Source organism: Eleginops maclovinus, chromosome 18 (genome assembly GCF_036324505.1).
Source record: "Eleginops maclovinus isolate JMC-PN-2008 ecotype Puerto Natales chromosome 18, JC_Emac_rtc_rv5, whole genome shotgun sequence".
NCBI classification, from domain to species: Eukaryota; Metazoa; Chordata; class Actinopteri; order Perciformes; family Eleginopidae; genus Eleginops; species Eleginops maclovinus.
The window spans coordinates 26,008,595-26,131,968 of record NC_086366.1 but is presented as its reverse complement, the minus strand read 5'-3'; the positions used below and the strand labels follow the sequence as shown (position 1 = coordinate 26,131,968).

General features: G+C 40.7%; 6 protein-coding genes and 2 long non-coding RNA genes across 10 annotated transcripts; 2 read left to right on the top strand and 6 right to left on the bottom strand.

Moving 5' to 3' along the window:
* Window positions 1-2,426: 2,426 nt before the first annotated feature.
* si:ch211-14c7.2 (uncharacterized) lies at window positions 2,427-14,156 on the bottom strand. Its single transcript, XM_063906411.1, has 5 exons — window positions 13,703-14,156; window positions 10,456-10,649; window positions 8,507-8,628; window positions 7,063-7,177; window positions 2,427-4,403 (listed from the first exon to the last, which is right to left on the bottom strand). Exons 1-5 carry the CDS (start codon window positions 14,154-14,156, stop codon window positions 4,272-4,274), a joined length of 1,017 nt encoding a protein of 338 aa, XP_063762481.1. The 3' UTR covers window positions 2,427-4,271.
* A 149-nt stretch (window positions 14,157-14,305) lies between these two features.
* On the bottom strand, window positions 14,306-17,823 carry LOC134879863 (uncharacterized). The gene is made up of 2 exons (XM_063906410.1): window positions 17,497-17,823; window positions 14,306-16,793 (listed from the first exon to the last, which is right to left on the bottom strand). Exon 2 carries the CDS (start codon window positions 16,271-16,273, stop codon window positions 14,306-14,308), a length of 1,968 nt encoding a protein of 655 aa, XP_063762480.1. The 5' UTR covers window positions 16,274-16,793; window positions 17,497-17,823.
* A 2,534-nt stretch (window positions 17,824-20,357) lies between these two features.
* prx (periaxin) lies at window positions 20,358-62,808 on the bottom strand. The gene is given in 10 exon segments (XM_063906703.1): window positions 20,358-22,280; window positions 22,758-28,505; window positions 28,508-36,654; window positions 37,862-38,103; window positions 39,203-39,396; window positions 39,541-39,700; window positions 40,716-40,841; window positions 42,168-42,275; window positions 43,847-43,902; window positions 62,555-62,808. Coding segments are annotated over 10 exon segments (15,126 nt in total). The 5' UTR covers window positions 62,613-62,808; the 3' UTR covers window positions 20,358-21,993.
* A 12,275-nt stretch (window positions 62,809-75,083) lies between these two features.
* On the bottom strand, window positions 75,084-87,690 carry pld3 (phospholipase D family member 3). The gene is made up of 12 exons (XM_063907784.1): window positions 87,488-87,690; window positions 84,021-84,116; window positions 82,466-82,516; window positions 82,004-82,161; window positions 81,298-81,478; window positions 81,032-81,149; window positions 80,532-80,659; window positions 79,863-80,060; window positions 78,562-78,701; window positions 77,217-77,382; window positions 76,987-77,086; window positions 75,084-76,295 (listed from the first exon to the last, which is right to left on the bottom strand). Exons 2-12 carry the CDS (start codon window positions 84,045-84,047, stop codon window positions 76,108-76,110), a joined length of 1,455 nt encoding a protein of 484 aa, XP_063763854.1. The 5' UTR covers window positions 84,048-84,116; window positions 87,488-87,690; the 3' UTR covers window positions 75,084-76,107.
* Window positions 87,691-88,151: 461 nt separating this feature from the next.
* Window positions 88,152-89,252, top strand: LOC134879782 (uncharacterized). The gene is made up of 3 exons (XR_010167871.1): window positions 88,152-88,194; window positions 88,426-88,600; window positions 88,855-89,252. It is a non-coding gene; the product is annotated as an uncharacterized LOC134879782 (long non-coding RNA).
* A 15-nt stretch (window positions 89,253-89,267) lies between these two features.
* Window positions 89,268-91,578, bottom strand: LOC134879781 (uncharacterized). 3 transcript variants are annotated; one of them, XM_063906286.1, is made up of 3 exons: window positions 91,188-91,578; window positions 90,378-90,971; window positions 89,268-90,253 (listed from the first exon to the last, which is right to left on the bottom strand). In XM_063906286.1, exons 1-3 carry the CDS (start codon window positions 91,533-91,535, stop codon window positions 89,846-89,848), a joined length of 1,350 nt encoding a protein of 449 aa, XP_063762356.1. In that variant the 5' UTR covers window positions 91,536-91,578; the 3' UTR covers window positions 89,268-89,845. The 3 variants fall into 3 exon arrangements, with proteins under 3 accessions (XP_063762356.1, XP_063762358.1, XP_063762357.1); XM_063906288.1 differs by having other exon boundaries at window positions 89,268-89,500; XM_063906287.1 differs by having other exon boundaries at window positions 89,268-90,971.
* Window positions 91,579-95,641: 4,063 nt separating this feature from the next.
* Window positions 95,642-97,232, top strand: LOC134879877 (uncharacterized). The gene is made up of 2 exons (XM_063906432.1): window positions 95,642-96,043; window positions 96,260-97,232. Exons 1-2 carry the CDS (start codon window positions 95,696-95,698, stop codon window positions 96,890-96,892), a joined length of 981 nt encoding a protein of 326 aa, XP_063762502.1. The 5' UTR covers window positions 95,642-95,695; the 3' UTR covers window positions 96,893-97,232.
* Window positions 97,233-97,346: 114 nt separating this feature from the next.
* Window positions 97,347-99,124, bottom strand: LOC134879846 (uncharacterized). The gene is made up of 3 exons (XR_010167876.1): window positions 98,829-99,124; window positions 98,423-98,597; window positions 97,347-98,168 (listed from the first exon to the last, which is right to left on the bottom strand). It is a non-coding gene; the product is annotated as an uncharacterized LOC134879846 (long non-coding RNA).
* Between the last annotated feature and the right edge of the window lie 24,250 nt (window positions 99,125-123,374).

Sequence of the window (123,374 nt, the reverse complement as noted above, 5' to 3'; positions counted from 1 at the left end):
TTGTGCAACTGACTGGGAAACAATTCTATAGCACAAACACATAGCTGTTTCAAAACGTGCTGTGAAAATGGCAGATGTATGGATGTTAGATACAAAGTATGGAGAATGCATGGGCCCCACATCAGCAGTTAACTGCATCATTTCATCAGCATCAATTTGAGATTTAAGAGGAAGAGTTTGGATGTGTTTTTCCAAATATAAACAACCAATTATAAAGTATATTGTATAATTTAGTATATTCCTGCTGTTGTTATTTGCTAAATTGAGACAATTGTCATGTTTGTACGGTACATTTGAAGCTCGTGCCAGCAGATAGTTAGCTTAGATTACTATACACATTATATCTTGAATGTTAATTTGTAAAAACAAATGTAAGAATTAACATGTTGTGTTTAGGGTCGTGTGCTACAGTATTACTCTGCTGGGAGCAGTGACTTAATGAAATGCTGTTGCCAGGAAACAGCTACTTTCATCCCTAAATTTAAGCCTTTAGACTGAACCATTTCAGAGGTTCTCATCAGTAAGAGAAAGAATATGCTTACTTCTTACTATTCCTTAAATCCAGCTTAATGAAGCTTAAACTTGAAGTTGACAGATCTGAATTCCTGACTGGTCGGGAGCCTGCTGCTTGTTTTCTCAGACGAAGGTGGCTAGGCACAAAGAAACACCTTCAGCATGCTCCACTGCCTTCTCCTGGAAGTAACCGCGTGGTGTTTGTGCTGTTTATGTAAAAGGCCGGCTGACTCATGCAGTGTAAACGGGGAGGCTGCCCACAGGCCTGTTTGCTGTGTTATCACGCTGCAGCAGCAGGCAGCCACTCTGACTAAGCAAATACAGTCTTAACTCCCTGTGGACCACACAGCGGCCGCAGACACCCCCGGGAGGGACTGCTTCTCATTTTATTTTAGGCTTATTGCTCAGAAGAGAACCAGGCAACATGTTCAGCCTTTTGAGGAATTCCTTAGCAATGTTTTTGGTGATTGTGGCCCATGGGGTTAATAAGCGTCTGCCGGTCATAGGGTCAGCAGTTTGACCCCTGCAGTCAATATGTCAAATTGTTATTGGGGAGTTACTTAACCCCAAGTTGCGCTACAAAATTGAAGTGTATCTTTCTTTGGATGAAAGCATCAACATGTAATGCACTGTAATACTGCAGAAAATCATTTATTCAACTCGTAAAATGTGCCACTTTCCAATAAAATGTACATTTATAAAGAAATTGGTATCAGGCTGTCACAGTTGAACTAACTTTTAGGTTCAATCACCACTAGCACACAGACCCACATGTTAGCACGTTACACAACATGTTGTTTTGATAAACAGTTAAGATGTCACAATGTCACCGGTTTTATCTGTGTGTTGCTCTGTGTATTGATGCCGCTGGTTTGCCTACGAGCTAAAGGTTCAGACCTGTGAACACAAGATTCCACCGGCTCAGCAGCTGTTTTCCACTTATATACAGAATACTCTTACTAAATAAATTCAATTTGCTACATTATATTTGGATAATGCATTTTATGTCTCGTACCATTTTTAATGACTCTTTCTCCCACAGTAAGGGTCGTCTATGTATATTTTGCAGGAGCAGTATCAAGTCTGAGTGACTGTGACGACCCTGCGTCCCTGTTGTCCCTGTAATGGTGTCTGTCCCTTTATTGATTGTTCCCTTTCTTTCATTAGCGCTGATTGAAGGCACCTGGCTAAAGGTTCATGCTCAGGTTTCCCTTTTGTTTTGGTTCGGCATGCAACACCCTACACATCATACCATGTTCACACATCCACATCTACACTACTGATCTTACTGACTAACACACCTCATGATGGTAGGTCTTTGATTTGTTTGCTATAATAAATATATTTTCTTATAACTTTGTCCTTGCCACCGTTTTTTGTTGTGGCCAAGAGCCGGGCCATGACAGTGACTTTCAAATGTAACAGCATATGAATTAATTTGATTTTTCACAAGTCTGACCCTAATTCAAGTTTGTGCAAACCATGTTTTTATAAAGTCTGAATACTTCCAGGTATAGTTGACTTGGCATGAGAAATCCCCGTGCTTTTATGTCACTGTGTTTTTTCATGTAACAAATTCCCACCTTTTTACATATACACAAACGGAAATCAGCACATTTAGAAATGTCTACCACTTTCACATTTATCATATAAAAAAATTGGCCTGACTTTACATTTCGAAGCAAATTCATAACTCCCTTGTAATTCACAAGAAAACCAGGTCCTTGTATCGATATTATTTAACTATATCTCATTTTTTCATAATTAGACTCCAAAATGTTAATCTCTATTAATAAATGTCTCAACCAGGTGAATTTGGATTTGGTATACTTTCTTGCATTCAGTAGGTGGTTATGCCATCTTAAAGGGAACGCATCACACACTTTTAAACGTCTAAAGGAAGCAGGTAGCCATCACACAGTATCATTTTATTACATCAGTTACCAAGGCGACAACTCCTTCCTCCTCACTTTAACAGATCAGAAAATATTCATCTTTTTCTTTTTCAGCAATTTGTAGTTTTGTACAAATGGCACACACGCACGCCCACATTCACACATCTTTTTCTGGTGATCATCACAAATAATTGAGCTGACAAGTGAAATATGCAATGCAGAGTGAAATCAAGTCCTAACATGTAGTGGAACGTCTAAATTAAACAGCGCATCACAATGTGAACAATATGGTTTTTATTGGCAGCTAGATTCAAGTTTTTGCCGGTGAAGTGATCTCAACTGAGGGTGAGGGGAGAGGCAGACAGGAATTTCAGACAGAGGGACAGAGAGAATCATCACTTGCCAGAGTGATTGTTTGAGTCCACTTCAGCGTGTGTGATAAACCAGAGGCGGCGTCTCCTCCTGCATGTGTCTGCCTCGCTCCGTTACCTCGTAAACATTGACACTATCACTGCTGTTCCTGTTGGCACTAACTGGAAGACTAACTTGTTTCTCTGAGGAACCAAAAGTAATTATTTCCTGTCATTTCTGTAGCAGATGCACAAAGAAAGCACATGCATCTGGACTCATCTTAAGCATTCTGCCAGTAAAAATAATGATTTACTCTGCAGTGCATCACATGATTCTCGCTTGCTTCGAAAAACAAGAAAGGGAGAGCTTCGACATTTGCATGAATCCAGCTGACGTTCAGATATGTTTGATACAGCAGCTTTTTGGGGGGATGTAACAGCATGTTTGAATAAAGATTTCCTGGGGTTATGAGGTCAAACCGCCATGGAGGGAGAGCCAAAAAGGAGCATCCAGTTTTCTCTAACAAAAACATTATTTCAGGTGGGAACTGAAACGGAAGCTTTTTGTCACTATTTGTTAAACTTAAAATGTAGTTTTTTAGAAAGCTCTGATATACTCGGCACTGCATGTTAGTTACAGCAAACAGGAATGCCTACTTTGACTTATTCAGTGATTTTTTTTTAAAGCCTAAATGATTCAGTGCTAAGTGACTTTTAATATAATAAGAAATAACTTTGCAAATCACCATCTTAAAGTGTCTGATCCTTTGGATAATTGCAGGTTGGAACAGAAACTCTTTGCTCTTATTGCTTTCTTCCTTTTCCACATGACATGAACACATTAGCGCTACATCTTTCTGCCAGAGCTGCTGAAGAGGCAGAAAAGAATCTGATGGGTGGAGCTGCAGACAATGTTCTGGATAAAAAAACAATGTCACCTTTTGCTGAAGATAATAGAAAAAGAGCTTTGGGAAGAAATGTTTGCCTGTGTCATTACAGATAAGATAGTTAGCAAAGCATGCTGACTTTCTAAAATCATGAATGCAAGAAAGAATGATGTGATATTTGTTTTTAATCTGTCCTCCCTTGAAAGTCAGTTTTACTGCACAGAGACCATTTCTGTCATACAGCTGCTCTGACACAGTGACATTTTTTTTAGTAAGGTACAATTTCAATCGTCTCAGATAATAAAATATTAGGTAGGAAAATATCACTCGGAGGCGGAAAACGAAAAAAAGAACAGATAAGAGGTGGAGGTGGAGCAGGTGGCACATGATGGAAACACTTCAGCAGTTTACACCAACAGGAGCTGGAGGAGACAACTTCTGACACACAACTGTCGCTCCGTGTTCATCCGTCTTCACTGCCGCTCAGGCTTTAATAACCACGAGTGTGCAAAGGTCAAAGATCAGTGTTTGTCAGAGCAAATAGTACATGTGTTGTAAATTCAGACACTGCAGTTCTTCTGGAAAACGTTAATGCATCACAGTTCAAACAGAGCCAAGCCGCACTGTTACTCCATGATGTTTCTGTTGTAGTCGTATGACAGCCGTCGCTTAGCAGCAGCGTTCTGGGCGTGCTGATTTGCCGACGGGAGGCCGGGGGAGAGACGACGATTGGCTGTCCATTGGGGAGGTCTGCTTTCCTGCAGAGATTAAAAAACAACCGTGCACATGGGATGTTAGCTCCTTGGGTTTGTGAAAGGCGCTGTTTATATTTCAGTTATTATTATTATTAGACTACTGAACACAACCCAGGGGTTTCTGCTGAAGCTGATTTATCCATTTGTTGGTCAACAGAAAATGAAAAAACAACAATATGATTTAGCGATATTATTTAAAGCCTCTGGGCTGATTTGCTTTCTTATAATACGATTTTAATTATATGATTTTGGTCTATTGATTTAACAAAACAAACCATTTGGAAACACCACCTTGGGTTTTGGGAAATTAATATCAGCCTTCTCATTAATTTGATATGGTGCGCTGCAGGGAGGACTTTCTTTTTTGGCAGAGCAGATAAATCTTCGCACAAAGATAATGGGATTATTATTTAGTTTTTAGTTTAAATTTTTTATTATTGCCAAATCTACATTTTGTGGAATGATATCTTCAAGTTTTTTTCAGCAGGATTATCTTCACAAATGAAATATATTTTCATGAATCAAAAATGCTATTGCCGGAAGTAAGAAAGCTAACTTTAGACTATAGAGATACTACACCACAACCACATGACTTCATTTTTCCACCACTTAGCTGATTAGTTTCACAAAGGTTAGTCACCCTGACAATAGTTTAATTTAGCCGCTTGCTAGCAACCTTCTTTAAAGACATGTGAAAAGTTGGGGTAGAATAAGAAATGAATGTTAAAATCGCTAATGCACATTAAAGTCCCCACCTTATTTTATGCATCTAACTAGAAACCAAAATAAACTTCAGGTGATGGAACTGTATATGCAAATATGCTGACTCATTCCCGGGTTTGAGGTCCTGCAGCATTCTATCGTTGTGGATCAGAAAGGTAACTTTACAGATATCCACTCCCTGTGGACAGTTTTTTGAAGAACTTTCAGAGTTACTAACTGGTATGTATTGTTTCTTGAATTAAAAAGCCCTTATATTAAGAACTAGGTGAAGTCATATTTATCTTTTCATACAATATTTCAACCAACAAAGTGAGTGCAAACTCCACCACAAAAAATATCTTCACATTTATTTAGTGAACCAATTATCCAAAGCCATCCTTGATAGGTGCATTAACTTTGCCCTTATTATTAAAATGACTTTGTTTAATAGTATGTCTACATTTTATGCAACATAGTTTCATCAGCAATAAATCCCAATAACATAAACTATCATTCTACAAATACAATTATTGCCATGAATATTGTCGCACGGGGTTTCTATTGTAACCCATTTGTACAATATCTCAACGCTAAACATATTATCAAATCACATTTCTTTTTTAAAGAGAAACAAATCAGTAACTAGAAGCTGATGAATGTTTCTCGAAGCAGTTCCTTAATAACTTTAATTAATGCAATATTAATAGATATGATATTTAACATAAAAAGTACAATTACAAAGAAATAAACGTATACTCAGTGTGGTATTTCCCACTCTGACCCCTGCAGAGAGGTTGTAGAGGAGTGAATTGTATAAAGTTCTCAGTGCTGTATTTCATTGTGAGCCCGGCTCATTTATCAGGTGGAGTGAGTGAGGTGAGGTGAGCAGTGTTTTGCATATAACAGCGGTCACTTAATTTGAATGGCGCTGCAGTTCCTCATTAGTCATACAGCATTATCAGGTCATTTTAACATGCTGTAACGCTGCCCTGACAAATTCAATTCAGAAACCTTGAAGCCTAACAAATGAAGCGTGAACACTAGGCACTGTGTTATAAATCCCTCTGCATGAAATGATGTGTAGAAAGCATGTGTGTGTGTGTGTGTGTGTGTGTGTGTGTGTGTGTGTGTGTGTGTGTGTGTGTGTGTGTGTGTGTGTGGAGATAGAGATCAGTTACTGTAACATTAGATGTGTTCTGTTTGCTGAACAGTGAGACACGTCAGCATGATGTGATCAGCTGACCGAAGCATACTTTGTTTGCTAGGAAATGCTGTATTGCTGTCCCTAGTTCACATGTTTGGGGAGTAATGGAATACATGTAATTAGGATAGAAAAAAAGGTAACTCTTTAACCCTTACAGTTACATAAAAAAAGTTATAATAGAAGAAAACGTGTAATCTATGGCAGTTGTAATCAGGTTACTTTCACATTTGCCGATCACTAAGACTATTTACAATGTCATTATACATTTTAAAATAAAGAAAAATTACAAATGCTTTCACTGGTGGAAATTTGAGTAGGTAGGCATGCTGATTAAATGAACTTTTTGGTTTTAATTGAGTTTTAATTGCCTCTTTTTTTTTTATGCATCACGGTGGACATCTAATTTGTTAATCCAAAATTTGCTTTTAATTCGCGTAACTGTGTGTATTAAACAAAAACAGAATCATTTTTTATCCTAAATATCTTGGTTTCTTCTTTTCTAAGGTTTCATTGTTCTGTTGTCTTACAAAATACACTTAGGTAAAAAACACATTTGTTTTCTCTTGTATTTATTTGCATTGCATTTGATATTCAGGTCATTTAAAAGTAACAGAAAGTAATCAGGTCACATTTACTTTTATATTTTGATACTCAGATTAGGTGACTGATTACATTTTTTACAGGTGGTAAAAGTAATTTAGTATTTGCACGGAATACATTTTTAAAGTAAGTGTGAATGGTCCGGTCTTTACTCACAGTGCGCGGCGTCTCCAGGTGGAAAGTCCTCAGCAGCAGTTCACGAGACACCCCGTTCCCTCTCTTGTATCTCTGGCAAATCATTTTGTTCAAGTCATGGAAAGTGTCCAGCAGCCTGCGGGGGGAGAGCACAACAACATGTTTTTTGTCTCACAGTGACAGGTGTGGAAAAAGGGTCAGAATCTGAGGATCAGACAACCAAGGTCTAACAAATCCTGTTTCTAAACCAATTTCAAATGTAAAACCATAATGTGCATTAAAGACACACTCTGCCATGTGATGATCAATCCATGTTTTGTTTTCACAGATGCAGTTCAGCACATTTACCACCTGGTGGCCTGATGTCAATATCAATCATGCTGTTTGATGGTATCCACTCTGATTCCATCATCAATTTTAATCAAAGGAGGTCTTTATGTGAATTATTACATCTTTCCATAAGCTCTACATATAGCTCTTTTTGGTGAGAATAAAAGGACATACATCTCTAAAAAAACTTTGGGTGTCAGATACACAGGAGATATCTGTTTAAATAGCAATCACAGGGATACACATTATTATTATTATTATTATTATTATTATTATTATTATTATTATTATTATTATTATTATATACAGTCAAACAACTGCACTTTTATGAACAATGCTGAAAAATAATAATGACTATTGAAACCCACAGAAATTACTTTGATGCTTTGTTGAATAAAAAGTTCAGAGACTTGGAAAATTAGAAACAAAAAGCACACATGATAACCTGAAAGAATCCAGACAAAATGTCAGTAATATGATTGTGTGCATGCATGTTTTAAAACAAAACAACAAAAAAATCAGGAGATGAATGCAAAACAAATGACTGTATTTCTAAAAATGGAAAACAGAAAACTAAATATGTACAGTCAGAATACCATGTTGGCATATTTTTGTATGGCTTTGCTTTGAAAAGGAAAGGCAAAATATACTTTCTTGGATCACTAAAATAATTGTTCTGCCAGGTTGCATTGTTTTTTCTGCCCTGTGGAGTAATTGCTATTTATTTGCCATCTGTTTTTTTTTTTTCTTTTCTTTTATACCAAGCCCGACCAAAACAAATTCTGAGAGAAAATAACCAGTGTTCGCTTGAATGGACCCTTGGTCCAAATCCCGACTGGGTTTGTGTAGATAATATATATTAGAAAACATTTAATTTCTTTTATTTGTATTATTGTTAAACTGCTCAGCTGTTTCTAACTTGCAGGCTAACTTCATGTCATGTCCTGTCACATTTGCAGTAAATATGAGCTCTCGACATTTTCCTGAAGCCGATTACAGGCTTGTAACATGGGATTTTTCTGTCAGATCTGATATATCTTATTACAAATCTTTGGAATGTGTCATCACAGTAAACACGGCAGCAGATCAGCTGATATTCAGATCACCAGGACCAACAGAGAGACAGTGTACCCACCCTTGCTCCTGACCGGCCTGGCCCCTGAGCAGCTGGCTCAGCGTAGGGACAGTGTGGAGGTCAGAGAGGTCAGGTGAGGAAGCAGCAGGCAGCGAGGGGAAGGCTGTGGCGAAGACAGCCGCCTGCAGGAGATACAAAGAGGGATCATCAGCATCAGTCTTCAGTTCCTCACATGAGGAGTTCATACTCCAGTCTATATACTCCTCTTCATGGCACTGGAGAATATAAAACAACTTGTATGAAAGCGCTTTTCTTCCAACGCCCTCCTTCACTGCAGCTCTCGACACAGCTCATTTTTCATCTGCATCTTTTCACTGCATTTAATGTCCACTGGGACTCTTCCTGCAGTGCCGGCTTCTTTTTTAAAACATTTTTAAAGGAAGAAAGCACTGAGAGCTCCGACCGGTCTAATGCGAGTTACAAAAGCAGTACGCAGATTTAAATGACGGACCAAATCAGCATAAAATTCAATAATTCATGACCAGTTTATTATTTATTTATTATTTCAGATGCAGCCTTTGGGGTACAACTGCCCTGATAAATTTGGCCTGGATTCATAAACTGAAAAATATTCAACACTGTGTTTACCGTTGCTATTGATTCACTTTGAGAGACTCAGGGGTCTTATAGGCCAGCAGCAAGCCTGAACCAACCTTTACATTTACTAGAGTACCAACACATTTAGCGTGGAGCTGGAAGGTGAGTGAGGTCATATCAACAGGTCAAATATCTAAAGCGACCTCAGCAACTCCACCTCAAATGCTGTAGCTCTTTCAATCAAATCCTCATACAGCACCATGATCACAAGTGTTGTTGAAATCAAGAGGAAAATAAAGATCCCAAAAATTAAAGAGACACATTTTGGCAAGGAGAAAACTAGCATGGTCATTCTTAAGGGGTCTCTTGACTTCTCAGCTCGAGTTTTTTAGCTAAATTCAATTGTGATGATATTAGTCCAGTTTCATAGACTTGACCTGACTGTAGCTGCTGCCACCTCTGGGATAGACATTGCCCACATACTGAGGGCAATGAGATCACGTATGGCTATGCTAGATTCATTGACAATAAGGGGGTTTCTTGTGTGATAGATCACTTACTAGCTTACTTTTACTGAGCTATCAAAGAAGCTATCAAAGGCAGTGATCTCACCAAGAAATGTTGAATGGGTTTTCAATTGATTTTTGTAACTATAAGAAATTAAAAACTGGTTTACCGGTAGTTAAAGCCAGTTGAGCTAAAGTTGATCTGCCACTAAGGATAGGTTTGAGAATCCCAGATATACAAAGCCCTACTAGAAGAGTCAAAAGGTTTACAACTTACTATGCATTTTACTAATAGAAGTGTGTTGAAGTAGAACAAAGGAAGCAGAAAGCCTTTTGTGGTTGTCCCCAATTTCCATTTCACCTGAATCCCCCCCAACTGGGTCTGAAGATTGCATGTCGGAAAATGACACACATCTGTAGTTTTGGATATAGAAACAAAGTGTGTTTACCAGAGTTCTGTGGCCCACTCTAGCTGTATCCTATCTTTAATTTAGCCAATACTAGTATAACAAACATGAATCTGCAATGTTCAGTTGAGTTGCATTTGTAGGGTAAACATATATAAAGAACAATGCATAGAATAAAAAAGATGATAGCTCTGGTTCTGCCTCGATTTTGACATATATTTTGAACAAAATTATTTATTATTATTATTATTTTTGATAAAAAACCTACATTTTAATAGGACTACAATGCTGAACTGGTGGAGTCTATAGCGATAACTACAAATATAACACTTGAGTCAAACTCAGAGGGCGATACAATACAATATTATGCTGAGGATTAAATAGACTGATCACAGTCAGTAAATTCTCAGAGAAATGGACGCAATCTCAACAGAAACATCCGAGGCATGATTACTACATAATGGTTCCATGGAAGCTGAGAAGTAAAGTCCATCTTTACCAGATTCCGATTGGCTGGTTCTCTTCTCTTCTCCACAGCGCTGGTCGGCCACCACTGTCCCATCACATCTCCACTTCCATCTGACGAGTCCTGAGGGAAGGCCGTCCACGTGTCGTCTGATTGCTGGACCAGGCTGTCCGTCCAGCCTGGTGTCCAGTGGGTCGGCTCCCCAGTGGTGGCGAGGCTCCCATGTGCTACACACACACACACACACACACACACACACACACACACACACACACACACACACACACACACACACACACACACACACACACACACACACACACACACACACACACACACACACACACACACACACACACACACACACACAGTTAATGTTATGAAGATGATATGAAGGTATTTCTTATGACTAAATAAACCTACACCCACTGTAGATGTTAGCTGTGTTATAGCCAGAAAAACAGATGGCTAACAATTGGGTATCATTTCCATACTTCTACAGCTGTAATAGCGACATCCAGGTTAATCTGTCCAAGTACTCCGAAACAACACACATTGTGTAACCTTTTGCATATTAATAATTATATTTTCACAATCCCAGGAAGCATCTTGTAGTATGCACGTCTGCACCAATACTACAGAGGGGTAGTACCTTCAACACACAGCAACACACATTTGAAATTAATACTGGTTTTATTTAGCAAAAATCTAGAAATGTGGTATCTGATGAGTAAATATAGGATCGTAGCCTCCCTGAAACCTTGGCTTTGATTTTGCCTTAACTATTACATGAACCACCTTGTTGCAAAGAAACATGTTAATGTTTGCGTTACATTGTTGCTGTAAATGACGCTGTTTGCCATGGCTAAAATATCCCTACCGATCATGGCATAGACCTATCATGATGTGTCTATCAGACACTTCAGTTATCTCTGTGTGACTTTCTCTTTCACCCGTCGCCCCATAACCTCAGGCTTACAGGGCCTAGAGTCCCAGGCCCTGTTTGCAGCCCTGTTTGCTTCCCCCCCTCCCTTTACCCAACTCTCAATGATTAATACCATGTAGCGAGAACAAGAGATTGGTTAGGAATTCAGGTCAGGACAGAATAGAGTCTCAGCTTCCCTGCAGAGCTAAGTAGTGTTATTAGACAACTCACAATACCTGTAGTTTAGAGTAGAAGTATATGAATAATCACCAAAACTAAAATGCCACGAAACAATACCGTAACTTTAAACTTTAAATTCTGACACTTGATATTCATACATTTCATTTCCTTTAAGCTAGGCTGCCTTTGAGTATTTCAAAGACTCTCACTTGAGCTCTTAGAGTACAGTCAAATGCTTGGTTTACATAAATTACAGTTTATATACTTCCACAATGGAGATCAATGACATTTTCTTTAGCCGTGTGTGTGTGTGTGTGTGTGTGTGTGTGTGTGTGTGTGTGTGTGTGTGTGTGTGTGTGTGTGTGTGTGTGTGTGTGTGTGTGTGTGCTGAATAACGATACAAAGTTTTCATCGTAACTAACTTCCAAACAAAGAAATAGTCACAATGAAATCTGGATAAATCACAAAACCAACTTCCTCTCATTTGGGTGAAGGGATCTTTAAAAGTACCTTCTGCTGATAACTCGAGCATAACTATTTTATGTTGATATCTTTAAGTAGATAAACACTGAGAAGAAATAAAAAGTGAATAAGACTTAACCCTGGTTTAGCCCTATTTGGCTGCACAGTGGAAACTGGGCTTAGGTGATTAGCTTAAGGGAGCATAATGAGGAAGCATGAAAACCAATTAATGGAGAAATACAAAAGCACAACATCACACACTCAGGTGCATGTGTTTCATAAGTGTGTTTCCTATAGGATCTGATTATTATTGGAAGACTATTATTATTATATTTTAGTTATGCAGTTGACATTCTTGCTCAGAGCGCCGATATCTTTTCATCAGGCAGCCATTCGTTTCTATTCCAAAGGGTGCCCTCCGTAAGATGCTTCAACTTGTTTTTTATCATGATTTCAATAAGAAAGCTAGGTGCTCCAATTGCGGGTCATTGTCAAAGTGAGAAATGAACAAGATATACTTCTGCAAACACATGCCTCAGCATTGTGTTTCACATGTAAAGGAATATAGGTACATGTTGATCTTCTTGATAACCTAATAATTAACGTATGTCTGGACAGAAAATAACAGGTAAGTCTGACACAGCACGGGTTGCAGAATGACTGTGAAGAGTTATTTTTTATATATTGACTTGTGCCTTTTTATTTATAACTCTTAATGTGTGTATGGGCATATGTATATATGTATGTGTTTATGTTTGATTGTGTATATGTCTATATACAGTATCTATATGTTTATATACAGTATATATTTATAGATATATGTGCCTGCAGCCATCAGGATGCACAACAAGGGGTTATCAATGTAATTCACTAAACAATAACCCATACTGCACATTAAACCTGCACTGTTTACACAAAGACTTTTACCTGCATCAGTAGGCCTATCTGTATACATAAATGTAAATATATTTAACAATCCGGACACAAAAAAGTATATATGTTCATTTAATTCTTTTTTTTTTAACAGTTACTTACCTGTACATCATTTTAATTTAATTGTTCCTTATATACTGTCCTGTTTTTCATTCTGACTCTGTTGCTGCTTTCACTCCTGAATTTCCCCACAGGGATTATTAAAGATACATCTCATCTCATATAAGTGGGTGTACAGGTGTGTGTGTGTGTGTGTGTGTGTGTGTGTGTGTGTGTGTGTGTGTGTGTGTGTGTGTGTGTGTGTGTGTGTGTGTGTGTGTGTGTGTGTGTGTGTGTGTGTGTGTGTGTGTGTGTGTGTGGATATATCTGTATTCCTCGGGTTGGTGAGAACAGATTTTTGATCTCCCTGTCAGCATCACACACACAGAAGATGCACAATAAAGTTTACTTTGACTTGAGATTTGTGTGGCCCTTTAAATCAGAGTGTGTGCATGTGAATTCCTGAGACTGTACAAAAGGTTACGTTTGCACTAATACCCTGAGCGAGTGTGAAAGGTCTCTAAAGTAGTTAATTTCTGACAACTTTAAAAGACTCCGCTTCTGAGGCCTTTTAACGTCAGCTTTGTTAACCGAGGGATCCTCTGTCCCATGTCTATTCCTAAATGGCAAAATCACTTAAGCTCTGCAAGAGGCTGGAGAGACACTAAAAGAGAGACACAAAGAGAGCGGGGGCTAACTGGAATACCCAGAAAGAGACAAAACTACAAACTGTGAACTCACCAACACGTTCTCTGCTCCCAGAAAGCACTGAGGCAGCGGTGGATCCCTCGCTCCAGGCCGGCTCGCCCTCCGCCTGCATGAATACTCCAAATTCATCTTCTTCCTTCCCCTCCTCCTCTCTCCTCCCCTCCTCAGTGGCCACGGTGGATATCCTCTCCGCCTCACCCTGCTCCTCCAATTGTCTGCCGAGCCTCTCCTTCCCTTCCTGGCCTCCTTTCTCGTCTCCTTCCCTTTCCGTCTCCACATTCTCGTCCGAACAGGGCAGTGTGGTTTCCATGGATCTCAGGGGTGGAAAAGTGGGGGCAGGATTAGCCAGGGGAAGTGCGAGAGAGGTGGAGGGATCAGCACAGGCAACACTAGCGCAGGTCTCTCCAGTTTCTTCAACATGGGCGATGCTTGGTTGTCCAACAACCTCTTTCTTCCTTCCCTTGCATCCGTCTGGAGACTGCTCCATCCTCCAGTTGTTTGTTTGTGCACAGTTTTCAGTTTCCTTGTTATCATTATCCTCCTGTATGGCGCTTTCATTTGTGCCCCCCTCTGCATTTCGTTCTTTGTCACCTTTGCCCTCAGCGTTGTCCAGTTCCAAACAGGTGCATTCCCTCCTCAAAATCTCTCCAGCATCTCCCCGTTCTCCTCTTTATCCCCTTCCTGTACCTCCACTTCTCTTTTACCCAAAACCAGCTCATCCCTGGGCTCTGTCCGGTAAAGCTCAGTTGTGCTACAGTTGCAATGGATTCCTGTTACGTTCCTCTCATCTGTCTCAAAAATTGAAGGGTGTAGATGTCCTGGAGGTTTAGACGAAGCTCCTCTCTCCTCTAGTTCGCTGGCGTTTTCTGCATTTTGAAAGAAAAACAGAGGTTTCCTGTTTGTGTTCACAGTGTTGTTCTCGGCAGCCGCACAGTTCGGTTCTGGTTGCACAAATCCGATTAGTTCCATTTCTCCTTTACCAATTATTCCTGGGTCTGCCCCCCCTTTTTGATACCCCTCAAGGTGATCTGTTCTGGAGTTCTCTTGCTCACTCTGAACACAAATCTTTGCATTGCAGGTGCTGCCCTCTACAGGAGTGGGGACGTCCTCATAGCAGTCGGATAAAACAGGGAATTCTGCAGGAGTCCAATTGATGCCCCCTTCCTCCTCTTCAACATCCACCCTCTCCCTTTCTGTTTCAGTTTTATGATCTGCCCCCGAGAGATCAGAATATCCATTCATATTAGGTGCTACTTCTTCACAGGGGGTTTCACTTCTGTCATCAAAACCTCTGTAAAGTCCTAAAGTAACGCTATCCTGTCCGGAGGGGCCAGGAATAAAATCAGTGTTTCCAGTATCTACTTTCATACCCTCAGAGTTTGTATCCTCCTCTCTATCTGAAGAGTCGTCCTTGCTTTGAGAGGTTTGTGTCTTCAGCTCCTTGATGCTCTCTTTCCCAGTCTCTTCATCATCACAGCCGCTGGTGGATTCTAGGTCAGGGTCTGGTTCAGCCAAAACCGAATGAGATGACTCTAATCCACAGAGGCCTCCCTTCTTTTCCTCCTCCCCCTCCTCCTCATTCCTTTGCATCTCCTTCCTCATTCCTTTCCCCTCACCCTTTATCCTGTTTGAGGTGCCTCTTCTTGGACTTTCTCTGCCCTCATTTCCATCCTGGCTTTCCCTCCTCTGTGCTCTCCTTACACACCGAGTACAGGTTCTGGGAGAAGCATTGTGGCAGCATCTAGGACTCCTGCATGCTGCGTCTTTCTCCTGTCTGGCTCTCCTGCTGTCCTGCTTTGGGCTGGGAAACTGTTTACTGGCCAGGCATCCTTTGTCTTGCTCTTCCTGCCTTTCTTCCAGAGAGATTTCTCCTGCAGGATCCTCCCTGCTACTCTGCTGCCTCTCTCTGCTCACGCCTGCTTTCTCTCGAGCATTATTTGACTTCCTCCATCTCCGGCCAGATCGCACCCTAACCCGGTTTACTCCGGTATGTGCCGGCGGAGTTGGCCCATTGTCCTTCCTCCCGCCTGGGATGTCTCTACCTCCTCCTCCTCCTGTCTTCCCCCTCAGCCATCCTCCAACCACGCTGGAGGCTGCACTGGTAGTCCCCCCAGAACTGGGTTTCGCTGTAGAGTACAAACAGCTCCCTTTCTCAGTCCGGAGGAAGAGGCATTGAGTCTGCGTCTTCCCGCTGCCCTCTGAGGTTTTCAGAGTGGCCACTGTCACTAAGGCTCCAAGTCCAGCCTGCCTGGCATCCAGCCCCAGAGGTAACCCGTACCCCATGCGACCCCACTCCCCGCTCAGGTACACATCTGCAGGCCTGGGGCAGGAAGTGGAACCCCCACGGCCCGCAGGAGGAGCTATGGGGGCTTGTCCTCCTCCCAACAGACCACCAGCCTTCCGGCGGTTCTTGGAGCACAGGGCCCAGGCTCGGAGGCCCCGGATCAGTGGCAGGTCTCCCAGGCCCAGCTCCAGTCGGCTGGGGAAGGGCAGAGAGGCTCTGGAGCACTTCTGGAGCATGTCTCTGGTGGAGCCTGACACGTTGAGGCAGGGGTAGTTGTTGTTGTTATTCTGCTGGAGCATGGTGCTTGTTGTCGGCCTCATCTATGTTTTATTGGTTTGTCCTCGCTTATGCTTTATTGAAATGCAGACTGTCAGGTCAAGTGGAAATCCTATTCATGAGTGCAAGTACTAGCACTATCAAGAGTCTATTCTTGAATCAGAGCGTGACAGCTCAAAAGATACAAATATCATTGTTGGAAGAAAAATACAGTAAGCATTATGAAATAGCTCAAATACTGTATAATTTACTACTCGACACTGCAAGACTCTCTTGCTAATATCTTAGTTCATTCTGACAAAAAAGAGGAGAAGAATGAGCTGTTTTCCTGACAGCCAGCTGGAGTTGTGCTTGTTTCTCTTTATCCCTCCTTAACTTTGAGAGACCTGAAGAAAAGAGACGCCCAGGTCAGACATCCATCTGTCGGCGCTGATGATAGAGTGGATAATGAGAAGTTTGTTTTCTTCCACACTGACAATCAGTGATGCTGTCTTCAGAGCTTCAACGCCCTCCCTGTCGGCTGCTCTCTCATCACTCAGGACTGACTCAGCTATCACAAGCAACCTGCGGGAAAGGGGGACAAAACAAGACATTTTAAGACATTTTAGGACCCATAGGTGTGTGCTTATAAACACAGAAACACTCATCTGTTAATTGTTTGCTTTGGCTGTCATGTGGAGACAGACAAAAGACACAATTTATTGCATCATATCACTTATCTCATTAATAAGAAAGCAATTAGAGCAGATTCTGCGCGGATATTATTAAAATGTAAAAGAAAACATACTTAATACATTTTACACAGAGAGGTGATTTGGCTAAGTGGATTAAAGCTGTCATTTCTGTGGGGGTGTGCGTTTGTCAAAGGTCATGCATTTAAAACTAAGTGCTTCTTTTTCAACTACTCTGACACAACGGAGCCTTATTCTTATATGAAATTGGCATTCACACCATGTCCATCGTGGTGCCAATTAGATGAGTAGTTGCATCAGCCATACAGAACATTAAAGGCACACAAAATGAATCACAGGTGCCCATTAATACATAAATCCACTCCTCGTGCCTATGTACTTAAAATGATTTACCCACAGGGACTCAAGTAGAAATAGGTTTGGGCCATATCACATTAGCCTACACATATGAGCAGGATGTGTAGGCTGTGATAAAGATGAGCCACATCAAACCACACACTGTACCTGGAGAATCTGTATCCCCATCTAACATGTCCTGAAAGGGATGCCTGAGGAATGATCTGATTGTTTCTCACCTTATTCGATGCCTTAGTGTCTTGTAGGCAAGTGTCCTTCACCTAATATCTCTCTGCTCCCTCCTTGTTTACAGACGAAGCCTATTCTTCCCTCCTCGGGCTGTGAGCATCCTTCAGCGGATCACATCCTTCCACTCGGCCTGCACCACTGGAGCTACAGCTCTACAGATCAGTCACACACGCATTTGCTATAGCCCTATCGTGAAGATAAGAGGCAGACACCACAGTTAGTGAATGCTTGTTCGGTCTCTCCCCCCGCTCGTTCGGCCATTGCGCATCATGTCATTCAGCGCTCGGCATCGTGCGTCGCCGCATCTTACCGCAGTACCTCCGGTGCTCAGCGAGCAGGATGACGGAGAGCTCATTTGACTTGCAGCCCACTCACCAGTAGGGGGGGTGCACAGTGCGATACAGAGATGGGGAGGCGAGTGAAGCGGAAGTGTATGCGAGGTTGTTGATGCCATACCCGGGTAGATTGTTTTGTTTTATATAAACCGTTTGTCGCACAAAAAACATAAAACATAAACAAATAATGAAAACAATGAAATGAAAGGTCATGTTTGTTGTTTCCGTATGGTCATTTGTTCTTGTCTCAATTTGTGTTGCTTTTTATTATTTTACATTTGAATACATACATATGTAGCTACTGTGTATTCTTGTCAGTGATAGAAAAAGATGCCAAATTATTTAGTACTTGAGTATGGAAACTCAAGAAAGCCTTTTTTTTTTTTTTAATATAGGCTATATTTTAAAGGAAAATTAGCAAATCTCCTAATTTAAAAAGCTGGAACTGTAAAAATATTTCTTAGCAAAATTGCTGCCAATAAATGTTCTGTTAACCAACACATGGTTTGGGTGTCTTAAATATAATGTTCCTTGGTTTTATCTATACCAAATAATCAAATCTAATAGTAAAGTATTGTGTGTCAAAATCTGAATTTAAAAGATAATAATAAACAAATCTGTAAAATAAATGTAGGGCAGTAGAAAAAACAATTTGCTTGCACTTTTCCAAATGTACTAAAGTAGATGTATATAAAATGAAAATACTTGTGAAAAGTACAAGTAGCCTACTTCCACCACTGATTTTTATGTTGCACAAAACACGGAACAGTTTCATTTCTGACTGAGTATTACAACTTCTGTTTTTACTCTTTTGAATTGTGCAGCAAATATTTGTATACACACAATGTATCCAGGTACACATTTGAGTTATTGTCAGGTAATTCTTCCTCAGTGTTGCTTAATATTGCTCATAATACATTAATTTGTGAGATGCAGAGAGCTCACCTGCATGCATACCTGTGTCAGCGCGGGACATTTGGAAGAGGATGATCCAAAATACTGAGAGCTGTCCTGAGCAGAATCGTGTAATCTCATTTACAAGGACTTGAATGTAACCAGAGGTTGTACGAAGTACTCAGATCTGGTACTTGAGCAAAAGTAGAAGTAGGCTACCAGAGTGTAGGAATACTCTGTCACAGTAAAAGTCCTGCATTCAAAATGTTCCTCCAGTAAAAAAGTATTAGTATCTAAATGTACTTAAAGTAGCGACAGTAAAAGTAGTCATTGTTTGATTGGTCCATTTCAGAATAATATCTCTGATATGTTTTATAATTATTGATCATTAAAGTGTTCTCAGAGCTGGTAAAGGTGCAGCTAGTTTGAATGGCTTTGTACTGCAGGGTAGCTGCTGGATTTACTCCAGGTGAACTAAAGTCTGATTTAAGGGTTAATGATATTTACCAAAATTGCAAAACATTGAAATACTCAAGTACAAGTCTCTCAAGCTGTTATTAAGCACAGTACTTGAGTAAATCTACATCACTACTGAATGATGGTTTTTTTTCAGTTTTAAAGGGCATTGATGATTTCATGACATGATGAAATAGGCAGTGGTGTTTAATTGGACAGCGTCTGAGTCGTAACAAAACGCTCCATTGCTCTCTAAAGGAGAAGTCTGCTTCATTGACAGTGTATCTGGTGACGTACTGTAGCAGTCTATGCATACTTACGCTCTGTGGCATTATTCACTCCTCATACTCATTAAACTGCCCTCATACACGTCGCACAGCATCATCACAGCAGAGGATTGGAGAACACACGCACACACACACACACACACACACACACACACACACACACACACACACACACACACACACACACACACACACACACACACACACTGGAAGACGTCATGCACCGGTGTCCATAGTTTATCACTGTCTCCTCCTCTTCAGGATAACAACAAAAAAGGCTAATCCATGTGCTTTTGGGTCTCTGATAAGGAAAATAGTTGTCATCCCCTTTCCTGAAGTGAGGATAATATGTGTTTCAGTGTTTTGATGATGTGTTCTTCCTCTGCGTTTGATACCTACAGTACAGTGAGTGGTCCTGCAGTCTTTCCAGTTTATGTGAACAGGTGAGTAATTGGTTCGAATGCATACATGCAAAATGTATTCCAGTACCTGAGATGTGTAAACCGCAGTAAACTTAAAAATAACCATAGATGTAGGGGGCGTGCACTTCTGTCTATACATGCTCCTTTTCTTATTTAACTCCACCACCGGGGGGCACCAACATTAAACATTTTAAAATGCAACTCATTCACTTTTTTTTATTGGCAACATACAATTTGATTTGCATGTTAGACACGAGGATGTTGTTTATCTATCTCATCCAGCTACATGACAACGGCTGTATAAAACAGTCCCTTTCAGTGGGGCAACTGTATGGAAGCCCTTTACTGCCAGGAAAAAAGAAAACATGATATGCATGATAGACATTAAAACAAGTCAACTTTTTTAACTAACTTATAATTTACGGGGTGTGAAAGTCGAAAGATCAGGAAACTATAATTTAAAATGATATCCTTTTATTGATTATTATTTATTGACATCTTAAACATTCTCTCCAATGCAGCTTTGACAAAAACACTTGGCACTGTGACCCTTTATAATCCAAAATAAATGACAAGGCTTGATTAAATCAGAAAGGTAAAACTCTTAATACAAATAGAAATTACTAAGTGTGTGCTAGCTTGACCTTGTCGCTATTTATGTACGTTCTTTAAAAAAAACTATTTTCTCTTTCCCACTCGAAAAAAACAGGCACATCCATAAAATATGTTAATGTAAGAGTGTCCATTTCTAAAAGCGTTCATCCAACTTGAAAGTTGTTCTGTATTTGTACCCTGTGAAACTGAAAATGGTTATTAGATGTGGATACAATTGATAGCTTTCAAAACTTTTAATTTTATGCCAGTATCATTACAGAAGCTGTTTTCCCTCAAAGGGTAGGTACTATATTGTATTTGGGAATGAAACTTAGATGTCTAAATGTTTAGACAACAAAATTCTAATTTAACCTCCACTCTTTTTGAACAATAATTCAAATGTAATTGTAGCAGCCTGAAAATAGCATCATTATTGGAGGCCTTTTTTGTGTGACAGTTTTACATTTAGACCTTGTCTCAGTGATTTTGTTAAAGCACCCAACAGCTCCCCAAATTTCCTCTAAACCTGATACTGATGTTCTGAAACTCAACATAGTTCACAGATGAGATGCAAAAAATCAGCACCAGTCAGGATGTGTATCTTGAAGCCAAGACTCAACACACAAAATATACAGCAGTGTAATTTTTTTGGCAGTCTACAGTAAAAACATGAATATAAAATAAATTAGCAGCAGGGTGGCCTACAGTAAATGTTTGAACCTTCAACCAGAAGTCACAGGTCTGATCCCCACAGCAAAAAAAGAGTCCAGAGTGTCCTGCTCACGCACCTTGACTATCTCTGGGTAACAGCATCAGCTAAATGCATAAAATATAAAACTATGGCAGCAAATGAGAATAACCTATAATCTCAAAAAGCTCACACTTTTCCTTCAAGACAAAATACAGGTTATATTATTAGGTCAAACTATATCATTTCTACTCCTGACTGGTGAATATGAGAATAATTACATTTTAATCGAAGGAATACTGCTTCAATAAAGCAATGATATGTTTGTATTTACATGAATATAACTCTGGCCTGTACTGTTGCGGTTCAAATCATTGTCAAATCCATGATACTGATGTGAGTAAAATGACTCATTCCAGGGCATTGTGAAAACACAAACAACAATAAATAATCAAGCAATGTGACATGTTTACATTCAGAGTGAAAACTTGCAAACCACACACAATCTGATAAATAATACGAACTAAACTAACAAAACTCGAACAACAGTAACAAAAAATAGTCACATTTAAAATGAGAAAAAGGAAGCATATATTACTCTGTTGCTTTTATAACGACAATGATGCCGATTGATGAAATGCAACTGTTTCTTCATCACATTCATATCTCACCAATTAAAATATAAAATAAAGACTTTTACCTAATCGAGGTTTGCCACATCGCAGGCTTAGCCTAGGCTACAAGAACACTGCAACCTCACCAAAAACAAAAAACATGATTAAAATACATTTGAGATATTAATACAGCACCCTCAGTATTTAAAGTCCGACACCTTGTGAGTTGTCGTACTGGTGGCTGAAGATTCACTTGTTCGTGTCTCAGACGAGACCACCTGACGGGTGACTCTGGTGGTCTTTGTCACCATGGTGACAGTTCCCTCCTCGGCGGAGGAGACTTGGTGCTCCTCTGACATTTCCTGCGTGCTATAGTCAAGCCCAGAGGTGTGAAGGCAGAAAGAACCTGAGACATCAGCCTCGCCTGCCATCTCCCCCTTCCGCTGGGCCTGAGGAGAATCCTCTGGGGTTATTTCGAGGAAGCCTGGAAGGCGAGGAGAGGAAACAAGCATGTGGGAAGAAGAAAGGAAGCAAGGATAGGAAAGGAAGAGAGGTTAGGAAATAATGATAGAAAAGAAACTTAGTCTTATGTAGCAGAGAAGTAGCAGGAGATAATATATTAACACTAAAACTCATCACAATCAAAATAGCAAGGATACATTTTGCGTAATGTAGTGGCAACTGTAACAACATATTGAAACATGGAAAGAAACAGGTAATAAGTTATTTACTTATTTGATCTGCAATTACTATTATTTTGTGTTGCATTTCAATGTTCAGAAAACTTATGCAATACTGCGACAAAAACGCCTGAAAAATCAATGCTGCACGACTTATACTGAATGTAAGTCCCATGATGAAACACATAAGACTTGGATATCGTCAACCCTTTTGTAAAAGTCTATGTATAATTTGTTTTTAATGTATTGTGATCTCTGTTTGAAGTTTCTTTTATCCTTACCTGTGGAGTGTGGCTTCAGGGTGAACTTAGGGACCTTGAACCAGGTGGAAGACTCTCTTTCTTCAGGTTCGACCTCGCTCCATGCCTGGACTTTTGCAGAGCTCAACTCCATGGAGAAACTAGCAGGGGACTCTGAGCTGTCCCTGTCCAGCATTTCTGTCCTGGCATGAGATGACACCACATCCTTTGGGAGCTCGTCACTGAAACCAGAGAAGGCCATCTTGCCTGATTTTACTTGAAGCTCTTTAGTGTATTCCTCCATGTGTACTGTTGGTAAATCCTTTGCCAGTTTCATACTCATACCAGAGTCGTCCCCCTCTGCAGCCATCTTGTCATATGGAGATGTTAACTTTACCTTTGGAAGATTGATTTTGCCGCTGAATGTCCCTTTATCGTCCTTAGAGGCTTTGTGAGGATCTTTTTCACCATTGAAATTGGATCTTGAACCTTCGCCCTGACGATTGACATCAAAGGACCCTGATTCGCCTGGAGAAAAGGACACAGCAGCTGATTTTTCTTTGGACTTCCCAAAGTTTGGCTTCATTATGATTTTGGGCAACTTCACTTTGATGCCCTCTGTTTCAGCCCGAGCTGTTGTCTCACCTGCAGTGGGCTCACCTGTTTGAGATGGATTTACCAAGACAAATACAGCTTTCTTTACTTTGGGCATTTTAGGACCCTCATACTGAATTTCTGGCCCAATGACATTCATTCTTCCCTCAGGAGAGGAGTTGGAGGGTAATGGGACCCCAAACTTAGGGATTTTGACTTTTTTGTCTTTTTTTGTTCTCTCCTCATCTTCATCCTGTGTTGTACCAATGTCAAAATCTAGATCTGGAATCCTGGGCACTCTCATTTCTGCTCTGGATGACGAGAAGCCACCCTCTCCCCCTGTTACAGCCGAGCCTTGTTTGTTTGTCAGACTAAAACTTGGTAACATAACCTCTGGAACTGGGATGTTAACACGATCTTTGTTCTTTTTATGTCCATTATGTGTTTCAATTTCAACTTCGTACTTCAACTTTTCTTTACTCTTGCATTTGTGTTTGACATGACCACCCAAATCCTCATCACCACAGTTTTTGCATATTTTTGCTTCTGCTGTTACATCTCGACCAGTTTTCTTTTTGGGCATCCCAATGTGGAATTTTGTTCCTTTGACTTTAGGGCCCTTTACTTTACTGCTGGTTCCTGCTGTGCTGAGATCTAAATCAGGTAGTTCAACTTTTTTCCTGTCTTTCTTGCCGTCTCCTCTATGAAGTCCTATATCCAGCTCCAGTTCACCTTTTGGACATTTTATATCTATTGTAGGTATCTTAAGTTTCAGGCCTTTGTGCTCCCCTTCACCGGATGCATTCAATGTTTCAATATCGTTACTTTTACTATTGTGAAGTACAATATCAGCTTTTCCTTGAGGTATAGATATGTCAACATTAGGCATCTTAACATTTTCACCTGCACCTCCCTCTATTTCGACCTGAGGGCCTTCAATTTTTCTTTTTGGCGGAGAGATGTCAAAATCTGGCATTTTCCAGTTAGGCATTTTGATCTTTCCCTCTGCACTTCCCTTTAGTTCAACATCTGAACTTTCAATCTTTCCTTTGGGATGTGAAATACCAATAGAGGGCATGGTGAAATGTGGCATCTTGTATTTTCCACCATCATGTTTGATCTCCATCCCAGATGCATCAATCTTTCCTTTGGGCAGAGAGATGTCAACATTTGGCATTTTCATATGAGGCATTTTGAACTGTCCTCCTTTACTACCCTCCATTTCAACATCTGGGCCTTGGATCGTTCCTTTAGGAAGTGAAATATCAACTGAAGGCATGATTATATGTTGCATCTTAAACTTTCCACCTTCACCTTCAATTTCCATCTCTCTACCCTCAAGCCTTCCTTTGGGCAGAGAAATATCCATGTTGGGCATTTTTGTATGAGGCATTTTCACTTTTCCACCGTTACCTCCCTCCATTTCAATGCCGGGACCTCCTATTCTTCCTTTGGGAAGTGAAATATCAACTGAAGGCATACTGAAATCAGGCATCTTAAACGTTCCACCTTCACCTTTAATTACCATCTCTGGACCCTCAATCTTTCCTTTGGGCAGAGAGATATCGATGTTAGGCATTTTCATGTGAGGCATGTTAAATTTGCCTCCAGTACCTCCTTCTTTTTCAATATCTAGTCCTTCAATCTTTCCTTTAGGAAGTGAGACATCAACAGAGGGCATGCTGAGATGTGGCATCTTGAATTTACCACCTTCTCCCTTGATAGCCATCTCTGGATCCTCAACCCTTCCCTTGGGCAGAGAGATGTCAACATCTGGCATTTTCATCTGAGGAATTTTGAACTTTCCCCCTGTACCTCCCTCCATTTCTAGATCTGGACTCTCGATCTTTCCTTTAGGCAGAGAGATGTCGATGTTGGGCATTTTTATCTGAGGCATTTTGAATTTTCCCCGAGTACCTCCTTCCATTTCAACATCTGGACCCTCAATCTTTCCTTTAGGCAGAGAGATGTCAACATCTGGCATTTTCATATGGGGCATTTTGAACTTTCCCCCTGTACCTCCCTCCATTTCTAGATCTGGACTCTCGATCTTTCCTTTAGGCAGAGAGATGTCGATGTTGGGCATTTTTATCTGAGGCATTTTGAATTTTCCCCGAGTACCTCCTTCCATTTCAACATCTGGACTCTCGATCTTTCCTTTAGGCAGAGAGATATCAATATCTGGCATTTTCATATGGGGCATTTTGAACTTTCCCCCTGTACTTCCTTCAATTTCAACATCTGGACCCTCGATCTTTCCTTTGGGCAGAGAGATGTCAACATCTGGCATTTTCATCTGAGGCAGTTTGAACTTTCCCCCTGCACCTCCCTCCATTTCAATGCCTGGACCTTCGATCTTCCCTTTGGGCAGAGAGATGTCAATGCCGGGCATTTTCATGTGAGGCATTTTGAACTTTCCTCCTGTACCTCCTTCTATTTCTACATCTGGTCCTTCAATCTTTCCTTTGGGCAGAGAGATGTCAATGCCGGGCATTTTCATGTGAGGCATTTTGAATTTTCCCCCAGTACCTCCTTCCATTTCAACATCTGGACCTTCAATCTTTCCTTTGGGCAGAGAGATGTCAATGCCGGGCATTTTCATGTGAGGCATTTTGAACTTTCCTCCTGTACCTCCTTCCATTTCTACATCTGGACCTTCAATCTTTCCTTTAGGAAGTGTAACATCAACAGAGGGCATGCTGAGATGTGGCATCTTGAATTTACCACCTTTTCCCTTTATAGCCATCTCTGGACCCTCAACCCTTCCCTTGGGCAGAGAGATGTCAACATCTGGCATTTTCATCTGAGGCATTTTGAATTTTCCACCTGTACCTCCTTCCATTTCAACATCTGGGCTTTCAATCCTTCCCTTGGGCAGAGAGATGTCAACATCTGGCATTTTCATGTGAGGCATTTTGAACTTTCCTCCTTTACCACCGCCCATTTTAACACCTGGACCTTCTATATTTCCTTTGGGTAGTGAAATGTCAACTGAAGGCATGTTGAGATGTGGCATCTTAAACTTTCCATCTTCGCCTTCAATTTCCATCTCTGGACCCTCAATCCTTCCTTTAGGCAGAGAAATGTCAATGTTGGGCATTTTCATCTGAGGCATTTTGAATTTTCCACTGGTACCTCCCTCCATTTCAATGTCTGGACCTTCGATCTTTCCTTTGGGCAGAGAGATGTCAATGTTGGGCATTTTTATCTGAGGCATTTTGAATTTTCCTCCTGTACCTTCTTCCATTTCAACATTTGGTCCTTCAATCTTTCCTTTAGGCAGAGAGATGTCGACATCTGGTATTTTTATGTCACCAGCTTTTCCTCTAGGAAGGGATAGATCAATGTCAGGCATCTTGATTCCAGCCAACTTGAATCTGCCTCCTTTTCCACCAGTCTTTGCATCATGCTCGATTCTAGGCAGGGACACATCCAGGTCTACTTTAGGGATTGAAATGTCAATTGTGGGCATTTTTGGAATTTTGAGGCTTCCCTCATAACTGCTGATATCAGCCTCTGAGACATCCACCTCTGCTTTAGGTAACAGAACCTCAGTGTCTGGTGTATGAGCTGCAGGTAGCGATAACTCAACAGAGGGCATTTTAACCTTGGCTTTAGACTCAAAGTTACCACTTGGCTTTCCAAATCCTGGCATGGAGAACTTTGGTAGTTTGAGAGTGACGTTGGGGGCATGGAAGCCACCTTTTCCTTCAGCATCTGCCTCAAGCTCAGCATGAACCCCTCCCTCTGGGAGTTGACTTTTTGGTGGTATTTTAAACTTGGGGAATCTCCCCTTTTTTACTTTAACATCCACATCAGGACAAGACACAGATACATCTGCATGCTTTTTGGATACACCAAATGAAGGCATTTTAATTTTAGTTTTTTTCACCTTTACTTTTCCGTCCCCATCAAACTCTACGGATGGTGCCCTTATCTCTCCTTCCACTTGCGGTGAGGAAAGGGAAACGTCCCCTTTGGGGACAGACATTGCAAAATCACCACTCTTAGTCTTTCCACCAAACCTTGGAAGAGAGAAACTTGGGAATTTGAGGGAGACATCAGGTAGATCAAAGCTGCCTCCTGAAGAAGGCCTGCCTCCCTCGGCTTTAAGGAGCTCAACCTCCATATCTTCACCCTTAGGTTTGTTGAGGCCAAAGTCTAGATCCACTTTTGGAGCTGAAATGTCAACTGTTGGTAGTTTGACAGTATGAGGTTTGAGGGATGCACCTGGAGCTTCTACACCACCTGTCACAATTTCTGCACACTTTATTTTCACCTTGGCTGGATTCATTTCTCCTTTGAGACCAGACATCTTAAAATCTCCTGATGCTTCAGGCACAGAGGCATTCACTTTGAGGCTTTTGTCTTTATGACCAGATGGAAGGCTAAGGTCAAGATCAAATTTGGGGAGCTTTATGTCAAGAGTTGGCATATGGAGCCCACTACCCTTTTTACCAGATAAGTCCACCTTTGGCAATTCATACTTTCCCTTTCCAGACGGTCCTTCAAAGTTTATATCTCCCTCCAATTCTCCCACAGGAACTGAAATATCAACATCTGGCATTGAGATCTCTCCTCCCTTTATCTTTGGTCCTTCAAGTTTGACATTGCCCTCTGGCAGGTTCATCTTGGGAAGTGACATGTCAAATTTAGGCGCTTTGAATTTTCGTCCTTTTACCTCAGGACCCTCAATACTGATGCCAGTCTTTCCTTTGGGGACTGACAGGTCGATGTCTGGCATGCTAATATTTCCCCCCTTAAGTTCATGGCCTTCAATATTTATCTCTGGTCCCTTTGCTTTCATTTTAGGCAGAGACATGTCAAACGAGGGTATATGGAACTTGCCTCCTTTACCACCATGTCCCTCTATGTCAACATCTCCCTGTACCTTTCCTTTTGGGAGTGAGAAATCAACCTTTGGCATTTCCAGACTGCCCTCTGGCAGGTTCATCTTTGGAAGTGAGACGTCAAATTTGGGCATTTTGAATTTTCCTCCTTTTCCCTCAGGACCCTCAATATTGAGGTCAACATCAGCCTTGCCTTTTGGGAGTGACAGGTCGATGTCTGGCATTTCAATCTTGCCTCCTTTAAGTTCAGGACCTTCTATGTTGACCTTTGGCCCCTTGATTTTCATTTTGGGAAGAGAGATATCAAAAGAGGGCATATGGAATCTGCCTTCTTTACCACCATGTCTTCGATTTCAATGTGTCGTCCTGCCTCTCCTTTAGGCAGTGAAATGTCAATGTCTGGCATCTCGATCTTCCCTCCCTTCATGTCTGGGCCTTTAAGCTTGACATCGCCCTTTGGGAGACTAAGTGTTGGCAATGACACATCAAATGTTGGCATTTTAAATTTACCACCCTTCACCTCAGGACCCTCAATATCGATGTTCCCCTCAACTCTTCCTTTGGGGAGTGAAACATCAGCTTCAAATTCAGGTCCTTCAATATCAACATCAACTCCCTTTGCTTTCATTTTAGGCAGAGACATGTCAAACGAGGGCATATGGAACTTGCCTCCTTTACCACCATGTCCCTCTATGTCAACATCTCCCTGTACCTTTCCTTTTGGGAGTGAGAAATCAACATTTGGCATTTCCAGACTGCCCTCTGGCAGGTTCATCTTTGGAAGTGAGACGTCAAATTTGGGCATTTTGAATTTTCCTCCTTTTCCCTCAGGACCCTCAATATTGAGGTCAACGTCAGCCTTGCCTTTTGGGAGTGACAGGTCGATGTCTGGCATGTCGATCTTTCCTCCTTCAAGTTCAGGACCTTCTATGTTGACCTTTGGCCCCTTGGCTTTCATTTTGGGAAGAGAGATATCAAAAGAGGGCATATGGAACTTGCCTCCCTTTCCAGCGTGTCCTTCAATTTCTCCTCCTGCTTTTGCTTTGGGCAGTGAAATGTCAATGTCCGGCATCTCAATCTTCTCTCCTTTGATATCTGGGCCTTTAAGTTTAACATCACCCTCTGAGAAATTCATCTTTGGGAAAGACATATCAAATGTTGGCATTTTAAATCTACCCCCTTTTACCTCAGGACCCTGCACGTTAAGGTCACCCTCAAGGTTTCCTTTTGGGAGTGAAATGTCAACAGTTGGCAAGTTAACATTTCCTCCTTTAACATCAGGACCTTCAAGACTGATATCTACCTCTGGAGACTTGATTTTAGGGAGAGACATGTCACCTTTGATTTCAGGTCCTTGGATATTAAGATCAAGTCCCTTTGCTCTGATTTTAGGAAGCGAGATATCGAGTGAGGGCATGTGAAACTTGCCTCCTTTACCACCATGTCCCTCTATGTCAACATCTCCCTGTACCTTTCCTTTTGGGAGTGAGAAATCAACCTTTGGCATTTCCAGACTGCCCTCTGGCAGGTTCATCTTTGGAAGTGAGACGTCAAATTTGGGCATTTTGAATTTTCCTCCTTTTCCCTCAGGACCCTCAATATTGAGGTCGACGTCAGCCTTGCCTTTTGGGAGTGACAGGTCGATGTCTGGCATGTCGATCTTGCCTCCTTTAAGTTCAGGACCTTCTATGTTGACCTCTGGACCCTTGGCTTTCATTTTGGGAAGAGAGATATCAAAAGAGGGCATATGGAATCTGCCTCCTTTTCCACCATGTCCTTCGATTTCAATGTGTCGTCCTGCCTCTCCTTTAGGCAGTGAAATATCAATGTCTGGCATCTCGATCTTCCCTCCCTTCATGTCTGGGCCTTTAAGCTTGACATCGCCCTTTGGGAGACTAAGTGTTGGCAATGACACATCAAATGTTGGCATTTTAAATGTACCACCCTTCACCTCAGGACCCTCAATATCGATGTTCCCCTCAACTCTTCCTTTGGGGAGTGAAATGTCAGCTTCAAATTCAGGTCCTTCAATATCAACATCAACTCCCTTTGCTGTCATTTTAGGCAGAGACATGTCAAACGAGGGCATATGGAACTTGCCTCCTTTACCACCATGTCCCTCTATGTCAACATCTCCCTGTACCTTTCCTTTTGGGAGTGAGAAATCAACATTTGGCATTTCCAGACTGCCCTCTGGCAGGTTCATCTTTGGAAGTGAGATGTCAAATTTGGGCATTTTGAATTTTCCTCCTTTTCCCTCAGGACCCTCAATATTGATGTCAACGTCAGCCTTGCCTTTTGGGAGTGACAGGTCGATGTCTGGCATGTCGATTTTGCCTCCTTTAAGTTCAGGACCTTCTATGTTGACCTTTGGCCCCTTGGCTTTCATTTTGGGAAGAGAGATATCAAAAGAGGGCATATGGAACTTGCCTCCCTTTCCACCATGTCCTTCAATTTCTCCTCCTGCTTTTGCTTTGGGCAGTGAAATGTCAATGTCCGGCATCTCAATCTTCTCTCCTTTGATATCTGGGCCTTTAAGTTTAACATCACCCTCTGGGAAATTCATTTTTGGGAAAGACATATCAAATGTTGGCATTTTAAATCTACCCCCTTTTACAGCAGGACCCTGCACGTTAAGGTCACCCTCAAGGTTTCCTTTTGGGAGTGAAATGTCAACAGTTGGCAAGTTAACATTTCCTCCTTTAACATCAGGACCTTCAAGACTGATATCTACCTCTGGAGACTTGATTTTAGGGAGGGACATGTCACCTTTGATTTCAGGTCCTTGGATGTTAAGATCAAGTCCCTTTGCTCTGATTTTAGGAAGCGAGATATCGAGTGAGGGCATATGGAACTTGCCTCCTTTACCACCATGTCCCTCTATGTCAACATCTCCCTGTACCTTTCCTTTTGGGAGTGAGAAATCAACCTTTGGCATTTCCAGACTGCCCTCTGGCAGGTTCATCTTTGGAAGTGAGACGTCAAATTTGGGCATTTTGAATTTTCCTCCTTTTCCCTCAGGACCCTCAATATTGAGGTCAACGTCAGCCTTGCCTTTTGGGAGTGACAGGTCGATGTCTGGCATGTCGATCTTGCCTCCTTTAACTTCAGGACCTTCTATGTTGACCCCTGGCCCCTTGGCTTTCATTTTGGGAAGAGAGATATCAAAAGAGGGCATATGGAATCGGCCTCCTTTTCCACCATGTCCTTCGATTTCAATGTGTCGTCCTGCCTCTCCTTTAGGCAGTGAAATATCAATGTCTGGCATCTCGATCTTCCCTCCCTTCATGTCTGGGCCTTTAAGCTTGACATCGCCCTTTGGGAGACTAAGTGTTGGCAATGACACATCAAATGTTGGCATTTTAAATGTACCACCCTTCACCTCAGGACCCTCAATATCGATGTTCCCCTCAACTCTTCCTTTGGGGAGTGAAACATCAGCTTCAAATTCAGGTCCTTCAATATCAACATCAACTCCCTTTGCTTTCATTTTAGGCAGAGACATGTCAAACGAGGGCATATGGAACTTGCCTCCTTTACCACCATGTCCCTCTATGTCAACATCTCCCTGTACCTTTCCTTTTGGGAGTGAGAAATCAACCTTTGGCATTTCCAGACTGCCCTCTGGCAGGTTCATCTTTGGAAGTGAGACGTCAAATTTGGGCATTTTGAATTTTCCTCCTTTTCCCTCAGGACCCTCAATATTGATGTCAACGTCAGCCTTGCCTTTTGGGAGTGACAGGTCGATGTCTGGCATGTCGATCTTGCCTCCTTTAAGTTCAGGACCTTCTATGTTGACCTTTGGCCCCTTGGCTTTCATTTTGGGAAGAGAGATATCAAAAGAGGGCATATGGAACTTGCCTCCCTTTCCACCGTGTCCTTCAATTTCTCCTCCTGCTTTTGCTTTGGGCAGTGAAATGTCAATGTCCGGCATCTCAATCTTCTCTCCTTTGATATCTGGGCCTTTAAGTTTAACGTCACCCTCTGGGAAATTCATTTTTGGGAAAGACATATCAATTGTTGGCATTTTAAATCTACCCCCTTTTACCGCAGGACCCTGCACGTTAAGGTCACCCTCAAGGTTTCCTTTTGGGAGTGAAATGTCAACAGTTGGCAAGTTAACATTTCCTCCTTTAACATCAGGACCTTCAAGACTGATATCTACCTCTGGAGACTTGATTTTAGGGAGGGACATGTCACCTTTGATTTCAGGTCCTTGGATATTAAGATCAAGTCCCTTTGCTCTGATTTTAGGAAGCGAGATATCGAGTGAGGGCATGTGAAACTTGCCTCCTTTACCACCATGCCCATCAATGTCAATATCCACATCTACTTTTCCTTTTGGACATAAAAAGTCCACTTTTGGCATCTCAGTTTTTCCTTTCAAATCGGTTCCTTCCACATTGGCATCAACCTTTGGGAGACTCACATTTGGAAGAGAAACATCAAATGTTGGCATTTTGAATTTCCCTCCTTTCAACTCAGGGCCTTCAACATTTATCTCCCCCTCAACCTTTCCTCTGGGAGATGAAATGTCTACAGTTGGGATGTTGACTTTGCCTCCTTTAACATCAGGACCCTCAAGGCTGATATCTACATTGGGAGATGTTATTTTGGGTAAAGAAACATCAAGTGAAGGCATGTTTAACTGTCCAACTTTAACTTCAGGTCCTTCAATATCAACATCAACTCCCTTTGCTTTCATTTTAGGCAGAGACATGTCAAACGAGGGCATATGGAACTTGCCTCCTTTACCACCATGTCCCTCTATGTCAACATCTCCCTGTACCTTTCCTTTTGGGAGTGAGAAATCAACCTTTGGCATTTCCAGACTGCCCTCTGGCAGGTTCATCTTTGGAAGTGAGACGTCAAATTTGGGCATTTTGAATTTTCCTCCTTTTCCCTCAGGACCCTCAATATTGAGGTCGACGTCAGCCTTGCCTTTTGGGAGTGACAGGTTGATGTCTGGCATTTCAATCTTTCCTCCTTCAAGTTCAGGACCTTCTATGTTGACCTTTGGCCCCTTGGTTTTCATTTTGGGAAGAGAGATATCAAAAGAGGGCATACGGAATCTGCCTTCTTTACCACCATCTCCTTCGATTTCAATGTGTCGTCCTGCCTCTCCTTTAGGCAGTGAAATATCAATGTCTGGCATCTCGATCTTCCCTCCCTTCATGTCTGGGCCTTTAAGCTTGACATCGCCCTTTGGGAGACTAAGTGTTGGCAATGACACATCAAATGTTGGCATTTTAAATGTACCACCCTTCACCTCAGGACCCTTGATATCGATGTTCCCCTCAACTCTTCCTTTGGGGAGTGAAACATCAGCTTTAAATTCAGGTCCTTCAATATCAACATCAACTCCCTTTGCTTTCATTTTAGGCAGAGACATGTCAAACGAGGGCATATGGAACTTGCCTCCTTTACCACCATGTCCCTCTATGTCAACATCTCCCTGTACCTTTCCTTTTGGGAGTGAGAAATCAACCTTTGGCATTTCCAGACTGCCCTCTGGCAGGTTCATCTTTGGAAGTGAGACGTCAAATTTGGGCATTTTGAATTTTCCTCCTTTTCCCTCAGGACCCTCAAAATTGAGGTCAACGTCAGCCTTGCCTTTTGGGAGTGACAGGTCGATGTCTGGCATGTCGATCTTTCTTCCTTTAAGTTCAGGACCTTCTATGTCGACCTCTGGCCCCTTGGCTTTCATTTTGGGAAGAGAGATATCAAAAGAGGGCATATGGAACTTGCCTCCCTTTCCAGCGTGTCCTTCAATTTCTCCTCCTGCTTTTGCTTTGGGCAGTGAAATATCAATGTCCGGCATCTCAATCTTCTCTCCTTTGATATCTGGGCCTTTAAGTTTAACATCACCCTCTGGGAAATTCATTTTTGGGAAAGACATATCAAATGTTGGCATTTTAAATCTACCCCCTTTTACCTCAGGACCCTCAACTTTAAAGTCACCCTCAAGGTTTCCTTTTGGGAGTGAAATGTCAACAGTTGGCAAGTTAACATTTCCTCCTTTAACATCAGGACCTTCAAGACTGCCATCTACCGCTGGAGACTTGATTTTAGGGAACGAAATATCTCCTTTGATTTCAGATCCTTGCAAATCTAAATCCCCCACAATTTTCCCCTTTGGATGTAAAATATCAACAGTAGGAAATTCCACATTGGCTTCAGGCAGCTTCATCTTCGGAAGTGAAACATCAAATGTAGGAGTTTTGAGTTTTCCTCCTTTTACCTCAGGACCCTTAATACTGAGGTCAGCCTTTCCTTTCGGGATGGACAAGTCAATGTCTGGCATGTTGACTTTTCCTCCCTTAAGCTTAGGCCCTTTGACTTTTCCTTTAGAATGTCTAATATCTGAGGATGGTATTTCAAAATTCCCATCTTTTCCAGAGTGAATTTCAAGATCAATACTTCCCTTTGCTTTTCCTTTAGGAAACGAGAAGTCGATTTTTGGCATTTGAAATTTACTACCCTTGACTTTTGGCCCTTGTAAATTCACATCTCCTTTAGGGATTTTTACTGTAGGGAGAGCGAAGTCTGCAGATGGCAGTCTGAATTCAGCACCTCTTCCTTCACCCTCTGCAGTGAATTTGTTTTTTATTGTTCCTGGTGGGGTTGAAATCTCAATAGTTGGCATCTTAATTTCCCCAGCTTTGATGTCTGATCCCTTGATTTTTATGTCACCTTTCTTTGATTTAATTGTAGGGAGAGAAACATCAACTTTCCCCTTTGGAAAAGAGATATCAACAGAGTCTCCCTCAAAGCCAACATTTCCCTCAGTCATCTTCATCTTCGGTAGTGACACATCTAAAGAAGGCGTGTTGAACTTTGCTTCTCCTCTAATATCAGGTCCTTGAATATTAAGCTCTTCCTCCTTGGTTCTCATCTTTGGGAGTGCTATGTCAAAAGTTGGCATCTTGAACTTGGCTCCACTACCAAGCTTGCTCTCTAACTCCATGTCGCCACCCAAGTTTGCCGTGGGGAAGGAATAGTCAACATTTGGTAGTTTGGGGCATCCTAAGTTCAAGTCTCCTTCAGGTACCTCCGCTTTAGGGAGAGAAATGTCTACAGAGGGCATTTTGAATTCACCTCCTTTGAATTCGCATCTCCTAATGTTCAAATCCCCCTCTACATTTCCCTTGGGAACAGAGATATCAACAGTGGGCATATTGATCTTCCCACGTTTTATTTCAGGACATTCGATGTCCACCTCACCTGTCTTCGTATTAGGGATGGAGATGTCAAACGTTGGTAGCTGAAATGTTCCTACTCCTCCAACATCAGTTGTTCCAGCTTTGCCTTCAGGAAGTATCAGGTCTACCTTGGGTAACTTAAAGCCTTCTCCTTTTACATTTACTTCTCCTTCTGGTGATTTAATTTTTGGAAGACATAGGTCAAACTCGGGCATTTTGAACTTCCCATCTCCACCAACAAAGTATTGCATATCCACATCTTCCCCCTCTGCTTTCACCTTTGGGAGAGCGATGTCAACAGGAGGTAGACTGAATTTCCCACCACCTTCTGGACTTTCAATCTTAACATTGGATGGACCCATCTTAGGTAATGAGATGTCAACCTTTGGCATGGAGATTTTGGGCCCTGTGAAAGCACCCTCTACCTCATCAGGAATTCTGCACCTGGTGTCTAATTCCAAATGTACATCAGGCACAGAGATGTCCATTGCAGGCATTTGGATTGCTGTCTTCCCAGCTCCTTCGTACTTTGGGAGCGAAATATCCATGTCAGGTTTTCCCTTCATGTTTGGTAAAGAAATATCAAGAGAAGGCATTTCAACAGATGCAATGTTTCCTGAGAGATCAATTTCCATCTTTGATTTAGAAATATTTCCCTTAGGGAGATTGATCTTACCACCTCCTTTAATTTCTACTTTTGGTGGTGTAATGTCAGTTTGAGGTATGTTCATACCTTTGGCTTTCACCTTAATCTCACCATCTATCTCATCCGAAAGACGAGAGAGTCTAACTTTTGGCAGTTTCAACTTTGGCATTCTAAGCTTTGCATCTCCTTTGCCTGAGTCTACATTCATTTTTCCACTTGTAGCCTCTGCATCACAGCCTCCTTTGATGTTGATATTAGGAGCTTTGATTTCTGCCTTCACAGTGGGCAAAGACGCCTCAGCTTTTCCGGAAGGGAGTGCAAACTCTGCATCAGGCGCATTAAGCTTTACTCCTCCCTTCTCAAGGTCTATGTTTTTATCTCCAGACAAACTAAACTCCACTGATAGTGGCTGGATGTTCACCCCAGGGGGCTTCAGCTCCACAGATCCAGTCTCCAATGCTGAACCTGACTTTGTGTGTTTGCTCTTAGGGAAGTTGAGTCCAAACTTGTGTCCTTTTACTTTGGTTTTCACTTTAGCTCCAGGTATCTCAGATTGGGAGATGTTCACCTCTCCCTCAAGCTGTTCTGTTTCTATTTTACCTCCTGTGACGTCCCCAGTGAGACCCTTTCTTTTCATGTGGGGAAACCTAGGAGGATAATTTCAAGAAAGGAAGGAGAGAAGAAGAAAAACTTTTTGACATAGCAAAAAAATATAGCAAACATTCCAAAAATGTTTTGTAAAGAATGCTTTACTGTATAAAATATGAAAATACTTTTCAGATAATAATTTGATGATGCTGTTGGCAAAAATAATTCATAGAATTGTGACCCGCTCTATCGAAATCAGTCGGAAGTCGCAACGGCTCATTTCCAGATAGATGTGGATTTGTGTAAAAAAACTCGTTTTTCGGGGTTCAGGTGTTTTATCTGATTTCAAATAAACAAAGTCTTGGCTTTCAGAACCTCCGTTGTGCTGAAACCATGAATGAAAGGTTTATAGTAATAATATATAACATGGCAGGGTCCGTGGCAGTTTGATTTCATCTGATTTCAAATAAACAAAGTCTTGGCTTTCAGAATATTAACACTAGAACCGCCAGAATGGGTCATTTTGACCCCACATGTATGCATTATACCGCGCTATAATTTGCCGCTACACCCCGTTGCCAAGCAACGCTTATTGTTTAGGTGTCCTTTGATAAGCAGGCAGTACCATTAGCTATAACTTGCAAGATCTGACCGATATTGAAATAAACGCGAGCAAAGTATAAACTGACTGAGAGAGAGAGGGATCAGTGATCAGGATCAGCTGCTGCTGACAGAGAACATGCAGCTCCCCCCGATCACCAGCAGCTCCGCCGCGGTACGGACCGGTGAGTGGAGAAAAACACACACTTCAAGTTAGACCATACACATGTAGCTATTTTCTCTACCTCTCCAATAAAATGAACTAGTTATGAATACATTTATTCTTTATTGTCTGTCGGGTCACTCATTACTGGACTAGCCAGCTGCTTGAGACGGATACGGATGGGCTGTAAATACCATAAAATTCACAAACTTTGAGGCCTTTTTCTCAAAATCATGACCCGGTGACAGTCATTATATAATGTGACATATTTTGCTTAATATTTGGAGTACAACAATAATCCGGATATCAATAGAAAGCTAGGAATCTCCTCCTTCCAACACTGTATATAACTCAAAATGGGTTTTCGGGTCAATGCGACTGATTTCGTTAGAGCAAGTCACCATTGTGTTACACTATTCTTTACCCTCATAATGTTTCTCAATACCAAAACAAGTTGGTTCAAAAGTTCATTTTAACAATTTCAATATGAAAAAGACACAAACCTGATCCTCCTCTTTGCCTTCCCCACAGCTGCTGTTCCCTCAGCTCCTTCTGCTTCAGGCGTAGCGCTCCTCCTCTGTTTGAACTTGGGGAGAGAAAACTCCACGTCTACGTCACTCATCTCCAGCTTGGTAGGCTGTCCCTCGATCACCAGCTCCTCTCTGCGCTTTTCCTTCAGCCTCTTTAAACCAAAACGTCCACCCCTCTTCTTCTTGGCCTTGAACTGCTTGCTGCCCTTCACACTCTGACAAAAGACAAGAGATTTCAGCCTCTCAGCCTAAGGCCTTCACATTGGGTACTACAGTATCTGTTTAGGCATTAGCTTTATGTAGGTTGATCAATTTTACAACTGAAATTGTTGGAAAAATATGATTATAATCTAATTTGAGACTAGAAGATTGGACTTGTATCTTATACTCTACTTAAAATGACTCATTTTAGTTAAGAATTTTTAATTACACATAAAAACAAATAATTAGGGCTGTCGAGGTTAACTCTCGTATTAAAGTAGAAAAATTCACTTATTATGTTGTTTATACATAAATATGTGTCCCCTCGGTGTTAAGGGATTCGGAAAGTTTCAGGAAAAAAGATTCTCTCTCTTTTTGTCCTGATCCACCTATATAAAAACCTCCACTTTTGGCCACTTCGTGATGTCACCATGTTTTTTTGGGTTATGCAACCATTAGCCAATAACCAACCAAGGGAACACCCGTCCACCTTATCCTGACTCTCCTCCTAGAGCCAATAACCAATCACTGGGCAGAGGGGTGTGGCCAGCAGCAGCTCATTAGCATTTAAAGCTACAGACACAGAATCAGCACTTTAGGAACAGGGCTGAATCAGAGGGGTTTATGACATGATATAATTCATGATCTGTTTGGTGTTTCAGCCAAACACTTCAGAGACATGTTTCGTATATCTGAGACCTTTAATATATTGATGAAAAACAGTATAATAGGGGACCTTTAATGTGTTAATGTTTTTTAAGCAAATTAATCACATTTCCAAGTTTGCCCCAAAACTTCCTCCCGAAATTGACTGGAGACCACTAGACATGTTTTACTTTAGGTGAAATATGCCCTGTATAGCGTACATTATACAGAGGGGAATCATACTGACTGTCCATAATAGCAGCTTTGTCAATGCTTTAGCTTAGTGTCTGAAAATTGTCAAACTTTATGCCAATTATTCAGAAATGATCTTATAATGATGTAAAAAATCCCTCTGATTTCTTTTACCAGTTTGTCATGCATTTCTTTATTGAATACTAATACTTTAAATGTGTGATTAATCAAGATTTATTGATTGACAGCACTCATAATAATAATCTAATTAAATACCATTTTGGTCAGCTTGGCTTTGGGACCTTTGAGCTCCAAACTGGGAACACAAGGCCGTACGCAGGTCTCTACTCCAGGGATGGTCCTCTTCAGCTGGAAGCTGACCTTATATGGCTCGGCGCACTGTAGGATCTTCAGAGCGTCTTCATACTTCACGTTGTCAAAGTAGACCTTAGCACTCAGCAGCTGGTCACCTTTACACAGAGAAGATGTGAATTATTGTGTCCAGTGTTAACACTTTCCATAGGGGAGTGGCAATGGTAGTATCTAACCATGGATTACATGTTTGAATTTAACTACAAAATGTTCACTGTGCTCCTAAAAGTAAATGCAGGTACCTTCCTGTAGACTGAGATGTTTAGCGGCTGGTGAGTCTCTGAGGACATCTTTCACAAAGATCCCTCGCTGTCCTCCACCAGTCACACTGTAGCCGCTGGCTCCAGCCTCCGCCTCCGTCTCCACTACAATTTCCATGGACGGAGCGGCTTCTTCCCCACACTAACACACACACACACACACACACACACACACACACACACACACACACACACACACACACACACACACACACACACACACACACACACACACACACACACACACACACACACAAACATGACTTTTAAATCTGGACTTTTAAAATGATTAGGCCGAATCCCAGCATATTCATACTTTATTTAACACATGATACAGCAAAGTGGCATGTCAACAAACTTGAAGAAATGTTTTTAATAATAAATGTATTGGTTTTATTACCCATGGAATAAAAAGTGGGAGTGCCTTAGACAATAATACACTTCTAGATGTACTAGACACAGTGTATCTAAACCATAAATTATGAATTGAAGATATTACTCTAAGGATTCAGGACTCCATACTGATACCTATCAATACATCATCAGACACAGAATGCACTTCTGTCTGTATTTTTCTTAATTCTTTAATGGGTCATTTTAACAATGTTTTAAAAGAACAAGAGCTTGAACTCTGTGTTCTTTCACTTTAACATTACATTACACTACATGTCAGTTAGCAGACGCTCTCATCCAAAGCACACACTTCACTACCCTACACCTACGGGATTTGATATACCTTGCCTAAAGACACTTTGACATGTTGACTGCAGGAGTTCGGGATCGAACACATGAATCTCGGATTCATAGAGGCCTATTATCCCCTGAGCCACTGCTGAGTGGGTGCAGAATTTTTTTGCAGTTATTTGTCACTTCACACTTTGCTCACGATCCCATTATATGCATTAAGCTGCCACAGAGAAAAGGTCACTCTATTCTTGGATCCCATATGCTTTCCCAGTGACTGACCCAAGGAAATAACTTAACTCACAAAGGAAAAAGTAGACCTTATTAACCATTGGAGTGACCTTTTGTGCATCGTTTTTCCCTCTCTTTTAATAACATTAGGGATGGCAGTTAAAAAGAGCATGATCTCCAGTTTCCCTCACTGATTCAAACAAAATGTTTTAGCTTTCAGTGTTTGTCAGCCTGCTGCTTACTGTCTGTTGGTCTGTGGGCTCTGAGTCCATCTCTGGTTGGGCCAGTTGGCAGGTGGACTCTCTCAGGTGACTTCTCTTTTGACTCAACACCTGCTTCAGCTCTGCATGTAGCTTCTCCTTCTGCACCTGCAAACAAAAAGAAGGCAGGACGGGTCTGTTAGAGTCATAAGGCCAGAAGACCGAGACAGAATCGACCATACTTTTGTTAAAAGTATTATTTTACGGTATATTGCTTTTATCTAAAATTCTATAACTATTCTCTCATATTTTTATTATGTGCACTACTGTTCAATCTAAGAAGATTACAATACAAAATAAAATGATGCAAAATGACAATGCAGTAATAAACAGATTATTTGTAACTTCGAACCATTATTAGGTCATCATTACTCTCCTTTTTGCTGCAATATATATATATATATATATATATATATATATATACACATATGTAAAATGTTTTAATCTTTTTTTTTAATTTAAATGTATGCTTGTATGGTATAAAGACAAACTTCAGGCTTTTATACATTCAGGCAAAAATGTGTTAATAGTGTCACACGAGATGGTGATGGTGGTGTGTACAGTTTTGTGTATTGTTACAGATGTTTTAGTGTTCTGCTTTTCCCTTTAACCCTCACATTCTGTTTAACATGGCTGTTAGCTACACTGACATTTCTGTTGGAAACCAGCTTTACTCCAGATAACTCGTTAATGTTCCACTTTACATCCAAAACTGTGGGTCTGGGGGTTTACACTGACACCTGCAGCTGGTTTCAGATGTGTCACATTCACATGTTTTTTGTTGTTGACTTTGGAAACAGCCATCTCCTGCTGTGGCATGAAAAGGCTGCGACAGGCGTGCTGAGCTGGCAGAAATGAAAGCTTGTTTATGTGCGGGACAGTGACCTCAGCAGATCGAGCCTGGACTATTGTGATCCGGTTTGTATGGACCTGGTGTCTGCTGAGGTCACAATGTCAGCCACAAAGCTGCGTTCCCCCTATCCGAAAAACAATGTAGCCTTTCAGTATAGAGCACTGCAATTCCTGAGGTCAGTATCTCAAGTCCATAAACAAAAGATTGGGGAGTGTGTGGGAGAGAAACTCAGGGATTTTAAACCTTTTAGTATCTTGGGTGTAACATTAAGCTGTCTTTGGCTTTTTCTGCTGTAACAATGCACATTTCCCCTCTGTGGGACTATTAAAGGCATTCTGATTCTGATTGTGACCATTTACATGCACACAAACTGGGCCCCTATTTTAGCATCCGGTTATTTTGTGTTTGCATCACCAACGTATTTCACACCTAAAGGGACACACAAACATTCCTGCAGATGGACCTGGTGTGTGGTTGTGTGTGTGTGTGTGTGTGTGTGTGTGTGTGTGTGTGTGTGTGTGTGTGTGTGTGTGTGTGTGTGTGTGTGTGTGTGTGTGTGTGTGTGTGTGTGTGTGTCTCACCACTCTCTCGGGGCTCTCCTGTTCCTCTGTGGAGCTGCTGTGGTGAGGGTTGCGTTGTTGGGTGGAGGGGGATCTGTTAGAGGGGGGCGACCGCCTCTTGTCTCTTACCTGCCAGCACAGGAAGAAGATGGTTTGAAATATTCATGCGTCAGCAGTTTTCAGAGTGCTTTTAACCTTTAACTCAACTAACTACATTATCTGTGCCTCCATGGCAGCGTGGCACTGCAGCCTCTGGGAGACTGCTGTGGGAAAATGTGAATCACAGAGAGACTGCAAATTAATTCATTTCAACAACCACTGACATTCTCAGCTCCAGTGAAGCAACTCAAATAAAGAAAACTGGTTATACTGAGAAGCTCCAGGCTGAATCCACTTGAGGATGTAGTTATGAAGCCTCAGTCAAAGCATAAACAGAACATTTTTTTTATCATGATTCTCTGCAGATGATTGACGGTCTTTTTTCTTATTTTATAATGGAAATTATTTTTTGTTAAAGCAGGGTAATCTGTTAATTTAGTTTATTTCATCTAATCTGTCTATAGATCAGTGGTATCATATCATGAAGCAAATGTTGTTCTTCTGCCAAAACTGCTATAGATCCCCTGGATCGTTACTATCTATTATTATCATGTGTTTAAATATTTTCTCTCATGCTGCTTCTGCTTCCTCTCTAGTGGATTTATTGTTACCGTGGGCTGAACTGAGCTGCTTTTTGCTTTTAACCTCTTACCTCCTTTCTGGGGGAAACCTGGCATGTCCCAGTCTTCCATATCTGCTTCCTCTACTTGTTTCATAAACTCTTGCATGGTTAATCTTGTAAAAACATCCTGTCTCCAGCACTTCACCTGCTCTCAGGACGCTGTGACCTCTGACACTCACCGACTACACATTTCCAAACACATGGTAAACTATATAACATTATTATGTTTTTCAAAAACATACTCATTTATTTTCAGTTTGCAAACCAGTTATCTCCTCTTATGTATTTGTTTTTCGCTGTTGGTGCCGTGCTAGGAGGAATCCTGTTGCAGCAGGTCCCTGAATTTTTTGAATTGTTTGTTTTATTTTAAATTTCCAATTATGTGCAATGCCTTGTTATGTTTTATGCTGCTGCAATGCAAAAAAAAATCGTATTATCTTATGTTATACCCTTTTATGACACACAGTGGTCGTATCATTTACTGTAATGAACACAGCCCGGACTAAGCACCCTGTACACAGTCGAAAAGAAGTCTCTTACTGAAGTATAATACATTTAACAATGCAGTTATTTTAAATATATAAGATTAGACCACACTAAAGTAAATTATTGTGCGAAAAAACCCAACAGCAACATCTGTCGCCCCTCATTAAACTGCAAAACTGTAAAAGAATCGCTCCACTAAAGTGCTTCCACATACGGTATCAGAGCTGCAGTGCTGTGTGTATTACTGTGTGCCCGACAGATGGTGTCTAAAAGTAACAATTGGCAACGCAGAAACACAACATGCACCGTCTCCTCCTCGGTGAATACTGATGTAAACTGTTGTTGTAATTTGTCATGTTGATCATTTCATCATTTTCCATATTTTAAGGGCCCAAATCTCTCCAGGCTCACTTTAGTATTACCGCTCTGACTAAAGAAGTCACACAGATGGTTGTGCATTTGCATGAAGAGAAGGAGCAGTGTGTTTACTCACGGCTGGATCTCTGGTTTGGCTGCAAACATGGCTGTCCTCTAGGTCTCTGTCAGAGTCTGAAACAGAAAAAGATAACAGGTTATTCTGGTTCATGCAGTAACTCACAGTGTATCTACTTTAATTAAGAGGGCACTGCGATGCTGGGTAATTATTCTTCATTTGTTTTTATCATATTGCATATGAAATGCTTGACTAGTAACATGATTGAAAAGGCCATTTCTTACAACTTGCAGACTACATTTAACCGACGTTCCTTTACATAAAAACACAAATAAAATGGTGTTTGTTCTATTACCTCCATTTGCTTTAAAAAAGACAAAAATAAGGTGAAAAAGTAATTAACCTTTTCAGATTTATCTTTATTTATACGAAGTGTACATATGTAGGTAACTTTGCTTATTTGTTTTCTCTTTTTCCTCATGGAAGGTGTGGTCATTTACACATTTTGTGTTGCCTATGATTCTGTATTTCAATAACTTCTGAAACCTTTGGAAATAATGCATATAATCGGACCACTCGTATTTCCTTCCTTCATTCTTTCCTTAACAGACTAAAACATGTACTGGGTGTGTTGCACTCATGGAATAGATCAAGTATTTTATTACCTCACTCACAGTTTCTGAAATGCTGTCCAGCAATAGTGATAGTTGAATTATTCAGGGAACAATTTCAATACATGTGGTCCTAAATTTGGTCTATATGCAGGATGACCCGTGACATTCCATCATAACAGGGCTCTATCACATAACAGAAAATTAGTTCCAGCAACATTCTTAAGGAGGTGTAGCTGCATTGCGCTCACGCATAATGTGGACTTTAAGAGCCTGCTAACAGTGACATGGCCATCCCTCTGAAGCTCCTGACCTAGGACGACGTTCTTTAGATTCTGTCCAATGTCCTGGACATCCCTCTACATCGGCAACCCAAGCCCAAACCACCTAAAGTTTATGCTCCAAGGCTAGGCTAGAGTTAGGAGTACACCTGCAAAACTAACATTTCACAAGAATGAATTGCAATGGCTGATGCTTCTAAAGGTTAAAGTCAGGTTGAATGTCTCTCCTAGGAAACAGAAAATGTATTTGGGTCTAGAGAGTGGACAGCAGCTGAACATTCCAATGAAACGGCTGAAAACAACAACAGTGCACCAACAGTGTCCAGAAACTAAATATAAGTCAGTGGATCAAAGTGATGACACAAACAAAATCACTTAAGGTCATATTATGCTTTTTGGGCTTTTCCCTTTCCTGTAGTGTGTTATTTATGTTTGTGTGCATGTAATAGGTCTGCAAAAGGTAAAATCCCAAAGTTCCTGAAACCTGAAAAGTAGCATAATATCACCCCTTTAAAGTATTCAACAGAGACATAGACACAAATAGAATGCTGCCAAGTGTGTCACTATCCTAAGACACATACTGTCTTACAGTGGTCAATCACATGATGAGGTGTTTGTTCTTGCACTGAAATGTAGCACAAAAGGACGTAGATGAAAAAACAACAGTATTACACTGACGGAGGGCTAAAGTAAGGTTCTCGCTGCGGCCAAATAAAGTGCAATGGATCAGGGCGGGACTGCCCAGCAGATTCCATGGCTAGCTTCATACCACTTTGATGCCCACTCAGACATTTGAGGTAACACGGCTGGCAACTCATTTCAAACCTATACAATATTCCATGCACCAGCAAACTCTGAGACATGATGCAAGCTTTAAAAGAAGAAATGAGGACGGCAGAAGCAGATTGTAAGAACAAATATCCCAACGTCATCAACATACGCCTTTAACCCTAACCCTAATACCTGGATAGTTGCCATGTTTTAAAGATAGCAAACTCCTCGGGATGACTTGAAGTGATGAAAAATAAAGACAACTTTGACAGCTACAGTACATCCACAGTTCCTTTTGTCGGCTATGCAAACAGCCGGACTTTGGCAGATCCTAGTTTTACGTAGAGTTTTTAAGAATTCATTGATTTATCTAAAGATTTTGCTGAAGCTGTCTCCTGGCCAGTTTACCATCAGCCCATCAGTGCTAGTTTCACATGACTTTCCATCACTCTGGCCCCCAGCAATGCCATCCCTCACAGTCCTACCTTCATGTGATCACTTTTTTAACTGCCCAAGCTTAGCTATGTGTGTGTATTTGTGTCTGTGCACAGGGAGAAAGTCTATCTGTGTGTTTGAATTTGTGCGTGTGTGTTTAGACGTGTACAGTGTCAGCATGGATGCCTGTTTGGGCGGGTTGGAGGTATCTGGTGTCCTGCAGGTCACAGGAACACATAGCACACATTCACTGCTGGTCGGCCGTCAGTGTATCAGTCACAGAGAAGCGGGGACAGGAATTCATGGCGTAGAACAACTTTTGAAGGGATAGACCCAGCACACATGGAGGGATCTAATCTTAAGTTATGAGAATGGAGACTTCAAAACCATCCCTGAGCTAGATCTCTGAATAACGATATAAAGATAATTAAATGGTACCCATGGAATTCTTTTCAATTCCACAATAACCATCTACTGTTAGACAGTAAAACAATAAAAGGATCAGATTCTAGTGCCTTTTTTACAGTGAAAAACTGATTTTAAACACAAAATCTGAAAGTTTAAATCCATTGAGACTTTTAGTTTGGCTAGCAAATTTAGTTTCCGGGGAAACACTTTTCAAACAAAGATGTTCAGCGTGCCGTGTTGATGCCCAGGATTTCTATCTGTTATTTTTGCGCTGAGCTTCTGGCATTGTGTCAGGTGCAGCAGCAACAACAGGTGCAACCATCGCACTGAGACGGATGTCCTGAAAGTGGTAGTCAGAGAGTCCAAATAAGCAATAGTCATGGCAGTGATTCAAGATTCTCCAGGAGACACGGTAGTGAAAGTAATATGCAGGATGGCAATCTTGTGTGTAAACGTTTTTTAGCCTATAAATACAATTTAGTTCATCTCAGCGTGGTCATTTCCAGTAAAAACAAAAAACGTGTTTAGAGTGTGTTTCCTTAGCTCTGAGTCCTGTAGAGAAAAACTGAAAACTTCAGTAAAAAGTACAAATATTTTATCAGTTTAGACTGCAGCTCTGTGTGACAGACAGATGGACGGACGGCAGCAGGTGGAGGAGGTGGCACTCCCTGAACGGAGATGAGGAATGGTGGAATGGCGGGATGGTGGAGGAGGAAAAGAAAGAGGAGGTGAAGATTTGACATGCCTCACAGCTCTTTTTATAGATCAGACTCACACATCTGCAGGTCTACACACGCCTGATGCCACAATCAGCATGTAGTAGAATATGTAATGTGGGATTCTATATCACACTACATCTTAGTAGTAAGCGGTGCACGTCACAACAGTATGTAATGTAGTATGCAGTATATAATGTTATACTGAATGAGAGAGAAAAGACATGAACCTGCAGGTTCTTACCAAATTTTAAAGGTGTGAGAAACGTGAAATGTCTTCCGACCTGTTGATGTAATACATATTTGTATTTGACCAGCACCCATCATTTTATTTCTGGTATATTTTCTTTAAACAGCAAGCAAAGGTTTACACAAGGGAAATGGCTAAAATATTAAAACATCCAGATTCAGACTTGAGGAACAATTGGATCATAAAGCAGTATTATGGATGCTCTCAGACATTGATAAAATTAAAAATAGAAGGTTGCACATCTCCAAATCTAAGATAAGTAAAAGGTTCCCATCTGTTCTTTCTGCTACAGTCACTCTGGAACATTGAGTTCTAAGATTCTGGTGAGCATCTTGCATTTGAATTCAGAAATTCTGGATCCAGGATTTGAGAAAATTATTACCATGTCAGAGCCATTACACAACCTCACATTACCGCATCGACGACCTATCAATATATTGCCCTATGTCAGTAAAGAAATGTTGGTGATTCTGTGGAAGGGTAGACACATTACTAATGTTTGAATGTGACTGGATTACCATATTAATCCTCTTTAGCTGTGGGGGTTATTATATGAAAAAGAAGAATCGGAGGATGAAACCTGCACACAGCAGAGCACACACAGTGAAATTGGTCCTCTGCATTTAACCCATCCTAGTACTAGGAGCAGTGGGCAGCTATTGTGCAGCGCCCGGGGAGCAATGGGGAGGGGGATTGGAGGTGTCCGGTGCCTTGCTGAAGGGCACCACAGAAGGGCCTAGGAGGTGAACTGGGACCTCTGCAAGTAGCAGTCCACTTTCCATATTTCAAGTCTGTTCGGGGACTTGACCTGGCGACCCTACGATTCCCAGTCCAAGCCCCTACTGACTGAGCCCCTGCTGGACATGTGAGTGTGATAAAGTGAACTTTGTTTTTTAAAGAATGTCTTTGGGCCAGTTTAGCTAGACACAGGAGATGGAGGGGCTGTAAAGGGACCAAAGGCTGGATTCAAGCCTGTGCTGCTGCAGCAGGGACTGAGCCTCAGCACATGGGTCACCAGATCTAAGGTACCAAATGAGCTATGCCCTGGCCACAGGTGAACTTTTGATGCCATCATGTAACCTCTCACTCAATTCTGGTATAAGATAACAAACAGTCTGATGCTTTTTACACATTAATCTAACCAGCATTCTGTATGATCCTCGGCTTTGTGTTGTGTGGTGTGGTCGGTCAGGGGGAATGGATTTATTTGATTTATTAATCTCATTAATCCTCTTTTTCTTGCTTCTTTTTTTCCACTGTGTTATTAACTCTTAAAATTGGATGGTTTTACTTTTTGTGTGTTAACTTTGTATTTTGCATCTTTCTATACCAACAAAGCCTATATTTGTATATTTGCTAATCTTTATGCAGTCAGATTTCTTCTGAGTAAACATAATACCATTGTGACAGTAAGTTAAGTTAATTCTTGTATATATTTTTATATCTTGGGTGTAATATTAAGCCGTCTTTGGCTCTTTCTGCTGTAACAAATGAAAATTTCCCCTTTGGACGAATAAACATATTCTGAGTGTGATCGCCACTTTTGAAAATGCTCCTTAAAAAAAACAAACATGTAGAGTAAATTTAAATAGCACAAATAATTGAAAGCATGGTTGTTTACTGTCTTGGATGATGCACACTCTAGACAAGCTAATCACATTACATTACTCCCATAATCACATTATGTTCCAGAGATTCGATTCATAAATAAAATAGGGATCATCAGTCCGTCTGAAAAAAATGTTGAAATTCCCAATAAGGGAGATACAGAGCCCCCTGCTAACAGGATCAAAGGCAGCTGTATGCAGCTTAAGAGTCTCAATGCTTGCTGCCTGATGGCTCTCAGGATGGGGTCTGAGTCTGAAGATCACAGATCAAATCAGAGAGCTTAAGAGCGTGTTGGTGCCGTCAGACACTCTGCCGTTTGTCTAACAGGCGCTGGATTACGTTTTTCGTGAGTACATTTGATAATGCAGGCTGTTACTGGTGGCGTTGCAGCATGGAAAAGACAAACGTGTTTTGAAAGCATATTTAAAACTTCAACGCAGAAGGCTTAGTGACAGCAAAACACTAATGTCTTTTATTTACTTTCAATGAGAGATTTTGATGCAGTCATTACGGGATTTTTTCAGTGGGGTGGAACGAAGGGATTAAGCTCGTACAAAAAGAAGCTTAATGGCTGCAACGTAGATTTTTTTGTAAAAAGCAAATCTGGAGAAGATGCATGGGTGCAATCACATGCTAGAAATAAATACTTATACCGTTTTCCAGACCTTAGTGAAAGACAATACAATCCCACGTAATACATCTGGGTCATGTGTAGATAAAGGAAACCCTTGATTGAAACTCTCAATAAAGAAATCAGATCATGCATTCACCATACATGGATGAAGTAGGAAAGGTCTTTGGGAAGTGGATCTTGCAAGAGTTCTTACAAATGCCACAAATTGAGGCTAACCATCTTCACATGACTGTACAGTTGCATGCAGGGAAGTTATGTCAAAGTCACGTTATCCAATCAGGCCAAATGTGTATGTTTCTTTAATATGTCTTTCCATTCAAATGTGCACATGTAGTGTAACTGAGGCCCCTGCAGGGAGGCATATGAGTCAGAGAGACAGTTATCACCTGCAGCGGAAAGATTGGAGCATTTAGCAGCTAAAGAAAACTTACTGTATATTTCCCTCAGGAGGAGGTGGAGACCAAAAACAGAGCTAAAAGAGGGTGAATATTTGCCTTATGTGTATCATGTAGACATTACGAATCCAAATGAAAAATAAGTAATGTTCTGTAATTGCTAAATCTGCAAACAAGCCCGCTATTTCAAGAAAGATTGACTTCATCGTTAATGTAGCCTGTTGCTATTAGAAAGCAGGAAATAAAACCAGGTCCCCTGTTTTGAGGTCCATCGCTATCTCACCAGCAGAGTTGGGTGTAACGCGTTACAAAAGTAACAGAGTTACAGTAATGTATTACTTTTTGCTGTAACGCAGTGATATAACGCATTACTTCTGAAATATGGGTAATATAATATCAGTTACAATTCTCAGTAACGCAGTTACAACACATTTTAACCTGAAATGATGTGGTGTTAAGTTTTTAAGAGTTCACAAACATCGCGAGACATTCCGACACCAGAGAAATAATAGTGCCAGTAGAATAGTTACTCAGTACGCCTGTTGGTTAAGAGGGCTGCAGAAACAGATTCACAATGCAGAGCTGCAGGCTCACAATGCAGAGCTGCAGCCTCACAATGCAGAGCTGCAGGCTCACAATGCAGAGCTGCAGGCTCACAATGCAGAGCTGCAGGCTCACAATGCAGAGCTGCAGGCTCGGAGAAAAGAAAAGAAAGAGACAGGAGTGAGCGCAGGCCGAAGCAACAGAAGGTCACTCTCTCTGGGTCTGCTGGTTGGACCCTGGGAAGTTGAGAGACTCGTTGCAGAGTGTTGAAGATCTGCAGCCTCTGTCCTCTGTGGAATCGCCGGCTTTTAGAAAGCTTGTCAGCCAAATCCCCGTCAACATACCAATGACAAGGTGAGCTAACGTTGAATAGAGACTCGTTCATATACAGCAGGTTACAGGGCCGTGCAGAGGCTCCACTAACATGTTATTAATAACACACAGAGACGTCATGTTACCGCTATCACATATTATTCAGCACACTTAAACGGAGAATACGTTTCATTTCTAGCTCTTTTCCTAATGTTCAGCATGTACTTCCAGATAGATGGATAGCTTTAATTAATGAGCTGCAATAAACTACATTTTAGCATTTAAAGCCATATTTTAGCAGTTATTTTGGTGAAAGTAACTCAAAGTAACGCAAAAGTAGTGTAACGCATTACAGTTCAGAGACAGTAATAATGTAATGTAACTTAGTACTTTAAAAATACAGTAATAAGTAATATGTACTGTATTACATTGTGGAAGTAACTTGCCCATCACTGCTCACAAGATTGTCAATATTGGATGACTCTCCAAAAGAGCTGAATACGTTCACTAACAAAGTTTTACTCTGTCCATTGTCTACAGATCTGTCTACTAAAGTCGCAGGTCCCACTCTTGCTACACAGAATAATGTGTATAACAGTTTTTCAGCAGTAGAACAACGGTGAGCTTCTTCCTCCACATTTGCCCTACTGGAGTCACTGATGAAGTATGAATATATTATCCTTGGGTCAAGTCAAAATCACTGCTAATGTTATGGTGAAGTTGTGACCCCCTCGGACTGCTCCAGACGTCTTTCAGGGAATGTGAGGGAGCTGAGAATGTGTTGTCCTGTTTAAAATTGCAATACAGCCTCAACCCTGAAGCTCTAGGCCATCTAGACATGGACAAGTTAATGATGTTATAGTTGGCTCAGTAATAGAGGGACTCCAGCATCAGGTCTCCTCCCAAAGAAAACAAACACCCTTCTGCCCTTTAAAAAGTTGATAGTATTTCTCAGACGTAACACAGTGCAGCAGGGATGCAGCACGAGGGACAGCTGAGGATGTGGGTTTGTGATTTATTTGTGGAGCGAGGTATTATCAGCTGAGGCCAGATCTGACAGAAATAGGCTTTATCCTCGCATACGTGCATGAGAGTTCACACACAGAGGAAATACCTTAACACTTTTTCACAATTGGTGGCTGGCTGAGTACATAATACAATCTAATCTGAATCTAATTGTAGGACAATCTGAAGCTGGAGGAGGGAAACTGTTTTTCTCAAGACACCAGACAAATACTCTCCGAAAGGAAATCAGTCATCAAAACACTCAAAATGTTTGAAATTAGACTGAAGAAGGTCCAAACTGCAGCATATTGCAAGTATGTAGTCCAAATTCTCCAATAAGTGTACCGTTGACAGTCTGCTTGTTTACTCTGTGAAGGTTGGCAGAGCACAACTTTAAGCAGATGCATCACTTAGTCAAAAACACATACAGGGAAAAATCAGAAGATAACTTGGAAATGTGTGCCAATATTTATGTGTGAAAAATGATCTTTAAAACGCTATAATCAATAATGATAATTATTGATAGTAATGAAATAAGGCAAATTGTGTCCAAAAGAGCATGAAAAGTAAAAGGATGTGGACGATAAGGAGGTACATGGAAAAATAAAAGACATGGAATAACATGTCCTCTGTAATCTTTTGATTTAAAAGTAATTCAAGAGGGAGAGGTTTGCACTGTGAGCTCGTATGAGTAGAGTAAAAGTGGGAGACTATCGCTTTCTTATTGATTTTCCTTCCTTTTTTAAAGAGATAAATGAAGTACTGTCTTGTCGTCATCATGTTGTTGTCACGTCTCCATGGAAACCTCTTTCTAAACAGGGCAGTGGACTCAGCCTCCGAGACATGAGGGTTGATTCCAACATAAATAAATACCACAAATGCTGGCAGTGAACACTAAGCAGGGAGCCAATGAGGAGTAAGATAGATAACAGTAACAAAATCATTAATCATTCCACCATTAGCTGTTATTGATTTGGAAAGTGGTGGAGGTGTTTTGCAGTGAAAAGTGATTCAGTTTCCACTAGCATACAATACATGCATTTTTGTTTTTAAATCTCTGTTAAGCTTTTTTATGAGGGACTTTTTATTAGTAAGTGCAGTATTGTAATCATTGAAGTGTTTACAGTGAAGTCTGTGTATACTTCAAACTAACAAGGACATGTTTTTGGAAAGACACTTCGCTGGTTTAACTTCAACAGATACAGTAAAGGTCAGTTTACTTGTGCTACCTAGCTGTGAACATTCCCCTTATCGTTACACCAGAAGTGAAGTTTGGTGAAGCATTTGAATGGAGCCTAAAAGTGTCCATAGAAAGAAACAGTTATATATTGAGGTAACAATTTACTACGGAGCCCGGGATAAGCTATAGAGATAAATAAATCAATAAATCAATGCCACAATTTATTTAATTTAAAGAAATCATACCCATATTTTTTTTGTGAGCACTTAAGGCCATAGCTATGGATAACAACTCTACAACTAAGCTTAACTTTTTTTCTGTTGAGTTTTCAAGACATAGGTCGACAACACTTGCTTTGTGAGGGTTTTTGGTTGGTAAAAGCAATTAACAAGGAAAGTGAGAGCTTGCTCATTTTTACTAATCCCAGAGTGGAAATTTGGTTCTTCGCTTTGGTGTTATTTTACAATTACACAGATAGACCAAAACAAACACACATGCACAAACAAGACCTATAGACATTCACTAGAGGTACCAGAGAGAAGGTGCGTTCAAGTTCTTTGTCCAGATCGGGACTTGAACCGGCAACCCCTGCTCCCTACAGACTGAGCTACTGCTGCCCCAAATGCTGTGCGCTGCAGATTATGGTTGGCAAAGTGGAAAGCCAAGAGCAAAAGAGTATAATAGTTAATTATTCTAGGGTAGAACTTTAAGTTACGTTGGATTTCTGAAGAAAACAAAGGAATTCCAGAGGTGAGAATGATTGAATTAACAAAGTGGGCAGCGCTTACTTCGGCAGGAGAGGAAATAAGAAGTAAAAGACTTCATTGGTTCTCAGCTCTGACTCCATCAGAGCAGAGCAGTTAGGAAGCGTTGCCGCTGTGAGCCACTTCAGATAAGAGCGCCCACCAAACAGCATCATGTTTAAACTGTTTAAGATCAGGGAGACGGATCCCAGCATGCCTCCTGGCCTTCTGAGACATCAGATGGTCAAAACAAGACACACCCGCTGGCGTGGGGCACCGGACAGGAAATGCCTACATGTAAACAGGAAGCAGATATTTTGGACAGATACCACATGGTCATTTAGAGATTAAAGTAATAATCTGTAAAACGTTCTGTATCTCTCATTTTTGGAACATTTATATTTAAGTTGTAACTCAAATATGAGCTGACACGCTCTCGACTCGTTTATTTACATGAATCTTCCTTCCTGAAAAGTCCTCTTGGCTCGCAGGGGAAGTTCACCCTCGTAAGTACGTCAAACGGTGTTTCCTCATGAGGTCTCCCTCCCAAACGGCCCAACCAACTCTTGACCCTACTTCCTGGTCTAAAATTAACCCCACCCACAACCCCAAACCACCACCACCACCCAAAGTCTGTCGCCAGGAAGCTGCTACCATCATCCATCATTTCAATTAGACGTCATTTACTCTCAGCTCATGGACACACACATTTTATACCATCTTCACATCTTTCATCCACACAGGACCTCAGAATAACAGATTATGATTTGTTAAAGTGTGCACAATAACAAAATGCTACAGGAGTTTGACACCTAGGACAGTATTCGTAGCATCAGACCTGTGATGGTCTGTACCCGCAGACTTAGAGGAGAGTTCAGTTACTGGCCTCCTTCCACTCTAAAGAAGGTGGAGTAAAGAGGGGTTTGGCAATATCAAGATTCAGAGACATCATATGGACAAACATAATCTCCAAAAGTTTTGTACAAACCAAAACTAAAATCTGCAGACAAGCTTCTGTACAACCATTAGGAAATATGAGTTAGGCAAATATCCCATCCTCATTTGTTCTGAAGCTTTCATTTTAGAATGATTTACTATTACTATCATTAATTATTAACCCTCATTTTTTGAGAGAAACAGAAAAGGTAAACACATATATCACTGTTATCCCTGCTGTAAGGCCAGGGACACAGTTTTAAAGTCAATTTGTTGAGGAATTTGACTGCTCTAGACTTGCCCCAATATTTATTCCATTGTGTTTATGGAATAAGCAGCTCTCGGTTGCCTGTCTGAGCTGATGCTGTCATGTTGAATTTCAGTACCACTTACTTCAGCTAACAAACCTGTTATTGAATTCTGTTTCAAGGAGAGTTCATTTTGATCGTGAAGGAAAGGAAAGGAAAGAAGTTTCTGGGAAGTAGAATGTGTCTTATTGAGAGTCAGAAGGTTCACATAACGCTAGAGCCAATGTGTATAATGTAATCTGGTTCCACACTGGCATTGGTGGTCCTCCATCACAGAGTACGTGTATTGGGGCTTACAGCAGCTTCTTCACTCACTTTGGGCCAACATACATACCAGGCTGCTGGAGCTCCAAACAGATCCTATGACCATCACACTGCAGCTGTCGCTGCTATATAACATTCAGACAGGGGCTATTTGAAATGACCGCTACTGCCACCAGCAGCTCTGCTCTGTATGAGCCCGTTTCAACTTGTTTTTGACTAGGACACTTTATCACCCTGATGCATTAGCATTAACGTGCTTTTCTCCAAATGCTGTGTATTGTTGTGGGCTCCACCACGCTGGCACATCTCAAGGTTTAAATAACTGCCACGAATAATTTCCAAGTGTTATTGGACCCAGGTCACATTACAAAACACTCTTATAAACTTGGGAGGCATAGTGACATGCCACACTGCAAATAGTTACCATAAACCTCAGTGAATACTTAAGTGTTTGTAACCAGCAACTGGCATGTTGGAATAAACACAAGTGACAGCTGTCTTCCCAAAACTGTCTTTGCATTCAAACAGCCCGCTATTGTTGTGCTTTCCCCAGTCAGCACTGTGCAGTCTGCTGCATAAACTATTCTGCTCTCAGCCCCGTCTGAGCTGCCAAATGTTGAAGCAATATTTCAGAAAATGTAAAAAGTTCTCCGGTTTTTATGAAACTAAATGACACAGAGTGGAGCCCCTGGGCCACAGAGCGAGACCGCTGAAGATGCATTAGTACTGCTGCTACTCCAGAAAGTGAGCTATCAGTCACTTTAAGCATGACTTCTCACACCTGCCTTCGTCTCTGCAAAGAGCAGCCACCGAGAGCCGTCGGGTGTCGTCGGCACAGAGAATTGATTAAACCACATCTGTCCTCCTACCTTTCCTCTCGGCCTCAGCGTGCCTCCTCCAGGGGTTCAAAGGTGGCAGACCTCCACCTGAAGAGCTCAAATCTCAGCCTCTCTCTCCTTTATAATCTCTGACTCACTCTCTCAAACATTCACTTCCTGTCTGCACTCAGCTGCTCTCTTTTACTTGTTGTTGGTATTTTTAATCCGTTCAACCTCTCTCTTTCTAAAGTCTTTGCCCCTTGTCACCAGCCAGACTGTTGCTCCCCTCTGAAGCCTCAGGCCTGGCCTGGGACCATGGCATCCCTAGGAGGGAAGCATCCAGCCGTCTGATTGGCCAGAGGGCAGAGAGATGCCCCCATATTAGGGCAGCAAGAGGCGGGGCTGCTGAACTACGATAAAGAGGGAGGAGGAGAAGATAACAAAGTTTGTGACTGTCCGTCTGAGCATTGCAACTACTAATTCCCTCTCTGTATCTTGACACAAACAAGAGTAAACTTGTCATGGTTTATAAAAATACATCATCTAGTTTGACAATTCAGGCACAAAAATAGAACAATGCAAGTAGGTGACTTTGGATGTTTAAGGACACAAGTTGTTCTGTTATTTTCGAAAGATAAGCACTCTCACGAAATAATTGCAGCTAGTCCCTGTTTGAAAGAGGACTGTAAAGTGATCAGAAAAAGACCTGGCAACATCAGCAATATCAGGGTAATGATATATATCATTTAAAAAAATGCATACTAAAGGCTATAAAGTAAAAGCTCAAAGGTCAGTCTTTCTACTTTGGCTAATGCTTCTCCAATTCTACTACCCAACTGCATACTGCTGAGGTTTCATGTCAGAGTGCCAGAGAGAACGATGAGCCATAAAGTGAATGTTTGGGTGTTTGAAATGGGATTGTATGAGGTTTTCATTCACAGTTGCTTCTGTGTTGATACTCTGTTTCTTGAGAACCACTGTCTACATTAGGGTATACTCTCGATTAGTACCTCATAAGACCCAAATTCAAAACCTCTGAACTAACCCTTTAAATGACAAGTTGACCAATGGGATAGCTTTACAAATGTGATATATCCTGTCAGGAGGGATGAATGCTCTTTGAATAACACACTCACTGATGCATGTTGTGTTACATTAGACACATGGGCCTTCTTTCCAGTAAGTTGTGTGTGTGTGGGTTGGATCTCAATGTCCTGTTTAGAGATCCAACTTCAAACCTGCCTGGAAGCTAAAATAAACCACAAGACAAGCTTTAATAAAATCCCAAAGGTCTTTAGATGCTGGGATGAACATTCCAACAAGTGATGTTGGGAAGTTATTTTTATCTCAAATGGCTGAAAATAGTAGCAGCAGGCCTTGGATCTCATTTGAGAGAAAGTGTTGCTTACCTACCGGAAAGCAACTGCTGTTGTGTATTCCAGTCTGCACTCTAACGTGTCAGTGCGTCTGTCTTTACATTTGTGTATGTCTTCTCTGTTTACCTTCCTGTTCACACAGATGATTGTTATCAACCAGCTGGCTGCAAAGCTGAGGAACAATTATGAAGGCTCATACTGTACGTGCCGAAAAGCAAGACAGAGAAGAGGCCCCCCCACTCCCATATATAGGTCTGCGACCCAGACTATAAAGGACAAAACAACTACAAATGATGTGGTTGCATGCCTCAAGAAAGAGCCCTGCACACGTTACGTTTTTGGTACTTTATGTTATAAATATACAACTTATTTTTAAAGCATTGAGACGTCACTGTAGAAATTGGAGGGGAAGCTTGTTCTTGACCGTGTTTGTCAGATGTAAACTGTCATAAGGAAAACAAAAGGGAATTTTTTTGAACAGATCGGACAGGAGAACACTGACTGCCACTGCCAGGGAGTGTGAGACTTTTGTTTCTGTACGCAGTTCAGCCTCCTCGCTATTTGGCTGTCAGAGAAAGCATCTTTTGATTGGTGTTAATTGTTGAAAAACACTGTTGAACAAACAGAAAATAAAATCCAAGGTGGTGATGTGTTGTCGAGATATTGATGTCATAGGGAGGGAGGAAACTCTACCTTTCTGCCAGAAGACACTATGTTGACACAAGGCCTTTACAGTGGTTATGTGTCTCATTAAGGGACATTTTTCACGGTGTAGCCCAGGGGTTAGTTACGTGACCCCGGTAGCTAAATTCTCTTTCCCTCTACACTGAGGTCAGAGGTCACTCTGACAGTGGGGTTCAGTATCTTGTTCAAGGACACTACAGCATGGTGTCTGCTGGACGACATGCAAGCTCAATCCACAGGTGGTAAACTTCTACAGGCTGCATCTCCACTCATATTCAGCACCTGTCTCCCAGAGAAACACTTCAAGGGTACACTAATGCGTACACTGACACAATTTCACGACCACTTAGGTGAAATGAGAGAGAAGCAGCCCAGTGGAAGAAAATCAGTTGGATAAAATAAATTGAACTGACTTTGTAAAGTAAACACAACTGTATCAACAACTCATATATTGTCTGAGGAAGTGCTAGAAGGATACATGTCAATTAGTCATTGGACTGAAAAACAATTGAATCAATAAATAGAAGCAAACTCAAAGAAAACAGACCTCTAGCAAGTCTGTTTGAGTAAAATATATTTTATGTAGCGGCCCGCTGATTCAGCTCCACTTCAAATATGATGTCTTCTCCCTATAGGCTCAACACACTTCCACCATCTTTAATGCAAATGGAGCCAGACGTTTCACCATAATGCTGCTTAAATATAACCTCTGCACACTCATGATTTATTTAATATACTTTGAAAGGACACTCACACTGGATTTCATTTGCCTTCAAACTAAACAAGCAATCTGATGTAACCGATATGAAACACTCATGTTAACTTTTCAACAACAGAGCGGGAAGTACACAGATCTTATTCTTCAAAGTCCAGTGGGAAGGACTCAGAGGGATCTATTAGCGGGAAAAGATAAAGTATTCATACCTATGTTTTCTTCAGTGTATATATAAGAATCATTATGTTTGTTTGAGCTTAGAACGAGCCCTGCATATTTACTTAAAGAGTGGGTGCACTTTATAGAGTCGGCCATGTTTTAATTCAAACTGAGCCGAGGTCTGATTAGCTGAAATGCTTGAAAACACACTGAAAAAACTGAAGCGTTGACTTCAATTAAATGTATTACGTCAACAGATTTCACATAACTCTATGAGGTTAGTTGAAAGCAATAATATTAAGTTGAACCTATTTAAACGTGATATTATTGCTTTCAACTAACCTCATAGAGTTGTGTGAAATTCTTTGACATAATACATTTAATTGAAGTCAACGTTTTAGTTTTTTCAGTGCACCTGTGTGTGTGATCCTTTAAGCCTCAATCCAGATCCGGGGCTTTATACACCACATTCAGCGGCGGATTGATGCCCCTGACACCCAGTACCTACGCCCCCATCCCCTGTCCACAGCCCTACAGCTGAGCGATGCATGTGTCTCTGCCAGCGGGCCGGGCAGAGGTGGGGGGGGGGCGGGGGGGTGGTGGTGTCAGTGCAGCTCAGGCAGCCAGCACTGTGTCAGCTAACATGGTCATTGTTGCACTCCAGCTCCCACACAAAGCCAGGATTTAGACATGGAGGAGGGAGGCTCTGGACCCTGAAACAAGGGCTGGGCCGAGAGAGAAGGGATGGAAGGGGGGAGAGGCAGACAAGCAGATATATCTGTATGCGACTGTATGATGCTTATTATAAACTGAAATGTGTCATCATCAGGTCAAAAACAAAACTACTCTTCAAATATGGCAGAGACATACCAAGAAGCAGTGATAATTTCATAATGGCAGACAAACTGGGGAGACTGAGAAAGAGAAGAGCGTCGGGTGAGTTGTGGGGAGGATGGGTAGCTCAGTTGGCAGGGGGCACAAGGTCCCACTAGACTTAAGCTCTGCCCTCATCAGCGCTTAATTGGGCCAAGAGAGACTGGAGCAGCTTGTGTGTTACATAGAAAAATGTGTTATGGACTGATAATCGGAACAAAATCTGTCTTATTTCCTACAAGCAGCCGTTAAATGAGCATGTAATGATGTATGATTGCTTGATTAGAACTACATTTTCAAAAATTGAAAGAGTTTAGTTGTTTTGAACGGCCACAATTAATGCCAGACTCAGAGATGTGGGTAAAGAACATGTAGGGCCCACAAATCTGATCCCTTGCTCATTTCTGTCTGGCCATTATATCAATTTAGATTCTTAGTACATTTTTGGGCCACCTAGCTGTAGCAGAACCTGCTTCACAGAAAAAGATGTCTGGTGGAAAATGGTGTCTATGTTACTACATGCCAACATCGGTGCATCATATTTAGGTCTGTGAACTTCCAATTAAGATTTGCTGCTTGACTGAAGAAGTGTATTTGTAATTTCTAGGGTTTTATATTCATATGTTGCATGCCACACAACCATAGACTTGTCATATTCAGGCTTCTGAAACTGTTTTTGTGAGTTGGCTGTACGTTAGCCCACATTTTTAGAATAAAAGCATGTCAATAAACCATATACAGTATGTCTGGCCCTTGATGTGATTCTCATGTCCCACTGTGGCCCATAGCGAAATTGAGATTGATACACATGGCATGGAGAAATGCACATCTTCAGATACTCCCTGGAAGGCCGTCCTAGTTTTGCTCAGGGAAGTTTACAGCGAATGTGCAAAAAAAAGTCAAGAATGGGCCAAACCCAGACTTTTTCCTCACAAATCAAAGTGTGAGGTGTGAGTGTCATCTCTTTGGTTTCTGAAAGGAACACAAATGCTCGGACACACAGAGGAAGGACGTTGTCTCTGTTGAAACTCTTCAGCGTGTGAAGATAAACTCAACAGAAACTGAAAACTGTGTTCAGTGACACAATGCTCACTCCCTCCCTCAGCTCCTCCTGACCTGCAGCTGAACGACCTTCCCCTGTGCTGACCTGACCTCTGGCTATTAATAGAGATAAATGTGAAGAATTCAATCCTCAAAATGCTGCACTATAAAATAAATCTATTAATATAGTGAGGCTGTAAAAAATCGCTTTTTGATATTATGTCGATTTGTGTTGTTTCACACTTCAGAAGTCAGCCATAGTTTAAAGTCAACATATATAACTATATACTATAGTTATAGTTTAAGTCAATGTTCTCATTGAGAGGGGGTAAAATAAGAAGCAGACATGATTCCCATTACACAGAAGCTGTTTCTGTCCGGGAAAAAGATGGGCCCATCACAATGACTGAATGTCATATCCTTACGAGAAAACTGTAAAAAAGACTTGAGCTGCAGCATTATGTCTTTCTGGCTTTGCATGAATGTTATTAACTTGTATTAATTATAATTAACGCTGCCATATAATGAGCCTTTTTAAATGCAATCTCAATTCATTATTCATTCATAATATTTTAAAATCAAAATCTTGGATTTGAGCTATCCAACGGAGGAGCTGCTGTGGGCTTCTGGTTCTGAGAGGAACTCAACATTGACTCGTTTATTTCTTGTGTTCCTTTGTCATTTAATCTTGTAAAAAAATGTCTTGTCCAACTTCAAGCAAAGAAGTGATGCGGTTCTGCAGCCATGAAACAGAATAATAAATGGACACGTTTTGCGAATGAGTTATTAGAAATTTCATCAGATTTTAAATACAGATGAGGTCATACGAATGTACTAGGACAACAAAAATAACCGAATGACCATCCTGTCCGCTTCCCAAAAATCTAAAAACAATTAAAAGTCAGAGAGTTCAGTATATCCCAACAACAGAACATATATGTCATTTAGTATACAGAATGTAAATTTAGCTTCAGTTTGTGAACCATGAAAATGCAACAGAATATTATGGAAACCACAAAACAAGTGAGCAGCCCCTCCAAAGGATAAACAGTCTATGTTTTATACATGTGATGTGTCTCTCTTAATGTCCCTGGATCTACCACTGCTTACTCATGCTAGGTCACTCCAGGTATTAGCATCAGCTAAAGAATGGCCATATGGGAACGCTTGTCTTCATTCCAACAAATCCAATCAGAATGTCACACAGTGAGCATGCATATTTATATAAAGTAAACAAATGAACCACAAACACATTACATGCAGTAACCATGAGCACAAAGGAACAAAAGTAACAAGGTGCTTTTAGGTCAACTCATTTCAGACTGTTATAGCTAAAAATGGTTTCTAATTGAATTCTGAACTAACCAGGAATGATCAACTTTACTCAAACTTTAAAATGGCTAACATTAACCAAAGCTCACTTTAAAAACTGAAACATTGACTTTAATTAAAAGTGTTATGTCAACAGGTTAGTTGAAAGCAATAATATTAAGTTTAAATAAACAACATTAGGTTCAACTTAATATACTTGCTTTCAACTAACTTAATACACTTACGTGACATTTGCAGACATAATACATTTCATTAAATTAAATGTTTTCAGTGCTTATTGGGAGCAGTTATCTACAAAAAAGGGATACTGTTGTTTTACAAAAGTTTTGTGTTACTTTTTGGGGTTATCTATCCTGTTGATTTTCCTGACCTGAGTTAGAGGAAGGCGTCCAGGTGACTCTGAATATTCCACGCAGACACTCACACATGGTCCACAGCAGAAAGCCGATGGAGGAAACACACGGGTGAGGCAGCCCACACACAGGCTGTGGGGTAGGGAGAGCCGGGCAGCAGAGCTGGGGGAGGCAGGGGGGGCGTCTGAGGCGATCCGGGATCCGTTTGACTGGTTTGGCCCGCGGGAGACCGAGCTACACTGTCACTCTGAGTCACACATGTAAAGAAGGAGAGGGACAGATAGGGTGGAGGGGTCCCGGGTTGGGGAAGAGAGGGATGGATGGAGGGAGAAAGAGGAATGGAGAGCACAGAGAGGAGGGGGTCAACAGAAAGAGAGATTGACAGAAGAAGAGTGTGTGTACATATCAACATATGGACCAGTGACCTTTCTTTTTCTGCTGCAAATCAGAGTGTGTGTGAGAGGCGACAGCAGCAGACAGGACAGAATGGGGGGTGTATTAGCACTAGTGGACAGTCAGCAGTTTGCCCCAGCCCTCTATAAAGCCCTGCTCCATTGTTCGTGGTGCTGGAGGCTTTAGCTGTGGCCCAGCAGGGCCTTGTTACTGGGCTTAGAGCGGCTGCACACTGATACCAGTCAGACACCACCGCAGCTCAGACAGCAGACCTCCAAGGGAAAAAACTCCCTCCACTCAAAGAGTTCATCAAACAAAATAAATACTCATCAACCAGAGCTACTACCAACCGGCATTGTAGGTTACCTCATAGAGAAAGTAGCTTTGGGCAGTCGGCCTGGAACACTAAACCCACAGAACTGAGGATCATAACATCCCAACTCTTTCTCCAAATCTTTAAAACAGTGGACAATTAAACATGCTGTACAAACTGAATTGGGGTATATAGCATTTATTTTTAAATAAAGATGAATTAGCTTTTATCTGTACTTAAAATAATGTGTGTCTGCTGTGTGCTTATGGGTTTGCATTGAGGTGCTTTGGGCTAATCCTGCATGTGCACCTTTATACAGCCCCGTAAATTAAGAGTCCACTTCAGCATTATCAGTTTCTCTTGTTTTATTATTTATAGGTATGTCTTTGAGTTAAATGATTTATTTTATTTTATAAACTACTGACAATTTTTCTCTGTGTTGGAATTGAACACACACTGGAATGGCTGCCATACATGTAGAGATAAAGACTTAACAAATATTTGGAGTGGGCTCTTAATTTTCTTCGGAGCTGTAGATGCTGTAATTTTGTTTATGTGTTTTTTCTCCCAACCAGCAACCTGCCAGGGACTGCAGATGAAAACTAGACTCTATGGCTAAATCTGACATTTCACACAACGGATCATCATCAGAGTCAAACAGGATAAACACAAAGCCAACCACATAGACAGTTAATACAGAACAGGTTGATTAGTTGATTGGTCAAAGTTATTTTCAAATCTATTGGACAGACAATCCAAAGTGGGAGTTACCATGGACAATGTCGTAGAGCATCACCCCACAATGACACCAGGAACAAAAATACTGATATCTCCTGAACAAAAAACAAACAAAAACATCAGCAAAACAATAAGTAAGTATGGAGGTGAGCAGTAATTGTTCCCTAAGATTTAAAGGTGAATAAATACAAGTTAGCTACAACGCTTTAATAGGATATCATGGTGAACAGTTGTAAGAATATGGGTTTATAAACATTCTAAAGGAGGAACTTGGGAAATCATTGGTCCCATTGAGGCCTGTGCCAGGTTAACAAATGATAAAAACTGGACATGTCTTCTAGCTCAAATCCTTACCTCTGTCTCCATCCTCGGACGGTCCTGTCTCCTGCTAATGTGCTAGTCCTTCCAGCCTGAGCCCTCTGCTTCCCTGCAGCTCAGTCACAACTGCAACTCTTCCTGTTAGAGGGTATGTTAAAGTAAGGAGGGCTACTTTCTCCTCATATTGGATAATAGTGTGTGGAACACAAGTCCAATACTTATATTGTGTAGATAAAGGGTGTGGAAGATATGATGGACGTGAAGTGCTTACGACTATTAATCCAGCAACTTTTTTTTTTTTTTTTGACAACATACTTTCCTTACCATGACCAAGTCATTTTTGTTGGCCAACCCTAATGTCACAGTAGTTGTCATGCTAAATTTTCTTTTACAATCTGATAGAATGAATGAAATTCTGCAGGGCTGAAGAGGATACTGTGTTGTCAGGCTGAAGTGTTAACAGATGAGCTGGTTAATGAGGGAGGGATTTGACTGAAGTAGTTGGGGGGGTCTGAGGGCATCTGGTGGACAGGAAGAAAATGGCAATGAATTTTTCTGGGGAATTGTGGCTGGAGGCAGAATGGGACAAAGATGCCACCGCTTTCTCGCCACTGAGAATAATCATTGGTATTGGTTGTACAAGAATAAATTCCTCCAAATTGCCCTGAAATGAGAGCTACTCTTGTTTTTCTCTTTGTTGCGCAGATATTTCACTGGACCTAAGGCCTTGGACTTGCCGAATGCAGTGCTGCAAACCAGTCATCAAACACAACTGTCCAATATATCCAACATTTTTAACAACAAATGATTACAGTGCGTTATTTGACCGTCAAAAGCATCCACATCTGAGTTAATTTTGTTTCCCTAATCATTATTAAGATTGAGGCTTTTACCAAATGTGTTGTCTCTGCCCCACAGAGACACTCAGACACTGTGGGGTTCTTCAGGATGATTAATGTAGTTTCTGTTCTCATTATGAGCCGTGTCTGTCTGCCACATGCCTCAGCTAATCCTTCCAAAGTGCGGAGTAGTTGAGAGCTGAGTCATTGAGGATAAAGCCGGCGCTCGCGCACACGCACGCACGCCAGCACGCAAGCACAGAGCTAAATCCTGTGGGTTTAACAGAAAGTGACTCAGAAGGATCACACAGGTTTTCTTGCCCACTCACAGCTCAGCACTCCTCTATCTTCGTACCGTTCAGACCGACAACTAATTAGTTCTGAGCCATGAATCAGAATTTCTCTGAAGATACAGCTAACTGCTGTCAGAAAGGCCAGCCGAGCGGAAAGAGCATAACTGACAACCAGAGAATATTTCTGAATGACGAAGATATTGTGTTGGTTTCAGGGCAATGACAGACAACAGCGCGAGTTTAAGGCAACTCTCATTGACACCTAAAACTTAGGTATAGAAGTTTGAATATATGTTTTAATCATATAAGATGTCCATTTGTTTCCACAGAATTAATATAGTATGAAAATGTACTAGAACTTTAAAGGAATACTTCTTGAATTTGAGCTTCTATAAGTGTCCAAAATGATAAGCAACCTAAAATAATATCTTCACCAGTCATAATAATTTACAGTACTAGAATGTAATTTTTAAAATATATAGCACAAGTTTAAATATTTTTTGTCCATTTGTTATTTCCCTTGTTTCATTCTTATGTCCTTCCTGTTCCACCTTGCAAGTGGCATGACTCTGAGCAATGCGACCACTTGGTCCAAACTGAATAATCCCAATAACTATTGGCAAGCCATAAAGTTTCCCATAGTACGTATCCCTCTTTCCCACCATGACCACTAAAGCAATGTGGTTATTATTGAAATGCCTAAACAACTTTTGGATGGATAACCATGAAATTTGGAAGGTTTTCATAAGGATCACCCAGAGAAAAGATCAAAGTTTTGACTAGCATTACAATGTAAACTTTGTGTGTTATAAGTAACGGTTCTCATAGAGGCCATCTTAGCAAAAAACATATTAATGTTGTATGAGTCAAAGATTTAAACAAGTAAGACTGGAGACCCTGTGAAGCGGGTTGGGATCGGCCCTTCAGAGCCAGTAACGACCCAGTAACGGCCCTAAATCAAATAGGAGAGAATTGAAAAATGATCTAAACTGGTTGATAATATTGAAAAGTAGGAGGGGATGAAAGCTAGAACATTTGATATATTATATTTGATTATTATAACACTTTATTTTTAGGACCAGCTGTAGAACCTGAAAAACTAAGCAATAAAAGTGACTCATCTAGACATTTAAGACTTAGTTTTTCAGTTTGCCCCATTCTGATTGTTTTCCATATCAATGACAAATGATAATAATAGAAGGCAACATAGAAGCTTAAAGAAACAGCTTTAGTTTTATACAATATGAACAAATATTAGACATAATATACAGTAAATCCAGTTTAATATGCAGTCGTTCTTCTGTTTCTCTGGCTGCTGTGCTGTTCGTCCGATGCTGATCATGCCTGGGGGAGAGAGGGAGAGGACTTTAAATCAAGACCATAACATAAATGATCAGAGTGGCTCTATTAAAGTTAGAGTTGATTCAGGGTCAAATCTCGGAATTGCCTACTAGGGCAACCTTAACTTGAGTATTATTAGTATATTGTGGTTATCAACAGTTCTTTTACATTTATTTTTATGGAGGTCAAATTATATCTTTATAACGATTTCAAAGTAATTGTACCTGCAGCTACAAGCTGTTAAATACATTCCTCATGTATAATGAGCCATTAACGAAAGGATTAGCTTAAACACAACCAGAATAGTGTTCTTATTGTCCCAAATGATAGAACCTGTTACTCTACAGTATAGATTAGCCTTACTGGGGAGTTGTTGCAAAGTCACATATCCATCATCACGTCATATTTATCCAGTGTTGCTCTGTAGAGGAGTCCTGCAGAGAACAGTAGGATCACCATGTTCCAGGACAGGACTCCTCCTTTACTGTCTGCACCCTCGTCACCACATCTGCCCACTGACAGGACACCATGGTAATTAAAGTGCAAGTTATTTTTTTACAAAAAAGAAACCAAAGTCACATCCTCTCAGGTTTAATATATCACACAGAGAAAACATTTTGATCTGAGGAAGTTCAACTGAAGGTTTTTCTTTTAAATATATTTTGTCAGTGTTCAGGTTCAGGTTATTTATTTGTACCCGTAGGTAGATTTGGTTTGCAGATAAAAATACAAGAGATCCATCCTGACACACTCTAAAAACAAACAAAGACAACAGACACATCTCTAATAAAAATACACCCTGCTCTGTCAAATCTCCAAACATTTAAAAAGAAAAATACAAGTACAAACATGGGCATTCAAAATTCATATATAAGTTAATAAATAAGCATTTGAGTGACGCTTCTATGATTTGTTAATTTGAGCAATAGCTGCTTAGATGAAGCTGTTTTTATTCCGCTTGGTTCTGCTCTTTGGGACAACTAACCTCTGGCCCGGATGAAGAAGCTTAAATTGTGAGTGCAGAGGGTGGGTCATCGTCTAATATGGAGCTGGATAACCGTTGTAACTGCCTGAGGTTCAGGGTCTCCAGGTTTAGCTGTGGCTCACCATCAGTCTGCTGGACCACTTTATAATCTGACTGAGTTTCTGCTCTTTAAAGTCCGGTTACCAAACCGTGACATTAACGAAAAAGACAGAATTGACTCGATAAAACATGATCATCATGGTTCTGTCAATGTTAAAATAGGACAGTTTACTAAGACAGTACAAACGCTGGTGTCCCCTTTTGCACACAGCTTCAGTTTGGCTCAGAGCTCAATTTTGAGTCAATAATTGTCCAGAGATATTTGTATGATTGCACAAATTCTACTTTCTGATTTGCGATTGCTAAGACTTCATGTATATGGGGATGTCTTCTAAAATCGATTATCATGTCCTTGGTTTTACTTATATTCAGTTGTAGATAGGACTCCTCACACCACCTGACAAAGTCGTCAATGACAGGGCCGCGGCTGCTCTCATTAACCTGGAGCCTACTAACAATTACAGAGTCATCTGCGTACTTTAAAATAGTCCTATTTTCCCACCTACTGTGACACATATTAGTGTAGAGTATAAATAATAATGTTGAAAGGACACATCCTTGTGTGTATCACAGTAGTTGTATGAAAACACACACATGCACGCAACACACACACACACACACAGTACCTGCTGAAAGGACTTTGGTCCTTCCTGCAGCATCAAGCAGAGCTGGAACATCTGATGAAGACAGACACAAACACAGAAGAGATAATGTGTCACTAGACTTTCACAACATGGCAACCAAAGTAGTGTTCTTATTATCCCAAATGATAAAACCTGTTACTCTACAGTATAGATTAGCCTTACTGGGGAGTTGTTGCAAAGTCACATATCCATCATCACGTCATATTTATCCAGTGTTGCTCTGTAGAGGAGTCCTGCAGAGAACAGTAGGATCACCATGTTCCAGGACAGGACTCCTCCTTCACTGTCTGCACCCTCGTCACCACATCTGTCCACTGACAGGACACCATGGTAATTAAAGTGCAAGTGTGTTCTCCCCCCTCTACACACAGTATTTATTTATGTTTTATGATAAAGAAATCACTCAGGAAGACAACAACAAAAAAAAAAGTTCTTAAAGCCGTCTGTGTGAATTTCTCTGCTTCATTATGTTTTTGATTTCAATTAATGTAAAGCATGGCCGGATCACACCTTGTATTTTATCTTACGCAGATAATTGATACTTGACATTGTTTCAGACAGTATTTCATCATGTCCATCCCTCTATTATTTAAAACTGTGAAAATCTAATTCACATTCTCTCAGGTTGAATGTATCAAACAGAGAAAAGATTTTGATCTGAGGAAGTTCAACTAAAGGTTTTCACTCAATATTCAACCTGTGTATCACAATAGTTGTATGAAAACACACACACATACACACAGTACCTGCTGTAGGTACTTTGGTCCTTCCTGCAGCATCGCGCAGAGCTGGAACATCTGATGAAGAGAGACACAAACACAGAAGAGATAATCATAATCCCAAATGATAAAACCTGTTACTCTACAGTATAGATTAGCCTTACTTGGGAGTTGTTGCAAAGTCACATATCCATCATCACGTCATATTTATCCAGTGTTGCTCTGTAGAGGAGTCCTGCAGAGAACAGTAGGATTACCATGTTCCAGGACAGGACTCCTCCTTCACTGTCTGCACCCTCGTCACCACATCTGTCCACTGACAGGACACCATGGTAATTAAAGTGCAAGTGTGTTCTCCCCCCTCTACACACAGAACTGTGCACACACACGCACGCACACATGCATGCGCGCGTGCACACACACACACACACACACACACACACACACACACACACACACACACACACACACACTACCTGCTGAATGTACTTTGGTCCTTGCTGCAGACATGTGGAGATCTGCAACATCTGATGAAGAGTGACACAAGTACAAAGAGATTATCTGTCATAACACTGCAAATGAAAGGAGAGGAGTTTACACACTCACACACACACACACACACACACTGGGCAAATGGGGCTGGATAGTTAGCAGGGAGACAGAAATAACCTCCAGGGTGGGGCTCTGCTGAGTTCCAGGTCCCGTGGTGAAACTGAGCAGTTTACATACTGGGAAGAGACATGTTGGACATACCACTGAGGCCAGTCTTTAGATAATTAATAGTTTTGGTTGTTGCTCAAACTGAAAAATTCCCCACACATCCATCTAGTGTTGCTCTGTAGAGGAGTCCTGCAGAGAACAGTAGGATCACCATGTTCCAGGACAGGACCCCCCCTTCACTGTCTGCACCCTCGTCACCACATCTGTCCACTGACAGGACACCATGGTAATTAAAGTGCAAATATTTCATGTCTTCTACACCCTGATACACATCGCCACACACCGACCTGTATGTCATTATGTAAACTTCAACTCCATTTTCTAAAATTTCAATTCATTTTCTCTTTGAAAGTCATTTTATAGTCATGTTAGTTATATTTGTTATGTTTGGTTAAAAAGACAACACAACTCTGTCTTTCCTCAATGTGATCGTTTTTTGGTTCTTCTTGTTTAAATGTTATATTTTTTATAAAATGCTTGTTATGTTTCTTGTGCATCTCAACTAACTTTGTCCTTTTTATCGTGTCAATCCCTCTATTTTTAATCTCTGTGCAAATTAAATTAAATTCTTGATAAATGATATAGTATTTAAGGTTGGTTATTATTGCTGTTAGATAATAGGATATCTAAAAAACAACTAAATATTTGCTTTCTTTAGAAGAAGTAAAACTCTTTATAAGCTTCGGATGTGGATCCAATAGCGCCACCTTGAGGCCATTTAAACCAATCGAATTGTTCCCCATAACTCTTGAAGTGTGAGGCATACTGAATGCGGTAACATTCTTATTTGACCTGGACTCTGATTCAGAACAAATATCTCAGTCAGCCACACACATTTCAGCTTTAATTAACAGATGTTTAATGTGAGTATAAAACCTTAACGTCAACCTGCCTCACACACACACACACACACACACACACACACACACACACACACACACACACACACACACACACACACAGATACGCACTGGGCAGTTGGGGACTGGATGGTTAGCAGAGAGACAGAAATAACCTCCAGGGTGGGGCTCTGCTGCGTGCCAAGACCCCTGATGACACTGAGCAGTTTACATACCACTGAGGACATGCATCCAGTAAGCATGAGGGGTGTGTGTGTGTGTGTGTGTGTGTGTGTGTGTGTGTGTGTGTGTGTGTGTGTGTGTGTGTGTGTGTGTGTGTGTGTCAGAATCAGAATCAGTTTTATTACCAAGTAGGTTAACACATAAGATGAATTTGTTTAGCTACATTTGTGAAACAGCGCTTGGCATTGGTTGTTCATCAAAGTGAAAAATGCAGAACACTGGAAAGTGATGAGAGTCAGACACTGACAGAGAGAGTGTGTTTGATGTAAGTGAGTCTGATCTTAGATTCTGTATATTTACTTTACAACATTACGCAGCTGGCTCTGGGTCATTAGGTTTGTATTTATCAAACTGCAGGTCTCTGCAGGGTCAGCAGAGACTGGGTGTGTTTGATTCTCTCATGCAGACACACCCATAAACAGACTGGACTGTGATTAAACTAAATAAATTGCAAGGAAGAGTCAGTAATAACAGGATTTATTTATTACCTGTAAAAAATAAAAATGAGAGTACTTGATTCCACTTTAATGAGTTGGGTTTATCAGAGATGTGAACGTTTTAAAACATGACATTTAGAACTGGAATCCATAACCAGCCTGACTCTCATCATATCCTCCCCACACAAAGGAGACACACTAATGACATATTCAAAGAGAGCTATTCTTCCAGACTCTAATTTTTAAACAGTTGAAGAGCCACAATATGAATCAGGAGGGTATGAACACAGTCAGTTCAAACCTGTATCACTACTGCTTAGTGTTAGAAATCTGACACTGCAACATGACAAATAACCTCCCACAGGAACTCACAGTATGATTAGAAGGGTGGGAATTCAAATTGCACATTTTTATGTTTAAGTGTTTTTTTAGCAGTAGGAGAAGTGGTGTTAATGAAGGTTCCTCTCTTGACAGTACATTGGCTTTGGTATACGTCACTTTATCATAAAGATTTAACTAAATAAATGCTGAGCAGGGGACACATTTTGACACAGTGTATTTCTTAACTGTAAGGCGACATTGTTCTGTTGTCTTACATTGTACCTAAATCCAATTTATTGATCTTTCTTTTCTCTTGTCTGTTTTTGCAGATTTGATATTGAATTGATACAAAGTATATGGATTTTGCTCAGGTTAAGATTACTTTAGATTACTTAGTGTTATTTTGATTAGGTAAGCCTACTGATTACATTATTTCACAGGTAATAAGTAATTGTAACGACACACACTTAAAAAGTGACCCTTCCCATCCTGCATACTGCAAATATAAAGTCGCAGCTGTTAGTGAACATATTGTACCTTAAGCAACCGGGTGTGAGTGAGCACAGCAGCTGAAGCCCGAGGACATCATCGTGCTTTAATCTGAAACAAAAGAGACCAAGGTTTAAATATGTAAAACAATCAGAAGTGGGGGTAAAAGAAGCAATAGTACACTGTAAAAATGACAAGTAAAAGTCCTGCATTCAAAATCTTATTCAAGTAAAAGTAGAATACACTAAACACTGAAATGTTGACTTTTAACTAACCTCATACAGCATTTTTTTGACATAACAAACTTAATTAAGTTAAACATGTCAGTGTAGTATCAGTTATATAAAGTACCAAAAGTATTTTATTTATTATTTGGTTAGAATTATTGTATATTTTTATTGAAACATTGTGTTCATCACTTGCAGCATGGTAAATGTGGAGTTTATATGGAGGTTTAATGACATTCTATGCTAATGAGAAGTTGAACCTATATATCATCGTTTATTTGGGGATTTTATTTTGTATTTATAACATATATAACGCTGTGAAATAAATCCAGCACAGTGAAAAATGACCACACATGGCAACAAAATGAAAGGGTTAAAATTCCAAAGTATCATGTGTGGATATACTCATTAAAGTGCCTTATGTATTTACTCCTCACACTAAAAGAGCAGGGCCCAACAAGTGAACTAAACTTTGATTTTTAACTAACTGGATGGCTGTCAAACAATTGGAGGGACACAGCTTCGATCCCAGCCCACGTCAACATGCAGGGTAAGATACTTATCCCAAATAGGTGCTGCAGGCATGTATACTGTATTAAAGCGTGTGTTAAATGCTTTGGATAAAAGTGTCAGTTAACATGTAATCTAATGTAATGTTAAGTAATGCAACCATCTGTCGGTTCACCGTCAGGTCTCTCACTGAGCCATATGCCGTGTGTCTAATTATAGCCCAGCGTCAACTGTGCGTTTAACGCCCTATATGGTGAAGTAGGACACGTTGGCGCGCAAAGCAGAACAAAAAACTACTTTGTAGCGCATAAAACCAATATTCGTACCAGAAAAAAACAAAATCTTAACAAACATCTTAAACTCTTGTGGATTTATGTTCTCATACCTTCATTCCGCCCCGGTTTGGAGTTCGGCATTAACTTTCAGCCTCAGAAAGTCACCGCTTTGCGCACCGGCAGCCTCTCCGCGCCGGAACACTTTAACACCAACAGGTTGCATTACACTTCATCTGTTCAAAACCAAAAGGGGCCCGGTAACAGACCGTCCGGTCCTGCGGGGAGATTCGGTGCTAGGCTGTGTGCCGCCATGCCCGCCCGGCTGCTCTCTGTGACCGGTGCCTCCCGGCGCTGTGAACGCTCCTCCTCTCAGCTGGAGGAATGTATGGAAACAGACTGCCTTTGTTTGGGAAGCACATCCCAGCAGGCTGCCGGAGACAGGCCAGCTGCCGCGTAACGGTCATAATACTATACTGTACAATACCATACTATACTATACTATACTATACTATACTATACTATACTACAATACAATATAATATAATATAATACAATACAATACAATACAATACAATATAATACAAAGTAATATCATATAGTACAAATATATTCAATAATAATAAACTTTTATTCTTTATAATGACTTATCTATTTTAGCTTGCTTAGATTTATGATCTTTTTGCTTTTCAATAAGTGTTTTTGTACTTAAATGTCATTTTATAATGTCTTTCTATTGCGCTATATATTAGGTTTTGTGAAGCTTAAATTGTCTTGTGTTGAAGTGTGCTGTATGAATAAGGTTGCCTTGCCTTGTGTCTGTTGGATTTTTGACACGCCTAAGATGAGCTTCAGGAACAGCAAAAGAGCTCTCCATGACTGACACCACCACCTGTCTCATCCATCATCATTTTGCTTCTTATTTTGCAGGTTAACCAGCTGCTTAAATGCTGTTGGTGGTTCATAACCTGCTGCTGAATTCATTTAGTTCATGCTGGAGACAAAGAGAAGAAAGATGTGCTGTAAGAGAAACTACAATCACTGCTTTGTGGCTGTATGCCTTCAAAAAGTCAAGTCTAATCCGTCATAACTTTTATCCTATATATTATTCTATTATTTGTGTGAAACTGTAGTGATGTGCATTTTTTAGTTATGGCCCGAAACATTTGGGTTGGAGTTTATGTTATGTTTTGTATGAACAGCACCAGGTGTTTGAGATAATAGACAACTTAATGTCAGGAAAAGGGTCGACATTATATTTTTGAGAATGAAACAAGCGGCATTCGGACAATCATGATCGAATGAAAATAAAATTTGTAAAAACACTTATTTGTGACATTTGTGAATTGATGGATGCAATGGGGAATATGTGGTCATGAGCTCTGGATTTCTGAAATCCTGGCTCCCATCCTCCTCTACTTGAAAGGGTTTGTCTGATGTCAGTGTGATTCACAGTGGTAGTCCTAATCGTGGGAATGTTTTGCACTCTGACCTATCATACACAGGTGTGCAAATATAGTACTTTTTCCAAGGCATGGATAATGAATCTTTTCACTTTAATGAAAGAGGAGAGTATCTGTGTGGGGTTAAACACTCTCTTTAACACCATAGAAACAAAGTGAGGTGCCTGAGACTCTGATCTACTGGTTTAGTAAGTTATGTAAGATTTTTGCTAAAAAAAGAAAATCAATAAGAGTGGGATGAACTCCATTTTTTCATTTAAATAATTGTTTTTGTTCATATTTAGCCCAAATAATGCAATATATGTGTATGAGACACAGATAAATATAAACAGACTGGAACAGGTTTGATTGAAATGCATTTATTGAAAGTTATTTCTTTATAAAGACGGACGTAGATAGAGACTGCCCCAGAGTGGTTTTTTTAATGTGCATATGGCTTCTTTGAACAGTTGCCATAACAACCACTTCTTCACTAATTAGTAGCTGCAGTCACTCCACACAGTGGAAGTTAAATTAAAATCCACATTTACTGCCACTGCAAAACTGTATCTATTTCAAACCCTGCTGAAATGATCTCACAAAAATTAAGCTGAATTTTAAAAAGCTGCATCTGATTTCCAGTTCATGCGTGGATTCATTAGGTAACAACTTCACTCCCTGAGGTGTGCTAGGATTAAAAAAAGAAAACCCGCACTGAGGATGATGAAAATAAATGAGTTGTGATTGATTTTAAAAGAAAGAAAAGATCATTTGAAATTGTGACAACTGGAGATAGTTAACATAATTATTGTGCCTCATTTTGATACTAACCTGGCCTGATCAAATGTAAGCTAATGGTACATTTATTTGGAGACAACAACAAAAGAAAGCTGCAGGTTCTTGGTTTTTCAATGCAACAAACAGGGCGCAATGCATTCTGGTCTGTTACAGCAGAACAACTCACATTGTCCTTGTTTACCCAGCTTAACCCACACATGCATTTAAATCCCAGACCAGTTAAGATAACAACGGCCAAGAGATGCAAAATATTTATTGCCTACAAAAATGAATAAAAAGCACACTTGAAAAACGTGTGGGCGTGTAACACTGCTAATGAGCAGTTTACTGGTTTTACGGCATGTTGCTCACCAAGTTTGGCACTAAAGTGTAAAGCAGCTTTTCCGGAAGTTAAATATCTTTCTTTGGACCTTGTCGAACTCCGCTCAGCTGAGAGGACAAGTGGCGGGTTCCTCGGCTCATGCTACAGATGAATAGTGCAAAATGCATGAGTGTTTAACACTAAGGTCAAAGTGCAACTATAGCAGGGTAATATGTGTTGCAGAGAAGAGTCCGCTCTGATGAAGGATCTGTGATAGTGGCTGATGAAACTAACACAGGTCTTTTAGGTTTGAGTGCTGAGTGAGGGGGGTGCTGTAGGCGGAGTCCCAGTCCCTTTCAAACACGGCCTGCAGCTGTGATTGGACGTTTGGCTCGGAGGACTCTGAGGCCGTTTGGTTGACGACCAATGCTGAGCCGGCTGTGCTCACAAAGTAGTCCCCTGACCAGTTCGACGTGCCTGAGGACAGAAACACACACAGTTTGTCATCACTCCTCCATGACATATTGGAAGGTGATTTTTATTGTACGATCAGATGTGATTATTAATATATCATTTCAATATTAATAGCTGGACAGGCACAGCAGAAGCCTCAGTGAAAGACTTGTTCCCCCAAAATGGAAGTCATTCCTCCCTGTCGTCATTAAACTGTTGAATATACATCTATATTATACATACAGTACATTGTAGTACATGCTATTTTACATATAAATATTTGATGTTATCTTTTTTGGACACTACTTCTTATGGTTATTTAAATATGTGATTTAATTTATTGCTATCTTTTATTGCACACTCGTTATACAATCTCTTTTGTGAATGTAAATATTATAATTCACTGTTATTTTATCTTTTATTTGATATTTTACCTTAACTTCTTATGATTTTTTAAACATTTTATTCTATTTTTTGCATATTCTAACTCTGAGTTCTTATGTTTGTATATAAATCTGATATTATATGAACTTTTATCGCACACTATAACTTTATCTTCTTATATTTTGATGAATATTTTTGTTCAATTTCTATTTTTCTATATATTTATATTCATCTGTTATTTATTTAGTTCTAATTCTAATCAGCAGTCACAAAGAGAATCTCCCCAGGATAAATACAGTACTCTGATTCTGCAGAGTGTGAGCAGCCTCACCTATGTATGCGATCTTATCTGTCACCATGTATTTGTTGTGGTTCACTCTGGCAAAGGGAATCTCCTTCTGCTGGGGGGAGGCAGGCACCACAAACAGCCTCTGGGGAAACAAGAGGTCATCATGTTATTGTTTTTTACTTTATAAAAGTCCTCCTAATATATACAACATTCTTTCTCAGTGGCAGATAACATGTGAACACTGGCAGGTCTAAAGAGGAAGAGCTACTCACCACCTCGATGTCCAGCCTGCTCTTGGGGTCATACACTGAGGCCAGAGACTTGAGGAAGGGGAACATGATGGGCTGGGTGCTGGCCCAGCAGCTGATCAGAAGGCGCACTCTGACCCGCTTCTCAAAGCTGACGCGCCTCAACTGGGTGTCGATGTCAGCCCAATACCTGCAGATAACGCCATATACACATTATAACCACATGAGATATTAACAACGCAAATAACCTGTGTCCTTAATCTGTTAGAACCTCTTTAGGTACCTTTAAATTAAAAGGATTTAAAGGATGCTAACTAAAAGAGAAGGAAACTGAGGATAAAACAAGACTGTGGCAGTGGGGTGTGGTTAGAGCGCGGCTGCTGGAGTGATTGGAGTGGCTCGGCCGGAGACCAGCTGATCGGAATCAGGTAACGAGTGCCAGAATAAGACGTGCTGGCCACAGGACGGACGTTGTCAGCGAACCCCATAGAGCTGTCATTTATTTTGAGTTGCCATTCATTATATTGGGACAATAAACCCATCCTTCTTTCATGTCCCTGTTCAGGCCCTACTGTGAGCATGTCAGCTCCCATACGGTAAAACGAGAGAAGGAGAAAAATCTAAAGCGCATACATTAAGTGAGTTTAGTTACAATCTGGGTGCAAAGTAGGCCTAACTATGCATGTGTTTTTGGCATAACATGAATCAAACCAATGAGAGTACTATCTCCTAGCCCCTTTGGAAGCTTGGTGCGCCCCACCTTCCATATTGCTGTTTATGTCTGATTGGGAACCTTTGAACAGCGGGGCACAGAGTCAGAATGAGCTTGCATGCCCCCAAACATTCTCAATATTCATTATAATATAATTAACAATAACTATAATAAAAATGTATTGAATGGCAATGCAACCCGTAGGAGTTATTTATAAGCATGCTGCTTCTTCGAACAGTTGCCATCACAACCACCTCCTCACTAATTGCAGTCTCTCCACACAGAGGAAATTGAATGAGTTAGTCTGCATTTACCGCCACTGCACAATCTATTGTATACACTGATGATTTCAGCATGAAATGAATTTAATTACATTTCCTTTAAAAGTGATAAAGACTGAGAGCTGAATATTAAAAGCGTGCATCTTATTTACAGTTCAGGCACAGATTCAAGCAGAAAATAACAAACAAGGCAAGTCTTTACTCCCTGTGGTTGCTAGGTTCCCACTGCAGGAAATACATGTGATGTGATTGTTTCTTAAAAGTGATCAAAGAAACGATCACTAAACATAGTGACTCTAGGAGCCAGTTTTAAACACGAGTAGAGAACCCCCAGATGAGATGTACCGGGAGGAGAGGTGACGCAGCGAGGCTGTACCTTTTAGGGTGTGAGAACTCCGTGGTGGGCAGGTAGTTCATGACGGCGATGTAGATGAAGCTCTGGGCGTCCTCCATCACACTGAGGATGGACTGCAGGTCTGAAGTCCTGCCGGCTGCACAGAAGGACGGAGGGGAGCTCTGAGGGAGGGGATACACATCTGGGTAAAAAATTGTTCATTCCTCGCCACAGTTTATAACAGTACGGGAGCCTGGGTAAGATGATGAGGAGGAGCAGAGGGCAACAGAGGTCTTTATGCAGCCCCTTTAAATGATAATTCATCAACCCCAATCATAGTGTTCGTTTCACAGCCTTCTCACATTTGATTCTGTTTTAACTGCTCTTCCATTGACACAAAAACATTAATAATCACCACATTTTATTCAACACCTTTTTAAGTTGTGAACAATGTCTAAGACTTCGGGTTTACATCAATAACTGCAGTGAATATACAAAGAATAGGCACTGAAATATATTAGTGGGTGGGTTTTATCTGATGGATGAATATAATGTAGGGCAGTGGTTCCCAAACTTTTCCTGCCGGGCCCCTCTTTGGTAGATACAAACATTTTAATAAACAAAGTGGGAACCACAGATCTAGGGTTACCCATCCATTTCCTTTGGCGGTCATTTTTGACGGGGACCACCGTCAGTGTTGACTCAACCACTCAAAATTCAATGGAAGTGAGGATGAGCAATTTCCTATCTTCAAATGCAAACTGTGGAGGATGTCGTAAGGCCTTGAAGCAATCGAATGTAAAACCCAATATGTATGATGGATGAAAGGAATTAATCGGTCAGATTTGACCCAAACACGGCAGGAGGGTTAATGTTATTTAGTTTACTGAAGCAGCATTAAATACACAAGGGATAATATGGAGCCAATATCATGTCGTCTTCAAAGCATCATAACGTCTCAGCAGTTTGAGCTACAGACATGCCAGTGTTTTCCTCTTAAACTACAGAAACAGCGCTAAACGTTATTAAGTTAACTGTTAACATATTATGGTTAGCAGTTCTGTTTTAATGAAACAAGTGAAAAATTCAAATTTTTTGTTTAACGGCCAAATATCCCCTATTATATTGTGTATAAGTCTTTAATGAGTGACATATAACACCTTTTTGGGATGTGTAAAACTTGATTATACTGTAAAAAATGACAATTTACAAGTCAAAAAACCAAAAATATGCACAAAGGAAAATGTCCTAATGTGGGTCTCAGAGGGTTAACAGATAGGGCTCTTTTTAATAATATACTGACTCAAAAATCTCTCCGCCCCCCCTCCCTGTGTGTTTCTCACCGACAGGTAGACGTTGGACGGCGTGTTGTTGAGTGGCAGCTCGAGGGGCGTGTCCTTGTTGTAGTCGGTGGAGAAGCTGGGGGGCCACGGTGAGGGGACTGAGTCACTCTGCCCCAGGAACCAGTAGGCCTCAAAGATCTTCCCCAGGTCTGCAGCCAGGCAGCTGCAGTTGTACACCACGGCACCAAGCTCCTTCACCTGTACACAATTATTTTGTGTCACAAAAAGTCAAATAATGCAGATCTAAAACCACCAAAATGATGAAGATACAATCACTTTTTTTTGGACAAAATGACGATACCTTTCTTAACCTTATTTTGAATAACAATAAACTGATTCATGAGATTTTAATCTTGAAATGTCTCTCTGGGGCTTCATACAGGCTCAACGTCTTTTGGGATGTTAACTTGCCCAACAAAGGACAAAAACATGTAATCAGCTTTTTGTGCTTTGCACTGAGCAAACTTCCTCTTAAAAGCAGAAGAAACTGAATTCTGCTTTGATCGCTTGGAACACACTCTCGCATTGAGTTTCACACATATCGCCTGGGATGTGAAGAAATCTCATTTACACATATAAGAAAAAACAATACTGTATTTAGCTTTTCTTGAATGAGTGACTTGATTAAGTGAGACTTATTTCTAACTGATAACCTATGTGTGTGTGTACCTGTGTGAGGGACCTCCAGTCCATGTTGGCACTGCCAATGTAAATGTGTTTTTTGTCCACGACCCAGAACTTTGTGTGGAGGACGCCTGAGGTGAGCTTTTGCACGTTTACTTCCCTGATATCAGCACCTGAAACAAAGGAATTTATCAGAAGGACAGAAACAGCAGTGAGATGCATGGAGTGAGTGGAGTAAGTATAAAACGTAGTGGACCTTCTGGTTTTCTGCTACAGTACAGACCCAAAATTAAAAAATAAGACTCTGCAAAAAATCTTTCTTACGAGACGATTGAAATGCTTGACCAAGTGAAATACTGGATTTATGGGAACATATACAGTATATCACAACAAACTCAATTGGTTATTTTCTGAAAAATACAGATTCTGGTTCTGACATTCACAGCTCTCAAATGCAAGCTGAATGTGGTCTTAAAAAACAAGAACTAAAGCTGTAGACCCGACAGTTGCAACATGTGTGCGTACTCGCTGGTACAAAGGGTCACCTGAGGCGTTGAGCAGTCGGAGGTCCTCCTGCGGCTGACGGCGCTGCGGTGTGTTCACTGCGATACGAACGGACACCTTCCCGGAGAGTTGAGCTAGTGTTTTCAGAACAGTCTCACCCTGAGAACACAGCCAGAACCTGAACGTTAATGTGATTCAAGCTTCTACCATCCAAAAATACACATTTCTTCTGTTAGATTGGTAAATGTCAGTTATGTTTTTTCATTTTCAGATTTTTTGTTTATGACGCATTCACAGCTCGGCTGACCTGATTGGCCGACGGCTCGTGAGTGCCAGTGTCTCTGTTAGTGAGCGTCCAATAGAAGGAGGCGATGTCCACGCTGCTGCGGGCCTCAGCCATCAGGTTGAGCCAAGCCTGGTAGATGGAGGGGTGGGTGGTGCTGGAGTTAAACGTCAGGCCTTCAGGGATACTCTCCACCAGAACAATCCTGGGGGTGGGGGGGGGTCAACTTTACATAGATTGTAAAGCTAGGCTTTGTTTATCTTTTCAATTCTAAGATTACCAGTTACTTTCATGAACTTTTTTTATTTTTTACTTGTTTATTAATGTATACTATGCAGTCTTCTAGACATCTTCAGAACAACAATCACACATTTTCCCCTATTTATTTTATTTTAAATTTACTTTCTTTATTCATCATCCTATCTTTTCTTGACTAGCAGTTTTTCTGTATTGGTGTTCCAACTCAGTTCATACATACAATTATATGTATAAAATAACAATTTTTTAAAAAAATGTGCTTGCTTGTTATAGATCGTTTGACAGAATTCACTAAACGTTTGAATAATATAACGTTTTTAAATACTTACAGGTTCATTATGACTGAGCAACCGTCTTTGCAGCTAGAGAAGGTACACTATGAGCTGTGGCTTACATCCAGTGTGTGTGTGTGTGTGTGTGTGTGTGTGTGTGTGTGTGTGTGTGTGTGTGTGTGTGTGTGTGTGTGTGTTACCTGCAGGGGTCTGAGCAGGACTGGGCCTGGGGCAAACGGAGGCTGCTGCTCGGTGCAGGATGGGCGGGGGAGGCCCTGGGTGTCAGCAGGTTGTAGAGGGCGGTGGCAGCCAGCAGCAGGGCGGCCACCGTGGCCAGAACTACAATACACCTGGAATACTGGGGGGGGTTGATACTTACATCATGTCTTTGGAAGATACTGTACTAGATTCTGTCTCGCTCTCAACTGTATAGTGCGTGGTATAACAGGGTAGGATAGCAGACTCTATTTAGAACATACTGATGAGGAAATAAAGGTCCAATACCGGACCATTTGGTCTGTTCTGGGATTTGAACCGACGACCATCCCGTTGCCAAGCCAAGTCCCCTTAGACTGAGCTACTGCTGCCCATTTTAAGGTCTCACAAGTTTGCGCCTCCTGGTGTTGAAATACCTATGACTATTATTTGAGTGTGTAACTCACCATTTGTGCTTTCCTGTTGGTTTCTTGCCTCCTCCTCTCCACGTCCACCAGCTGCAGACATCAGAGAACACAATGAGCATACAACTTCTAAAATACAGACAAAATACAACATTTGGAGGAATTCAATTTCAACCTTACTGTTAGAGCCAGTATTTAGTTTTTATTAAAAACTCTGTAGTCTACACAGTATAACGGACTACAATTCCCATCATCTGAGGTGGCAGAGATGGGGAAGCTGTCGAAAACCAACGCATCAGAAATGTCTGTTTAAGGCATCTTGTGGCTTGATGGAAAAATAGAGAAAGAAGCCATGACACTTACCAAATGTGCAAACATGCAGTTAGCAACAACAGATCACTTATCTTATTGGGAACACAATCACTGTAGTACTCATAAATGTCAGTGCTTCTTTTTGTGTTAAAGTTTATTTAATTCAAATCTAGACTAGAAGCATTTATCACTTCATTTTGTGAATCGGTTCAAATTAAATGTTATTGGAGGAAGAGGAAGAGAGAGGTTGCGGTGGAAAAGTATTTTGTGCTTAGGAAGGTACCGCAGGGTGAAAGGAGCTTCGATGCTTGCTTTGTTATCTGATTTAGCATAGGATACACTGGACCGTCCTTTAGAAAAGCAGAGTGTGGAATGCATTACATTTTTTCTGAATGCAACATGTTTGAATGGTTATATGCACAGAAGAAGATATGCAGGCCTAACCAATATTGCATAAAGTATTTTTTATTCAAATAGTTTCTTACATTTATAAAAGGGATTAGCGTTCAATTAATTTGAGTGAACAGGAGGGTGAGTAACCATCTCCTTTCACTTTCCTTTTTATATTTTAATTCCAATCTTAGTAATATACTTTTCACCTTTGTCTACGTTTATAAAGCCCGCCTGAAACAGCACAAAAACACACAGGAAGTATGTAGATGCGCTCTTAGCATTCCATGATGGGAAAGTTGTAGTTTATCTGCGGTCAGATTGGGGACTGTGGCTGTCCTGATGAATTCTGCTTTACATCTTTCCCTAACCCCATTACATTTTTTAAAGAGGTTAAGGAAAAGACACAGGACTTGATTTGTTTGGATTATTTGACCATAACCCTGTTCATGACTCCTTATAATGACTCGCTAAAGTTTCTGAGGGTAAGACCATCTACACATGTGAAATACATCTCATCATTTGTCTCTTAACTCTGTCTGCCAGTGAGGTTTTCTTAAATGAAAGAGTATGAAATGAATTTGACACTGTGACATGAGATAAGCTCTGAGTAACTACAACTGAAATGTACAGAGAGGAATTTCCCACAGCACATTGTAATAATACAGTGCAAGCTGCTATGGTTTCTTTAATTAACCTTTTTTTGTTGGTTCCTTTTCCTGAAGGTCAGAATTGAATCGATTTATTAGATTTTCAAGTATTCACCATATTCTCACTTTAGCCCTGCTTTAGCCAGTAAAAGATAGGTATTCCTTTATTGACAAAACTAATCCGAACGTGGAATCACATTTTACTTTTGATAATCTCTTTGATTTAATGAAGTATTGGTTCTTACCTGGTTGTAGGGGATGTCCATCTTCATTGTCACAGACAGAATAACCTCTGCTGTGATGGATATCGATGGAGTCCGCTCAGGTCAGAGGATGCAGTTCTGAGACCAAACAAAACCAAACATTACATCACGAGTGTATGACTCTGTGGGAAGGATCTGACGAATGACAGTAAGAGCTCACATGCTGGCAGCTTGAAGCAGCAGCAGGAAGTAAACATCTTTACTTCGCTATGTAACTGGTGTTCTAATTTATCAGGTATGTATTTCACCAATAATACTTTTCTGTTCATGTTTTCACTTCTTTTTGTATTCATTTCTCTTGGAGGAGCTTTCATATTGAAATTACGTGACCTCACTTCCTAGTGAGTTTGCGGCATTCCTCTCAGTCAGCGTTCTGCTCCCAGAGGAGAGGTGTGCATGAGCTCAACCTGGCTTGTGAAGTTGCTTGCTGTACTGATATTTGATGTTTCACACAGAGAATAAATTTCCTTGGCTGGCAAAGTGAGCAGTTGTCCACGTCTCCTTCATACATTCAAACACAATGCAGAGTTTGGTAGTAGGGTCAGGCCAGACCGGCTACAACTACACTAATGACTGATGTTTTACCAAACAGGAGGGGATCGAATGAAGTTTACACAAGGAAATATATTATTGAAATGAAATATTGAAACTGAAATACATTTAGTGTGAGTAAGTGATAGTCATAAATATGCTTGATTTAACCTAAAGTAGCAACGTAGTAGGGCTGCACAATAATCAGGATTAAGATGAAACTGCAATATGGACTAGTGCAATATCACCTGAGGCCAACTATTTGTTAATTATTAAAAAATAAAACATATTATACAGTATATTTTTTGTCTGTTACAGGCAAAATATATGTAAATATTATTCGGAATGACATGCCCGACAGTGCTGCATAGATGTCTCAGCCTACACATCGTATTCTACATGCATAATAAAATACATATTTTTGAGTAAAATCCCTCTAAACAAGCCTTATAATGATCACTTTAAGACATAAATATGTATATATATAAATGACAATGAAAATTGATGCTAAAATGATCAACCCCTTCAACTCAGTCAAAATTATCGTTATTTTATCCAAATCGTGCAGCACTGCTAGATACACTACACAGACAAACGTTTTGAGACACACACACATTACACCTAAACTCCCCCCCCCACCACCCCTTTGCAGCTGTAATAGCTTCCCCTCTTCTAGGAAGGCTTTCTACTAGATGTTGGAGTGTGTCTGTGGGAATTCTTGCCCATTCATCCAGAAGAGCATTGTGAGGTCAGACCCTGATGTTGGGCGAGAGGGCCTGGCCCCCAATATCCGTTCTAGTTCATCCCAAAGGAGTTCAGTGGGCCTGAGGTCAGGGCTCTGTGCGGGCCAGTCCAGTTCTTCCACACCAAACTCTTCCAACCATTTATGGACCTTACTTTGTGCACTGGGGCACAGACATGCTGGAACAGGAAAGGGTCTTCCCCAAACTGTTTCCAAAAGGTTGGAAGCATAGAATAGTCCAGAATGACTTGGTAAGATGAAGCATTAAGAGTCCCCTTCACTGGACCCCCCTATACCAGAGTGTCCCAATACTTTTGTCTATATAGTGTATCTATGAAACAACCGAGCAATCTCTCAGCCCATTGTCTCTACTCTCTTTACAGATGTGACAAAGGGAAGGTTCTACAGACAGAGAACAAGCTGCACAGCTCATCTCTGGAACAAAGGGCTGCTGGGAGCTGAGCTGACCACCAACAATAACATCCCCCACAGAACAAAGTCTTTACTGGAATCTCAGGTCTTGTGATTCCTGGTTCCTTAAAGGGATAGTCCGGTGAAAATTCACCCCAGGGTCTTTTTCTGCATGAAAACTGATCAAGTAAGCCCTCCAGAGAGTTTTTTTCCGTTCATCAACCAGTCTATTTGGTCAATTTTCACCGGACTATCCCGTTACTAGAGAGAGGAAGTATGGACACCTGATTGCTGACAGCAGCAGTGAAGAGCCTCAGTTTCTCTGAAATAGCAAATACTCACATGCAACTCATTACAGCGGCTGGTTAGGAACATACAGAGGACTGGCCACAGACTTTTTGGGGATCTTGCAGAACAGTTCAAGTCACGCACATGCGGGAAACAAACCATTCAACATATTTGGGAGAAAGGCTTTCTTTGAATCTTGTCCCAAGAAAGCATCATATTTGCTGCTCACTCTGTTGATACTCTTGTAAACAGATCCCAGGGGAAACAAGCAGTATACACATTAAGATAAAGCAAAGTTAAAATCTTCTAGTGGGATATTGGAGGCCAAACAAGGCTGGGTTATAACGAAAGTGAATCTGAAATAGGGAACAGTCATTTTGCAATTTGACATATTTCATATTTTCCATTGTCGGCTCACGTTTCAAGTAGCACTTTGTGAAACATTGCAAAAGACTACATTCCACTCTATTTGCATTGAGTTTAAATTAGCAGATGATGCCTATTAGGGGGAATATATAGCATTCAAAGAATACACCTTTAAATGTCAGAGTGTGTCAGATCCTAAAGTCCATTATAGAGTTGGTAGACTGGTAGCAGTGGACAGAGAAGACTTGCTTATCTGAGCAGAGGAACACATCACATTAGAGAAACCCCTTGAGAGAGGAACCAGAGCACATTAACTTAAGTACAATTTTGAGATACTTATACTTGAGTGTTTCCATTTAATGCTACTTCTCCAGAACATTTAAGGGAAATGTAATTATACTACACTACGTTTCTTTAACAGCTTTAGCTACTTTTAACAAAATGTATGTCTTAAAATTAAACTAGTGGACTAACTATTTAAGTCACAAAACAATCCAATTATTTAAATATTTTACAAAAAGTCAATTAGAACTTTGTTATTCTACAACAGTAAAATGCTACTTGATGCAGCAATATTATCCAGACATGTGTAACATTTGTAAATCACAAATGAAGGCGTTTTTCCAGCACACTAATTACTTTTACCTGCTATACTTGAAGTACATTTAGCTGATAATACTTTAGTAGTACTTATAGTCAAGCAAAGTATCTGAATACTTCTTCCCTCTCTGAGAGGAACACGAAAAGTTTTGGCTCAAGTTGTACAAGTGAGAGTCAGGGAAGACTAATCAATTATCGAATGACCCAGACGAATAAAAAGAGCAACACTTATTTTGTGAGCTTCAGTAAAGATAACAGACACATAGCTAGTAGAAAGCTAACAACATGTATGTAGCTCATGTGGTTCACAAAGTTCTTTGAAAAACACATTAGATAAGTAGCAATTCCCGACACTATGCAAACCCATTTGTAGCACCATACTTATTATAATTTAATTAACTATTAACTTACATTGTTACAAGCGACTAGTTTACTGAGCCGACGAAGAGTCTCCGACAGTGGTAAACAACAAAACAAGTCGCTTTCAGCTGACAGAAAACTATCAACCCACCTTAAAATTCGTCCAAATTCAGAGGAATCCCGCAGATACAGCGTCGAGGTATGTTCTTTATTTAAAAAAAATCACATTTAACCTTATTGTTTCATTGTTAAAAACAGTAAGAACAAAGGAGGAGCTCATTCCTTGCGCTCTTGAGAGTATTGATATGTAAACAGATGAGACACGGCTATGTCAGGTCATGTGATCACAACCGGACAGCCAATCAAAAGGGATCGGGTCACGTGACATACCCCAGGCAAGTTACAGGCTGTAGTACAGTTTGGTGAACAGAAGAGGACGCTGTTCACAAGTGGTAGGGACACAAAACGGAAGCACAAAATAGTAACACAAATTACACAATGCTTAACCAGTGCAAATCAAGCAATAGACATACAGTATAGAGCTCCTGCAGATGATGTCATATATGCTGGTCACGTGACGAGATACGACAGGGGCAGCCATTTTGGCAGTCATCGCGGCAGTAAATTGACAGGCACTGGCAGACTGTCAAGGATGGTGGATAACTGCTGTGCACCAGGTTGCACAAATAGGCGTGGGAAAAAGAAAGGTGTATCGTATTATCGCATTCCTAAAGACGCGGAGAGGAGGGAGAAGTGGATTGGAGCGATTAAAAGAGCCAGGAGCCTTCAGAAAAAGACTGAAAGATGGGACCCCCCCGGCCGTTGGCTTTCGCTTATGCAGTGATCACTTCATATCAGGTGGGTGAAGGAATACAGTACAATGCTACAAAAAGTTTCTGGTCAGTTTAATTAAATTTAATTAGTTTAATTTAAGAAGTAGCACCCAGTTATTATAGCTAACGGACACTGTGATGTCCCTTTTTAACTCAACAAGTGTGGCTCTGGCGCAGCCTAGCCAGTTAGCAAGTTAGCTTGTAGCAAGCTAGTGGTAAACAAACCCGTGTTGAAATATTCCTTCTTATTTTGTAGGGAGAAAGAGTGATAATCCGTTGAGTCCGGATTTTATCCCCTCAATTTTCGATTACCTTCCATCTCCAGAGAAGAGGAGACATAAAACGAGACTGGAGGTTTTTAACAGAAGGCAGAAGGCTAAACTGCACAAAGTAGAGCAGGCAAAGATATCTGCAGAAGCCATCCGTCAAAGGTGGGTAGATCAAACTCCTGTCTGATTACATGTTGGGTCTACTTGTGATCGGTGTGTTATTCAGATTATTTTATTTCAAATAGTTAACTGCCGTGATATGGTTATAAACAATAACGTCACACCAGTCATTTAATGAAGGCTAATATCATATGATTTCCATTAAACATGTCAAACTGTAAACATGTAAACATGTCAAACTGCCATCAGTATTGTATGCATGAAAGCTTATTTTGCTGCTTCTGTGTTTTCATCAGGACATCAACTGATGCAGCCCCAGAAGACCATATCACAGAGCCTTTGAAGGAGCCCCCCATCACAGATCCGTTGGAAGACTCAGCCGATGATCCTGTCCAGCCTGAACCAGTAACACCACCATGCACCTCTGAAACCTGCTGTACCCGCATCCAGAGTCTTGAGCAAGAATGCCAAGCTCTAAGGGCTGAAAATGTGTTGTTAAGGGAAAAGATTAATAGGAAGACCCTGACAGAGATTAGTTTAAATAACAATGATAAAAAGGTGAATGTCCTCACTGGGCTGGCAACCTATGCATGTCTCATGACCATTTTTCAATATCTGGCTCCATTTCTCAAAGTTAAATCATCAATAACATGTTTTCAACAATACATGTTGACTTTGATGAAGCTTCGAATGAACTTAACGTGTGCAACAGAATTTACAGCTTCATTGACAGAAAGCTCCTTTGCAGAAAATGGGCACTTCATTTCTAAGACACCTGTACCACAGCAGCTACAGGACACATACCCATCAGGTGAGGCCCCGATAAATGGGTGCAGAGGTGAAATTCTAAATCCGGCTGGTCGCACCAGGACGTCTGTGTGTGATAGGCGATGCTGCATTTCGTAGTATTTTCTGGCCAGTTCTTCATTATTGCATCCCCATCTGAAGAAACAATGGAAATATGAGTTTTGGACAATAGTAATGCCACCCCACATTGCTACCTCCCTGCCCTTTACAAATGTTTAATGCTGTACTTGGTTTTACACTTCTTTTTAAAGAATAGCCTAGTACTTACTGCATTTACCCTCTCTGTTCATTCACCTCACACTAATTTTCTTGTACACCATATGTTGTACGTAAGTAAGTTAACACATACATAGAAGAGATTACACACTGCACACCCTATTTTAGTTTACAGGGAAATTCCAGCTGATTTCAACATGCAGTTGTAATGCTCACACACACTACCCTTGACTTGTCAGTACCTTCCTGAAGATGTGGCATATATCATCCCACATGATACAGCTGTATTGTAAGGTGTCTGCTGATGCACATGTCACAATGTTTCATACAATAAGTAATCAAATGCATATGCCCATTACTTTTGGGATGATGAACATCAGCTGACACCTTACAACAAGGCAGAAACTTTTGGGATGCTATTTGGAGTATGTTAGGATGTTCAACTGCATGTTGACATTGGCTGGAATTCTCTGCCCATGAATACCTGGTAGCCTCACTGCTGAAAACATGGGACTTTGGGTCACATATCTGTCTTATGAGAGACACGGCTGGCTTTCTGAGGTCTGTTCTTGTTGCTGCTCTGAAGGTAGATCCTGTCACCCTACCACTCCTTTGATCAAACCAAATTCTGGACTTGGACTGTGCTTGGGTCTCCTCCTCTACAATATCACTCTGAAAACATGGCAATCCAAACAGTTTCTCATTTACATTGCAAGATAGCGCACACACAGTACACGTGCACATAACATGGTAGATCTTAGATTTCAGTCATTAGTAAACAGAATATGTTATGTACCTGTTCTTCAGTGACAGTCAAGTCCTCAAATATTCCTTCTGCACGCTCTTGTAATTCAGCCAGGTTCAGGTCTCTTGCCTTCTTGTCATACAGACTGGTAAGGGGTTCAGGTAAATCTAGCTTGACAGCCTTGGGTACATAGGATGTGGCGTACCCGCGAACAACTGACAGGACTGCAGGTCTGCAGGACTTCCCATCTTGAGTCCGGCACTGTGAGAGATTTTGGTAGAACTGTGTTTGCTCAGCAGCAGTCAGGGGTGGGAAAGATGGGGGCGCAGAGGTACCCTTGGTGGAATTCCCCTTTTTATTTTGTTGAGTATGGTTGAATATGATGTCCTTGCCCTGCAGGTACTCCACATTCTTCGCAGCATCCTCACTGGGAGAGGCCCACTTGCATTTTTTGGATGTGCAGCTGATCTCCTCGTGCCTTGCGTTGTTTTTTCCCCACAGACTGAAGAGAACAGCTGACACATGAGAGCAGCTCTCCCCGAGTCCCGCTGTGCAGTTGCAGTGGGCTCCCAGCACAACACCGTCGTTCCTCACCACCACCCATGGCTTTAGTTGACTTTCATTAAGCCTTTGGGAGTGATTAACCTATATGAAATTCCAAAACAGATAAATAAAGGTAAAAAACGCCAGCCACTTTGGTTGAGTACGATCAAAAATACAAACTAGCAAGTTACAGATGCACTGCAGTAGCTATCCAAGCTAAAAAACATGCTAACGTGACACTTCCGTAGCTAGCCAAGCTAATAAACAAACAATGCTAACGTGACACTGCCTATCAAACTGGAATAATTTAATACTTACCCTTGCAGTGATGATGCCGAAGTTTTTGGATGTAAGACTCCACAGTTGAATGTTGTTTACGAAGCCGGACTGACACCATTTGTAAGCCTCCAAGCTTTTGTACGCTCTGAGGGAGTCTCCTGAGTACACTGATGGAAAGCTTACAAGATAGCTGTGGATGTCTGCGTAGCGCAAGTCGGGTACATCGTCTTCAGAGCAGGAGGTTATGCTCTTGAAAAGCACACCGGGTGAATTATATGGGTCGCTTATATTTAATCTCTCTAATTTTGTACTATAAAGCCGAATTTCACTTGAATTAAAATGAGAAGTATACTCGCTCGGTAAGAAAACACTGGCACCGGTGGTCATGTTGACTGCCAAAATGGTGGCTCCCAACCAAAAGTCACGTGACCGCAGGAGCTCTATACTGTAGTAAAATATAACTGGGGTTAAGGGTTATATACATTCAATAATAAAAAAGAAAGAATTCAGTTGTTGTAGTTTATATAATGAAGATTCTCCTAGGCTTTATGGTTGGGGTAGAGGTAGAATATAATAGTGTGAATGTATTGTTGCATTTCAATTTTAAAACGTTAATCATTAAAAATAAGTAATATTAATCTACAAATATCCATGGCATGAGGCTGGTCAGGATGACGGTATTACGTGACCTTTGACCTGACTTTCAGGATAAAGATCAACTGCATTTCCTCCAAGAAAACAGTTAAGAAAGGCAAGGACATGAAGCTAAACTTTCAGGTCTGACTCCCCAAGTGGCAACACTGAAATACTGGCATAGGATACAGAAACTCAGATTTACACTCATATAATGATAATGCTAACACTGTGAGGCGTCATCAGTAGCAGCATTAGCAGCTTATTTGGATGAAAATGTATGTTTTCTACACAGCAGATGCTTTTTCTAATCAGTTAAACATTCCCCAAATCTTTCACGAAAAAAAGCAAAAAGGTGTTATTCTATATACATCTAATTAAGAAACATAGCTGCGCTGTAGTAATCTGATTTTGAACAATTGATCACAAATTAATTACGTTTAATTTATTGTATAACTCTAGCTAAGCCTTATATTTCAGCTTTTGCACAACTGTATTTTGGTAGTTCTTCCCTTCATTTTCCATCTTATAGTATTTACATACACGGATTTACCTACTGTGGACAAACCCCACAGGAGCCTTTTGGGATGAAATGTCTTGCCTAAAACTGCATTGTTGAGCATGGAGGCGCAGTCTTCCTTCACTCACGTTAGTGGAGATTAAGCAAAGAGTCATTCCTTCTCTCTTTAGCCTTCATCCAGGCATATTTATTTTAGGAATATCAACACTGTAGTTTCAACTACATCCCTCGTGTCTCACGCATGGATCATCACAGGTGATTGAACAGACAGAACTTACGTGCGCCGTGTGGTGACGTCACACATTACGTACCATAATACATGGAGTAAGGGCGCATCACAAAGTCAAACTTAACACCCCCACTCGCCCTTTACACAATGGGTTACTTGAAAACAATACAAAATAAGGCTTCTGTTTTACCTTAACAACACATAACACACTGCACTTTCAAGTGCCAAACATATTCTGATCAAACCTCTTTAGCTTGGTAGCTGGCTTGGTCATCACATCAGCATTTTCTGTGTAGTCAAGTTTTGACTCACATGGGGTCTCTCTGGGCTTGCAATCCTGCATTTCAAATCGTTCTAGTATTTTGCCTATGTATTTCTTCTGAGTCATTTTAACTTCTTCTGTTTGGCAAAAATCTATCCCTAGGAAATGTTTCATCTTTCCCAAGTCTTTCATTTTGAACTTTTCAGTCAACATACTCTTTACTCGTTCCAGTACATTTTCATTACTTGCTGCTAAGATCAGATCGTCGACCCACACTATCAAGATTACTTTTTCGTTATGTTTCTCTCTTGTATATACAGTGATCAGCAGGGTTCTGTATGAAATCGTTCTCACTTAGACATGTATGTAACATAGCATTCCAGTTTCTACCTGACTGCTTAAGTCCATAAAGAGACTTCTGTAACTTACATACAAGTTTTTCACCTGTTTTTGGCTTTTTCTCATAGCCTTCTGGTTGCTCCATATAGATTTCACAGTCAATTGGTGCATGCAAATAGGCTGTCTTAACGTCCATCTGGTGTAAGATTAGGCCCTCCTGTGCTGCTTTTTGCATGACCACTCTGATACTTGTCATATCAGCTGTGGGTGAAAATGTCTCGTCGTAGTCAGTTCCCTGTTTTTGACTGTAGCCTTTTGCTACAAATCTTGCTTTGTGTTTGTCTGATCCATTGATGTTGCTTTTGAGTGTGTAGACCCATTTCCCCCCCACTGCCTGTTTACCTGGTGGCAAATGGGTGAGGTTGAAGGTCTCATTCTCCTCCAGAGAGCGCATCTCCTCGTCCATGGCATCCTTCCACTCTCTTGAGTTTGTGGACACTATGGCGTCATGGTAAGTTTGGGGAATGCCACAGACTGCTCTGTAGAAAAAATCTGTGCATGTCTGTATTTTGTCATTTGTATCCTCAGTCTCAAAATCCTGCAGATGAGCTGGTCTCTTTTTGTTTCTCTGTGGGTATCTTTTGGTCACAGTCTCTGTGGCTTTACCCGGCTGTGTGCGTTCAGTCTTTTCAGGTAAAGTCTCAGGTTCACATGTCTGGCCTGATACATTCTCCACATTTTCATCAACAACATTTACATCTTTGTCATTGACCGTGGGGTGTATATCCCCTTCACCATATTCTATGTGTGATTCATTTGTTTGTTTCTCTTTTTCTTTTGCCAACATGGTTGTGAATTTCACCAACCTGTGCTTTTGGATTCTCTCTGAAAACAATGAAAAAAAAATGAAAACACCTTGCTCGCATCTAGAGTCTAGCTTTCCCTTTTCTTGCTTGTAAGCAAAACATGTCGATCCAAATTTCTGCAACTTGGATACGTTTGGTTCTTTTCCTGTGAAAAGCTCGTATGGCGTTTTCTTTGTTCGCCTGCTGTAGCACCTGTTTCTCACATAAGCTGCTGTCTGCATAGCGTAGTTCCATAGTTTGCCTGGTAACTCGCTTTCTATCAGTAAGCATCGACTCATATCATAGAGAGTTCGCCAACTTCTCTCTGCTGTCCCGTTTTGGTGGGGTGAATAAGGTGCAGACGTCTCATGTCTAATCCTATTTTTAGTTAACAGTGCTTGGAAGTCACGGCTTGTAAACTCATACATACACTTGACTTCTCCATAAGGTGTTATGTTGGAGAAGAACCTTTCTGTGGCTTGCACTGTATCGCTTTTTGTCTTTAGAAAATACACCATCACGGTGCCTGAATAATCGTCTGTAAAAGACTGTGCATATCTGTGTCCTTCTGCACTCGGTGTAGACATGGGGCCAGTTAAATCAGTATGGACTAGTTCTAAGGGTTTGTCAGACTTTCTATCTGGTTCCCTATTTGTTGTCTGTGTGAATTTTCCTTTTGTACACACTTCACATAACTGCGTAGGTTTAACTGTACTTCCCCTTATTTCCATGCCTTTCACCACACCTTGTAACTTTTGTACATCTTCATAATTGCAATGTCCCAAAATGTCATGCCAAGTTTGCATGTCATGACACCCTTTACATTTGTCAATATTTTCCATAACAGTTGGCAAGTAATACAGATTTCCATTCTCGTGGATGTCAAACCTGCTACCGTCCTTGGTAATCATGCGACTGTCTCCTTTCTCGAAAGTGATCGTCGCTCCTCCGTTTGTTGCTCTTGCCACTGAAAAGATGTCATGTGGGTATGAAGGTATGTACAGTGTATCCCGTAGCTGTGCTCTGTGCTGCCGTCCAGTGTCGTCTAGTAGATATACAATTGCTGTTCCTCTCCGTTGTGCTATTCCGTTGCATTTGGTCCCATCAGCCAACTCCACTGAATGGGTCTCAGACTGGAATGAGTCATCAAAACTGTCAAACTTTTGGATATCGTTCACAATGTGGGATGTTGCTCCTGCATCTACCATGATGCCTTTCATCTTTACATTGTCAGGTGGTAACTCATGCTTTGTGTGCTTTGCCTTGAAGAGATGGTCACTGTTTTGTTGCTCTGACACTTTCCTGACGCCATCTTGTCCCCCCTTTTTCTTGCACAGTGACTCGTGGTGTGTATTATTTTTACAGTAACCACACCACACTTTTCTGTAACATTTTCTTGCCTTGTGCCCTCTCATTCCACACTTGTAACATGTCATGTTAGCATCCTCTTTTCTGCTAGTGGGCATTTTGGTGGGACCTCGGCCTTGACTAGTATTAGTCTTCATCACATTATCTGTAGTTTCTGTCGTTTTCATTTTCTCCGCCTCTTCATATACACGTAGTCTCCTTTTAAAGTCGATGAATGTAACGTTATCTTCGTTTTGCGTTACATGAACAGCTAATGGCTTAAAAGAGTCTAGTAAACCACCTAATATCACGGCTATAGAGCTCCTGCGGTCACGTGACTTTTGGTTGGGAGCCACCATTTTGGCAGTCAACATGACCACCGGTGCCAGTGTTTTCTTACCGAGCGAGTATACTTCTCATTTTAATTCAAGTGAAATTCGGCTTTATAGTACAAAATTAGAGAGATTAAATATAAGCGACCCATATAATTCACCCGGTGTGCTTTTCAAGAGCATAACCTCCTGCTCTGAAGACGATGTACCCGACTTGCGCTACGCAGACATCCACAGCTATCTTGTAAGCTTTCCATCAGTGTACTCAGGAGACTCCCTCAGAGCGTACAAAAGCTTGGAGGCTTACAAATGGTGTCAGTCCGGCTTCGTAAACAACATTCAACTGTGGAGTCTTACATCCAAAAACTTCGGCATCATCACTGCAAGGGTAAGTATTAAATTATTCCAGTTTGATAGGCAGTGTCACGTTAGCATTGTTTGTTTATTAGCTTGGCTAGCTACGGAAGTGTCACGTTAGCATGTTTTTTAGCTTGGATAGCTACTGCAGTGCATCTGTAACTTGCTAGTTTGTATTTTTGATCGTACTCAACCAAAGTGGCTGGCGTTTTTTACCTTTATTTATCTGTTTTGGAATTTCATATAGGTTAATCACTCCCAAAGGCTTAATGAAAGTCAACTAAAGCCATGGGTGGTGGTGAGGAACGACGGTGTTGTGCTGGGAGCCCACTGCAACTGCACAGCGGGACTCGGGGAGAGCTGCTCTCATGTGTCAGCTGTTCTCTTCAGTCTGTGGGGAAAAAACAACGCAAGGCACGAGGAGATCAGCTGCACATCCAAAAAATGCAAGTGGGCCTCTCCCAGTGAGGATGCTGCGAAGAATGTGGAGTACCTGCAGGGCAAGGACATCATATTCAACCATACTCAACAAAATAAAAAGGGGAATTCCACCAAGGGTACCTCTGCGCCCCCATCTTTCCCACCCCTGACTGCTGCTGAGCAAACACAGTTCTACCAAAATCTCTCACAGTGCCGGACTCAAGATGGGAAGTCCTGCAGACCTGCAGTCCTGTCAGTTGTTCGCGGGTACGCCACATCCTATGTACCCAAGGCTGTCAAGCTAGATTTACCTGAACCCCTTACCAGTCTGTATGACAAGAAGGCAAGAGACCTGAACCTGGCTGAATTACAAGAGCGTGCAGAAGGAATATTTGAGGACTTGACTGTCACTGAAGAACAGGTACATAACATATTCTGTTTACTAATGACTGAAATCTAAGATCTACCATGTTATGTGCACGTGTACTGTGTGTGCGCTATCTTGCAATGTAAATGAGAAACTGTTTGGATTGCCATGTTTTCAGAGTGATATTGTAGAGGAGGAGACCCAAGCACAGTCCAAGTCCAGAATTTGGTTTGATCAAAGGAGTGGTAGGGTGACAGGATCTACCTTCAGAGCAGCAACAAGAACAGACCTCAGAAAGCCAGCCGTGTCTCTCATAAGACAGATATGTGACCCAAAGTCCCATGTTTTCAGCAGTGAGGCTACCAGGTATTCATGGGCAGAGAATTCCAGCCAATGTCAACATGCAGTTGAACATCCTAACATACTCCAAATAGCATCCCAAAAGTTTCTGCCTTGTTGTAAGGTGTCAGCTGATGTTCATCATCCCAAAAGTAATGGGCATATGCCCATTACTTTTGGGCATATGCCCAAAACCATAAACCCCCTGTCTGCCAAAACAACATCCCCTGGGAGAATATTAGGTAAAAAAGTACTGTGTTCTGTAATGAACTTATCACTGGTGCGACCTCCCCATCCAGTAGAAATGAAACAAATTGAACCTTGAGGGCAAATGGCAATTAAATATTTCATGGTGTGATGTGATTTGTATCTTGAGTAACACTGCGCACTGGGTCGCAATCTACTTGGTTTCTCTAGAAATATTTCAAAGCAATCAATGATACAAACAGTCTTCTCGTAGTCACCATTTCTAAATACATATGGAAGAGATGTTCTTAAAGATTCTCTTTCAGGCCACACCACTAGGCTTGGCACCAGTCTACAATACATCAAATTAACACAGTTTTTGAAGTGCCTGGAGACAGTAGTTGGGTCGATGCCAAAATAAAAACCCAAAAAGTCAAATGTTAAGTTCATTCGAAGCTTCATCAAAGTCAACATGTATTGTTGAAAACATGTTATTGATGATTTAACTTTGAGAAATGGAGCCAGATATTGAAAAATGGTCATGAGACATGCATAGGTTGCCAGCCCAGTGAGGACATTCACCTTTTTATCATTGTTATTTAAACTAATCTCTGTCAGGGTCTTCCTATTAATCTTTTCCCTTAACAACACATTTTCAGCCCTTAGAGCTTGGCATTCTTGCTCAAGACTCTGGATGCGGGTACAGCAGGTTTCAGAGGTGCATGGTGGTGTTACTGGTTCAGGCTGGACAGGATCATCGGCTGAGTCTTCCAACGGATCTGTGATGGGGGGCTCCTTCAAAGGCTCTGTGATATGGTCTTCTGGGGCTGCATCAGTTGATGTCCTGATGAAAACACAGAAGCAGCAAAATAAGCTTTCATGCATACAATACTGATGGCAGTTTGACATGTTTACATGTTTACAGTTTGACATGTTTAATGGAAATCATATGATATTAGCCTTCATTAAATGACTGGTGTGACGTTATTGTTTATAACCATATCACGGCAGTTAACTATTTGAAATAAAATAATCTGAATAACACACCGATCACAAGTAGACCCAACATGTAATCAGACAGGAGTTTGATCTACCCACCTTTGACGGATGGCTTCTGCAGATATCTTTGCCTGCTCTACTTTGTGCAGTTTAGCCTTCTGCCTTCTGTTAAAAACCTCCAGTCTCGTTTTATGTCTCCTCTTCTCTGGAGATGGAAGGTAATCGAAAATTGAGGGGATAAAATCCGGACTCAACGGATTATCACTCTTTCTCCCTACAAAATAAGAAGGAATATTTCAACACGGGTTTGTTTACCACTAGCTTGCTACAAGCTAACTTGCTAACTGGCTAGGCTGCGCCAGAGCCACACTTGTTGAGTTAAAAAGGGACATCACAGTGTCCGTTAGCTATAATAACTGGGTGCTACTTCTTAAATTAAACTAATTAAATTTAATTAAACTGACCAGAAACTTTTTGTAGCATTGTACTGTATTCCTTCACCCACCTGATATGAAGTGATCACTGCATAAGCGAAAGCCAACGGCCGGGGGGTCCCATCTTTCAGTCTTTTTCTGAAGGCTCCTGGCTCTTTTAATCGCTCCAATCCACTTCTCCCTCCTCTCCGCGTCTTTAGGAATGCGATAATACGATACACCTTTCTTTTTCCCACGCCTATTTGTGCAACCTGGTGCACAGCAGTTATCCACCATCCTTGACAGTCTGCCAGTGCCTGTCAATTTACTGCCGCGATGACTGCCAAAATGGCTGCCCCTGTCGTATCTCGTCACGTGACCAGCATATATGACATCATCTGCAGGAGCTCTATAGTCAGTCCATCGCTCATGGTCTCACCTGCATCTCTCAGGGCCGTAATGATGTTCTCCGCCCTTATTAGGTAGTCCGTAACACTCTCGTTTTCTGCCACGTGTAGCTTGGTCAACGATGTATATAGATTTATTATTCCCGGCTTGCTTTTTCCAGAATAATGTTCTTTCAGAATTCTTAGAGCCTTCCTGCCATCTTCAGCGGCATCATGTCTGATCAGCGATAGGCTTTTATCATCTATCAGTCTTATTAACTCAGCATAGCAATCAGCAGTCTTCTTTCTATGTTCAGCTAGTAGCTCCGGTGTATTGTCGGTGGGTTCATGTAAAATAGTTTCCTTTAATTTCAGGATATGTAAGCAGCTTAGGAATCTGGTTTCCCAAAGGTCATACTTATCTTCGGATTCATCGAACACGAGCTGTGGCGCCGAAACTCCCGTTGCTCTGCTTGCCATTTTACAAGCGTGGCCGATTAGCTTGCCTTGCTATACTCTGTTTAAGCTAGCTCGTTAGCTTTCGCGTTATACGTCGCGTTAAACTTCTTCCGACACTTCTTCACTTAACTCCATGTTGGTCCATATAGTTTGTAGAAGTTCCGTGTAATACTTGGCGTTAAACTTCTTCCGAAAAAAACTATCTTATATCCAACTTTCCCTGGGCCCATAACCTGTTGAGCATGGAGGCGCAGTCTTCCTTCACTCACGTTAGTGGAGATTAAGCAAAGAGTCATTCCTTCTCTCTTTAGCCTTCATCCAGGCATATTTATTTTAGGAATATCAACACTGTAGTTTCAATTACATCCCTCGTGTCTCACGCACGGATCATCACAGGTGATTGAACAGACAGAATTTACGTGCGCCGTGTGGTGACGTCACACATTACGTACCATACATGGAGTAAGGGCGCATCACAAACTAAAACTTAACATGCATGCTGACCAGTGCTGGGTGTAACGCGTTACAGTAATCAGAGGCGGCTGGCCCATAGGGGGCGCTGGGGCTCTGCCCCACCTGCTGTTGAGGGGAAAAAATATTTTTTGCATATTTTTTTTTAAATCAATGTCAGTTTTACTTAATAATGTGTGTGCCTACATGCAATTTAAATCATTTAAACAACATTTCCACCAACTAACACTCATTAAACAGTGAATTTCCACTGACAGACAGTGTATCATTCTCTCATGGGGCGATCGGCAAAGTGCCCCTGACCGGCAGCTAAACAGCCAATCCGGTTATGGTTGCTAGGGGGAAATTATGAATAATTGGCCTATCAACGTCGCCAAATTTAACGCCGGTGGGGCGATGGAAATTTAGCCCCAACTGCTACGTAAAATGCGTGAAGGTTTAGGATTGCTGTAGCTACATAAGGAGCCAGCGATAGTTTTTTTTCGTAGTGCGACTCCCAGACTCTGTCCTACGCTGCGTGGGGAAAAAATACGCGCGACGACGCTTTGTTGTTTCTCTCAGGCTGTGACATGCAATGACAACTGTATGGCACTGATGCTGTTTTCTCCAAGTAAATGCATTTTTCCTTGAGAGAGGGTATTAAAATAATCTGTTTATGTAAAAAAAAATTGAAAATAACTTGGTTCTAAATTCTTTGTATATGTTACATTTTAATAGGAAAGTTCTGTTTCATTCTCTCTTCTCAACCCACACTCACTCATTCACTCACTCACTCACTGTTGATTTGTATAGATACAGCTGACATCATACCCTTGTTGTTAATTTATCCCTTGATTGTATTGTATAGTATTTGATAGCATAAAGTCTAATATAGCTGTAAATTGTTACTTTTTCTGTGAAGCTGGAAACTGTGAAATTACATTATTATTGTGGAACTGTAGTCATTTTCCGACTGTTCATTTGAATGCTTATGCTAGATTAGGCAGGGAAATCTGTTGGCACACTAGCCCCACCAAGATTTTTTTTCACCAGCCGCCACTGACAGTAATGTATTACTTTTTTACTGCAACGCAGTAATATAAGGCATTACTTCTGAGATGTGGGTAATATATTACCCGTTACAATTCTCAGTACCGCAGTTACAACACATTTTAACCCCAAATGATGTGGTGTTTTATTTCTAAGACTTCACAAACATCGCGAGACATTCCGACACCAGAGAAATAATTGTGCAGGTAGAATAGTAACTCAGTAAGCCTGTTTACTATTGGTTAAGAGGGCTGCAGAAACAGATTCACAATGCAGAGCTGCAGGCTCGCAATGCAGAGCTGCAGGCTCACAATGCAGAGCTGCAGGCTCACAATGCAGAGCTGCAGGCTCGGAGAAAAGAAAAGAAAGAGACAGGAGTGCGCGCAGGCCCAAACAACAGAAGGTAACTCTCTCTGGGTCTGCTGGTTGAACCCTGAGAAGTTGAGAGACTCGTGGCAGAGTGTTGAAGATCTGCAGCCTCTGTCCTCTGTGGAATTGCCGCCTTTTAGAAAGCTTGTCAGCAAATCCCCGTTAACACACCAATGACAAGGTGAGCTAACGTTGAATAGAGACTCGTTCATATACAGCAGGTTACAGGGCCGTGCAGAGGCTCCACTAACATGTTATTAATAACACACAGAGACGTCATGCTACCGGTATCACATATTATTCAGCCCACTTAAAAAGAGAGTACGTTTCATTTCTAGCTCTTTTCCTAATGTTCAGCATGTACTGCCAGATAGATAGATAGCTTTAATTAATGAGCTGCAATAAACTACATTTTAGCATTTAAAGCCATATTTTAGCAGTTATTTTGGTGAAAGTAACTCAAAGTAACGCAAAAGTAGTGTAACGCATTACAGTTCAGAGACAGTAATAATGTAATGTAACTTATTACTTTAAAAAGACAGTAATAAGTAATATGTACTGTATTACATTGTGGAAGTAACTTGCCCAACACTGATGCTGACTGCAGTTGGTGTCAAGGTGGGGTTGAACTGGTGCTCCCCTGATCTGAAGATGATGTCGTCCACATTCCGTATTTTTGTAGAATAAGTGATTGTCATGTTCTTCTACACGAGTCCGATCATCTGCCATGCTGGATGTTAGAGAATCTGAGGCTTCACTTTTACTAGCGATTTGTTAATCCAGCATAAATGTAACTGAACAATACATGTGTGATTGATATATGCAGAGGGGGGAGGAGTAGCCTACTCAGATCTTGTACTTGAGTAAAAGTAGAAGTACTCAGATCTTGTACTTGAGTAAAAGTAGAAGTACTCAGATCTTGTACTTAAGTAAAGTAGAAGTACTCAGATCTTGTACTTGAGTAAAAGTAGAAGTACTCAGATCTTGTACTTGAGTAAAAGTAGAAGTACTCAGATCTTGTACTTGAGTAAAGTAGAAGTACTCAGATCTTGTACTTGAGTAAAGTAGAAGTACCAGAGTGTAGGAATACTCTGTCACAGTAAAAGTATTCTAAATGTTCCTCCAGTGAAAGTAGAAAGTATTCTCATCTAAATGTACTTAAAGTAGCGACAGTAAAAGTAGTCATTGTTTGATTGGTCCATTTCAGAATAATATCTCTGATATGTTTTATAATGATTGATCATTAAAGTGTTCTCAGAGCTGGTAAAGGTGCAGCTAGTTTGAATGGCTTTGTATACTGCAGGGTAGCTGCTGGATTTACTCCAGGTGAACTAAAGTCTGATTTAAGGGCTGATTATATTTACCATCATTCATCCAGATCTGTAAAGTAACTAAAGGGATTAAATGTCAGGGTTGGGGGAAACAGGACCCAAGTGCAGTAAATCAAGGGGAGGCAGGTAGGGGTCCAAACAAAAAGCGAGCTTTATTTGAAAGCTGTTGATGAAAACACGAAGCAAGGGGATTACAGGACAACAAAACCACTTAGCTTGACACATGAAGGGCGACAGGAACAGGAAGGTATCATGAACAAGATCAGGTGAGAAATGACGATGACAGAACAACAGGCAAAAGGGAAACAGGGACTAAATACACAAGGGTAATCACAAGACGAGACACTGCTGGAAGGTGGAGGAGAAACACAGGGGCAACAGGTGAACACAATGACACAATCAGGAGGGAAACGCAGACAGGAAGTGAAGCTAAACATGAAACGAGGGGAAAACATTTCAAAATAAAGCACAAAACAAGGACATGACATTAAATACATGTAGTGGAGAAGAAGTACAGAGTAGCATAACATGGAAATACTCAAGTAAAGTACAAATGTCTCAACATTTTACTTAAGTACAGTACTTGAGTAAATGTACTTAATTACTTCCCATCTCTGGATATACTGTATGTGGAGCATGCACCGTCTAACAAACACAACCCAATATCTGTTTGAGAAGTTCTTTGTATGTTTGATGTATCTCTGAGCTGTTTTATTCCCTAGAAGCTGTACAGATAAAGGCTGTTAGCAGTTAGACAGGATGAGTCAACAGGTTAAGTTCTTTTTCTTCTATTTTAATTGCTAACACCTAAAATGATGCAGTTTGAAGTGTCTGTTTGACCTTTTATGACATATTTTAGTTAGGGAATGTCATTCGACAATCATCTCTTTTTATTTCAGAGTTAAACATAAAGAACATAAACAATTTATTCTAATGAATAGCATTCTTTTATCATGAGTTTTGCCTGAGTAACTCAAACCACAACTGAAGCCACAGGCGTGATTATTAAAGCTCAACAGAGGGCGCCACAATGCAAGCACAGACTTCAGGACCTGAGATCTGCAGATACAGTAGGAGTGATGGTTGGAAGTGGAAGGAGGATACAACACTGGAGGCAAGTTAACAGCTTATTAAAAATATAAGATAATATAACAGCTAACCGTACAGTGCTACCAGGTATACCGCTCAAACAAGATGATTAAATGTGTCTCAGTGAGTCGTTGAATGGTCATGATTCCTTTTGTAAGAGGTGAAACCTGACATCACACACACACACACACACACACACACACACACACACACACACACACACACACACACACACACACACACACACACACACACACACACACACACACACACACACACACACACACACCTTTTTTGTCATTATTAAAGCAATACAAAAATGTGCACTACGACACACTAAACTTGTACATTATTTTCACTTTAAGGTGCATGTCCTGTATATCTGCACGTATGTAACCATGGAATCCATATCCCAGAATATACTAGACAGTTTTATATTTTTACAACAGCTATAGGCCGAGCTATGGCGAGGTTGTAAAAACCTGACGTGCTTCACTTCCGCAGAAGCGCTCCCTTCTGTCCTCTCCTATAGTGATGCTTGTTTTCCCAGTGACACAACCATCACAAATGAAATCCTCCAATCTTATAATTATTGATCTGTCCTTTTGTTCCTAGTCCACTTTAAATGTTGTTCTTTTAGCATTTTTGTGAATATGTTTGTCACACAATTGATCTATAAAAAGTGAAAATCCTCCAGAAACTTTAGAACAAAATATTATTTCTCACTCTTCATAAGGTGAGTAATGATGTCAAAAGATGAATTAGTAATTAATCTACAATTACAGTAAATCATGTACATTACCATACCAACCTTTTTTTTAATCAACTTCCTGAATCAACAGGAGTGGGTAGACAGTGTGTGTGTGTGTGTGTGTGTGTGTGTGTGTGTGTGTGTGTGTGTGTGTGTGTGTGTGTGTGTGTGTGTGTGTGTGTGTGTGTGTGTGTGTGTGTGTGTGTGTGTGTGTGTGTGTGTGTGTGTGTGTGTGTGGGCTGAGCCCAGTGAGTCACCCAGCAGCTACCTGAACACTGCCTCCGCTTTTCATGCTCACAACACGTCCTGTTTCTGAGTAGTTCTGCTTAAGGTGCTTTTTACCTTAATGACTTTTCCCTTTGAATTCTGGGTAACTGATTCTCCAATGACATTCTCGCAGTTATCTTTAAGCTTAAACTGTTGTTCCATATCTCTAAGAATGTCCCCTTCACTGTTATGCAATATGTGATCTTTCAGGTCGATTACCTTTAATCCAGAAAAACACTAAACAGATGCTTAATCATCATATGTTTAATTTGGTCAGAATCCAAAAGGCGCCGCAAAACACAAGTTAATGGATTAACAAATAATAACAAATAAAAACAAATATAAACAAATGATTTCATACAAGACCTGTTCACACCTGGGTTAAATCATGCAACACAGCCCACCTATTATTATTATTATTTTTTCTTTTATTCAGCAAAGAGGTTTGCTATTTATGGCATTTATGCTGGTCATAAAGCACTGACCTCACCAGCCAGCCTGGGATCCTGCTGCTAACGGTTTATATCAGCTCTGTCATCTAGAGTCAGTTTTGTAAACTCACCATTCTAGATGACTGAAACACCATGTGGAGAATTACAAATTCTCCAGCATTGCATTTACTCTTGCTTTTGTAATATTTCTTCCTGCTTTTATAGTTTTTTATATAAAAAAATCTACTTAAGAAATTTAAGTAGATGTTTAATAAAACAGCTTTACAATATTTTGTATTTCTTTTGACTAGAAGTTTGTGATTTAATAGTTTTTTTTACTTCTTTTCATAGTATAAATGTATTTCTATCTGCCCAATGAACTATCCAGAACCCAAACTACTTTAGTTTGTCTTACTTCCAACCAAAAATGGAAGTAAAAATTTATTTTTCTCTTTTTTCAAAAAAGTCTTTATAAAGGGCGTTTCTATAGTATATTGTTCACTTAAAACAGTCGCTTTGGACAAAACAAATCATAAATCATAAACAGATTAATTGCTAATACAATCTTAAAACAAGATTATCCCAACGAAAGATTGAAATAATAATAAAGAAAAAAAAAATCGGAAAAATTCACAAATTTAGAAATCTTAAAAAATACCTGTTACAGCTTTTCATTTGTGAGGATTTACTTCTTTTCTTAATATCTGTTTTCAAAACCAAGGTTGGGCCGCAATGGTTTACTAGTTATTGGGACATTGTGTAATCACTTTACAAAAACATTAATAAACCGGAGGATGACAGTGCAGGTTACATTTGATAAAATGTGACATTATGATGTGAACTTAATAACATTTTGATCATTCCACCAGCATCAAAGAAGTCAACAAAATAAACAATACAATTTGATTCCTTTTATATTTACAGTGAAAATAGAAATACATATTTTGCACCACTTTTGTCACAGGAGTCACACAAGTCCTCCAGTGTCATTTGACTACACATCAGCATCCTCCATGTGGTACACACCTGTAGTTTGAGCAGAACTGTTGTTTAGAATCAGGGTTATACCCAACTTTAAATGCTGAATATGAAAATGCATGTGAAGAGACCAAAACTAATAATGAAATCAATGTTTAGGGTTCAGTAAGTAAGTAAGTAAGTAAGTAAGTAATACAAAAGTATTCTGGTCGTAACCTAGTTTTAGTATTTCATTTAGGGCAAACCTCACAGGTTCACACCCACGGGTTACCTGTGCACTGACTCCTACAACATCTCCCTCCTTTTTCTAACTTTCTCAAACACACACATGCACGCACGCACGCACACACACATACACACACAGACACACACACACACACACACACACACACACACACACACACACACACACACACACACACACACACACACACACACACACACACACACACACTTCCAGGATCTTAGGACAGTCAGTTGTCATGGCGGTTAGAGGATGTAGAGAAGGAGGTTGGAGTTAAAGCTCATGCTGCAAATCAGTCACCACCCAACTGACAGGTTACTGCACATGCTAACCCAAACTAAACCATCATTTAAATCTCGTTCTAACAATCAATCCTAAAACCCAATCCCGTTAAACATTTCTCTGTAAAAGTTTGTACTCGTAAAAATATCCATACTTTCCAAATTGTCTTTACTCAAATTCTAAAAATGTGTATTGTCCTTTATAAACGGACATATATACAAGAACACACTCACACAAACACACACATCACCTGGACCACACCTAGCTGTCGCAGCGCAGTGTGCCACAACAAAACATTCCTTCAAGTCTGAGTTGCTCAACTCCTGACGTACGATAACATTCTATTACCCAAAGCTTGAAAGCTCTTCTTGGTTCCTATGAATATGTTGGCATGTCAACAAATGTAGAGATATGCATCCACCTTAGAGTACTCAACATTGAAATGAATGTGACAAAAAGCAAACTAAAACAGAAAACCTTCCTAAATTTTTCCTGTCCTTATTACTATTTTTACGTGTAAGTACACACAGACAGGACACAGTTAGGAAACACTAAATAGAATTGATTTGGACAGTAACCCATTTTTTTTTGTTCACCCTTCACCCAGGACTGTGTGAGCTGGACTCGGTGACCATGTGCGGGGGAGTGTGGGGGAAGGAATGGAGGTGACAATGGTGAGGGGGGCAGAGGGGAAATGAGCAGTGAGTAAAAGAACAGGCCGTTCAGCCTCAGATGAAGGCTCACAGATAGACTGATACTGATCTTGGGGTTAAAAGCGGTTGCAAAAGGTAGAAGCTGGTGGAGCAATTAGGAGGGGGCAGTAAAAACAAAGCAGTACAGGTAATAAAAAATGTGCGGGTTTAATAATGTAGGAAGGACTGTCTGAGAAAAAATACCATGAAATAGTTTAAACACTAAATCTAAAGATGTCAGGGTTTGGGGATATAGGGCCCAAGTGCAGCAAAAAGGGAGGCAGGTATGAGTACAAACAAAAGGCGAGCTTTATTCCAAAGCTGTTTTACAAAAATACAAAGTTAGGTAAAGTCCAGGGCATGAAAAACACTTGACTTGAACACATGAAGACGATAACGAACTGACAACAAGACAAGGGAGACAAGGACTATTTGAACATGAGGTAGGGAGCCACAGGTGGAACCAATCAGGGGCAAGGCAGAGGATGAGAAGGGTGTCTCGGCCGGACGACCCGGGGGCAAGGCAGAGGACGAGAAGGGCGTCTCGGGCCGATGGCCCACGGGCAAGGCAGAGCACGAGACAAAGCACGGACAGGCCTTGTGGCAAGGAACCTCCGGAGGCCGGAGACATGGGCCGAGGCCACGGCGAGGGAACTCCGGAGGCCGGAGACAAGGGCGGAGACAGGGGCGGAGGCAAGGGCGTAGACCATGGCGAGGGAACTCTGGAGGACAACCTGGAGGACAGTGGAATAGCTCCGGAGGGCGGCGAGACAGTTCCAGAGGACGGCCTGGAAGGTGGCGAGACAGCTCCGGAAGATGGCCTGGAAGACAGCGGGATAGCTCCGGAGGGCAGCGAGAAACTTCCGGAGGACGGCCTGGAAGGCGGCGAGACAGCTGTGGAGGACGGTCTGGAAGGCGACGAGACAGCTCCGGGGGACAGCCTGGAAGGCGGCAAGACGCCTCTGGAGGACGGGCTGGAGGACGACGGGCTATATGACGGGCTGGAGGAAAGTAAGGAGCACCTGGAGCAGGAGGCGGAAGGGCCACCGACGTGACATGAGACGTTGTCGGCGGGACCCCAGTTGGTACTGGCATCAGCGGGACCCCCGAGGCAGGACATGGTTTTGGCGGGAACCCGGGCAGTAATGGTGTCAGCGGGACCCCGGAAGAGGCAGTTGCAGGGGCCGGCAGCACCACTGCCGGGACATGAACTAGAGTCAGCAGGACATGAGCTTCAGTCGGCGGAGCCCACGACTGGACAGGGACATGGATTGGCGGGACCCCCATTGGAACAGGTGATGGCAGGACCCCCAACAGAACAGGAGCAGATGTTGGTGAGACCCTCATTGGCACAGGTGCCGGCAGGACCCCCAACGGAGGGAAAGCACACAAAGGGAGGCGGAAACACGAGGGCAACAGGTGACAACAATGAAACAATCAGACACAAGGAAAACCAAAAGACAGGAAATGAAACTACACATGACACAACAAAGGGAAAACATTTCAAAATAAAACAGGAAGTGCATGACAGGACTGGACATGAGTGACTTGACTAAACTAAAACATACAGGACCAACACCTGAAACTAAACAAGACATGACATAATATAAACATGATTAACAAATTTGACGAGACATAACAAAAGAGTATTAAGGTAAAAAAATGCTGATGTTGTGTTGTAATGTGGATAGGAACCATTAGTTTTAGTAATCCCACACTGACCACAGACATACAGGTGAAATTGTGGAGAGGTCAATATCTCAACCCATTTAAATAAAAACACTTGCTTTGCAACTCTGCCTGTTCATCACATTGATCTAAATAAAACTCAGACAACCCTAACACAGAATAGCCAGTTTCCTTTGAAGATGAAGTGAAATTCAGTGATGGTCGAACACTTTGACTTTCAGTTTGGTCTGCGTTTTAGCCACACTCATCTCTGGTTCTTTAAACTTGGAATGTCTGCAACTAACAGGAATTTTAAGACCAAAACATGTGATGGACAACAAATCATTTTTGTGTTGAAACTTCAATGTGGACAGTTTTATTATACAATCTGAGTGCAGATGCAATAACCAGTGGACTGTGTGTGTGTGTGTGTGTGTGTGGTGTGTGTGTGTGTGTGTGTGTGTGTGTGTGTGTGTGTGTGGTGTGTGGTGTGTGTGTGTGTGTGTGTGTGTGTGTGTGTGTGTGGTGGTGTGTGTGTAGTGCAGGTCAGATAGAGCAGGTAACTGATTACTCAGTCTGGTCGAACCAGGTCCGTGTGTGGGAGGGAGGAGGGGGGAGGAGAGGAGGGAGGGTGTGCATCCTGAAGGTATATCTTTATATCCTCATTAGTTTAACCCTTAAAGCTTTCGACCCTAAACTTTACACCCTGACCATGAATGCAAAGGATTTCCTCGGCATTGTTGTGTTTAAAGCGTGCTTTTGTTCAGTTAAGTCACAAGAAAAACAGACTGTGGGAGCCAAGCTCTTTAAGAAAGACTAGATTCCGCGGTTTGGACAAACAAAGATTTGGCCACTGAGGGTTTCAAATAACAACCTGTGCTTTGGGTTTAGAATGAGATGAAGAATTTCTTTAATAAAAATCTATTCAAGTTACGTAAGCCTCTTTTCAGACACCAAAACCAGACAGATGTACAGATGACATGAGTCATACAGCAAAATGTTGATAAAGAGATCAGTTGCAGACAAACTGATGTCTTGACTCTTTAACTGCTTGAATCCTGTCTCCTCTGTCCGGCTATGGAGTACGAGGAAGTGAAGCCAAAGTGCTGAGGTTAAAGGTGAAATTTGTTACCGTGGCAACCTCTTATAGGTCAGTATCAGGGGTCTTATCAGTGCTCTCCAAACTCCTCTGCCTGACAGCACTGAGATCAATATGATCCCCTTCACATTCCAGCTCATTTGAATTGAGAAGCCCAAATAAATTATAGGAAATGTTGAGTTGCAATAACTGTTTTTGTGTAAAATTAAAGCATTGATTTGTTTCAATATTTGGAGTTTAACAACTCATTTCCCCCTTGCCTCCCCCTCAGTGATTTCACCTGCAGGGCTCAGTGCTCTTTGGTCCGTGTGTTGCATCACTTACGGTATTTCAGCAGGGGTTAGAATTTCCCGCTTTAAGATCAATAAACCACAGCTGCACTGCTGCTACTTTGAATGTTAGCATTTATACTGCATTACTAATACAGTGCCTTCTGATCCACCACCCTCCATCATCGCTACAGCTACAACTATACTAAGTACTGCATTACTGTCAACTAATGATATTTTAATTTTACAAAAATCTACCGCCTCACTAGAAAAATGTTTATATTGAAACATTCAGTAAATGGGTGGGTCCATGAATCATTTGGGCTTTGAGCAACTCATGATGTGACGTCCTCGGGTAGTTGGGTTTTATGCATCATAATGACTAGTTTGTGACGCCTCCTCCCTGTGACATGTCATCATCAATGAAACAATAAAAAAGTAAGCATAAGAGGCACATCAAAAAGAGTGTGTACTTAGACTTGTACTTAACAGCACTGTAGTGAATGTAGTAACTTTTCACCTGTTTCAACTACTACTACTGCTACTACTACTTCTACTACTATTACTACCACTTGTATTTTTTTTTCCTCTTGATTTTCCTCTACTATAACTGTACAAATACAGGAACTAACAGTAATTCCTCTACCACTGCTATCACGTTCTCTGACCTACCACACACAGGCTAGGATGAATTAAGTACGGGGGTTGGAAAAGATACAATATAGTATCATTACAACAACAGTTATACCTAATTATGCAATAGCCTCAAACACTAGGCCCGATAAAGATAAAGGACATTGGGGTAAAACATATCAATGAGGGAGTTAAGCCACTCTAAGCCCCCTCTATGAGCTTTTACCTACAGGGACAATCCACTTGCTTTGCCCAGGGGCCACTGTGGTAAACTGACAGTAGGCAAGCAGCCAGTTTTATTCAAACATTATTATTATTAATCAGATACATTGACTACATTTTGAAAGGTCAATTACTTGTCTTTCTGGGATTTGAGGATATTTGTCAGGAGGATATGGACACTGGCTCCAGTATCTTGAGGGAATAGGCTTAACCCGGTTCGACCGCCTCACTAGGAACACAGCCCTGTCTGCTGAGAGTAGGGCAATGATGTACCGAGAGATTTCTGAGAATTGCTCAATAAATAATCTATTAGTGTATTTCTCATCACCTATACTGAGTTTTTGTAACATGTTTATCTTGTACTGGTGGGATGTAATAGTTTCTTTTCACCCAGCCTTCACCAGGTGGCTTGTTGTTACTTCTTCTTCTGGTTTTCTATTTCCATCTTTATGCTCATTTCCTTCATTCAGTTAACTAGTACAAATATTAAATATGAAAAATATTATGATTAAATTAAAGTGTAGACAACAAAGCCTCTCAGAGTCTCTCTGTCTGTCGCTGTCCCCACCCCCTTAAACTCACCCCTCTTATCAGTGTGTATCCCAGCCAACCCCCACCCACCCCACCTGTAGCGCCAGGCCACATCGCCACCATTACTCATTAACCAGGACTTCCTTTTATCCAGCCCAGACACCCCCTAGGTCACTGCCCGAACCAAGCGTTTAGTTTCAGGTGCTGCTCCTGCAATGCTGATAATATTCTCAGCCCAACCCACAGATAAAAATATAGAAAGTAGTTATTTGTACATTTTTATTTTATAAACGTGTGGAAATCAATCTTTATAAACAGGCTCTTTGGGACCTCAGGACCTGTTTATTGATACTGTAATAAAATGAGAGTTGTAATTCTTGCTCTGTCCACACGGTCACACAGCAGCACAGGACTGATAGATCTGGCTTATGGTTTAGTGGAGTGTTGATGTCTGATGTATGAACAGGATGAACACATCAGGATCGATAATTGTGAGAGGAAAGAGATTTCCTACTTTTTTTTTCACCATATTGTAGATGCTTATTTTTTTTTATGATAATACAACTAGGCTGTGACAACGGCAGTACTAACTGAGCATTTAAAGCTTGGCCTCAGCTCAGTTCTGGGCTTGCATTGTGGATCATTTTAGAAAGTAGAGATGTACTTGATAAGCTGATACCTCACTGTACGTAGAGAAAGATTAAAACATTTATGTCTCGCTCGTGTTTATAGCATTCTGTGTGATTTTATTATAAAAAATAATACTTCCAGTCTTTAATGTCATCAAGTCGTTAATAACGTCAGCTGTCCAGGTAACAAAGCTCTCCATAGCTGTAGGAATTGTCACTCGTGTGTATTTAAAGCAGAGGAGGAAGTTGGCTGAATTTTTATTAAACGGGTCTAGATGGGACGCCTCAATAAAGAATCCCACTTTCAACCTTAAACCGGTGTTTTTATTAAACCACAATGATTAAGGTCCCCGAACCTTAACCAAGTTGTAAACCCAACTAGATTTTTAACTTGCCAGATAAACAAATTATCTTGCTGTTTGGTCAAATTTTGAGTTTATTTACATGTATGTATTAACTGAGTGACACTCCTGGGATTTTTAAAAGAGATACAAGAGATGAAATTATATAATTCATTTAAATTCTAGGACATTTTGTTCCATTACTAAAAGAGTCCCAGTTGACAGACAGTTGTGGTTTGTTGTCTCGTACTTAACATTAATGTTTATATGATGAAAATGTGGATGAATCAGGTGATCAAATTGAAGTTATACATACTGTTGTATCCACTGTACTGATTTCATTTTATGGTAAGCATAAAGCCTCTAACCGTCAGTACTTAGCCCCTCTGCGGCCGGAGCGACGGGGACCTCCACTGTGGCCGGCAGAAGATCAATTATGTCACATGAAAGCTCACAACATATGCACTTGTAGGTAGTTAGGAGAGCGGTGGTGTGCAACATGCTTTGAACAGATGCCATTGTGGATAAAGACCCTCCCTCCATTACCGGCTGTCGGTGCAACTCCACTGTTTATGAGGTTTTGCTTCATTCGACCAGGTACTACTACATGTCCTATTGGATACTCCAAATATTCTTTCTCATCATTCTGAGAACATTCTCTGTATGTATGTAGAAAGGTACTGAACTTTTTAAAAAAGGGGGGGGCAAGCGATATCATTTCTTCCTGCAGAATATTTTATTTCTAGAATCAGCGCTGCTAATGGCATACATCTCATGCATTTTCCCTGATAAGATTTGGTTTCTGCTCAATGCCTGACCGATAAAGAATTATGCTGAAATAAAGAACCGGGGCGAGGGCAGGAGGCAGGGCTAAACAATCATTAATGCAGCAGGTATGCCCTGTGTTGTTATCAGCTGGCAGACAGCCAAGCCCCAAGCCGAAAAACAAAAAAAAAGTCTTATCAGTCGAGGTCGGCCCTGCTCCTGACTGCTCAGGCCTTGAGACCTGAGAGTAAACCGGGGAAAGTCTGCCATGGCTTTGAACCGCTGGAACGAAAGGATATGTCCTGAAATAAAAATGCCTATGACACAGATGCCCTGATCTACTGAGACTTTTCAGAAAGAGTGAAAAAATTGGACAAAAAAAGTCCAGTCCCAGTTTTAAAATACAATAGTTTCGCTCACTTTTCTCGACCTACGACCCAAACAGGCACACTGGACTGGAAACCAAATCTCCCGGGCAAAGCTAACACTCAAACTTAATCAGTTCAATCCTAGTTTTATATCACAATGTAACTTTGCTGAACAGTTGAATTACGTAACGCATAAATTGTTGGTGTTAGTAAGGGTTGTACGTGCATTATATATGTGTGTCTATCTCAAATCCTTATGAGAGCACCAAAAAAGTATTAATCTGCTGTTGAAAATAGGCCCAGGAAATTCATGATGTACTCTTGCTTTAGTGATAGCTACTAGCTAAAAACTAGAGTGCCCAGAAAAATAAAATGTTTGAACCTTTAAATAAAGATATAGTGGGATGGATTTGTTAGCTTTTGTCTTATTGAGGATTCTCAATACAGAATTCAGAAAATATTTTAGACGACTGTCTCTACAGGGCTCACAACTTTAGTAGCAAGGAGCTAACAGTGCTAAAAGTAAAAAGCAGTACAAACAACAGTTCTGAGAGAGTTTGTAGTGTTAACCTAATGTGGAACAAAAAGGGTGAGCGTTATGCTATCTTGATAGCTTTGTAGGTTGGGACAGAGTAATCAGCATTAACCGCTTTATGAGTATAGTGCAGAGTGGCAGCGCTTAGCTAGCCGCAGGGACTAGCATACACTAGCATTCATGTGCAGGCTACGTAAACAAAGCTTGGAAATCAACACATTCAGAGAGTGTGTGACTCAATTACTCCAATATATCTTTACATAGCAAATTCTTATTTCTTACTATATATTTGCCACCAAAACAAAAACAAACATGGCACATTGTGCTTTTAAAATGTTGCCATGTCTGTTGTTTATGTGCGTCTGAGGTTGTGGATACATTAAATGTTGGCGTCTTTTCTGTTTTTCTGTCCTGTCAGAATAGTTGTGATTTCTGTAACACACAACCCCCCACTCATGCTCGCACTCACACACATACCCCTCTTCTCTCACCCTTGTCGATCAAACAAGGGTGGGGTTGGGGCAGGGTCAGTCTGAGGCTTCTAACTGATCCCATCAAAACCCATCAACTGTGTATAGTATGAGTGTGTTTGCACAGTGGTAAAAACCTGAAAGAACCCCCACCTCCGCCTCCTCTTTTTTCCTCCATAAACCCTCCCCTTTACCCAGAACCTCCCAGGACACCCAGGTGTGACTGGACACACACACACACACACACACACACACACACACACACACACACACACACACACACACACACACACACACACACACACACACACACACAGGATTTAGGAGAAAAAATATTAATACACACTGATCGGTTCCTTGTCAAGCCTCATGTATGTTATTTTTATGCAGATATATGAAACTGTGTTCCACTCTCTGTATCTCAGTTCATGAGTGTGTGTGTGTGTGTGTGTGGGCTGAGACCCCCGTCCCCTGCTCTGACAGATAGAGCCGGTGCTATTAGCTCAGTGCCAGGTGAGTCTATGAGTAAACACAGCAGACAATAGGACCAGCCCATCTCCTTCTGTCAGCCCGGCTCTGTCAAAGCCAGCCATTGTTCTGCACAACCTATGTCTGTGTGTGTGTGTGTGTGTGTGTGTGTGTGTGTGTGTGTGTGTGTGTGTGTGTGTGTGTCTGTGTGTGTGTGTGTGTGTGTGTGTGTGTGAGTGTGTGTGTGTGTGTGTGTGTGTGAGAGTGATCTCAATTAGAATATACCCCACTGTATACAGATACAGACACACACACCGACATACACAACACATGTGAATGACTCACATGCAGACCATACAATGAGGATGAGGTAGACACCAGATGTAGGATATGGAAGATACCTTTTTTTAAATGAAGATATTATTTAACTTTTGGACAAAACTCTTTGTTTTTAGAGATTAAAGGTTGCCTTTGGTTAGTATTAGACAGAACAGTAACAACTCAAAGGACTGCATTTGTTTTATTGAAACATTCTTAAGTAAATGATACTTTTTTTCACAAGCATTGTGCAAATACATACTCAAAACCATGCCATATTTCATCAGGGTAAAGTGCTTGAGAAGTACAATATTGAACATACATATATATATATAAATCTAATGGGGAATTTTTAACGCAAATTGAATAGAAAACTAAATGCAGGTCTTAATATCTTTAAGGAATGTATGTGCTTAGATGTTATAGGTTACTTGTGTTTCTTTGAATGATCAAAGGACATTGTGTGTACCAGTAAGGTCCAAATGTGTTGAATGCATTTACCTCCACATATAACATTTAGAATTCCGATTTATACCTGCAATAAAACAAGTCTGGAATGTTATGACGGACATTTTTTGTCTTTCATCATTAAGGTCAAGAGGTAAGTAGCTCAAATACAGTGTTGACATTACAAGGTAATACATCAGGAATGTGCTCTTGCATGTGTATGATTGGACGATGCGGCGCCCTAGATGACGCCATGTTGCGTTGATGACCCTGCGTTGTCACTGCTGCTGCGCCGACAGACTGGCTCCATTCAAATGAATGAGTCAGTCCGAAATTGGACCGAAAGTCATTTTCACTATCTTATGATGATGATGCACTGTTGCCTTGCCTTGCGTACTGCCTAAACCTAAGTAGTGCAAGAAGTATTCAGAGCCTTTACTTCGGTACAAATACCAATACTAATCTGTAAAATGACTCTGTTACAAGTCAAGGTGATGACTTATACAATAATAAACACAACAGAATACAACATTTGCTTTACATTAATGAATCACAACATGAAAAATATCTTATATGTATTTGTTACTAATAAAAACATAGTTATATAACTTCCTTTAATGTACAAATATTTTCAAAGAACCATTCTGCACTGAGTACTTTTACTTTTGATACTTTAAGTACATGTTGTTCATAAAACTTCTGTACTTTGTTTAAATAACATGTTGAACAAAGAACTTTTACTTGTAATTTAATACGTTTAGACTTGCTAATAATTACTTTTACTAAAGTAAGTAAAGTATCTGAGTATTTCTTCCATATGCAGTTGACAAAGTAAACATGTTAAAGATGTTGTCATGGAAGTTTCAGGGGGCATCCCTACGATGATCAGCTGAAACATCCATCCTACAGTAAGGAGTTACTGCCCTCACTGGAAAAGTACCTGCTACCAAAAGTCTATTGTTTGTTGATGATGAGTTGAGAGGAAGCTTTTGGGATGTAGTTTATCTTTATAGTAACTGTAATTATTTAGTCAGTTATTTTGAAGCTATTTATAGGTTAAATTACCTAGGTTAAAGTTTGAAGGAAATGTGAAGCGTTTATTTTACTGTCAGATCCTGGTTGAGCCCATATGGGTCATGAACCTTCTGCTTAATAAAATCAACGGATTGGGAACTAATGTGAAAAAAATGTCATATATCCAGCTCAAACTCATGAAAACTATGTGAAAGATTCTAGTGTGGTATTTTGAGACACCATAAATTCTAAGTCAGTGCAAATAAAAATGAACTTTAAAGGCAAGAGAGCGTGCTATCATCAGAAAGCCAACCATACTCATTTATTGTGTTTATGTAAAGCTTTAAGTCACATATGGAAAATAGCTATAAGAGAAAAGTCCACTTTTTTTGGTAGATATGACGCAAATAAATCCACCTATTCTACTTGTTCTAAACACTAAACACAATTCTTAAAATATGTGAAGGCAACCGATAATAGATGTAATCTTTGCTGATAGATTAGTGGTGAGCTATACAACATAAACTAATGACATTTAATTTACTAATGGAAACATGTTTCTGTTATCTGCTAATGCTATTCTTTTTAGTTATTTAGGACTTTAAGTTTGAACTGTATTTCATTTTGTTATGTATGCCCTGTAACCATATATAATTTACTAAAAAGCAAAGAAATCCCCAAAAGGATGCTAAGTTAGCGCTGCAAGATTAAACAAAAGTATATCCCACATCTTTAAACAACAACAAACATTGTCTCATCAGCGGGTTTATGAATTCACTGCATCAGTCCTGAAACAATGGAGCAGAGCAGCTGATGAGGTTATCTGTGGCAGTTTGGACAGAGGAGAACATCCCTGACGGAGGTTTACACCCCGCCCTCTCCCAGCCACCATATTGTGCAAACACACCATGTAAACAGCTGGGAAGAGCCTGTGTGTGTTTGAGTGTGTGTGGGCCCCATTTATTCATACATGTGTGGGATGGAGAGAAAGAACGACTTTAATAAAGAACATAAAAAAATTAAAAGACAGATGAACATCAGGAGAAGACAAGGATTAGACATCAGAGATAGAAACACAGTGGCCTTTGTCTCTCTTATCCTGCCCTCATAGGTGTCTCACACTTTAACCCCATGACTTCTTCACCTCTCAAACCCCCGATCACTCCCCCACTCCCTCCCCTCCTTTCTCCACACCCTTCCCCATTCATCCCTCCATCTCAGCATCCCTCCGCCCTGCACTCCATCCCAGTGCAAACAGTCCTCGTGCTGCGGGAACAAAGCACGGATGAATAATGGCAGTGAAATGTCACCGTTTCTTCATGGCTGCCACCTCCTCCCCTCGCTCTGCGCCACCGCCCTGCCCAATGTTAACCATTAACCAGCCGGAGCAGCACCTGAAGCTGGAACAATGAACAGAAAGAGGGAGGGGGGAGGGAAGGTGGAAAAGGTAGAGAAGGTGTATGGAGGGAGAATAAAACTACGGAACACAAATGTTTTTCTATATCACAGTACTCAAACTCTCACTCCGAAGAGTCCAAATCTGCTTAAGTGACATCCAGAATATTACCCAGATGTACTTCTGCTGAACTATAGCAGAACAACTCTAATCAAAACCAAAGAAATACAAGTTTAAGCCCCTATTTTTTTTTAATATAATATGACATTTTTGCTTTGAATTGGTCAATTAGAATTGAATTTTGGGCCATTACATTGAAACAAATCTGACATTTCTTGCAGATATGACCAAGTTTTATTAAGTGTATTTCTATCTCTGCTGCTGTCTCTCATGCTGTGCTGTTTTTGCAATCTACAGTTGTCACATGAGCTCTGAGATCACCTGTTAGTCAAACAAGGATGGCAACACGTCATCTGTAAATGACGCTTGAGTTTTTATTGGTGGTGTTCCACTTTTTCTTGTGCTCAAAAAATCCTCTGTACACTCAGCAGCAAACAGCCGACAGACAGAGAGGAGCTGGGGAACATAGCGGAGAACGTAAGAGCTAAGGAGACACATATTTCCCTCAGGTGTTGAAAGAGAGAAACAAACTGAATGAAGGTTTGGAGATTCCCTACAGACGTATAAACAAATATTTCTTCTTTTGCGTTGGATGTTTCTTCCAAAAAATAATGTCTCTATAAAACTACATGTGCTCCTTCTCTTTCATCCAAAAAATCCAGAATCTGTGATTATCCAAGTGCTTCCTCCTTTAACTCACGCCTAAAGCATTTTCTCAAAATATGGTTACAACATCAGAAGTAGTACATACCAATCACTAAGATATTAATGACATCTTATGGACTCTTAAAGACATCAATATCACATAATAACTTTTAATGTTTTCAGTTTTCTCTGAAGACTTAACCTGTAAACCCTCGGTGACACATTGCCCCAACAGTTTAGCTCCTCTCATTGTACTGCAGTAATGAAAACACCAAATATGACCCTCTCTATCCTCCTTACTTCACCTCTTTGTCACTTTTATTTCCCTCTCAGACGCAGACTCCTCCCTCCATCTTCGCTCTCTACTTTCTTCCCTATAAATACCTCTGTGTGTTCCCTCTCTCTCTCGCTGGCCTCCAGCTAACACTAGAACCTTTGTATGGCTAACATGCCAGATGAGACTAAAATTAAATGCACTTTAATTGCAGCTTCCCCCCTGGTATGAAAGGTGAGGAGGATTTACTGAGAGGAAATTATATTTTTAGGCCAAGATTTGGTGATGACTTGTTACTGTTTACTGTTGAAGAAAAGATAGAAATATCAAGAAGACCCTTTGAATTATCAAGGACATTCAACGAAGAGTAAATGTTATCCCTTTTCCAGTGGTGCTAGTTGAACCAACTGCTAACCAAATGCAAACCAGTTCGGTTTCCCTTTCCCAAGTGGAGCTACATCACCATGTACATTGATCATTTTCTTTTATCGCTCAAAACAACAGCAATGGCGGACTGTGTCGGAGCTATTCTAATGTTGCTACACTGTTTTTTACGAAGCCAGATTGAATTGAAAAGCAACTTCTTTACCTTTAAACTGTTCCCCAGAGTGGCTAATGTTTAACACTATAGTCAGTGGCATTTGCTGGAGTCGTACGCCTTCTGTTTGCCGAAGGCAGCTACCGCCTGAAAGTTGTCTTCCACAGCTGACTGAAGTCATATTATACTTAAAACGTTTATCGGCTTATACAAATGAGAACTGCCTTAATTTGTGACAAATATTTAGTGTGATATCTCATTCAGTACCAGCAAGTTGCTAATTCTTTAGAAATGATTGATATACTTACTTTATCTCTTTTTTAAATTAACATTACTTTAAATTTAAACTCTCTAAAATCTTCATGACATCAAGTCCAAATAAGATACTTTTCAACCTGAATGTTTTCCGTCTGCTTCGCTGTTGTTTACATTCCGCTCCATTGGTTTTATTTTTCAAAGAGTATCTTCCCATTGAGTTTTAATCAACCAAGTGTATCCAAAGATGTTGAAATATTTTCTTTCCTCCTAAACTATTTTAAAAAAGACATCTAATTCTTGTACATCCATAGTCACATCGTTTTACCTTCGTTTTGTTGGTGCATACAGTGGAGCAGGAATGAGTCTTAAAACACATAAATGAGTTAGCATTATACCACACCCCCTTTCCTAGTCTCAAATTCATCATGCTTTTGAATGTTTAGATCAGATGCCTGAAATAAGATCTGTGGTTAAAACAAACTTAAGAGATTTTCCAATTCCATGCTACAGCCTTAAATTATAGATAGATAAATACAAATTATGTCGGTAAATACTGCACTGGTGAGTATCTGAAGCTCCTATTTGTCTTAAAACAAATGACTAAATGACAATACTTAACGTCATCACAATGAGCATTAGCCACATTTAGCTTAGCGGTGGTGACGTGAAGTCATGTGATAGTAATGTAGTTTGTTTATAGCCTAACATTAGCTTTTTACTTCGGTCAGTTGGATTCTGATGAACAAAACATTTAAGTAAAATAAAAATGTGTTTGTCACAGATGTTATTTTCACTACTTGGAATAAAAGTGACCCAATCATAAATAGCTGCTCTTTAGCACTCCTAGTGGTTAAACAGGCTACAGGCCATCTTTAATACCATGTAACATAGGTTAGGCATTTTATCAACAACATTAATATTGTCATGGTGTTATTCTTCTTAACGTAAACCCGTTATTCATAAAATATGATGGCCCAAAACAATATTTAATTCATAGTAAGTGTTATAATAGTATGTTCTGACGATGAATGTAAGTATTTATTTTTTATAAAGTCATACATGTAAAGTCATACATTTAAATCCTTTCAGAACAAGTGAGATATTATTGGACCAAAAATAACTGTTGGAGCCACAGTTGCCTATTTATTCTGATCTGTAGTTTTTTTTTCCCGTTAAGAAGTCAGAGGGCTCTTTGAGTCATAGCGGTTTTGTAGCAAACCACCGTGGTAACCAAAGAACTTTAAAGAACATTCCCTTTTCTGGGCGTATGAGAAGAGACAGGGGAGGAGACATGGAGGCCAGGAGAGTTCGGGAGGAGAAGAGGTAATGGGATGGAGGTACGGGTGGAGGAAGGGGGGCACTCGGTAAATAAGATGTCTGATTCATAGAGCGGATGTTTTGAAGGAAACACACTGAGGATGTAGCTGCACTCGCTCAGGGTCTCTCTCCCTCGCTGTGTTTTCACTGTGGACTGTAAGCTCACCTGTACCTGCAGCAGCACACATTCTCCATTGATGCAGGCCGTTTCCCTCTATCTCCATGCAAACCTCACTGGCACACTCACAGTGGGTCCACTTCCAAAATATCCCACTCATTACTCCACACTCCGCACGGCAGCCAGAACGCTTCTCAAGGAAACAGAAATATCATTAACTGTGAAGACGAAGAACGGATTTTAATGTCAGTTAGCACTGTGGGTCTGTTGCATGTCAACAGTTAGTTCAACTAAATCCGAAGCAAGAGATGAGCCAATTTCACCTGAAGGGTCCACAAGTTCAATGTGTCCTACAGAGGATCCTGTGGTTTGACTCAAATCTGATTAGCGACACAACCACATCATTCTTAACATAGTACATATTTTCTAGATAACATATTTTTGGTTTTATTTTTTTATATCTTATTTTTTACAATTATTGTCAGATGTGTTTAATTTTCCATCTTTTATTCCATTAATTTGACTTCCATTCTTTAATAATAATGATAAAAATAATTAAAACAATAAAATAAAAACAATGAATACAATAAATAAAATAAGTAAAATAATCTTCATCATGATCATCATCATCACAATAATTGATATCATTTTTATTGATTTTTAAGTAAGTAAGTCACACTGATTTGTTATAGGTCAGATAGGAAGTATTTATACACAGTTTTCATATACAGAACCTTAACAGTGAAACGTGTAGCCTTAATATGTTAAAAAGACGCAGCGTTAAAAAAACGTACGACATTAATAGAAGAAGCTTTGCATTCACATCCTTATGTTTACTATTCCTGTTTTTCTGTTGACTTCAGTATTTATTCAAACTATTAAAAGAGAGAATAAGGAAAAACCTGACTCCTCTGTCTCCCCAGTGGTGAACAGATTCCTTCCTCTCCTCTCAGACCAGACTCACTGCCAGCCCCCCGTCTCCCCTCTGAATCACTTCCATTCAGACACATCATTGCCTTTAATTACTTGTTGGCAAAAGCTTTTAATGCCAACTTTTTGTGTCATTTAAAATATAAACTGTAGAAGTAAGAGCTGGGGATTTCTAAGATGTTACAAATATATCACACACCTTTATTCAGTTACAGCTAATATAATGACCTCACAGCTGTGAACTTTTATGAATCAGGTGATGTGTATAATGCTTTAGCCTACAGAGAGCCAGAGAATTTTCTATTTTTCAATATTTAGATTTAATTTTACATAATGCAAGTAATCAGGGTGTAAGAAACATTTGACAAATATTTTGTTTTATTCCTTTATTAATTTTTTATAATGTTCTTTTTAGTGTTCATTGTGTCAGTATTTTTTAAAAATACATTACAATTCAAATAGTATAACAATACATTTTATTTTTAA

What these genes read in the sequence shown, in the direction of transcription:
- si:ch211-14c7.2 (XM_063906411.1), bottom strand. Translation starts at nt 14,156, where the DNA reads ATGGAGCAGTCTCCAGACGGATGCAAGGGAAGGAAGAAAGAGGTTGTT. An exon ending in AACCAGCCAATCGGAATCTG is followed by an intron (nt 8,629 to 10,455) that starts GTAAAGATGGAC and finishes TATCTCCTGCAG; the next exon opens with GCGGCTGTCTTCGCCACAGC. An exon ending in ACCTGGAGACGCCGCGCACT is followed by an intron (nt 4,404 to 7,062) that starts GTGAGTAAAGAC and finishes TAATCTCTGCAG; the next exon opens with GAAAGCAGACCTCCCCAATG.
- LOC134879863 (XM_063906410.1), bottom strand. Translation starts at nt 16,273, where the DNA reads ATGAGGCCGACAACAAGCACCATGCTCCAGCAGAATAACAACAACAAC.
- pld3 (XM_063907784.1), bottom strand. Translation starts at nt 84,047, where the DNA reads ATGAAGATGGACATCCCCTACAACCAG. An exon ending in ACGAGCCGTCGGCCAATCAG is followed by an intron (nt 81,150 to 81,297) that starts GTCAGCCGAGCT and finishes CTGTGTTCTCAG; the next exon opens with GGTGAGACTGTTCTGAAAAC. An exon ending in CGTCCAACGTCTACCTGTCG is followed by an intron (nt 78,702 to 79,862) that starts GTGAGAAACACA and finishes CCCCTCCCTCAG; the next exon opens with AGCTCCCCTCCGTCCTTCTG.
- LOC134879781 (XM_063906286.1), bottom strand. Translation starts at nt 91,535, where the DNA reads ATGACCACCGGTGCCAGTGTTTTCTTACCGAGCGAGTATACTTCTCAT. An exon ending in TCGGCATCATCACTGCAAGG is followed by an intron (nt 90,972 to 91,187) that starts GTAAGTATTAAA and finishes AATTTCATATAG; the next exon opens with GTTAATCACTCCCAAAGGCT. An exon ending in TGACTGTCACTGAAGAACAG is followed by an intron (nt 90,254 to 90,377) that starts GTACATAACATA and finishes CCATGTTTTCAG; the next exon opens with AGTGATATTGTAGAGGAGGA.
- LOC134879877 (XM_063906432.1), top strand. Translation starts at nt 95,696, where the DNA reads ATGACCACCGGTGCCAGTGTTTTCTTACCGAGCGAGTATACTTCTCAT. An exon ending in TCGGCATCATCACTGCAAGG is followed by an intron (nt 96,044 to 96,259) that starts GTAAGTATTAAA and finishes AATTTCATATAG; the next exon opens with GTTAATCACTCCCAAAGGCT.